Source organism: Dromiciops gliroides, chromosome 3, assembly GCF_019393635.1.
Source record: "Dromiciops gliroides isolate mDroGli1 chromosome 3, mDroGli1.pri, whole genome shotgun sequence".
NCBI classification, from domain to species: domain Eukaryota; kingdom Metazoa; phylum Chordata; class Mammalia; order Microbiotheria; family Microbiotheriidae; genus Dromiciops; species Dromiciops gliroides.
In genome coordinates, this window is record NC_057863.1 from 68,911,845 (window position 1) to 69,054,742 (window position 142,898).

At 45.6% G+C, this 142,898-nt stretch overlaps 4 protein-coding genes and 1 long non-coding RNA gene across 5 annotated transcripts in view; 2 read left to right on the top strand and 3 right to left on the bottom strand.

Moving 5' to 3' along the window:
- Window positions 1-16,755: 16,755 nt before the first annotated feature.
- On the bottom strand, window positions 16,756-37,323 carry WNT10A (Wnt family member 10A). Its single transcript, XM_043995445.1, has 4 exons — window positions 37,051-37,323; window positions 35,440-35,702; window positions 21,116-21,495; window positions 16,756-17,748 (listed from the first exon to the last, which is right to left on the bottom strand). Exons 1-4 carry the CDS (start codon window positions 37,161-37,163, stop codon window positions 17,251-17,253), a joined length of 1,254 nt encoding a protein of 417 aa, XP_043851380.1. The 5' UTR covers window positions 37,164-37,323; the 3' UTR covers window positions 16,756-17,250.
- Window positions 37,324-45,167: 7,844 nt separating this feature from the next.
- WNT6 (Wnt family member 6) lies at window positions 45,168-75,445 on the bottom strand. Its single transcript, XM_043997685.1, has 4 exons — window positions 75,191-75,445; window positions 49,703-49,923; window positions 49,059-49,402; window positions 45,168-46,196 (listed from the first exon to the last, which is right to left on the bottom strand). The coding sequence occupies exons 1-4, from the start codon at window positions 75,265-75,267 to the stop codon at window positions 45,735-45,737; spliced, it is 1,104 nt and encodes a 367-aa protein (XP_043853620.1). The 5' UTR covers window positions 75,268-75,445; the 3' UTR covers window positions 45,168-45,734.
- Window positions 75,446-98,372: 22,927 nt separating this feature from the next.
- PRKAG3 (protein kinase AMP-activated non-catalytic subunit gamma 3) lies at window positions 98,373-108,325 on the top strand (the record flags this gene model as incomplete). The annotated part of the gene is given in 18 exon segments (XM_043993353.1): window positions 98,373-98,409; window positions 98,691-98,855; window positions 99,437-99,636; window positions 99,639-99,806; window positions 99,808-99,828; window positions 101,060-101,141; window positions 101,837-101,895; window positions 102,003-102,048; window positions 102,223-102,277; window positions 103,458-103,584; window positions 103,986-104,075; window positions 104,077-104,106; window positions 104,108-104,148; window positions 105,525-105,567; window positions 105,782-105,856; window positions 105,858-105,921; window positions 106,280-106,536; window positions 108,203-108,325. Coding segments are annotated over 17 exon segments (1,428 nt in total), but the record flags the coding sequence as incomplete, so codon positions are not given.
- A 5,173-nt stretch (window positions 108,326-113,498) lies between these two features.
- LOC122746553 (sterol 26-hydroxylase, mitochondrial) lies at window positions 113,499-142,562 on the bottom strand. Its single transcript, XM_043992247.1, has 9 exons — window positions 142,153-142,562; window positions 127,371-127,561; window positions 123,574-123,773; window positions 123,246-123,443; window positions 122,856-123,028; window positions 116,227-116,393; window positions 115,867-115,948; window positions 115,015-115,227; window positions 113,499-113,897 (listed from the first exon to the last, which is right to left on the bottom strand). The coding sequence occupies exons 1-9, from the start codon at window positions 142,543-142,545 to the stop codon at window positions 113,778-113,780; spliced, it is 1,737 nt and encodes a 578-aa protein (XP_043848182.1). The 5' UTR covers window positions 142,546-142,562; the 3' UTR covers window positions 113,499-113,777.
- The window catches only part of LOC122746554, a 7,892-nt gene continuing 7,315 nt past the window's right edge, over window positions 142,322-142,898 (top strand). Inside the window, exons 1-2 of the long non-coding RNA XR_006355552.1 lie at window positions 142,322-142,462; window positions 142,561-142,691. This is a non-coding gene — a long non-coding RNA (uncharacterized LOC122746554). The remainder of the gene's footprint in view (window positions 142,463-142,560; window positions 142,692-142,898) is intronic.

Genomic DNA, 142,898 nt, shown 5'->3' on the forward strand with positions numbered 1-142,898 from the left:
CATCATCTTCCAAGATATTCTCAGGGGAAATTGCCCTGAAATTGTAGAAGAAGAAGCTAAAATAGAAATTGAAAGAAGCTACCGATCACCTCCAGAAAGAGATCCCAAAAAGAAAACTCCTAGGAATATTATAGCCAAATTCCAGAGCTCTCAGGTGCAAGGGGCTAAAATTCTAGCTAGTCTGTCTAAAATATCTAATGAGTGGCTGCCAATAAATTATAAGCATTAGCAATAGTTTAAACTTTTAAGCATTTATTAAGGAGAATAAGAATTTGGTGAAGAAAAGAGAAAGGCCTAGATTCATCTATCTATCAAAAGAAGAGCACATTTTTAGCTCCACTCTCCACCAGAATACTGACAAAAGAGAGCGAGAGAGCCAGCCTCACCCCTTCTTCCTCCCACAAGCAAATGTCACTTCCTGACACCAAAGAAAAGCCACATGTCTTGCCCTCAGGTGCCTTCTCCTCATGGTGGAGCTTTCCTACAATAAGTCTCCAGCAGGTGGCATCATTCCAATCATTACACAGGTCAAGGAGAAAATATTGCAAGGTGCCAAAAAGAAATAATTCAAGTACTGTGGAGCCCCAGTCAGGATAACACAAGATCTAGCAGTTTCTACATTAAATGACCAGAGGGCATGGAATACGATATTCCAGAGGGCAACAACCAAGAAGCACCTACCCAGCAAAACTCATCATAATCTTTCAGAGCAAAAAATGGGACTTTAATAAAAAAGAGGACTTTCAGATATTTGTGATGAAAAGACCTGAACTGAACGGCAAATTTGACTTTCAAGTACAAGACCCTAGAGAACTATAAAAAATTGGAGTTGGGAGACATACCTGGGGTCATAGATTGGGTGACTGTCTTGTGTCTGAGGCCAAGTTTTGGCTGGGATCCCCCTGGATCCAGGGGTGGTGCTTTGTCTACTGTGTCACCTAGCTGCCCCATGGTGACATCCTTAGGGTTAAATCAAGGGGTGAGAGGAATACACTGGGAGAGGGGGAAGGGCAGAGGTGAAATCCTACACGAAAGAAACAGGAAAAGGCTCATGGAGTGGGGGGAAGATATGGGAGAGGAGCAGGGCAGTAAATGAATTTTACACTCATCAGAATTGGCTCAAAGACCTCAATCTCATTAGAACTGGCTCAAGGAGGGAATAATGTACACACTCAATTGAGTGGAGTAATCTCTCTAACCCTGCAGGAAAATAGGAGGGGAAGGTGATAAAGAGAGAGGGGCAAAAGAAGGAAGGGCAGAGTAGGGGAGGGGACAGACAGAAGCAAATCCCTTTTGAAGAGTGATAGGATGAAAGAAGAGGGATAATAGAATAAATATTATGGGGAAGGGAATAGGATTGGAATGATTGTAATGACGCCACCTACTGGAGACTTACTATAGGAAAGCTCCACCATGAGGAGAATGCCTCAGAGGGCAAGGCCATGCAGCTTTTCCTTGGCATCAGGAAGTGGCATTTGCTCATGGTGCACTATCAAGGCTACCAGTCAATCAACTTGAGGAGCCTCCCATTTTCCGGGAGGGGACAGGAAGGAGGAAGGAGGGCCTGCACGGAGAGCTCTGTTGCTTTTGGGTTCCTGACTTCACCGTGATGGTGGTGGTGGCAGAGGACTTCACAGGAAAATTGAAGAAAGATAGGATTCCCAGGCTGTTGGAATTCTGTTCTCAATCTTTCTCTTTCTATCTTTCAATAAACCCTCAAAAACCTAAACTCATTTTATCAGTGATTTTAGTCACTTTCTCCCAAAACTGGGGGAACAGATTAGAACCCACATTTAGAATTTTAAATTACACAGGATGGGAGGGAAACAGTTAACAATAGTAATCATGAAAAAGAGAAAAGGGGGGAAATTGTACAAAAATATTTATAGCAACTCTTTGTGGAGGCTAAGAATTGAGAATCAAGGGAATGTCCATCAATTGAGGAATGATGGAAGAAGCTGTACTATATGATTGTGGTGGAATGGTCTTGTACTACAGGAAATGACAAACAGGATGATCCCAGAAAAACCTGGAAAGACTAATGAACATTGATGTATAATGAAGTGAGTAGATCTGGGAGAACATTGTGCATAGTGACAGCAGTATTGTTCAATGAGCAATTTTGAATGACTTAACTACTCTCAGCAATGCAATGATCCAAGAAAATCCCAAGGAATTAATGAGGAAGCTTACTATCCACCCCCATAGAAAGAACTGATAAAAAGAACACTTGTGGATTGTACATATATAACCTGGTTGCAATCTTGTGGAGGGGGGAGGAAAGGGAGGGAGAAAAATTTGGAACTCTAAATCTTAGGAAAATGAATGTTGAAAACTACTCTTACATATAACTGGAAAAAATAAAATAAATTTTGATTGCTAAAAAAAAAAAAGAAAAGAAAAGAAAGAAAGAAAAAAGAAAAACCTGAAAAGACTTACATGAACTGATACAAAGTGAAGTGAGCAGATCCAAGAGAATATTGTACATAGTAACAGCAATATAGTACAATGAAGAACTATGAATGACTTAGCTATTCTCAGTAATACAATATTCCAAGAGGACTAATGATGAAACATGTTTCCAGAGGAAGAATTGATATTGTTTGAATACAAACTTAAGCATACTATTTCTTTTTTCTTTCTTTCTTTTTCTTTTTCTTTCTTTCTTTCTTTTTTAAGTCTTCTTGTAAAAAATTACTAATGTGAAATTGCTTTGCATGTTTGCACATGCATAACTTAAATTTGATTGTCTAATGTCTCAGGGAGAGGAAGGGAGAAGGAATGAAAGGAGGAATAGAATTTGGAACTCAAAACTTTTTTAAAATGTAAAAAAAATGTTTTAACATGTAATTGGGGAAAATAATATATTATTAAAAACAACAACAACAACAACAAAAGAATGAAGGACAGAACTTCCTAAGAAAAAAATCCCCAGGACCAGATGGATTCACAAGTGGATTCTATCAAACATTTAAAGAACAATTAATCCCAAGACTATATAAATTATTTGACAAAATAAGTGAAAGAGTCCTACCACATTCTTTTTATGAGACAAATATGGTGCTGATACCAAAAACAAGGAAAATCCAGAACAGAGAAAGAAAATTATAGAACAATCCTACTAATGAATATTGATGCAAAAAATTTAAATAAAATACTAGCAAAAAGATTATAGCAACACTTCATAAGAATCATACACTATGACCAGGTAGGATTTCTACCAGAAATGCAGGGCTGGTTCAATATTAGGAAAACTATCAGCATAATTGACCATATCAATAACAAAACCAACAGAAATCATATGATTATCTCAATAGATGCAGAAAAGGCCTTTGACAAAATATTAAGTATACTAGAGAGCATAGGAATAAAAGGAGCTTACCTTAAAATGATAAGTTCTATTTCTCTAAAACCATCAGCAAGCATTATCTGTAATGGGGATAAGCTAGATGACTTCCCAATACAATTGGGGTAAAGAAAGGATACCCATTATCACCTCTATTATTTAATATTGTACTAGAAATGTTAGCTATAGCAATTAGAACAAAAAAAAGGAATTAGAATAGGTAATGAGGAAACAAAACTATCACTCTTTGCAGATGATATGTTATACTTAGAAAACTCTAGAAAATCAACTAAATAGTCACTTGAAATTACTAACAAATTTAGCAAAGTTGCAGGATACAAAATAAACCCACATAATTCATCAGCATTTCTATATATTACCAACAAAGTCCAGCAACAACAGATAGAGAAATTCCATTTAAAATAACTGAGGTCAATATAAAATACTTGGGAGTCTACCTGCCAAGACAAACATAGGAACCATATGACCAGAACTACAAAACACTATTCACACAAATAAAGTCAGATCTAAATAGTTGGAAAAATATTAATTGCTCATGGGTAGGCCGAGCCAATATAATAAAAATGGCAATCCTACCTAAGTTAATTAATTTATTTAGTGCTATACCAATCAAACTATCAAAAATATTTTATAGGTCTAGAAACAATAATAACAAAGTTTATCTGGAAAAACAAAAGTTCAAGTATATCATGGGAATCAATAAAAAAACAAAACAAAAGAAGGTGATCTAGCAGTACCAGATCTCAAAATGTATTATAAAGCTGTAATTATCAAAACAATCTGATACTGGCTAAGAAATAAAGAGGTAGATCAGTGGAATAGAATAGATAGACATTACACTATATAAATGACTATAGTAATCTAGTATATGATAAACCCAAAGGTCCAAGCATTTGGAACAAAAACTCATTATCTGACAAAACCTGCTGGGAAAACTGGAAAACAGTATGACAAAAACTAGATATAGACCAACATCTCACACTAAAATAATGTCAAAATGGGTACATGATTTATACCATACACAAATTAAGAGTATGGGATCATTTATCTGTCAGATTTATGGGCAGAGGAAGAATTTAGAACCAATGAAGATATAGGGAGTAAAACAAAATGTAAAATAGATAATTTTTCTTATATATATATATATTTTTTTTTGCAGGGCAATGGGGGTTAAGTGACTTGCCCAGGGTCACACAGCTAGTAAGTGTCAAGTGTCTGAGGCCAGATTTGAACTCAGGTACTCCTGAATCCAGGGCCGGTGCTTCATCCACTGCACCACCTAGCTGCCCCTCTTATAAAAAATTTAAAAGTTTTTGCGCAAACAAAACTAATGTAACAAAAATTACAAGGGAAGCAGAAAACTGGGAAAGAATTTTTTAAACAAATATCACTAAAAAGGCCTCATTTCTCAAATATATAGAGAACTGAGTAAAATTTATAAAAATTCAAGTCATTCCCCAATTGATAAATGGTCAAAGGATATGAACAGGCAGTTTTCAGACAGAAAAATCAAAGCTATCTATAATCATATGAAAAAATACTCTTGATCACTATTGATCAAAGAAATGCAAATTAAAACAACTCTGAAGTATCACCTCATACCTATCAGAGTGGCAAATATAACAAAAACAGAAAATCTTGGATGTTGGAGGAGATGTGGGAAAGCTGGACTCTAATCTACTGTTGGTGGAGTTGTGAAAAGATCCAATCATTCTGGAGAGCAATTTGGAGTAATGCCCAAAGAGCTATAGAAGTGTGCATACCCTTTGATCCAGCAATACCGCTACTAGGTTTATATCCTAAAGACATCCCCCAAAAGAGAAAAAGACCTATTTGTACAAAAAATATTTCTAGCAGCTCTTTTTTAGGTGGCTAAGAATTGGAAATCAAAGGACTTCCCATCAATTGGGGAATGGCTAAACAAGCTGTGGTATATGATGGTGATTGAACATTATTGTGCTATAAGAAATGACAAGCAGGATAATTTCAGAAAGGTCTGGAAAGACTTGTATGAACTGAAGTATAGTGAAGAGAGCAGAACCAAGAGAACATTGTGCACAGAGAAAGCAATATTATTTGGTGAAGAACTTTGAAAGACTTAACTATTCTCAACAATACAATGATCCAAGACAATCCCAAAAGACCATCAATGAAACATACTATCCACCTCCAAAGAAAGAACTGATATTGATGGAACACATACTGAAGCATGCTGTTTTTCATTTTCTTTCATTTTTTCCTCTTATTCAAGTTTTCATATACAAAATTACTAATATGGCAATGTTTTACATAATCGTACATATGCAACCCATATCTGATTGCTTACTGCCTCAGGGAGGAGGGAGGGAAGGGAGGGGAGGAGGGGTAAAAATTGGAATCCAACACTATAAATAAAAATGTTTATTATTTTTTTTGTGTTTGTTTTTTTTTTGTGGGGCAATGGGGGTTAAGTGACTTGCCCAGGGTCACACAGCTAGTAAGTGTCAAGTGTCTGAGGTCGGATTTGAACTCAGGTACTCCTGAATCCAGGGCCGGTGCTTTATCCACTGCGCCACCTAGCTGCCCCAAAATGTTTATTATTTTTTTTAAAAAGAATGAAGGCCAAACAACAACATCATCAACAACAGCCTCTGGTCCTTTCCCAGATAGGAAGCTTGCTCCCTCGCAACCACAAGTGCTAGTGCTCTTCTCCACCCTGAAACTGCAACTTGAAACTGGGTAATGGGCAATGGAATTGCCCACCAGCAGCCATTACTGTAGCCAGTCCCAGCACAGGCAGCCCCTATAATCTCTTTCTGACCAGTTTTCCAATCTTTTTACCATCTCTGGGTAGTGATATCTCCCAAAATAGCTGCCCCTGCTGCTGCCACCATTGCTACTGACACCACTGCAGCTGCCATAACCTTCCAGACCCACAGCTGGTGTTGTCACACTGTGCTCTCAGCTAGCCCCTACCCCAATGTCACAGAACTCTCCTTCTAACCTCCTAAGCTGACTTGTGCTGGAAAAAAATAACTTAACTCAACATTTTGTTGGCTATGCTGCTCTAGAGTTCAATTTGAAAGGTTATTTTAAATTTGTTTAAAAATGTTGGGAGAAAGGGCAGCTAGGTGGCACAGTGGATAAAGCACCAGCCCTGGATTCAGGAGGACCTGAGTTCAAATCCAGCCTCAGACACTTAACACTTACTAGCTGTGTGACCCTAGGCAAGTCACTTAACCCTCATTTCCCTGCAAAAAAAAATGTTGGGAAAGTTTGGGTGGAATGCTTCCTCTACTCTGTTATCTTGGCTCTGTTTTCATTTTTGTTTACTTCTATAAAGCAACCCTCTGGTCACTTTATTAATCTTTAAATGGATAGAATAATTTTTGTTCTATTGGAGTAACCTAACAATAAATGTCTCTCTGATTGTTTGTCTTCCTTTTGTAGCAGCTGGGCCCTCTTAATATGTGGGCTCCAAAAATCACTCCAGGTTTAAGATAGTCAAAAATCATAGCTCATAAGCTTCCACCAAGGCAATTCAAAAGAAAACATTGAAATGATGGATGAATGAATGAATGGAAGAATATTTATTGGGTGCTCATTATGTGCCAAGCATGATGTTAAATGCTAAAGATACAATTACAAAAGCAGGAGGCAGCTAGATGGTGCAGTGGTTAAAGTGCTGGCCCTGGATTCAGGAGTACCTGAGTTCAAATCTGGCCTCAGACACTTGACGCTTACTAGCTGTGTGACCCTGGGCAAGTCACTTAACCCCCATTGCCCTGCAAAAACAAAACAAAACAAAACAAAAACCTTGACTTTAGGGGCAGCTAAGTGGCACAGTGGATAAAGCACCGGCCTTGGATTCAGGAGGACCTGAGTTCAAATCCAGCCTCAGACACGTCACACTAGCTGTGTGACCCTGGACAAGTCACTTAACCCTCATTGCCCTGCAAAAACAAAACAAAACAAAACAATTACAAAAGCAAAGACAATCCTTGTCCTCAAGGGGCTTACATTCTAATAGGAGGAAACAGTACTCACAGGGAGTGGTGGGTAGAATGTGGTGATTTTCTGGGATGGTAAGTGTGTCCATAGAGGAGCAGATAGACACATCCCTTGCAAGAACAATAATAGAGTTGATTTGGTCATGGTTCCAGAACTGGAGATGTGATAGTTATTGGACAGGGTATACATGTGGCAACAATGTGGTTGTTGAGGTTGTAGAGAAGATGGAAAGGTATTAGGGAATGAAATGAAGCATGAGTGGAGCCTTCCAGAATTTTTGGGCTAGATTTGAAAGGTATCAAGGCAGAAATTCTAAATATGAAGTGGTTAAAACATCCAGGCCATAGTCTATGGTGGGGGTAGCAAGGCAGTTGGTGAGATGCAGGATTGAGGAATAGAGAAATGAAGCTTGACTGAAGGAACATTATTTCATTAAATACTGACCAATTTGTATTTCAATACTTAGATAAGCATTTGCAAAAAGACCACTGAGAAAACAATTAAGATAAGTAGGGGAGGGGGCAGCTAGAAGGCACAGTGGTAAAGCACTAGCCCTGGATTCAGGAGTACCTGAGTTCAAATCCGGCCTCAGACACTTGACACTTACTAGCTGTGTGACCCTGGGCAAGTCACTTAACCCCAATTGCCTCACCAAAAAAAAAAAAAAAAAAAGATAAGTAGGGGAAAACCGATGTGCTCCACTGGTATTTCACAATGTCAAGAGAAATTAAGAAAGCCTCTCGGTATGTTGGGTAGATGGCCTGTGATGAATTTATGGGAGGACATTGATAAGAGTCATACAGAATGTGCAGATATGGAGGTTTTGTGATCTACATTGTTGGATGGAATGCCACATGGATGAGAACACAAATCCACTTGAGCATTTGAGTGTATGCTTAATTATGCTAATATTTTTCCTAATATTGAACCACGTTTGTCTCTCTGGCATGAATGCAATTTGATCATAATAAATTTTTTGTCTCTTTTCTAAGATTTTATTTTTTTAATTTTACATATATGATCATTAATGAAATTGTTCTATAAATCTATCTCTTTATCCCTGCCTGGTTTTTGTATGAGGACAATATTGGTCTCCAAAAATAAATATGGTAGTCTTTAAAATGTTTGTAGCTGGAACAGCTAAGTGGCACGGTGGATAAAGCACCAGCCCTAGATTCAGGAGGACCTGAGCTCAAGTCTGGCCTCAGACACTTGACACTTTCTAGCTATGTGACCCTGGCCAAGTCACTTAACCCCCATTGCCCTGCAAAAATAAAATAAAATAAAATAAAATAAAATAAAATGTTTGTAGCATAGACATTAATAATAGCTCTCTAAAGAATTGATAGCAATCATTTGTAAATTCATATTGATCAAGACACGCCCCCCTTCAGTGTTTCATTTGTAGCTTATTCCACTTCTCTTTCTGAGACTGGGTTGTTTAGGAGCTTGATTTTTTGCTTTGCTAATCTGAGTATTTTCTACTTCTATAGATAATCCATCCATTTACTTTGATTTCTCAGTTATTGGTTTGGTTTGGGAGGTTTGGGGGAGCACATAGATGTACATAGGTGAGGATTATATCTGTCATTTCTTTTTATTTATTAATATAAACTCTATCAGTGCAGGTCACCTCTTTCCCCACAAGTTACATGGTCTTAGAGGGTTACATAGGGAACTGAGAGATCAAGAGACTTGCCAGGGTCACACAGCCAGTATATGTCCGAGGCAGAGATTTGAACCCAGGTCTACCCAGACAGCTTTCTTTCCATTATGCTACATAATTTCTAATAAATCACTTTGCTTCTTCTCTTTTGGCTGTGAATTTATCTTGTTTATTTTCACTTTAGGCAAATTTCATTTTCTTTTTGATCAAGTTAGCTGAATTGAAATTTATTGTTCAATATAGGCAAAGGAAAATCATTTCAAGTAGAAGGAATGGAATATACAAAAGTAATGAGGTAGAAAAAGACAAATCCCATCTAAGGAATGATGACTGCTACAATTTGTCACATGGTACAGTATGTTGAGGGGAGTAGTGGAAAACAAGGCTGGAAAGACAGGTTGGGTCTAAATCATGTTGCTCCTTGAATACTAAACTGTGGTATTGGGATTTTTGCCATGGAATCACAGAATCTCAGAGTTAGAAAGCACTTCCAGGGGGCAGCCAGGTGGTGCAGTGGCTAAAGCACTGGCCCTGGATTCAGGAGGACCTGAGTTCAAATCCAGAAGACACTTGACACTTACTAGCTGTGTGACCCTGGGCAAGTCACTTAACCCTCATTGCCCTGCAAATAATAATAATAATAATAATAATAATAATAATAATAATAATAATAAGCACTTCCGGAATCTTGCAAGTTATAAAATCATTCAGCCTTTGCTAGAAGTCTTCCAGTAAAAGGAAACGTACTGTCTCCCAAGGCAGCCTACTCTACTGTGGCATAATTTTAATAGTAAGTTTTTCTTTTCAACAAGCTTAAATTTGCCTCTTTGAAACTGTGATGGATAAAACTAAATGTGTGTGTGGACCTTACCTGTCCCCTGTTTAACAGTTTAGGTATTAAAAATTTATTAAAATATATTAGAGGTTGGGGCAGCTAGGTGGCGCAGTGGATAGAGCACTGGCCCTGGAGTCAGGAAGACCTGAGTTCAAATCCAGCCTCAGACACTTAACATTTACTATATATATATAAATTGTATATATTATATAACAAAGAGAGAACAAGTGTCTCTGAAAGAATAGGAAAACCCTAACTCTCCTCCAGGAGCGATTAGAGCTCAACCCCTCACGTGGTTCCAACCACCAACTGACAAAAACAACTGCCTTCCACACTGCTTCAAGCTGATTGGATGAGGATGGTCTCATACTCACTCAGCAGGGGGCCCCTGATAATAATATTCTCACAAAACTCATTACACTCTGGGGTTGAGCAGAACAGGCCCAATCTCTCTTCTCCAGTCAGGCCTTAATACTTGAAGACAATATGACACACGCACCCCTACCATCTCACATTCAAGTCCTCTCTTCTATAGGCTAAACACGCCAAGTTCTTCCAACCAATATTCATGTGGTACAATAGAAAGGTCCTTTATCATTCTGGTTGCTTACTTCTTATGGGTTCTTATCAATGATCAACTGACCTCTAGATGTATGCATGCTGTATCTATTCGGGAATGTACTATTTCATTTTTGTCTTTTAATAACCAGCACCTAGAACCTTGCCTTTTGCATTGTTAGCCTTTAATAACTTTAATTGAATTGATATTTTAAGGGACATTTTAAAGGAAGAATAGGTCGGGGCAGCTAGGTGGCACAGTGGATAAAGCACCAGCCCTGGATTCAGGAGAACCTGAGTTCAAATCTGACCTCAGACACTTGACACTTACTAGCTGTGTGACCCTGGACAAGTTACTTAACCCTCATTGCCCCACCCCCCAAAAAATGGAAGAATAGGAGAAAAAAAATGATGACCAATTAGCTAGAAATGATGTAGGAGATGAGTAAGTAGTCAAATAAAGGGATAGAGAGATTATAGAAATAATAGGTAGATGGACAGATGGGCTGATTGATGATTAAGTCTCAAAGGAACTCCTCATTATGCAGCTGAGAAAATTGAAGCCCAGAGAGGGAAGTGAATCACCCAGGATCACACAGATAGCAAAATGAGATAAGTGTAGGACTCAGGTCTCAAAATTTCCAGCCTCTCGGTGACAACAGAAATAGTAGAACCTTTAACTGAATTGTTTACCAGTTAAGTTCCCAGCACTATAGGTAATTCTTCCAAACTGTATGCCAAATAAAAGGTGCTGACTTGTTCTGGTAGAGTTTTTCACTCTATCCCATTTTTAAAAGGAGAGAGATGGCTCCAGCAAAGTGACTAGAGATAGGAGAGGCAGGAAAATGTTTCCCAGACTGGAATGAAAAGAACAGAATGTTTGGGGGAGTCGGGTAAGAAGCAAAAAAAAAAAAACCCAACCAAAAAAAAACCCCAAAAAAATAACCAAAAGGTATGAATGAATAAAAGAGATGGAATATAAGATCAGGGTGAGACTCAGGAGAGAGGAATGAGGAACAGAAAAGGCAGTAAGATGGACTTCGGGGAAGATACAAACAAAAAATTCTGTTAGGTGGATAGATGAAGGTAGAGATCAGAGAAAGATCTGGGATTCAGGAGAGATAACAACAATCAGTGGGAGAGTAGTGCAAAGGACATGGCGGGGGGGGGGGGGGGAGGCAGGGATTGAGGTGGGAAGAGTATAGGAGAAGCAGAATGGCTGGAGATGAGACATTAATTCTATTCCTGGTCCTGTCCCTCTTCTCTCAGGGCCTCCAGCAGGGGGCATGTTCGCCCCAAAAGTAGGAAGTGGGCGTCTCCCAGCTGCCGGCCAGATGTGGACAGCTGGACTGCGGGAGATGGGAAAGAGGACCAGAGTTCCTGGGGCACTGCATGGGGAGAGGGGGGGGGCGGGGAGAGAACGATGGAGAAGTAGAGAGTGAGGAAGATAGAGGGTGATGCCAGGGCACCCCCCCTTCCCCCACCATCCCTTTCTTACTCAAGACCTATCCTGGGAACTCCAAACCACCTCCCCAGTCTTTAATACTCCAGGCTGGGCTGAGGGAGGAGGTGGGCATGGAATGGGGTCCGTATTCTGTAAAAGAAGCGAGCAGGGACAGAAGTGACCGTTTGTGAACCGACCTAAAAGGGGACATCAGACTTTTTGTCCCTTAATTCAGTAATAATATTTCTCCTCTTTCCCCTGCCCGCCACCCCTCCCATTGTCATAAGCATATGCTAACTCCCTCCTCCCCCCCCCCACATCCGAGATTGAAGATAGGAGAGAAATTGAGGAACCACAGGACAACGGAATGTGTATCTCAGAGATGTCACCTTGAACCGTGAGATAGGTAGGAGAACCTCTGGACGGGCTGGAGTCAGCAAAGCTTTACTGGGGCTAGGGGAGAGGAAGACGTTAAGGCAGAAACTCAGGTTAAGGACACGAGGGACAATGGCAAGGGCGGGGCAGCGGCGGAAGGGAGTGGGGAGCTACCAGGAAACAGAGTGACCCTAGGAGACCCCCTCTCTATGACTTGTTCCCTGTCACCCACTTCCCCCCTCCTCCCTGGTCTCCCGGGCCCTTCCCAGCCTCTGTCCCCGCCCTTGCCCCCGGCTCCTCGGGTAATCAGCTGCTGCGTGGCTGTAATTGGCGGTGCCTACCGGCCCGGCGGAGGGCGACTGAAAGGGAGGATGGGGGGGGGGGGGGGGCGTAGAATGTAGGGAGGTTAATTGCAGGGCTGCAGGGCTGCAGTCTCGGCTGTGGCTCTACTTGGCTGGGGTGGGGATGAGGGAGGAGTTCCAAGTCGGGGGAGGCCCGAGGTGGGTGCGCTCGCCTCTTCGCAGGCCGTGGCTGGAGCGGCCTGACCCGTCGCGTGCGGTGGTCAGGAGGTCACCTCCCCAGGGAAGAGTGGGACAGAAAGAGGGACATAGAATGAAGCATATGGGGAGAACCGGAAGGAGGGGGAGGAGGTGGCGAGGGGAAGCAGAGTCTGAGAGGCTGGGGGTGGGGACCGAGGGAGGAAGCGAGTCCTTTATTCCAGAGCTAGGAGATGGTCTCGGACTCTTGGAGGATCGAGAGGACATTTCTTCAAGGCTGGATCCCCGAAACAGCTGGATAGTTGGGGGAAGGGAGGAGACTGTCCTGGGGGCACCTCTCTTCTGGATTTCTGTTCTGGACTCCGCCCTCAGTCCCTCTCCCCTGCCTCGCCCCCCTCCCCCAGTGTCCCCGGGGCCGCCCCCACCCTGGGGAAGAATGTGCCCTCCTGGCGCAGCCCTTGCCATGGCAACGGCACACCCCCACCCCCGCTCACCGCAACGGAGGCTGGGGTGGGAGGGGAAGATGGATGGGGGTGGGGGGGTGGCAGGAGCCTCCCTGCCCCGGGGAAGCTTGTGGGCTGCCCTTGTTGCCACAGCAACTGGGGTGCCGCTAATGTGCGCAACCGCCTGGGAGAAGATCCCAGGTTCCAGGAGGGCTCTTTCCCCATTTCCTGACCAAAGCACCCAAGTATCCGGAGGGAGGACTGCTCCCTTCAAGTCCAGTGCGGGGTGGTCAGAATATTTCTAGGTCACTCTGGATCAGTGATTGAAATGGCATCAAGAATTCAATTCAGGAGGCCCGTCCTGTGGTAGGACATCTTTGCTCATATTTGGACCCCCTTGTTCCCCACCTGGAGGAGAGGAAAAGTTACAGTCATAAACCAACCCCCTCCCCTTTCCCTGCCTGGAGAGAGCTAGGGGGTGCCTATGGAGGGGCCCCGGGAGGTGTGCATATGGGGGAGGGGGTGTTGCAAGCCCTGCAGCGAGGCTGTGATTACAGGGACCTGTCCCTCCCGCCCCCAGCTCCCACTCTCATTAAGTCATTTTTTCCCCTGTTGGAAAATCCCTGTGCCCAGAGCTCAGGGGCTGGGGCGACCGCAGGCAGCTGCCGGCAACCACATGAGAAAGGGGGTGGGGGGGACAGAGCTGAGGAGGCTGGGGGAGGGGAGGGGGTATACTGGACCAGCTCCAGACATGAAAGGCTCTGGCCCCCTTGGGGGCTCAGCTGTGGGGTGATTAAGTTGGCGGGGGAGAAGGGGGTGGTGACTCCTCCTTCTGCTCCAGCCCTGGCATCTTCCTGACTCTCTCTTCTCCTGACTCCTTCCCTCAGCTGCATTCAAGATATTTCTCTGACCTCTGCCCCTCTGTTCCTGGTCCTACTTCATCTTCTCCTTCTGGGGGCCTAAGAGTAGTCTGGGAAGCAGGATGCCTGGGTTCTCGTTCTCAGTTCCACTCCAGGCTCTCTGTCCCAGAGCCTTACCCCACTTTCTGCCTCTATTTTCCATTCTAATTCCATAACTCCACTTCAGTTTCAGTTTGGTGTCTATCGCCTTGGATTTAGAACTAGGAAAGACCTTAGAGATCATTTAATCCAACCTCATTTTACAGAGGAAGAAACTGAGGGCCAGAGAGGTTAAATGTTTTTCCTAAGGTCAAAGAGAATCTTCTCTCAATTCATTTGACACTTCTTGACATGCCCTCTCGTTGTCTTCTATTCCAGCTCACTCCATGGTCTGGCTGGGTTTTCCAAGGTCACCCTATTCATTCCTTGCTTCCCGGAAGGATGAGCAGGACTTTCCAATCAGATGAAGGGCATGGAGGCACAGGAAACTTTTTCCTTCACTGACAGATCCTGAGCAGCAGGGATTCTACCACTTCACCAGCTTCATTCTCTTTTATTCTCCCCATCCCAACCACTTAGTTCTTAAGTTCATGCTCTCATCTAGCCTCTACATCTTCTCTTACTCCTAGATCACTTTTCTAACAACCTTCAGAACCCATTCATTTAGTCTCTAGCCCTCCTTCTCTGCACTATATAAGTCCAACTCCTCCTATATCACTTTTCTTGCCCCTCATCATCTCCATGACTCCCTTTTAGTTCCTTCTCACCTTCTCCATATCACTTTTTCAGTTGTGGCCTAGCCTCAGGACCCTGGCCAGTACCTGAACCCTGACTTAGGATGAGTGGGACACTTTATTATTTACTTCCTTAACCCCATCACTGGGAAACCCCGCCATTTCTTCAAGTAAGGATTCCTAATTTACTTCAAGACAGGTGAACAAATATCTTTGTGGCGCACTGTGACCCATTAGCTCTTTTTGTCCCATGCTCAGCATAATAATACTGGTGATTCCCCACCTTATACTGCTAACTCTCTCTCTCTCTCTCTCTCTCTCTCTCTCTCTCTCTCTCTCTATATATATATATATATATATATATATATATATATATATATATATATATATATATATACCCATTCTCCCAGGAATCTCCACTCCTCTTTGGGTTTGGGGCACGGAGTCAGTGCTTGGCCCATCAAGGAGGTAGAGTGAAGCACAGAGGTAATGGACAGTTCTGAGGTATTATGGTATAAAATTCTGCTGAGAATAGCAATGGCCTACTTAATCCTCACTCTATCCTTCCCCTATCTCCTATTCTCCCTTCCCCTAGACCAATGATGGCAGAGGAGGGATTGGGAGTGGGGGGGGGGGGGAGCCCAGCCCCATAGCTTCCTCTTAGATGAGCAAGAGGAATGGAATGAACCAGGTGTGTCTGACTGCTCCTGCCCCCCTCCCCACCCACCTCCCCCTTTCCACCTCTCCTTCCAGGGGCCCCACAACCTTCTGTCTTCCTGGGCTTTCTCCTAGAGGATGAAATTTTGGAGATTTGTCCTCCTCAGGCCTTATCCAGCCAGGCCTGGAAAGTTAAGCATGACTGAAGCCTACACAAGCCAAGTGAATGTACGCCTTAGGAGCTGCAAAACTGCAGGACTGGGGGAGATGTGTGGATCTGAGAGCAGTCCAGTAATGGCTCCTCTCTTAGCTGGTTGGTCTTGGAAGGGTTAGCAGAGTGTGGACATAGCCAAGACATGAACCACTGTCTTCTAAACCTCTGCTTTCACCCAAAGGAGTTGGCCTAGGTTGGTAATGGGGACATGAATAAGAGATGAGTCCAGGGACCCCAACCTTTAGTCCTAGTTCTTGGGGGTGGGGAGAACACCTATTTTAGGATAAAATGAAGCTGGCAATATGGCTACAGCCATGGATAACAGGGGATTTAAAGTGGAGTTGGCCAAGACTCCTGGATTCTAGCTCTCTTCGATTGATGGTTTTTTTCCCCACCTTGTCCAGGTGGTGGGTTTTAGTCCTAGAACCATGTATTATCTTCTAGTTCCCTTTAGGACTGGGAGAAAGTAATGGGGGAGAGGGGGTTAGGGAGGGGAGGAAAACTTTCTGCTCAATTGGGCATGGCTGTGTATAAACATATATACATCCACACAAACACACATGTGAGTATAAGGGAGTGGAGAGGGAGGTATTGAGATGAGCTAGCTGACTAGGGGAGACCTAAGGGGAATAAGAGAAACATAATAGGATATAGGGGACCTTCTCTAAGCACTTCAGTCTTCTTGCTAGCTCTCCAAGCTCTAGCCCTGGGAGTGGAGAATCTAGACAGTAACATTCCAGACAGTGAGTCTCCCTAGCCCTCCCCCTGGCCCCACCTCTTGGCCCCACCTGCTCCCTGGGGCTCTGGGCTTGGCTATGCCAAGCCGTGCCCAGGGATTACCAACGACCCGCCTTCATGGGGGCCATTCCTCACTGGAGTGCCTCCTGCCTGCTCTGTTAAGCTATTGGGTATTCCTCCCCCACCCCCACCCCCACCCCCGACTAATTTCTGCCTAAGGAAATAGAGAAGGAAACTGAGGCCTGGGGTAGAGTTCTCGGGCTGAAATGAGTGTATCAACCCAAGCACCCAGCTTCCCAGGCTGGAACCCTAAAGATAACAGTGCCAAGAGAAGGGGGAGAAGTGCAATGCAAGGAAGGGAGTACCCGATCCCTTTATGGAATCGCTATTGCCCAATTGTCTCTCTGTCTTCTTTTTAATAAACCCTTCATTCCACTCAACAGAATCAGCGTTTTTCTGGGGAGGGACGATTTGAGGGAAAGAGAGTAGGGAGAGCCCAGTGATTTCTGCACCTCCCCATATCTCAGCATACCCCATCACTCCTTTTTCAGATCCCTTTATCAGCAGGGCTGTTTAGGAAGAAGGAATGGGGGTTGGCAGAGGGTGAGAGTCCAGTGCCCAGATCCCTAGGTGACAAAGTTGGGGGGTGGGAACTTCTGGGCGGCCTGCGAAGTCTTCCAAAAAGCAAAGGCTGGAGGCCACCTGAGAGCCCATGGAGCCCCCCAGAGTGAGTGACTTGGCCAAGACTGCAGAGAGGGTTGTGCCGGGGCCCCAGATCTTTGCATCCCACCTCCACGTCTGTGCGATGCCCTCGGAGACCCTGCCGGCGGAGGTCACTTGCAGACACTGACCCACTCGGTGATCCGGCACTCCTCGCAGACTACAAAGCAGCACCAGTGGAAGCGACAGTGGCAGCGCTCGCTGCGCGACTGCCGCAGGATGTTGTGGCCCCTCCCGCAGCAGAGGCTTCCGCAGCTGTCCGGCCCCACGCTGCTCTTGTTGCACAACCTCCCGGCTGTGCCCGCCGAGTCCAGCCGGGGCTCCCGCTCACAGAAATCCGGGGACTTCTCGAAGTAAACCAGGTCTGTGGGACTGGCTCGGCGGCGAGCTGGGGGAGAGCCCGGGGAGGGGAGGGGGCCCCCGGCCGCGCCCAGCTCCAGTTGGCCACCATTGCGGTTGTGGGGCCGGATCAGGGTGGCGCGCTGAAAGCGGGCTCGCAGAAGGGAGCCCACCGCCCGGAACTCGGGGGTCACCTGCCAGCAGGTCTTCAGCTGACAGCTGCCCGACGTGCCATGGCATTTACACTTCCGCCGCATATTCTCCATGACTGCCTAGGGGGAGGAGGACAAGGAGGCAGGGAGGGATAAAGTGAGTACTAGACACCCCTCGGTCTCCCAGCAGCCCCCTTAAGTAAGTCCCGCCACTCCTGTGCATCAGCCCGACCCAGCGCTCGCTACCCCAGCCCCAAACTACGGGGGGTGCTCTTCAAGCCGTCTGAAATTGGCATAAGCAGCATGGGCTCCCAGGGCTGGCCATGGCCAGGCACCCTGGGCCACATCCACACACAACAAGCTTTGATGTCTCCCAAATCATCAGAAACAGAAGAGGGAGGGACTGCCCACCATGGGACTCAGGCTCCCTAGACACACACATACTTTGCCTTTTTCAATCCCTCTAGTCCTATATTCCCCTGATCCCTAATTCTGTTCCCACAAGACCAGACCCCCGGGGATTCCCCGGCTTCCTGCCCCCTCCAGTCCCCCAGTACCTTTAACGGTATGAGGAGCCCCTGCTCTCCTCCCCTTCCCACCACTGCTCCCCCCTCCACAGCAGCTGCAAGGGACCGTTGGGGCTGGGGGGGGTCTCTCCCCCACACTGGAGCCCGCTCTCACTTCCTGAGGGGGGATCCCCAATCCCCAGGGAAATCCCCAAGCCTTCCTTCCCTAGGTGGGGGGCAGGAGCTGAAGGGGCTGGGGGTGTGGGCCCCACCATGTCCCAGCCCGTAGAGCTGGCCTGGCCTAGCTCCAGGATGGGAATAAAGGCTGTGGTGAGACAGAGAAAGTCCCATTCCCTCCTTGAGGCCTTAGAGTCCATTTGGGGGATGCCATGGCTAGGGGTGGGAGAGATTTCCTCTCCTTAGAATGCTCAGGCAACTTCAACTCTACCAAACCTCCAATAGCACCTGCCATATGCTCAGCCTCAGTTTCCCACTCTGTGAAGTGATGTTGGTGTGAAGCATCCTCAGACTCAAAAGCTAAAGACAAGGCAGGGAAATGAACCTAAGCAGCCTAGCTCCTAGTCCACTCCCCAGTTCATTCCAGAAAGGAAGGGAAGCAAGGTGGGAGGTAAGGGCACCAATCTGTCTCAATTCCAGCTGGATCTAGAAGAATGAGGCAGACAATGTGCTATAACCGAAACGACCACCAGCTGTGGAATCTGAGCACTTGGGTTTGATTCCCAGCTCTGCTCCTTCCTACCTGTGCAATTCTGAGCCATTCACTGAACATCTCAGAGTGTTCCTTCTTTTGTAAGATGAAGGGTTTCGATAAGATGGTCCCAAAATAATGGCATAGGACAATTCCTGGAGTAGATAAGATGGTCCCTAAGGTCGCTGCTGCCTCTAAATTCAAGTAGCCTCCCAGAGAGTCCTGCCATTAGCTTCAGCATCTTAGGCCACTTAATAAAATCACAACATTCCTTCCACCCCACTCCCGAATATTATCTCAGATCAGAATAGCCAGGATACATGGCACCATGGGACTCACCATGGCAAGGGTGAGAGGACAGAGTCCAACCCCAGTGTCTGGACTCCCAACCCATAGCCAATGTGAACCAGAGATCTGTGGGGATAAGAGGTCTTAACCGTAGTGGTCCTCTTGGAAGTGTTTGTAGCTCAGGTAGGCAGCATCGGGGTTCTAGGGCCAGGCTATGCCCAGGAATTCTGTTTTGAGGCCACCTTAGAACCTGCTTTGATGCCTCCCAAGTCCAGCAATTCCAAAACCGCTTCCCACCAGCAGCAGCCATTAATTAACCAGTTTAACAAGAAGTTGAAGCCATTGGTTTGGGGGATGGGAGAGCAAAGGTGTGAAAGCTCAGAGGAAGATCTGCCTGGGTGGAGTAGAGCTGGGAGGAGCTTGACATTTTGGGTGCACCCCCTCCTTCCCATTGTGCCTCAGTTAACTCTCTCAGTGTCTGGAAGGGAGAAGAGAAACTCATCAGCCTTCCAATGATGGCAAGGGAATGGAAGCAACATTAAACAGGACTAAGGGAAGAGAACTAGACGAAAGGAAATCAGGGGTATGAAGGGGTCATAGGTCACCACAATGGTAAGAAGGAGGAGAGAGAAAAAGGAGATGGGGGAGAGGAGAGACTGGATTGAAAAATGAACTTGGACTTCCCCAAAAGTCAATGACACCTGGTGGCCAGCAGTATACCTTGTCCCTTGAGGAGGAGAGGATGAAATAAGGCAATGGTACATAGTGGAAAGTAAAGTGGTTTTGAAACTAAAGACACAATTACTGAAGACAGAAAGTCTCCAAGTGGTTAGGGACCTCAGGGGCCATCTCATCCAATCCATACCTGAGCAAGAGTCACCTACATACTAACCCACAGTCACCCAATTTTTGCCAGGGAAGGAAGGGCACACCACTCCTTCCTGAGGTAGATGGCTCCATCCTTCAATTGCTCCAATGGTTAGGAAGGCTTTCCTGACATCAGGTCTGAATTTGTCTCCTTGTCACGTCTCCCTGTTGCTTGTAATTCTGTTTGCACTTTGGGGCAAAGCAGAACAAATCTAATCCAGGTGTCATGTGATAGTCCTTAGGGCACTTTACAGTCAACTATCACAACCTCCTCCCAAGCCTTCTCTTTCCAGGATAATTATCCCCAGTTCATTAAACTGAGCTTTATAGGGCATGATCGCTAGGCCCTGCATCATTCTTGTTTTCCCTCTTCCAGACATACTCCAGCTTCTCAAAGTCTCTCTTTGGCCAGAACTAAGCACAAGACCACAGGCTTTGGACCAGGGTAGGGCCCAGCAGGACAAATATCTGGGATTGGATCCCAGATCTACCCTTTAGGACACAGGTGAACTCTAAGACTCCACTAACTAGGCAATCTCAATCCCATGATCCTAAAAGGACTTTCTGACCCTGGTAGCCCTGCCTACTGAACTGGCATTGTGGGAGTTCACTAACCCTGCCCAAGGATGGTAGGGGCCTAACTTCCTTAAAGGGAAAAGTGATAAAAAAAATTTTTTTAACCATATTGTGTGTGTTGGGGGGGGGGGGGTGGAAGAGGCCTCAGAGATCATCTAATCCAATTTCTTCTTTTACAGACAAGAAAATGGAAGAGAGGTGCATTGATTTGGCCAATCTCATACACTGACAAGGAAGGGACTAGAAATCAGGAACATTTCCTGAGATCAGGAGATTTCCTGACTTCCAGGCCAGTCCTGGAAGCTTTTCCCCCATACCAGGTAGGAGATGGGGTGTGTGTGTTGGGGGAGGGGGCAGAAAGGAAGGAATAACAGGAGAAGAGGAAGGGAGGAAGAAGGGGAGAGCTAGTAGACCCAGAATGGTTCTTATCTCCTGGAGTCTATGAGTACAGTAGGTCTGGAGGAGTGAAACAGGCTTCCAAGAATCAGTAGGAACCTAGCAAGGAGAATGAGCTCCAGGACTTTGGCGATGGGCCTCTCACCTGCCTCCCAACACGGTTATTATGCAGCCGCATTCTGGCGTGAATATCCCTGTGTGGCTCCCTGGAGTCCAAGAAGTCCCTGGAGAACCTCTCTCCAAAGCCGACATCTGGGCTGCAGCCCCCCCACTCCCAGGCATCCTGGAGTCCAGGGGCAGCAGGGGGCAAGGCGGGATGCTCCGGGACCCCATGGCTCATGCCCTTGCCCCTCTGCAAAGCATCCAGCTGGAGTCGGTGCAGCTTCTGCCTGAAGGCCTCCTCATCCCCCCGTCGAGCCTCATCACAGCCGCAGGCCCTAAGCTTCCCCAGGGCACAGGCATTGGAGACGGCATGGACCACACCAGCTGCTGCAATGGCGTAGGCAAAGGCACTCTCTCGGAAGCCTGGATACAGAGATGGGAAGAAAGGCATCATGATCGCTGTCCAGTCAGAGCCTTGACAAAACGGGGAAAGAAGAGGTTTTCTCCATCACTGCAAAGAAATGCTCTCCATCACCATCAGAGTGAATGCAAAAGTTCTTTACCTTTTTTGTGGTGTGGACCATTTTGGTAGCTTAGTGAAGCCTATGGACCCCTTCTCAGCAAAATGAATAAAATCAATTACAGAAGATTACAAAGGAAACTATTATATTGAAATACAATTATTGAGGGGGCAGCTAGGTAGTGGACAAAGCACCAGCCCTGGATTCAGGAGAACCTGAGTTCAAATGTGGCCTCAGACACTTGACACTAGCTGTGTGACCCTGGGCAAGTCACTTAATCCTCATTGCCCAGGAAAACAAAACAAAACAGGAGGCAGCTAGGTGGTGCAGTGGATAGAGCACCAGCCCTGGAGTCAGGAGGACGTGAGTTCAAATCTGGCCTCAGACACTTAATACTTACTAGCTGTGTGACCCTGGGCAAGTCACTTAACCCCAACTGCCTCACCAAAAAAACAAAAACAAAAAAAGTAAATTTAAAAAAAAAAACAACAAAAAAAGAAATGCAATTATCAAAATATTTACAAAACAAACTCACAGACCCTCCCCTGAAATCTCTCCACAGACCCCATCCCAAGTTAAGAACCCCTTCTTTATTCTCTAACCAAGCCTACCTTTCAAATGGTGGGCCCTCCTGTTTTAACTACCATTCATCCCTTTCTGGTTCCTCCTAGGGCAGTAGTACTTAACCTGTGGTCCACAGACTTGGACAGGGACCATGGCTTGATTTCAGGTAATCCATGAACTTGGTCATCTTTATTAATTGCATTATTTAATTCATTAAATAACACATTTAATTAATTAATTAGATTAATTTATTGATTACAATATTATTAACCAATTAAAGATTACATCTTTATTTTCACCAACCTCTAGCTGAAATTTAGCATTTCCTTCAATCATGAATGTAGACAACAAACATTACTCTTCAAAGGGGTCCATCACACACACACACACACACACACACACACACGTGTTAAGACCCCCTGCTCTAGGGTATCCTTATTCACTTGACTTCTCCTGACCCAGAAAAAAACAACAAAAGACCTTCCACCTTTAACACAGCTGAGAAGAAGTAGGATTAAAAGGATACTAAGTCATTAAAAGGGAAAGTAATAACCAGCAAAGGAAGGTGCAAGGCCTGAATGGTCACCATTTGCAAAATGCAAGTTGTTTGATTTCATGAAAATCAGAGACCACATGGTACAAGGGAATGCTCCCTGTCTCTAGACTCAGAACCACCTTCTGATTGTGTGACCCTCAGCGAGTTACTTGGCCTTTCTAGCCATCAGTTTCCTCACCAATAAAATCAAGGATGCCTGAGAGTCCCTACCAGCTCTAAATCTGGGATGTATGCTTGGTGAGTCTAGAGTTCAGCTGTGAGTGCTGTTCTTCTTGTCCAGAGACTTTTCCCTATTGGTGAAAGTGTAGCTAAAAGGAGCCACTGGACAAAATGACCAGGGAGCTGGAAAGTAACCAAAAGAAAAGACCTGATGGATAAGGAAGTGGGAAAACCCCTTAAGAGCAGCCAGGTAGCCCACAAAGACCACAGCATGAGCAAAGCCTCGCTGGTTCAGTTGTACTAGGAAAGAGGTGTGCACATCACAGAGAGCCTGGTCCAACAGACAAGGAGGATCAGAGAGAGTTAAACACGAGAACAGCTCCCTATGGCTTTGTAAACTTGACCAGCAGAACTTTGTACCTTCTTTTTGTTTTTGATGCATTTTTTCCTAGTAAAGTTTTGTGGGTTTCCTTAAATTCTACCAAGTCTCAGTGGTATTAAAGAAAGGCAGGATTATTTTTATTTTTTGTTCATTGCCTAGAGCTGGAGAGCTGGGAGGAATTTGGGTATCCAAAGGGTCAGGTTTTAGTGGCACTGGAATTTTAAGGGGTTTATCCACATCAAATCTGGGGTAGGCTTATTAGAGAGTAAGGAAAGCATCACATAAAGAAGAATAGGGATTAATTTCTATGTTCTTGTTTTGTTTTGTTTTTTGGTGAGGCAATAAGGGTCAAGTGACTTGCCCAAGGTCACACAGCTAGTAAATGTCAAGTGTCTGAGGCCAGATTTGAACTCAGGTCCTCCTGACTCCAGGGCTGGTACTCTATCCACTACACCACCTAGCTGCCCCTAATTTCTATGTTCTACACCTTATTTAGCTTGTTAGGGTTTTTTTGTTTTGTTTTGTTTTTTGTGTGTTTTGTTTTGGTGAGGCAATTGGGGTTAAGTGACTTGCCCAGGGTCACACAGCTAGTAAGTGTCAAGGGTCTGGGGCTAGATTTGAACTTAGGTCCTCCTGAATCCAGGGCCAGTGCTCTATCCACTATGCCACGTAGCTGCCCCTAGCTTGTTTTTTATTAGCAAAAAAGGTTCTCATTTCTGCACATTTTAAATACTATGTAGGGAGTCCAGCCAGGCTGTGTCCTGAGTCCAATGAAGTCTTGTCCTAAATTTCCTATTGTACCCACTGATAAGGTTTAGTTCAAATGGTTGATGTCCTGTCCTTAACAAAGTGTGAAATTCCCATCACAAGGTGAACTTCTTTGTGAAGTAATCTACTCCTTACCTTGTCTTGAGTTGACCAAATGATATATTGGGGGGTGACTAGCTGATTCACAATTTATTCATACATCTAGGCTTGACCCATAAGAAAGAATGGCAAGTATGCTCCAAAGAGCAAAAAAAAAAAGAGGAAAAGAACTCATGAATACGAAAATATGTATAGTTGCTCTTTCTGTGGTGACAAAGAATTGGAACTTCTGGGGATGCATATCGGAATGGCTGAACAAATGATAGTATATGAATGTGATACAATACTGTTGTGCTTTATAAAATGACTAATGACACTTTTTCAGAGAAACCTGGGAAAATTTGTATGAACTAATGCACTGTGAAATGAGCAGAGCCAAGAGAGCAACTTCAATAATAATAAGTAAAGACAAACAATGAAAGACTTAAGAACTCAGATCATCACAATGACCAACCAAGATTCCAGAAGGAATGGTGAAGTATACTTACAGAGAAAAAATACAGAATGAGACATGTATTTCTGTAGACTACCAATGCAGGAATTTGTTTCACTTATTTGTTCAAAGAGTTTCCCTTTTCTTTTTCCAACCAAATGTGGAGAGGAGAAGAAGGCAGAGAGAGAAATAAATTTTTTGTTAATTAAAAAAAATAATAATTTTTAAGGGAGTGGAAGGAACAAAAAGGAAGAGATAAAATGAACAGACACAGATTGATTGCCCCAGATAAAAGCATGGGTAACCACAGGGCCACTACAGGAACCACGTGTTCTAGGGAACCACATAAGCAATGGAGTTTTTGAACCAGAGTTAATGGATGGGGCAGCTAGGTGGCACAGTAGATAAAGCACTGGCCCTGGATTCAGGAGGACCTGAGTTCAAATCTGGCCACAGACACGTGACACTTACTAGCTGTGTGACCCTGGGCAAGTCACTTAACCCTCATTGCCCTGGGGTTGGGGGGGGGGGGAAGAGAAGCAAAAGGGGGAAAATAACAGAACTTACCTCTCAGGATCATTCTGAGGATGAATATTCAATCAATCAGAGTTAGTTAGTGGACCAAGTGGGAGTTGGGGCCTAAGATCAACAAGGAAGAGCTCCATGATGTGAAGGAACAGACCCAGCCCTTGCCTTCAATGTGAGTTATGAAGACTATGCAGTTCAACTCTCAAGTGACCCCAAATTCTTTCCTTTTGTGGAGGAGCTTCAAGCAAAGGGTGGAGCAGCTATGTAGGTCCCAGGGAGAGGTAAGGCTCATCAAAGCTTGTTGGACAGTCTTGAAACTGCCTTTGGGAGGGGAGTGTTCGACCCCAGAAGAGTCCTACAAGTCGAAAAGTCTATATAGCTCTTCGGGGAATGTAGAAATTGCTTGAGAGGGCAGGAGAGTTCTCTTGACTTTTTATAGGAAGCAGTGTTGTTTTTGTGTGTGTGTGTGTGTGTGTGTGTGTGTGTGTGTGTGTGTGTGTATTTGTGTGTGTGTCAAATGAAATGAAGTGTATGTTATAGCCAATGTTTCCTTAGCCTGAGCACTGGCAGGAGCCTTAAGGGATCTTTACCTTCTTTCGTGGGTATCCCTAGGAAAAACCCTGGATGGGGCATAAGCCAAAGAGAAAAATGTGAGTGGGAGTCACCCAAGACTGATTCCAATCTGTGTAAACCCAGAGCTTCAGTTCCCCCACATTACATCAACAAACATTAAGCACCTATTGTATACAGAGCATTCCTGATAGTCACTGAGGAGGAAATACATTTTAGCTATGTCCCCTGACCCCAAGGAGCTTTGTCCAGTAGGAATATTTGACACAAGCACAGATAACTATAAAACATAATATCACAGATAGGTAGATTAGCAAGGCACCAAAGTCCTACATGTGTACCCTTTTCTCCCTTTTTCAACACTGCAAAATCTAATGCTCATACTTTGGTATTTTCTGGGATAGGCAGTGAACAACTGAAAAACTCACACTCCTTAAGGTTAAGAAAGGACTAGTACAGGACAGCTAGGTGGCGCAGTGGATTAAGTACCAGCCCTGGATTCAGGAGGACCTGAGTTCAAATTTGGCCTCAGACACTTGACACTTACTAGCTGTCTGACCTTGGGCAAGTCACTTAACCCTCATTGCCCCACAAAGGAAGGAAGGAAGGAAGGAAGGACTCGTGCTTTCTAAGATAATGCATGAGTGATCCCTGCTTTGAAGGTCTGGGCTACTACAGGTGTGGGATATTATGTACACCATCAGATTCAATAGATGTGCTTTCTGGTTTGGGGAAACTTTTTTTCTTTTTTAAATTCTTTGTTACAATAGATAACTAGGTAGCATGGTAGACAGAGCTCTTGACCTGGAGTCAGGAAGACCTGAGTTCAAATTTAGCCTCAGATACATACTGACTGTGTGACCCGGGGTGTGTCACTTATCCTCTGTTTGCCTCAGCTTCCTTATCTCTAAAATGGGGATAATAATAGCATCTATCTCCCAGAGCTGTTGTGGGGATCAAATGAGATATTTGTGAAGTTCTTCGCAAACCTTAAAGCTCTATGTATAGGGGGGTAGCTAGGTGGCACAGTGGATAGAGCACCAGCCCTGGAGTCAGGAGTACCTGAGTTCAAATCTGGCCTTAGACACTTAACACTTACTAGCTGTGTGACCCTGGGCAAGTCACTTAACCCCAATTGCCTCACTAAAAAAAAAAGAAAAAAAAAGAAAAAAAAGCTCTATGTATAAATGCTAGTTATTATAGCAATAATTTTCTTTTTAAATGAAAGAAACAAATGAGCAAAGCAAAGAGAAGTCAGTGTTTAACCTAAAGAACAAATAACTAATGGTGGAATTTTAGGCATCCCTAGAGAAGGGATTTTTAAGAAGAAAGGCCTTCTTAGGTTTCCTGCAGGACTGCTCAGGAGCCTGGCCCTCTCCTAATTCATCTTAGAGCTTTTTCTTGTCAATTTTTAACCCACAAAATAGTTCCCTGAAGGTCAGACTTAACAGGCAAAGAGAGGGACTGGGAATTCTCTTACCCCTTATTCCCCCAATGGAAGCTTCAATTTAGAGAGAAAAATATTCCTCTCGTTTCCTGTAACCACCCAAATCCCCACCCCACGTTTAGCCTGGCAACATAAAAGGGTCACATCATAAAGAAACCAGTTGTAGTCCCCAACAAGTGATCCTACTCCTAAGTGCTTATACCTTCCCTTTTCAAACAACCTTGAATTGTTACTTTGTATTTTTCTATATATACTTACATTGCCTTCCTTGATGGTCTTTGAGCTCCTTGGGAGTAGAGATTAGTGTTTTTTTTGGTTGGTTGGGTTTTTCCCTGCATTTATGTCCCCAGTGCCTAAGACATAGTCATGAATTCAGAGGCAAAGACCTCTTGAGTTCTGACGAATTATGACTTCAATTTCCCCAGCTCTAGGAAGGAGGCCGAGGGAAGTTGTTCCTTGCTCAGGAACCCAATACTCTGGGGCCAGGTGAGTGTGGAAGACTAGAAGAGAGAGAGATTCAGAGTGGAAAGGAGAGCCAAACTCCAAACCCAACATCTACTTCTTCCTTAATCTTGCAAATGATAGATTATTTTGAGCTCAGAGTAGGCTCTGAGGTTTTGCCAACTGACGAGTATTTCCAGAACTACAAGGATCGAGTTAGATTAGTGATGGAAAACCAGTATATGGAATGGGCCAGATGTTTGCAGGACTGTACTGGAGAAAGGGTCAGTTGAAATAGCCCAAAATTTGGGAAAAACTAGGATGCTAGTGAAAGGAGGGATGTGAGTGCACAAAATTTGACAGAAAAACATCATCCATTCATTCATTAATTCATCCATCCATCCATCCATTCATCCATTGAGAATTTATAAAGTGCAGGCTCTGGCTTTCTCCCTTAGGATCAAAATGAGGCACCCAGTCTTTCCCATCCTCTCACAGATCAGAGATAACATCATGGAAACAAGAAAGTGATTCCCAGAGAGGCACCAAAGTGAGCCGGAGGTCAGAAAGGTCAGAAAGGCACAGGCACCCACACCTCCACTTTGATCCTAATCTGATCTCTGTTGTTATTTCCTAGAGCAACTTTCTAGCCTTGCCCCAGGTTCAAAATCTCCCAGATCTTTACAGGAGCCTGGGAAAAACGAGCAGAGTGTAACCATTGAGCCCTAGAATTATAGACTATCTCCCTGATGATGACCCTCTCCCCATCTCCAGACAGGGCGGCCACAGTGCTGAGATATGTCCCACCTGGAGGCATCTCTGTGAAGATTCCACATTGTTCCTCTCTTATCCATTAGGCCCTGACACTTTTGTGTAGATGTTCCTGCTATCTGACCTCATTCCTCCCTGCTGCAGTTTTAACCTATTCCTTCTTTGTTCCGGCAGCAACTCTGTCCCCTCTGAAGACTAAATCCTGTATGATAATAAAGACTTGAAGCCTTTATTCAGTTATTCCTCAAATCTTTTTTTTCTCCAGCCCCCCCCTCAAAAAAACCCAACAAAACAAAACCCATCTCAGCTCCTTTTTCTTTTTCTCACAAGAGGGCAAGGGACAACCACCAGGGAGGGGAAAGGGGGAAAGGCCTGTCAGAGAGAAGCTCCATGAAGAGGCTACTCAGGAAACTGCCCCCAGGGTGCTGGGACTGGAAGAATCGAGCTCCCAGACGAGTGCACCTAGTATTTTTCCCATGCTTTCATCTGTCAGTCTCAAAGGACCTTCCCGGACGCTGGCGGGCATCGTGAGCCTGCTTAACAGGGAATCACGGGAACATAAACTTTGAGAACTGGATAGAACCTCAGAGCTAATCTGATCCAACCCCCACCCCCACCACCCCTCCTTTTACAGATGAGAGAAATGAGACCAGAGAGTTAAAGTGCTTGTCCAAAGTCATGCATCTAGTGGGTGGCAAAAGCATATAAGTAGAGAACTCAGGTGCCCCCCGGGGATGTGGGAATACTCCGAGTTTACTCCATGTTCTTTCTTACTGCGCTTCTACATTTACTGACACAGCTGAAGCTCAGCATATTTATACTGACCGAGCCCAGTCGTAGTGATATTTCACACAATGGCTACTGAGTATGGAATCTAGGTATCTGAGAATCCCAGCCTGTGCCTTTAGATGTCCAAGAGGTGGCAGAAGACAGTGAGTAGCTTTAGTTGAGGGGCGCTTGGAGTGTGATATGGGGGAGAAGATCCCTTTTAACCCTGTTTTTATATGATCCTTTGGGTGGGACCCAATGAAACTTGAAAAGTATGGGAGGGCAGTGGAAGGAAACAGAGAGGGGGAAATTTCAGCCCTCAGACCTTGAAGACTCCCGTATCCTACTCCCTGTAAGCCAACCAGACTGAGAATGAGAAAGAAATATGGGGACTGTCATAAAGAATGAGACACCATGAAGCATAAACAGAGATAAAAGAGACAAGCAGAAAAGAGAGGGAGAAGTTTGCTGAGTCCACTGAGAGGCCTCAAGCTGCAGGGTATCCTTCCTCACCAAGATCCTTCCTCCCTAACACATCCCTTCTGGCCTCAGGGATTTAACTCCATCCTGAGGACTCTGTCTCATAGCTTCTAGCATTCCTAGATGTGCATGGTCCCGCTTAGACTGTATTCAGGTGTCTGTGTGTGTGAGGAAACCATTGTCTGTGTATGCGTGTGTGAGGTCTCTACGCCTGGCCTCTCACAGGAGAGTCTGATGTTATAGCCCGGCTAGTCTGCCCTAGCTCCGGTCTCTGGGCCCCAGTCCTGGGCCCGCACTGTCTGGGGCAGATATAGGCAGAGGGCCAGCAAGCCAGCTGGTGGGGGAGAGGGGTGGGGTAGGGTGGCCAGCTGGGCTGCCGGGAGGGAGAGGGGGAGAGCTCGTTAAGACGCACAATTAGCTGTCCTGCCTTTGATCTGGGACAGGGACTGCCAGGATCTAAGTAAAGTCAGCTGCAGCTTCTAGCCCCAGCCAATAGCTGGGAGGAAGGGGGGGTGGGACAGGCTAGTAAGGAGAGATGAGGGGACAGGGAATGGACATCTGGGGAGAGGGAGTCGTGGAAAAGAGACCCTCTGACCTCACCTTACTGCTCCAGACCCAGGCCAGAAGGAGTTGGACATAGCTGCTACCCATTCCTCCATACAGACACTTGGCACGTATGGATGTCCCTGTGTGCCTGTGTGTACAACACATGGGGATACTTAGGCATGAGATGGTTCATGTAGGTGGATGTTTGCACACATGTGCATGTATGAATGTGTGTGACCACGTGGGTAGATTTTGCTTTCAGATCTGATTCTTCTCTTGCATGTCTTAAAGTGGCTACTAATAGGTAACATTTCTATAGGGCTTACTATGTATCACAGACTGAACTAAGCACTTTGTGGCCGTGAACACAGTGCTGAGCACACAGAAATATTCTATCCTTTTCTGTTGGGGGAAGGGAAAGGAATAAGCATAATAAGCATTTCTATAGCACCTACTATGTGTCAAAGTAAGTGTTATTACCCCTATTTTACAGTCGAGGAAACTGAGTCAAACAGAGCTTGAGCCACTCACCCATGGTCAAACAGCTACTTTGGGGGGGGGGGGCAGGACAATGAGGATTAAGTGACTTGCCCAGGGTCACACAGCTAGTAAGTGTCAAGTGTCTGAGGAAGGATTTGAACTCAGGTCCCCCTGAATCTAGGACCAGTCCTTTATCCACTGCACCACCTAGCTGCCCCCATATAGCTATTAAGTATCTGCGGAAGACTCAGGTCTTCTCGACCCAGCCCTCTGTGCACTATGATGTCCCCTAGGTGCCTCTGTCACCCTGAGACAGAGTGGACAATGGGATGAGAACTAAACATGGAGACGGAAAAGCTGAGTTCAAATCTCCCCTCTGACACTTAATATTAGTGTGACCTTGGGTGATTCGCTTAAACTCCCTGGGCTTCAGTTTTCTCATCTAAAAATGAGTATCAGTATTAGCTTAGATGGCCTTGGAGATCCCTTCCTGGGGTAGATCTGTGATCTGTAAAATGAAATGACTGGATTCTTTAATGGTCTTTCCCTCCTTTTCAGCTCTCCATCTTTGATCCTCTATGGCCATCCCCAAACCAGGGTGCTTGGGACTGGTCCTTACTTTTAGCCTTGGAAAACCCTCCCTGTACCTCAGTCCCCCTCACAACCTTTTTCTCCTTTGATTCTTCTATCTTATACATTTCCCTTTACTTCTCCTTCCTGTTGTTGATGTTGGCCACAGACTAACTCTGGCTGATGCCTCTCTCCTTATATCTTCCCCTCATTCCTTACTCCATCCTAACTCTGCTTCCATTTTCCAGGTTGCCTATAGGAATCTTCCAGTTGGATAGTTTCTCTCTCTCCCTCTTTCTCTCTCTCTCTCTCTCTCTCTCTCTCTCTCTCTCTCTCTCTCTCTCTCTCTCTCTCTCTCTCTCACACACACACACACACACACACACACACACACACACACACACACACACACAAACACAAACACATCCATCCTACATCATTCTGCCCAGCAGCTAGCACAGGTTAGCATGAATGCCAAAGAACTGATGCAAAGAGGAGTTTTAGTGGTAACCTTGGAAAATCATTTACTTCTTTTTTCTCACGTATAAAATTAAGAGTTTGAACATGATATCTAGGATCCCATCATGGTCAAACTCCTAAGACGTTTTCTAGGTCTCCTTTTCTTTGTTCTTCTAGTTACTGATCTCCCCCCCCCTTCAAACTTCTCTCTGACTACCCCCAAACGCTAATTTAGTACCCTACAGCATGTAGACAACTCTTCCAAGTGATCTGTGCACCGAAATGAACACTTGTCCTATTCTGCCCTATCATTAAAATTGGCTGTCCCTGTCAAGTGGATTTCAAGTGCTAAAATAATTCTTACTGGGGTGGTGGCGGCTGATAGCCCTTAAATTTTACATTAAAATGAAGAATTTGTGAATCCAAATGAGTTTTGGGGAGAAGCTATGGGCCAGAAGGGTAGGAATCAGCTACTGACCACTCCAGTTCCCCAAAGTTGCTGACCCTATAACTTTAGAGTCAAAGAGCTCACATTAGGAAAAGAAAAGATATTCAGACCAGGGCAACAGACAGTAAGAATGACCTTCTGGGGTCATTTCTCTGAGCTTCAAGTTTCATCTTCCCAGACACTTGGCCATGGGTAACTTCCCCACAGGAAATGAGTTGTTCAGAAGTAGCAAAGACGACCCCTTCTTGGACTTGATCACCAGATGGCAAGGAAGGCCTCACTCAGACTTGGCCAAGAGTGGCATTCAGGGGAGCCTGTGGCCTGACCCAGGGAAGGGAAGGCAAAAGGAGGTACAAAGAGCACTCGTCTCCCCAAAGTCTGTCAGTGTATCCTCGATCTAAGGTGGAGTCCAAAAGGGTCTCAAGTCGAAAGCAGGAGATTCAAGATGTTTCGAGGTAGAGCGGGTGCTGGGGGCTGAGGGCACACAAGGGAGCGGCTTCCTCCCGGCTCCTCAGCTGGCTGTCCAACCCCCTCCTCGATGCTGGGTGCGGCCCCCCTCTCTGGCCAGCCTCGGCACGTTTCTCACCCCCCCCCTTTAACCTTCCCCACCACCACCACCCCAGCTTGCCTCCTGCTCATTAAACTGCAGGTGAACCCGGCAGCATCTGGCACGGCGCCAACCCCCGCCCGACTCCGCAGCTCTGGACTCGCCCCCAAGCTTCAAAGCCACCGCTTTCCCCAGACCCCTGCGCTCCCGCCCCCAAGAGGCCATATGGGCTGGGTCTAAGTGAAGCAGGATGCCTGGGTTCATCTCTCTCAATCTCTTTCTCTTTCTGTCTCTCTGTCTCTCTGTCTCTGTCTGTCTCTCTCCCTCCACCAAATTAAGAGTGGACTAGAGACAGTGACCCCTTCTGGACTTCAGATACTATTCCTCTTCCTCTCAGTGTCTTCTCCCTTCCCCACCCCCCCTTCAACAGAGTGGACTAAGGGACTAAGAAGAGCAAGGGGAATTGAGAAAGTTGGAGAGCCCAAGCCAACCTGGGAGGTCACTTGGGATAAGTCGGTTTCTTGCTCTGGTTTCTCCTAGTATCTCAATATAATACGAAGAGAGCTGCAGGATCCTGGAGTTGGGGATAGCAAGGAATATGTCAAAGGAGACAGGGAAGGAGGAAGGGGAGAGAAAGACAGAGAGAGAGACAGAGGAAGACAGAAAGACAAGCAACAAGATCCAAACGGAGAAGGAGAAGAGGAGGGACGTGTGCATAGACAGAAAAACAAACTAAGGCAGAAGACTAGCGATGAGGCCCAAGGAGAAAAAGGCGGGGAGGGAATATAGACAGACGATGGAGAGAGAAGAGAACCTAGAAAATCTAGGCTGGGAAGAGAGGCCCGGCTGAGGTGAGCTGAGGGCGGGGAGCTGAGTCCGGGAAGCCGCACAGATAGGGAAGTCTGAAGAACCTGTCACTTCGTTTTGGGGAGTAGAGGCCGAAAAGGGCGGGCAAGCAGGAGAGGGTCAGGGAGGTGGGGGCGGAGGGGCAGCGAGGAGGCCGACCCGAAAATGGGCTGTGCGGGAAGGGGGAGGCCCAGACAGGGAGGAGCAGTGAGGGGGGTGAGGGGCTACGGCGAACTTCCTCCCCACTGGCCCTATGGGGTCCCTGACTTTGCTCCGCGCGCGGGCTGGGTGCGGGTGGGGGGAGGGAATGGGGGGAAGCCTTTGAAAGCAGCTCGTCTGGAGCGCGGGAGCCGTCTGGATCGGCCCCGGGGGGATTAGCTTCGCGGCTACATGCCCGCCACACGCGTGTCGGGCTGGGCTCAGCCGGGCAGAAACACAGCCCCGGGCGGGCGGGGGAGGGAGGGGGGCAGGAGGAGGGAGGCGGGCGGGGCCCGGGGCTGGGCTTGGGGGAGGCTAGGGCTGCTCCCTGTTCTGGGGGTCGAAAAATGGGTATGAGAATGGCAAGAAAGAACTGACTCTTTAAGCTGACCGTCCACGCCCAGGGTTCCTTACGAAGACCCGGAAGCCTGGGGCTTGGCCTCCCCGTCTTGCTACAGTCCAGTCTACACCACACCTCCAAGGGGTAGTCCTTCACCCCAACCTTAGGGAGCACCCCCTGTTGAACCAAGGTTGTTTGGCAAAAGCCCTAACCTGTCCTAATACACCAGCATACTGTTCCAACATACTGTCCGCCCTTTAGCTGATAAGAGGGACCAGTTTAACGAGCCAGACCAATAAAACACTAGCTTGAAAGAAATCAATCAGGTCCTTAAACCACATCAGTCTGGGAGAGGCAAATGTGAAAATTAAAACGGTGAACCCCCCCCCCCCGGAGGGCAGCGCACCTGGAAGCAGAATGCTGGGTGGGAATCCGGGCTAAATTTCCTATGTGACCTTGGGCGAATCACTTAACCTCTCATGCCCTCTGCTGTTATCTAGAAAATGGGGGAATTTGACCTGATGATCTCTCCCCCCATTGGAGTTCTAACCATTGTCCCAGGGGTCCTTCTGTCCAGTAGAGAGATGTTTTCCAATGCTGAGAAATCTGTGGGTAGGATGTGCCAAGAAGTGCAGAGTCATCTCTCCCAACCCCTCTGAATCCAGAGAATTTCTCAGAGTAGGGGACTTGGAGCAAAGTTATTTGCACACTAGGGTTGGAGAAGTATTAGATGAATGGGGCTAGTTGTGCAAATATAGGTTCAAGCCTTTATCCCTCCTCTTATCCAACTCCGAGTCAGCAATGGGAGTTTATTGCCAAATTTCAGGCTTCTGTGGTTCCATCTTGACTAGCCAAAAGCCAAGGTTCCCACCTATGCCATTTTACCTTCTATATCTCCTCCCCTTGCAAACAGACCTCCTCTTTCCCTTCTTAATACTAAATGGTAAGTGTGAGCCACATAGGCCTGAGATTTGTTGGCTGAGGCGATAGCAACCGAATTTCCAGAACCCTGCCCTCTCTACACCCATTTTAAGCAGCCCAAGTTGGCTTCATTCCCCCAGTGGGATCGATAGTTATTCAGGAGACCCTGGTTCCTAAATCCTAAGCATTCCATATATTCTATCTCTTCCATGTAATTCAGTTTGTTCCTCTGTGACATGGTTAGTGGACCACCTCCTCCCCCATCCCCACTCCCCAAGGTCAGAGCTGTCTGAGATAAGAAAAAGATTTGAGAAAAACAGGACAGAAATAGGAACCAGTGGGAGGCAGAAGCTTTGAAAGACAGAATAAGGAGAGTATGAAGGCCCAGGGGCCAGGAGACCTGAACCAGTGGGAATCCGGAGTAGGAAAAGGCTAAAGAGTAGATGGTATGTGGAGTGTGAGAGGGTGTGGAAGCTATAAAGGCTGTAGAGTGGTTCCCTGGGAGAGGAGGAAGGATGAGTTTACCTCTGCTGAAGATGGGACTCTCATAAGGGATCTTGTTTCGGGTCTCCAGGCTGGAGCAATTCCAGCGCTGGTCCCGAAACTGATGCTGGCACTCATGTATGGCAATCTGGATGCCCTGGATGGCGGAGGCTGCCACATCCGGGTGGCGCACGCAAACTTCCAGTTGGCGTCGGCTCAGCCCTGGCAGTGTCAGGCACACCGTGTTGGCATTCAGCACAGGCTCTGGTGGCAGTCGAAGGCCCAGAATGTCATTTGGTTCTGACCTGCAGGTATGGGGGACATGGGGAAAGTTGGGAAGCATTAAGCAAGGCCTTGGCCTGAGCTGGGAGAATGATGACAAGGACTGTTTCTTAGATTTATTTATCTAAGAGATACAAACATATTCGCATGCAGGCACGCAGAATCTATTCCTTCTCTCCCTTCAGTTTCTTCCATTCTTTCCCCCACTTTCTACTTTTCACCTCATACCTCACATAGAACTTTGGTTCTCACATCTCATGTAACACTGTATATTACAGTTATCTGTGTTGGTGTCATCCCTCAGAACTAAGGAAATGGGGGGAGAGCATGTCTTATTCCAAATTGGGTTTTCTCCCAGAGCTAACACCATGCTTTCTACACAGTAAGCGTTTAATAAATGATGCATTAAAGAATGAATGAAATTTCAGCAGAATCCCAAATATGCCCCCCAACTCTCCTTCAGAGCTCCCTCCTTTACTTCTTCTCCCAGACACATTCCCCAAAACAGCAGACACATACAAACCCAGGCTCACACTTTTACAGATCAACTCACACTGATTTACACCATTTACAGTGTCACATCTATGAAATACAGATAACACAATATCTCTCACAAACCTCTATATTGAGAAACAAAATTTACATGGGGGTAGGGGGATGGTATAGTGCTGACCTTAATATCAGCAGCACCCTAACGGGATTCTGAAATTCTGAATCCAACATTTGAAATCAGCATCTAACACACACACACATTTACAGACATAAACAGAGTGGAACTCTCCCAGGCATGAATAATATAGTACTCACACTTTTTCAGAAAAACTTTCAGACATCTATTTTCAGAAACACAAGCCAAGCCACACTCAAAAAGAGAGAACTCCCTTCTGTGCCCCCTTGCTGACCCCACCTGGGGCCGCCCCCTTTTCACCCACCCCTGTCTACTGATCCCACCCATGGGGGGGAGCTCCCCAATGGGGAGGGCGGGATTGTTTGGGGGTGCCTTTCCTGAGAGTCCCCCTAATGGGAAGACATTAACTTGGCATGATTAGGAGACTGAATTTGTCAGCTGCCCCCAACACTGAAGGATCTATCTCTGTTCGTGGCGTTGCCCCCTCTGGAGCATCACTGGATGGATTGGTCCCCTCTGAGTGTTACCCTCTCCCCAGGGAGGACAGCTCCTCCCCTCCGTTCCCCCACCCCAGTCAGGCTCCAAGGTTCCCTAGCCTGGGGACACCGCTCACTCCCGAGCGATGCGACTCTCCTAGCCGAGCCTTGGGGGTCTCCAAAACTCTTCGGGAATCCTTGATGTCCCAGAAGGCGGGGCATGAGGAGGGAGGCAGGAAGACAGGAGAGAGGGGGCGGGGGTCTCACCTGGGCACGGCTGCGGCCAACAGGAGCAGGAGCAGCAGGAGCGCGCAGAGAGCCGGCCGAGGCCGGGCCCGGGGTCGGGGCCGGAGCCGGGGGCGAGACCGGGCGCTGCCCATGGCTGGGCCGGGGCGAAGGGCTTAGAGCCCGGCAGGGCAGGCGCGCTGCTCCGCGGGCGGGGGGCGGCAGCGCATGGTCCGCCGGGGCAGGGGAGGCAGACCGGGTGAGCAGAGCTAGCGCCCGGGTGGCCGGCGGTGGCTCTGACCCTCTGGAGGCTCCGACTTGGGCTCCGGCTCTGGCTCTAGCTCGGGTCAGGGCTCCAGGGGCAGACGCCGCCCGCCTCCCCGCTCCATGGGGCAGCGCCCCGGGGCACCGCCCTCCGGGGGGGCGGGCGCGCGGGGCACCTCCTGGCAAGGGTGGACGAGGGGATTTCCCCCTTACCCCCTCCCCTTCCAGCGGCTCCTGGCGAAGCCTGAGGTGGGGGGGGGGCAGGGGGGAGGAGAAAGCCGCGAGGCACAGCTTAGGGTGGCGGACTCAAGGGGCAGGAGCCGGCAAAGAGCTGGAGGTTGGAAGCAGCGAGGCTGGACTTCCTAAGGTTTCTGAGCCCTCAGCTCCAAGGGCGGTCGCTGTCTGTCTCTCCGTCCCTCTGTCCCGAAGCCCAGTGTATAAGTGACTGTCCTGGCCCAGAGGAGCTCAACCGCCTTAGCCTCCTCCTCCCCCCTCCCCATTCCCCCACACAGCTCCCCCCACTCCATCCACCCCTCCTCTCCCCCTCCACCCTCAGCATTTAGTGCTCCGGTTCTACCTCCTGGTGACGTCAGAGACCGGGATTGGGGGAGGGGGGTGGAGCAGGGGGAGGGCGGGGGGGGGGGCGTGTATGTGTCCGAAGGCCACAGAGTCGGCTTCAGGCTTTAGTGGTAGGTTGGACTAGTGCACGTGTAGAGACTCGGTGGGTGTTGGCGTTACAGAGTTTGTTTGTGGGCCGAAAGGCCTATGTTTGTATTTATGGCTCTGTCAGTATGTGAGCTGAGTTATGTCGAGAGCTGTGTTTTCGTGTGGGAGTGTGATGTCAGTGTGTGTTGTGTGTGTGCTCGAAAATGCAACTGCCGAGGTCAGCCTCCCCCTGCCACCTGCAGCACGGCCAGGAAGTCCGAGGCAAGGAAGTGTGAGCAGGCAAAGCTGCTTAGAATCCAGTCCCCCCCTCAGGCCAGGATCCTATTGGAGGAAGCCGATAGTGGTGTGTGCTGGAGCCCAAGACCAAAGGTGGAAAGGCTTGGGAGGGACCTGGTTAGTTGGCCAACCTAATTTTCAGCTGGGTCCCCATTCGAATGAGGAGGCTCTCTGACAGGAAAGGGAATGGTGGGCCTTTTCTCTCTTCCCCTCCATGGAGGTCCTCCACAGAGACTATTAGGGATATGTGTGTGCTCCACCAAGATTAGGGGGCTAAGAAAGAAACCAATTCACAAGGATCTGAGGGTCAGGAGGAGAGGAGTCCTGGCTTCTATTTCTATCGTGGTCCCCTGGGATGAGTCCCATTTTTCATAGCGGTTCCGTCTCCCCCTCCTTAAATGGGGCATGGCCCACCATACACATTCCCCACCTCTTCCTTCTCCCTCCCAACTTCACCATCTCCTTCTTCTAAGAAGCCCCTCTTGGCTGAGGGAAAGGACTGCTTGAGTCTCTGGGCTCAGAGACAAAAGGGGCCCATTCCTGGAATCTCCCTTCCCTAGGGAATTGGTTGGGGGGGGGGAACAAATAGGGAGGGACCTTCCCAGTATACAGATCTTCAGGTGGTAGGGGCAACATGAACAGGGAAGTTTCCCCCATCCTCCCCTTCCCCCTCTTCATCAGGCCCTCCAGCCACAGCAGCTGTCAGGAATTAAGGGCTTGAGGCTTCTGGAAGGGGTGGGGGCAGAGGGGGATAGTGGTGGGGGGCAGCGGTTAGGGAGAAGTCTGGCTGGACAGCAGGAAAACAGCTGGAGGCTGGAAGCAGTCTGCGTCAGCAAGCCTTGTCTGACCTTGTCCCAACTTTCTGCAGACCCCCCACTCACCTCTTCTCCCAGCAAGCAACACAGTGACATCGTGGGCCTGAGAGAGACTGAGCATAGGGCCAGAATGCTCGAGAGAAAGGACAGAGTAGGACAAGGCAGAGCAGTACAGGACAGAATTCAAACAAAAGGAATACTTCCGAGCTGAGAGGGAACAACGAGAGGGAGAAACTGTCCCAATTAAGCCTTTCTTGATCTAGGCAAAGGCAATGTGGTTTGGTTCTGGAGACACAGGATCATGGTTTACTTATTAGCTGGGTGGCCTTAAAAAAGACATTTCAGGGGGCAGCTAGGTGGCACAGTGGATAGAGCACCAGCCCTGGATTCAGGAGGACCTGAGTTCAAATCTGACCTCAGACACTTGACACTCAATAGCTGTGTGACCCTGGGCAAGTCACTTAACCATCATTGCCCAGCCCTCCCCCCAAAAAAAAGTCATTTAAAAATATTTCAGTTATTTGGGTCTTAGTTTCCTCATCTGCAAAATGGGTGAAGGGATGTTATATCTACTTCATGGGGTTGAGAAAAAAGATAATTTTTAAATCTTAAAGTATAGTTGGATGAAAGTGAGTTATGATTATGGGATCATAGACTTCTAGTGCTACAAGTGATCTCCATCCAGTACACCCTACTCATTATATAGCTGAGAAAACTGAAGCCCAGGAAGAGAAGTGATTTTGCCCAATGTTGAACAGCCATTTGAAGCAAAACTAAAACTCTTTAAGACCAGATCTCTCCTTGGGTAACTCAGGGAGAGTGGTCGCCTTGCTGTTTCTGTTTCTCTCCTAGAGATAGACAAGTGTCCCTTTTGCTCCATTGCAACAATCCTTGTGGGTCTGGAGTGTATGTGGGGTTGTTAAACCTCTTCTGAGGTTCCACTTAGTGCAGAGAATGGTGTACATCCCCCAACATCCAACCTTAAACCCCTCCCCATACACTTGCTAGACTGGAGTCTCTAGGGATACTTTTTCCTCCTTTCCCTTACCCTCATCCCCAGAAAGGGAAGAGTTTAATCTAAACAGGGGCACTTGGGGTGCCCCAGAGCCATATGGACTCAGGTTCTAAGAGACAGTAAGTGGGGCTCAGAAAGGGCACCCCAAGCCCCAGGACCCCTAGTGTTATATAATCCATTCCATATCCCAATCATATCCCCACCCTCTGTCCCTACCCTGTGCTCTGGCCCCTGTCCCAACTCCAGCCCCCAGAGCAGCAGCAACAGCCACCGCCTGAGACCACAATTACAGGGGCCGCTGGGGGTGGGGGCAGGAGGGATGAAAGGCAGCAAGGAGAATGGTTCCAGCTGTGCTCCATGGGAGGGGGGGGTGCTGTATGCAGGGATACTCTGGGGCAAAGCAGGGAGGTTGAGGAAGACTAAAGGGGAAGGGGAAACAGGTGGGGAAAATCGGACCCTGCCCATGATCCCCCAGGACACAACCCATCCCAAAGCACAGATCACATCATCATGCTGGGGTTTGGGAGATAAGAGTGGGAGGCAGTTCCTTTTACCCTGTCCCTCTAGACTCTGAGTATAAATTCAATGACTTGGGGAGGGAGGCAACTTCATTTTTATCCTGGGAGATTGTTGCTTTAGCTTCTAAAGAGCCTCCTGGGGAAACTTCTTGGAAGACATAAGAAAGGAGGGAGTAGGGGTGTCCTTGAGTCTCAAACCTTCCTGCTTCCCTAAACTACCCCCTGGGCCCTCAGCCTCATTCATGTCCTTGGCCCCGCGCCGTGGCCTCCCCACCCCCGCCCGCTTGCATTCTCTGCTGTTCATGATGTGGTCAGACACATATGGGGCTGCTCTGTTCTCTTCAACCCCCTTCACCTCCCTCATTCCCCCCACTCAGGGGGGAATGGGAATAGATATCAGACTTTGGAGCAGGGGAGGGAAATGGGAAGAACTGGGAGGTGGAACGGAGGGGCAGATCTGAGATCTAATTCCTTCCTTTGCCCAGATAGCAGAGAGGAGGCTAGGTCTCTCACATCCTCATATGTAAGGGTTTAGGGGGTGGCCAGGATGAGGGCTCGAAGAGAGAGGATGATAGCAAAGCTCTTGCTCTGTGGACTCCAGCTCCTTCGGCTTCCCTAAGTAGTGGGAGTATGGTATAGGAGCCAGGACTCCTGTCTGAAACTCGTGAGCCCCCTTCTATATGAATAAAGTGGTCTTCAACTATTGCCCTGCCTCGGTTTCTTTCCTTAGAATAGGGAAAATGGGATCCTGAGGAGGTTAGGACTCTCTTGGACAGACAGTAGAGAAGTTCAAGAGGATCCCTAACTCCTAGTCCCAGCTGAGGTGATCCAGCAGTACCAGACTGAATGGAGACAGAAGAGGCTGGGAAGAACTGAATCAATTCCCCTGCCTCTCTTCAGAGTATACATCCAGAGTCCAGCCCAGTCATAGAGAAACCTGGGTCAGGGCTCCCTCTGGTGACACTTGGGGAGGTGCAGGAGCTAGATTCAGGAAATGGGCCATCAGGGTAAAATATTTTGTTCCCATCAGGTTGTTGGTGGCCTCTTCCACCCAGGGATGGTTGCCATCATGGGGTGGAGGAAGGAGGCAGCAGAACCCCTCAAGGGAGAGATGTCCAGATTCCACCCCCTCCTTGGCCCTTCTGCTGACCTTTCCCCAAGGTCAAATGTTCCCTTAGGGAATTAGGGCTAATTCAGACTTAAACATCTGGAGTGAGGGGGCAGAATCCTCCTCCCCTCAGTGGGGAACAAAAACCAGTGTCCCCACAGAACTCTGGTCCAAGGCTGAGGTAGAGGAGCCATCCCTCAAAAAAGGTTCTGAGTTACTAGGTCAGTCTATCCTAATAGCCAATCCAGGGTCCAGACTTGAAGGTTCCTGGAACCCCCTACCTAGGATTTCTTTCTCCTTTTTTCTCCTGACTTCAGCCAGATGATATATCTATCCTAAGTCCAACACACACCATCTGACTTCTCTGGTTTCTTCTCTCTCTCTCTCTCTCTCTCTCACACACACATCTCCTAGTCCTTTGAGTCTGAAGCCCACTAAGATCCTACAGAGTACAGGCTGGTGTAGGACTGATGCCCATAAAGGACTAACCCCTCAGATCTGATTCTGTTTCAGAGACCGTGAGCATTTGAGGAGAAATGATAGTGCTTTGTATATAGTAGAGAGTGTACTGAATTTAGTCAAAAGATCAAGATTCAAATCCAGGTCAGCAACTTTCCAACTGTGTAACTGAAGCAGTTGATTCCCCTTTCTGAGGCTCAGTTTCCTCATCTCTAAAAAATAAAATGAAGGGGAGGGGGGAGCGGCTGCTAGGTGGCACAGTAGATAAAGCACTGGCCCTGGACAAGTCACTTATGCCTCATTGCCCCACCAAAAAATAAAATAAAACGAAGGGATAACTTCAATCAAAATCCCCTGACTCATAGTTGAAATGCACCCCAACAGGTCATCTAGCCCCTCAATTCTTAAACTGTGGGTCAAGACTCCATATGGGGTCGAGTAACTGAAGGTGGGGAGGGCAAAAATTGGGCAACAGTAAAAGGTTATGTATACTTATTTTATATACCTATATACCCCAGCATGGTGTAAAAATTTCTAAGGCAAAAAGGGGCTAAGAGTGGGAAACGTTCAAGAAGCCCTGTTTTAACCCATCTTGAACTGAAGCTATATTAATATATTATCTCCAGCATCCCTGGCAAATGGTGTTCACTAGAAGATCTCCAATAAAGACTGAGAGACCACAACTTCTCAAGAAAACCCATTCCACTTATGAACACTTCTGACTGTTGGGAAATGTTCCTTTAATGCAGAAATTGATCTCTCTATAATTGCCTCCATTTGCTCCTAGTTCTCTTCTGTGGAGTCATGCAGGACAAATGTAACCTCCATTCAGCCTGCCAGCCTTTCACATATTTGAAGACAGCTATCATATGTCTCCCCCAACTCATTCCACCTCCCAGTTATGACTAGTTCCACCAGTTGTTTCTCAATGGTCTCCATTTTCCTCAACATCTAGGCTGCCCCATTGAGGACATCTTCTATTCTGTCAGTGTCTCTCAGATGTAGCCTCTAGAATAGAACAGAACACTCGGTCTGACCCAGGCAAAGGCACTGCAGGACCTCTCTTATTCTGGACCATGTGGCCTCTGGGGCCTGCCATTTTATGCATGGAGTTCACTAAAATCCTTAGATTGAAGGACCATAGATTCATAGAAGAAACTTTAGAAGTCCTCGAGTCCTTCATTTGACAGATGAGGAAACTGGCCCGGAGACTTGCCTGGGATCACACAGCTGATAAGCTTGTCGTGAAGAATCTGAACTCTGGTTTTCCTGATTCCAAGTCCAGTGCTTCTAACAATATCCTGCTACTTGTCTCTCCCACAAAAACTGTTTGATCCTATGATCAAAACCAGGAATGCTTACTACCATCCCCCAGTGGCCAGGCTCTTCTCCATTCTTTTTATCTCTACTGTGAAAAGAGGAAGAGACATGGGACTAGCCATCAGAGTCCAAGGGCCTGTTTTCTGGCTAACCATTCTCCCCCACTCTTCCACCAACTCCACGTGGCCTTGTAGCCGGAATATTGAGGGTCCCAGAGAGAAGAGTGTGAATACAAAGAGCTAGTCAGCCTTGTGATAAAATATTCCTTTCCTCTCCAACTTGGTTTTGAATAAAAATACTTTATTGTCAGTCTGTATTTTAAATATATTTAAGTTGTGGGGAAAAGTACTTGTAACAACTTCTGTGTCAAGAAAGATGCTGTCATAATTCATAAAAACTTGGGGGGGTTAAGAGAATACCTCAGATTCCATAAGAAGGAAGCAGGAGAAGGGCTATGAAAGTTTGGTTGAATTGAGTTAAATGCACTCTAAGAACAACCAAGAAAAAGATTGAGAATAACTCCATCCTTACTTACTAAGTTTCCTCCTTGTGGCTTAGGTTTTATGGCTGATGGGAGGGAAGAACCATAAGAACATGGGAAATACCGCAATGGGTGAGACCATGATCCACAAAGCCCAGTCTTCCATTTCTAACTAGGGTACAAAAGAGTGCTTGTGGGAAGTCTTTGCTGCCCTTCTTGACATCGATATAGATAGAAGGAGCACCATGTCTGTACCTTCCCTTTTCCCATATCAAATGCTACCTTCTAGCACATTCATGTGTATATATCACTTCTCCCTCCCACATTTAATTGTAAACTTGAGGGCAGGAATTATGGAGCTATTCAATTTTGTATCTGTAGTGCCTAGTACAAAATATAAATATTAAGTCAAATTCATTGAATTGAATGACTTAAGAGTCAGGAAGATTTGGGTCCAAGTCCTCGCAACTCTGTAATACAAATTACTGAGGTGCTAAACTTTATCTGTGGAGGAAGTTCTTCACTGGGAATCCCCTATAATGATAAAATCCTAGGTCCAAATGGCAACTTAAGACCAAGAGGCCTACTTGTAAAAGCCAGGAATTTAAGGTAACTTTGAAATTTAAGTCATTTTACCTCCCTAGGGCTCAGTTTCCTCATCTATAAAGGGATTAGACTAGCCAGTCAAATACTGGACTTTTTTTTTTGTAAGCTGTAAGACACTGTATATTCCCCTTTCCCAATAAACTCTCTAACCTTGTTATAATAAAATTAAATTGTAGATTGCTTCCCATCCCTTCAGTCACTGTGCTGGATTAAGAGTAAAATAGGGGGCAGCTAGGTGGCGCAGGGGATAAAGCACCGGCCCTGGATTCAGGAGTACCTGAGTTCAAATCTGACCGCAGACACTTGCCACTTACTAGCTGTGTGACCCTGGGGGAGGATGAGGAACAAAATGCCACTCCAACAACCCTCAGACCAGTGACTGTCAGAAAAAAAAGGGAATGAAGGCAGTGTGGCTATAAAATCAAAAGATCCTGATTCAAATACCAGCTCTGCCCCAGATTTTGGGCAAATTATTTCATCTATCTGGGTCTCAAACCCTCATCTGCAAAACAGGGCACTTAGAGTAGGTGAGCTCTGGCAGGGTCCATCCAGTTCGCTGAGAACCCCCTGGAATACAGAAGGTGGAAACCTTCAAGGGTTTCATTACAAATTACTAGCATTTTCTCTCCTTCTTCCCCCTTCCCAGTTCGACACTATGTTTCTGTGTTCCTTCCTAGAATTTGGGCCTAGAGATACCGGCCTCTCTCCCCAGATCCCCAGCTGAGTATTTGCTTTAAATAATTTTATTAGTACCAAAATCACCCCCTTGACACCTGCTGGTGCCCTCAGCAACCCTTGTCATTAGGGTACCCCATCCTCCAGTGTCGATCCCTTTAGTTTTTCTGGCTTCCTCCCATTCCCCAGGCAGTGCTTGAAGATTACCCTGATCCACTATCCAAACTCCATCTTTATCCGGAGATGTTGAAGGAAGAGTCAGTTAGAACTGAGCAGGACAGCCATCCACAGCATCACACACCATCCTTGGCACCCAGGTAGCTGTCTCTCGACAGTCCCTTTCCCCTTCTGTATCCGTTTCTGCCCCTAAACAATGGGCCACGAGGATCCGGGAACCCAGCTGTCCTTCGCCCAAGTTCTCCCTTGCTGAGGCCGGCCCGAGGCCACGGTCTCTGCCAGGATGTGGCCGTCTCTCACCTCGGCCCACCGAGGCTCAGGGGCGCGGGGCAGGGGCTTGTCCGGGTCACAGGCAGAGGCTGAGCTCCTTGCGCACGCGACAGCGGTGACACTGCACCACGCAGCACCAGTGGAAGCGGCAGAAGCAGTTCTCCTCGAGCTGCACGCTCTCCTGGCGGTGGCCCCGGCCGCAGCACAGCAGGTCGCAGCCGCTCAGGTCCAGGGCGCTGCTGTTGCAGGCGCGGCCCCGCGTGCCCGGGGAGCCTGTCCGCCGGTTGGCCGAGCAGAAGTCGGGCGAGTCGGCGGCGTAGAGCAGGTCGGCGCGGTCGGGGGGCTTGAGGGTGTGGCCAGCCGGCAGCAAGGCCTTGCCGTCGTTGGTGCCCATGACCCTGGAGGCTCCGTGGAAGCGCTCCAGCAGCCGGGCTCCCACCTCCCGGAACGGGGGCAGCTTCTGCCAGCAGGTGCGAAGGGCGCAGGAGCCCGAGAGGCCGTGGCACTTACATTCCGTGCGCGTGTGACTCCGCACCGCCTGCGGGGGGCACAGCCGGGGGGGGGGGGAGGGAACAAGGGGAATGAAGCAAGGGGAACACAGAGGTGGGGCATGAGGAAGATGAGGCCACCCCGGGAGGCATGGGGGAGCGTGAGGTGGGGGAAGAGCCAATGGGACGTGAGAGACGAGAGAAGAGGCAAGGGAGACATGGGAGATGGGGCAGGTGAGAGACAGTGAGGACGGGAAGGTGAGGGCGTCCAGGGAAACACAAGCCATGTGGCAGGGGAGAGACAGAGTCGGGACATGGGGTAGGCGAGAAAGCCAGAAGGGAGCATGGGAGGGAGGACAGCCAATAGGACATGGGAGATGAGAGAAAGAGAGAGAGAGAGAGAGAGAGAGAGAGAGAGAGAGAGAGAGAGAGAGAGAGAGAGAGAGAGAGAGAGAGAGAGAGAGGCATGAGGTCGGGTGAAGTGAGGGAAGAGGAGAGGAACAGTCAAGGGGGACATGGGGAATGAAGAAACAGTATAGACGTGGGAGTCAGCCAGAGAAAGCAATGGGAAGTGGGGCAACATGAGGAAGGGGAGCAGCCGGGGTGATGAAGGGAGATAACCGTGGGAATATGGGAGGCGAGAGAGAAGCAGGGAGAAACGGCCCGGGACACGGAGGATGGGGTAATCAGTAAGGGAAAACATTGGGGAATGGGAAAAGGGAAAGAGGAAAAAAGGAGAAGAAACACTCGGGGGCATAAACAGGAAGGGGAAGAGATATCAAAGCGGGGAGGAGAATGAAAGTTGGGGACACGATGAGGAAGATGGAATGAAAACCAGTGAAGAGAAAGACAGTGGAAGAGAACAAGAGGAAACACACAGAGCCGCATTTGGACACAAAGAAATAAGGACAGAGAAGTTGTGTGGGAAAGGAAGAAGGAAAATGGGGAAACACGAAGAGAAAGGAGACAAGAAAATAAGGTAGGAAAATGGGGAAAAGTTTAAGAAGACAGGATTAGAAAACAAAACAAGAATGTAGAAGAAAGAGTAAAGGAAAGATAGGAGATGAGGGAGAAGACATGGAAGGAAGGAAGGAAAAGAGATGAGGGGGTAGGTAGATAAAGACAAGAAAAAGGAAGAAACCAAGAAGAGACATGAGTCAATGATGAAAAGAGACAGGAATGCAGAAGTGAAGTGTTGGGGAGGTGTGGGGGCCATGGGAATTGGTGGAGTAAGGAGAAAAAAAAGAAGGGGATGAGATTGTATCTAAGAGATGCTAGAGTTGGGAGTGGAAGGGGAGGTGATGAGATGTCAGTCACCCCCATCCCCTCCTCCCTTTTTTTACTCTTTCATTCCAGTTCCTCATGTCCCCAGGCAGCACTGATCATAGACTCAGAGCTGGAGCAAGGCTGGCTGGGCGGCTTACCCTTCCAAACAAATATGTGGGCCTGTCCCAACACCACCCTCTAGTTTCTTCCCCTTCCCCTCCATCCCCTGCTTAGGACCACAAGAGGCCCAGCTGTCACAAATGGGAATATAAAATGAGTGTGTAGGGGATAGTTCCAGGGTATCCTGGAGGTATAGAGTAGGGGTGGGACCAACAGCTGAGATGGGAACCCAAGAGTTCTGACTTCTGTTCCTCCTAAGGTGGGAGTTTATATCTGAGGATTAAAGGTTGTGAGTTTGACTGGGGGTGGTGACTGATGGGAGCCTGGGTGTGTGTGGGGGGGGGAAGGGCAATGACATGGAATGAGACTGTAGATTGACTAAGGTCAGATGATCCCAGAGGAATTCTAGTAGACAAATCCTGGAATCTGGTACTGCAATTTTCCTCTCTACTTTATCTTCCCTTCCCCCACCCCCCCACCATCCTAAATTCTTCAGAAAGCAATATTTCATCCTCACCGAATCATAGTCCCTTGGTGTTGCCATTATGGGAGATGAGGAATAGGACAAATGGTGGGGAGAAGAGAAAGAAAGTAGAGGAGACAAGATGGGTTTGTCTTGGGAAGAGGTCATGTATGCATGTGTGTATACACAAATGTATATGTATATATGTGTGACATGTGTGTGTTAGAGTGGAGGGTCACACCTGGGGGATTGCAGGGGAAGCTGGTAACATGTAATTAACATTTGGTTGGATTAGACAATGCAGCTAGAAGGGACCTTCGAGGACAAATAGCCCAGCTGCTTTATTCTACGGATGACAAAGATAGGCTCACACAGAGTTTAGTTGACTTGCTAAGGTCTCAATGAGTAATAAGTAGTTGATTTAATATTCAAAGCCTCTGACTCCAGACTGGTTGCTGCTTTGATCATACCTGGCATCCTTCATGATTCAGCTCAAAGTGGACCTTTGAGGTGGGAAGTCTTTCCCAGTCCCTTCAGCTTCTATTCTATAGGTTTCTTGTACATATCTAATTATTTACGTTATCTCCGCCATTAGAATTCAAGCTCTTTGAAAACAGGCACTATCCCAAGGTTTTTTGGGGGGTTTTTTTGGGGGGGTGCCTTTCTTGGTATCTCCAATGCCTAGCACAGTGCCTAGTACATAGTAGGTGCTTAATTAAATGCTTGTTGACTGATTGACTAGTGACTGCCTCCATCAAGGTAGGGTTAGCTTGACTGGGATTAAATCCATTGCTCAACATCAGAGCCCTTTGTCACTCCCCAACTGGCTCAACCCAGCCCCGAGGTCCTACCCATTATCCCTCATCCTTCCCTTCTCCTCCCAGGTCCCACCCCTAATCCACAGCCCCCTTTTTTTAGTCCCAGTCCTTTCATCCCTTCCACACTCAGCCTGACTTCTCCAAACTCATTTCCCACACCCTGCCCCAGTCCCCACCCCTTGTTTCCCAGCATCCCACACTCCCCCCACCCCCTGCCCTTCCCCAGTCCCTCCTGGAAGCCTCACCAGCCGTCCAGCCTCGTTGTTGTGTAACTGCACCAAGGCCCGGATATCACCCCGTCCCCGCTTGTGGCGAGCATCCATGAAGAGCCGGGACTTTTCATCCCCGAAGTCCACGTCGTCCCCACAGCCCCCCCACTCCCAGGCTGCATTGCCATCCAGGGAACTCCCAGGGCCTGGAGGGCCCGGAGTCCCAGAGAGGTTGGGGAGCCCAGGGGGCCGGGATGGGGCCCGTCCACGGGGGGCTTGGCAGCCACACTGCAACAACTCTCCCATAGAGCAGGCCTGGGTCACTGCATGGCTGGCCCCAGCTGCCGTGATGGCAAAGACGAAGGCTGTCTCCCGAATATCTGAGGGAACAGCCGAGGGAGGAGGGGGGAAGGGAAGGATAGTTAGGAAGACAGCACTCTGGGGGCTGAAGTCAGGGACCAGGGTGGAACAGAAGAGGGGTTCAATAGTCTGGGCCTGCTATGTCAGGAGACTGAAGTCCACTGTAATTGGATGGGGAGATGGGGTTTGGGTCAGGCCCTTTTCTTTCTTCCCCAGGCTTTAAACCCTCCAGCTTTGTTAGTCGTAACCCCTGGGGAGAGAGAGCTCCCTCCCCTTCCCCTTTTTCCCACCCCCTACCCAGACCCACAACTCCCACTGACCCTGCTGCAGGATTCGCCCAAAGGCCTTGCTGTGGCTGGAACAGTTCCAGCGTCGGAATCGGAACTGGAATTGGCACTCCCTTACACCTAGCCGGGCACCCCGTGCCAGCTCCGCCACCAGCTCAGGCTCAGCCTGACACAGCTCTGCCTGCCGTCCTGCTAGCCGCCGAGCCTTCCGGCAGATGCTGGTGGGGTCCATGACCAGGGGGCTGCCCACAGCCCTGGAGGGGGCAGAGAAGCAGCTGGGTTGGGGAGGTGCAAGGACAATTCTTGCACCCTGCCCCTCAAGGTCTACACTCCTTTCATAGGATCATAGGCGATAGACAGAAGAGGGACCTTAGAGATCATCTAATCCAACCCTGTCACTTGACAAGAAATTGAGACTCAGAGAAATAAGATGATTTGTTCCAGGTGGATGTGGAAGTGAAAGAAGTAGGATTCCAAGTCAAGCCCTTCAATTTCAATTCTAGCGTACCATAGTGCTTGATCTCTCAGTCTGTCTCTGTCTCTGTCTCTGTCTCTCTGTGTGTGTCTCTCTCTTAATTAACTCAGAGAATTGGGACATGAGAGGTGGGATATAATGGCTGGGGTCCTTTAAGTGCCAACACTGGCCAAGGGTTCTGCCTACGTTCCCCAGGGAGCCAGTAATGTACCAAAAGCAAAGAGGTTAATTAGTAGGTAACCTAGAGGAGACTGGGGTAAGGGAGGGAATGACATATATTTTGACACTCGGATTTTATCCACATCTATAACATATTGGATTCTATCCAATTCATCTATTTAATGCCTATATTGTTATTCAATGCATGCACTGGATTGAATGACAAGAGACTTGGGTTTAAGTCCCAACTCTGCCCCTTATTATCGAGTCTCTTCATCTCTGAGACTCTTCTGGAAACTGGGTTATCTTAATTCCTAAGGTCTTTCTAGCTCTGTAGTGATACATAACTATGACTCATGACACATCACACTTTCATCAAGAGGATCAAAAGCAATAGAATAACCAACCCAGAGGGCTAAAGATGCATGATGGACAGAAGTAGAACTGGGCGCTGTCCTCTTGAAATTCTCAGTGACTTCATCAGCTCCCATGAATCCAATGCTCAACTCTCTGCATGACTCTCGACACTACATGGCCATGATCTCTCTCCTAAACCACAATTCATCATCTCCAATTGTCTGCTTGATGCCTCAAACTCAATATGTCCAAAAGAGAACTCGGTATCTTTCTTCTAAGCCTATTTCTCCACCCAACTTTCCTATTTTCTGTCAAAGGCACCACTATTCTTCCCATCACCCCCAATTTACCACCTTCGAGTCATTCTCTACTGACTTTAACTCCAAGTCCGAGCCCTCGCCACCTGTCACCCAGACTATTTGGCCTCAGCACATCCACTTTCTCCCCTCTTTAAATTGTCCTTCAGTCAGCTGCAAAATATTACTACTAAAAAGCACAGGTCTGACCATGCCACCCCTCCAATCAAGAGATGTCCATGATTCTCTATTGCCTCTAAGTTAAAAAACAAATTTCCCTATTTGGCATTTAAGACTTTTAAAAACCTTCATAACCCAGCTCCCTCATCTTTCTAGACTCATTATATGCTCTCTTTCAGCTCAACCGGCACATTTACTGTTCCCCTGACACCACATTCCACCCATCTCTGTGCCTTTCATAAATTGTCCCCTATACCTGGAATGTTCACTTCCTCCTCATTCCAACCCCTCATAACTCCTTGACTCTTTCTAGTTTCAGGTCAAGGTCACCTCTTTCAAGAAGCTTTTCCCAAGGCAACTAGAGGGTACAGTGGATAGAGCACTGGGTTTGGTGTCAGGAAAATGCAGGTTCAAAAGCCTCAGACACTTACTAGCTGTATGACCCTGGGCAAGTCATTTTAGCCTCTGTTTGCCTCAGCTTCTTAAACTATAAAATGGGGATCGTGATTTTGCCTACCTGTCAGGGATGTCATAAGCATCAAGTGATATATTTGTAAAACGATTAGCATAGCACCTGACATATAATAGACACTTAATAATTGCTTGTTTCCTTCCTGACTCCCACAATAGTTAGCACCCCTCCAGCTCACTGTGCCTTTATTTTTAATATATCCTGTATTTATTAGTAGAATGTAAGCTCCTTGTGGGCAGGCACTGTCTCATTTTTATATTGAATGCTCAGCACCCAACACAGTGCCTGGCATATACAATAGCCACTTAAGTGCATAATTATAGTAGGCAAATAAATGCTTATTGATTGACACACAGCATATAACCAGCAGGTTACCAATGATGACTTGCACACAAGAAATGGTGTGAAAGACATGGTGGGAACATCGAGACTGGAAAAGGAGGTGAGTCATTCATGTTGTGAGAATGAAGATAAACAGATGCCAATTCCCAAGTCTACATCAGTATCTTGAAGATACTAAAAGACCCAACCTAATCCATACAGCACATTGGATGGATCCTCTATATAGTGTTTATTGATGGAAAGTCATGGATGAGGAGAACACAGAATTCGAGAGCATTGAGGATCATCAATTCACATAACTATAATCACCCTAGCATTTTGAGGTTTACAAAGCACTTCTCTCACAAGAACTCTGTGGAGTAAGCAGTACAAAAAATATTATCCCCCTTTCATGGTTGAGGAAATGTTAGAAACAGGTTTCAGACCCAAGTCTGCTGATTCCAGTGTTCTTTTTTTATTTTAATTTTAATTTTTTTATTCCAGTGTTCTTGCCACTATACATGTGTTTGTATGTATATGCACATATATGTGTGAATGTATATATACATATACACACATATATAGATGAAGGACCCAACACTTTGGAGTCAAGGGACCTTGATTTGAACCCTGGCTTTGCTATGAGCTCTGTGGCCTTTGGACAATCACTTCATCTTCCCAGGCCTCAGTTTCCTCATCTGTAGAGGAATACATGTAGATGTTAGACTCATTCAGGTCATACCTGACACGTTTGAATATGAACTTGGTCAGGCTAATGTTAAATAGAAATATTCATTAAGTTTGAGTCCACTCTCCCCAGAGACTGAGGTGGTATAGGGGGGAGTGTGCCCTCCCCTTCAGTGTGCTGGAGGGAAATGTTTGTTCTTGCTATTTCTTTAAATTTCCCTTTGTAAATACTATTTTTGAAAAGACTCAGCTAAACTAGATTATCTTTAATGTCCCTTTTGGCTCTAAATTCTATGATCCCTTAATTACAAATCAATACAAATGAAGTATTTTTTTCTGATTTCTTCACATATAAGTCTAGTCCTGCCAATCAACCCATAAGGTATTTTTATTATTGTTATTATTATTATTTGGGTGAGGCAATTGGGCTTAAGTGACTTGTCCATGGTCACATAGCTAGTAAGTGTCAACTGTCTGAGGTCAGATTTGAACTCAGGTCCTTCTGAATCCAGGGCTGGTGCTCTATCCATTGCACCACCTAGCTGCTCCTATTTATATTATTTTTGCCATCTTCACTTAATACAACTCAGTGCTGGGCAGGCAATAAGTGCTCAGTAAATAAACATTGGTTGAATGGCATAAGGGAGATAAGATTTTAAATTCATCAACAACAGCATGAGGGGAAAATGTGGGAGAAACTAACAAAGGAAGTTGTCAGGGACAAATGGTAGGAAGTTATGAGAGGATAAAAAAGAGTCCCCGGGCAGCTAGGTGGCACAGTGGATAAAGCACCGGTCCTGGATTCAAGAGTACCTGAGTTCAAATCCGGCCTCAGACACTTGACACTTACTAGCTGTGTGATCTTGGGCAAGTCACTTAACCCCCATGGTCCTGCCAAAAAACAAAAACAAGGGGCAGCTAGATGGCACAGTGGATAGAGCACCGGCCCTGGAGTCAGGAGTGCCTGAGTTCGGATCCAGCCTCAGACACTTAATACTTAACTAGCTGTGTGACCCTGGGCAAGTCACTTAACCCCAATTGCCTCACTTAAAAACAAAAAAACCCAAAAAACCCCAAAAAACAAAAACAACAACAAAAAAAGACATCCCATTCAATTCAATTAAAAAATATATTTATTCCGTCCCTATTACTTTGTGTTTTTTGTTGTTGTTGTTTTTGTTTGGTTGTTTTTTGGTAAGGCAATTGGGGTTAAGTGACTTGCCCAGGGTTACACAGCTTGTAAGTGTCAAGGGTCTGAGATCAGATTTGAATTCAGGTCCTCCTGAATCCAGGGCCAGTGCTCTATCCACTGTGCCACCTAGCTGCCCCTGTCCCTATTACTTTGAAGGCATGGTACAAGGGATAGAAACACTAAAATTTTGGCAAACAATCTCTGTCCTTAAGGAGCTTCTGTTCTTTTGGATAATACCATGTCTTACAAATAAATGTAAGATGATTTGAGGAGGAAGAGAACAGTAATGAATTGGAGAATGATTGGCAGGGGAAATGGCACCAGAGTCTTGAAAGAAGCTATGGATTCTAAAAAGTAGAATGTAATCTCCTTGAGGGTAGGAACTGTCTATCTTTTTTTTTAAATTGTAGCTTCAATACCAATGCCTCATACTTTGTAGGTATTTGAATACATAGAAGGCACCTAATAAATGTTTGTCGATTGATCCAATAGAGAAGAAAGAGGGAAGGGAATAAGCATTTATTTACACAGTGCTCACTATGCGTCAGGCCTTATGCTAAGCACTTTTACAAATATCATCTCATTTGATAAGCAGAACCAGGAGAACACTGTACACAGTATCATCAACATTATGTGTTGATCAACTGTGATAGACTTGATTCTTCTCAGCAATACAACGGTACAAGATAGTTCCAAAGGACTAATGATGGAGAATGCTCTCCAAATCCAGAAAAAAAAAAAAGAACTGTGGAATACAGATGCACATTGAACCCTACTGTTTCTTTTGTTTTGGGTGCTGTTTTTCTCTTTGGAGGTTTTTCCTTTTTGCTCAGATTCTTCTTTCACAGTATGACTAATGCAGAAATATGTTTAATGTGATTGTACATATATAACCTATATCAGATTACTTGCTGTCTTGGGGAGGGGGGAGGGAGGGAGAAGAATTTGAAACTAGAAATCTTATAAAAACAAATGTTTGAAAACTATCTCTACATGTAACTGGAAAATAATAAAAATACCTTTATAATTAAAAATAACAATTATCATCTAATTTGATCTTCTTCGAGTGTCATTATCCCCATTTTACAGTTGAGGACATTGAGGGGCAGCTAGGTGTTGCAGTGGATAGAGCACCGGCCCTGAATTCAGGAGTACCTGAGTTCAAATCTGACCTCAGACACTTAACACTTACTAGCTGTGTGACCCTGGGCAAGTCACTTAACCCCAATTGCCTCACTAAAAAACAAAACAAAACAAAAAAACAACAGTTGAAGACATTGAGACAAACAGAGGTTAAGTGACTTGCCCAGGGTCACAGAGCTAGTAAGTAAGGTCAGATTTGAACTCAAATCTTCCTGACTCTGGACCCAGTCCTCAATCCACTGCATGGCCTAGCTGCCTCCAAATAGGCAAGAGTTCTCCTTTGCAAAGACAGGAGATGAAATGCTGAATTGGCAACTCTATAGCCAGTAGACTTGTTTGTTGAAGGGAAGTCATGTCAAATGTCTGGAAAAGTAGACCAGAGCCAGAACATAAAAGGTTTTAAATGCCACATTGAGGAGTTTGTATTTTATCATAAAGGGAACCAGAGGAAAGCAGGAGAGTGATGTGGTCCAACCTGTGCTTTAAAATTTGGCTGCTCTTTGGAAGATAAGAAAAGGTAGAGACAAGTCGAGGCCAGAAGCAAGGGAGACCAGTGTTAGGCATCATAATGGTTTGGGTAAGAAATGATGGAAGTCTGGACTGAGATGGTAGATAGCCATGTGGATGGAGAGAAAGGGACCCATGGAAAAGAACTGACAAGACTTGGCAACTGATTGGATGAGGGAGAAGGAAGACTCAGAGATGATCCCAAGATTTCAAACATGGGTAACAGAAAGGTCATGCCCTCAGTAGAAATAGGGAATTTCAGACATGAGCCAGGATTGAAGGGGAAGATAATGACTTCCCTTCTAAACATGTTAAAACTGAGTTCCTGATAGAATATCTCTGATAGCTAGAAATGCTCAGCAGTCAGTGGATGAGTCAGGACCAGAGTTAGGATGATGCTTAGGACGGGAAATATAGATTTATAAATCTTCTTCATAGAAATGATAACTGAAAATATGGACCTGATGAAATCAGCAGGGGAAAGGGCATAGAGAGAGAAGGGTTTAAGAAAGAACCATGATCCGGCCTCAGACACTTGACATTTACTAGCTGTGTGACCCTGGGCAAGTCACTTAACCCCACAATTGCCTCGCCAAAAAGAAAGAAAGAAAGAAAGAAAGAAAGAACCATGGGTAACATCAACAGTTTTAGTTGTTCATTCATTTCAGTCATGTCCTACTCTTCACGACCCCATCTGGAGTTTTCTTGGCAGAGACACTGGAGTGGTTTGCCATTTCCTTCTCCAGCTCATTTTACAGATGAGGAAACTGAGGCAAAGAGGGCTAAGTGACTTGCCCAGGGTCACACAGCTATTAGGTATGTGAGGCCAGATTTGAATGCAGGAAAATGAGTCTTTCTGACTTCAGTCTATTGACTGCGCCACCGAGCTGCCAACATCTACAGTTGGAGGACAAGATGTAAATAATGATCTGGCAAAGGAGAATGAGAAGGAGCAATCAGATAGGTAGGAAAATGAGTATAAAGTAGGGTCAGGGAAGTCAGGGATAGAGTATGTAGAAGAAAGGAGTGGCTGGTAGTCTCAGAAACTGCAGAGAGGTCAGAAAGAATCAGGACTGGAGAAAAGGTCATCAGGGAAATGAGTTGAGATTACTGATAACTGTGAACAGTGTAATTTCAGTTGAATGGTAGGTTCAGAAGCCAAACTACAAGAGATTGAAGAAATGAGTGGAAGGCAAATGGAAGCAATAAGCACAGAGGCCTTAGTGGAGGAATTTGGCTGGGAAAGAGCCAAAAGATGGCATGAAAGATGGACTGTAGCTTGAAAGGACAGTTGGAGTCAAGGAAAGGTTTTTCAAGAATGGTAGAAATTTGGGAACGTGTATAGGCAATAGGGAAGGAGCCGACAGATAAGAAGTGATTGAAGATTGGGTAGATTTGAGAAGAGGACGTGAATTACAGAAAGAGCAAGTGGCTGGAGGAGACACAGGAGGGAAGGGGACCAAGAGTACAAGTAGATTCATTGGCCCCAGGAGAAGAAAAAGAGAAAGTTCTTCATCAGAGACTGGAGTAAAAGAAAGAGAAAGGGAGAGAAAAGGCTGTATATGATAGGAGGATCTGAGGCATAAACGAACCAAGACAAATAGAGCTTAACGGAGCATGGATACCAAGAAGAGGAGGGGCATCCTGGGCTTACTAATAGCAATGAAGCATAATGGAGACCTGAGGTCAGTGCAGGTGCCTGGGTCTGACCTGCACATTTAATGAGGAAAACAAACATACAGGGATCAGTAGGGGAGAGGGATGAGTTGGTCAGGAGAAGAGGGACCCAATGGGAATAGTTACAGACATAGAGAAGGTACAATCCCTCAAATACTATCTAATGAAGAGGGTGATACCCAACAGTTTTCTAGCTGAAAGGGATCATGGGGGTGTGGAGGTCAAAGGATCAGAGATCGAGAGCTAGAGGGGACTTAGGCTAAACTATTTTATAGTTGAGGAAACAGCTCCAGAGAAGATAAGTGGCTTCCTTAAGGAGAAACTAGGTGGCTCAGTGAACTGGGCCTGGAGTCAGTAAGAACTGAATTCAAATCCAACCTCAGATACTTCCTAGCTGTGTGGCTTTGGGCAAGTCAAATCACCTCTGCTTGCCTCAGTTTCCTCATCTTTAAAATGGGGATAATAATAGCGTCCAACTCCCAGAGTTGCCTTGAGGATCAAATGAGATATTTGTAATGTGTCTTGCACTTAATATACACTTAATAAATGTTTGTTTCTTTCCTTCTTTCCTCCATCGCAACTTTTTAGAATCCTTCCAGGTTTGGTTCTGCCTCCTCTCCCCCCACAAATCGCTCAGTAGGTACAAAGATGGAATATTAGACAAAACATTGACTCCAGAATGAGAGAACTTGGGTTCAAATCTCTGATGCTTACTGCCAATTTTACCTTTCTGCCTTTATAACTATTCCCGGTAGGTTTCTCTTCTCCAGACCAACTCATCCCTCTCTCCTCCTGCTCCCCACCCCATCAGATGTGAAGGCCAGACCCGGGCACCTGGACCAACAGAAGAGATGGTTAAAAAAGGATGGTGACCTCAGAGCTCCATTATGCTTTATTGCTACATATATGAGAGCAGCTAGGTGACACAATGGATGGAGCAATGGCCCTGAAGTTAGGAGGACCGGAGTTAAAATCTGACCTTCTCCAGGGTGTATGACCCTGGGCAAGTCACATAACCCCAACCTCCTTAAACATCCAGGGCCATCTCCAGGTGTCCTGATAATATATGTTGCCCCTGGACCCAGATGGCTCCAGAGGAGAGAGTGAGGCTGGTGACTTTGTTCAGCTCTGCCTCACTTAAAAATCCAATTCACTGCAAGGCATAATATCTGTCATGGTCCTCTTCAAGAATGAAGGACAAACATGCAGTAGATAAAGCACTGACCCTGGATTCAGGAGGACCTGAGTTCAAATCTGACCTCAGACACTTGACACTTACTAGCTGTGTGACCCTGGGCAAGTCACTTAACCCTCATTGCCCAGCAAGGAAAAAAAAAAAGAATGAAGGACAAACAACAACAACAATGGTTGCTATATATAAATAAGTTTCCTCAATTCTATCTACTACATATTTTTTTTTGAGGCAATCAGGGTTAAGTGATTTGCCCTGGGTCACACAGCTATGAAGTGTCTGAGGCCAAATTTGAACTCAAGTCCTGTTGATTCTAGGGCTGGTAACTTTATCCACTGTGCCACCTGGCTGCCCCCTCAGTTTCCTCAATTCTAAAATGAAGATTAGATTCTATAACGCTTTGATTCCACTTATGAAAAACTCCCTAACCTTTTAGCTAGAGATCTGTTGGGCATCATTCTTGTTCCTTTCCCCAGTACCCCAATTATTAGTGCTTCTCCCCACTCCAGTGTTTCTAGAGCACCTCGTTCTCTCCACTTACTAATTTAGATCACACTTCTTTGTGTACACAGTGAGCCTACCTCTGCTTCTCAAGATCCATGAGCGTTTATTGGATTGAGGTAAATAGAAAATCTCTCATATAGATTCTAAGAATTAGACTACATGACTCACCAATTTCCTTATTTTAAAATGTAAATGGAAGGATGGGTTAATCTATCCCTCATTCACATCCTAATGGGAATTACTTTAATCAGATAATCTGATCCCACCACCCCTTCCTGACTAGTGGCTAAAAATAGCATTAACAGTAAGAATGGGAGATTCTACAGGGAAAGGGGGAAAAACTGGGAGCTAAGAAGTAATCTCTGGAAGCTTAAATGGTAATCATAATAATCACAAGGTTTCATAAATACATATAAGCACATATATGCACACATGCATGCATATGTATATAGATATCAATATTGACCTCTTTGCAATTAACAGAACACTTTTCTTCACAACAACCCTGTGAGGCAAATTTAGCATACATTATTATTCCCATTTTGGAGATGTGAAAACTGAGGCTTGACAAATTTAAGATTAGGCCTATCTGGCTGCTGTATAGTGGGAATTCCGGGGAGCATAGAGCGGGTACTGAAAGCAGGGAGGAAGGTACCAAACAAATTTTCAATACTTAACAATTGTCTGTCTACACCAATGACCACCAAACAGTCATTTGCACAAGAGCAGTGGGTTTCTCCACTGAAAACAGAAAGGAGGAATTAACGTTTGTTGTAATAAAGAACATGGGTCTTGGGATATGGGGAAAATGAGACATTAATACACTCTTGGTAAAGCTGTAAACTGACTTAAACATCCTGTAGAGTAACTTGGAACTATGGCCAAGGGGCTATAAAACCACGAATACTCTTTGACCTAGCAATATCACTACTAGGTTGGTATCCTAAAAGAGATTTTTTTAAAAGTTGAATTTGAAATTGGAGTGATGCCCATCACTTGGGGAAAAGCTGAACAAATTGTGGGATAAGATTAGGATGGAACACTATGATGCTATAAGAAATGATGAGCAGGGTGCTATCAGAAGGACTTGTGAAAAATGCAATCCATCTACAGAGAAAGAACTGATGGCATCTGAATACAGATTGAAGTATAATTTTTTTTGTTAGTTCCTCTTTCTAAAGTTTTTTTTGTCTGTTTTATTTTACAACTGGACTGATGTGGAAATGTTTTGCATGACTGCACATGTATAATTTATATATTGTATAATTTATTGTATAATATAATGTATATATTATATATTACTGCATATATATAATTTGTATATTATATATTGAATTGCTTGAGTTTTTAAGGGGGTGGGGAGGGAGGGAGGAAGAGAATTTGGAGCACAAAGTTTTAAAAATCAATGTGAGGCAAAAAAAAAAAAATTGATGTGAGGGGGCAGCTAAGTGGCACAGTGGATAAAAGCACCAGCCCTGGATTCAGGAAGACCTGAATTCAAATCCAGCCTCAGACACTGGACACTTACTAGCTGTGTGACCCTGGGCAAGTTACTTAACCCCCACTGCCCCACCCCTCCAAAAAAATTGATGTGAAAATTTCTTTATACATGTAACTTGGGGAAAATTCTAAATAAATGATTTTTTTAAAAAAAGAACATGGGTCTTTTTAACACTGTGAGATGCTGGAAGAAGTGGACACTAGGGGTGGCTTGGTGGTGCAGGGGATAAAGCACCAGCCCTGGATTCAGGACTACCTGAGTTCAAATCCAGCCTCAGACACTTGACACTTACTAGTTGTGTGACCCTGGGCAAGTCACTTAACCCCCATTGCCCCACAAAAAAAAAGAAGTGGACACTAGGAGCTCTGAAGTTTCTGTGCTCAGATGTCCTCTCCAGACTAACTCATACCTCTCACCTTGGGTCCATTTATACCCCTAACCAAACGGCTCTCAGCAGAAAAGAAACCCTGACATTGCATGGCCTGGGTGTGTGCCCCATGGTGCCTAACAGCATGGGGAGGGAGGGGATGATTGCTAGAGGGCCCCAGACAGACCTCAAATTCTCTATGGCTCCAAGAAATGGGACTAAAGAGTCCAAGGCTGGGGTCAGCTCCTTATCCCGAGAATAACCCTGAGGACTTTAGCTCTAAATTTAGGGAGCAGGGAATACAGGGATAATTCATAAATAAATTAATAATAAAAACAGACCTGGAAAGCCTACTGACCCCACCCTCGATGGTCAGGGTAGTATGACTGTGGAGATGGGAGAGCTAGGTATGGAGAAGGCCCTCCCCCAATCTGGTCCCTGCTGACATTCTCTACTCCTTGACCCCGTGGCCTCTCCCCCCAAATTTTTCCTCCTTCTCCTCTGGATATTAAAAAGCACATTAGATGCTGTCTCAGATTGTTGTCCATGCCAGAGATGGTGTGAGTCTGAATCTGGATAGCTCTGCCTCTCCTCACCTCCTCCATTCACCCCCCCCCAACACTATCCTTCCTCCAGCCCCTCAACACCCCCCTGTTCCACCCCCATCCCCCTCACCCAACTCCCTATTCTCCCAAGGTTAAATAGTCTTATCTTTCCAAGGTCACACTGCCCCGACTCTCCCCTCCTTCCTTCTCCTCCCTTCCCCATGCTCGAATCAGGAGATGGGAGGTAGGAAGGAGGAGGGAGTTCTCCGTGGCCATGTCAGCTCTCTGAGGGCTATGGGCAGAGGAGGGTGAGTAGGGAGACTTCCATGCCCGGAGAAGGAAGAGGCCACGCTCAGTCCTGGTCCTGCCCCCTAAACTGGCTGGCTGGCTGCCTGGGAACATGGATTGTTTACCAGCTGTGGGGCCCTGGGGGTGGTGTTGGGGTGGGGGGAGGAGGGGAGAGCATGCTCATAGGGACTGCTGCCCTGGGGGAGCAGGGGAGCAGTCTTCAATCCCTCCAGGACCCCAAGATAGACACAATCCCTGTATTCCTGGCCTTACTCTCCTCTCCCATCCTACAGTCAGAGAAGTGGGGGGTGAGGGGGGGAAGCTTTGTAAGAGAAGAGGCAGTGAGTGTTTTACGATGGAGAGCAAACATGCCTTAGCAGCAAGAGACCCAAGATCCGGTCCTGCCTCTACCACAAATTAGCTAAATGGCCTTGGACAGGTCACTTAACCCCTCTGAGCCTCATAGCTTTGTCTGTGACAAAAAGGGAGTTAGTTGATCTTTACAGCTTCCTGTCAGCTACAAGATTTGATTCTATTCCTTTTTTTTTTTTAAATGAGGCAATTGGGGTTAAGTGACTTGCCCAGGGTCACACAGCTAGTAGTGTTAAGTGTCTGAGGCCGGATTTGAACTCAGGTACTCCTGAATTCAGGGCCGGTGCTCTATCCACTGCGCCATCTAGCTACCCCGATTCTATTCTTAAGAAGGAATAACATCCTTTCTTTCTTCCCTAACCCTCCCTCCTCAATCTTCCACCTCCTCTGTGCCCATTTTCACCCTCCATGAGTGGTGAATGAGTTGTCACTCTCTGGTCCCACAGATCCTGGACTGACAAGGCAGAGGGTCTAAATCACAGATCTAAAGCTGGAGGGGAGAGGTAAGGAAACTGAGGTCCAGGAGGCTAAGTGACTTGTGACCGTCTCAGAGGAGTCAATGTCACTATGAGGGTGCCAGGCAAGGTCTAATGAATCTAAATAGCCAAATAACTTGGACCTGGAAGAAATGAGGTAAAGCCTAAAGGAAACAAAAGACAGTTGAGACAGGATTAAAATGAATATGGCAAGGGGGCAGCTAGGTGGCACAGTGGACAAAGCACTGGCCCTGGATTCAGGAGGACCTGAGTTCAAATCCAGCCTCAGACACTTGACACTTACTAGCTGTGTGACCCTGGGCAAGTCACTTGACCCTCATTGCCCCGGAAAAAAAAAAATGAATATGGCAGCTTAGGTCACTGCCCCCAGGCTCGGTCCTGCCCTTTTCCCCTTGATCTTAGCCAGAAGATGCTGAAAATTGATGGCCTTTCTCTTCTCCCCAGTCATACTGGCCAGTTTGGATTCCCAGGTGAAGTGAGGAAGGTATATACAGGGTTTACTGAAAAGCTCATTGTACTGGGAATGCCTCGCTCCATTCGGATCCCAACCCTGGCTCTTATCGAACCTTATTGTGACCTTGGGAAAGTGTCCTCACTTTCTGAGCCTCTTCCCTCATCTGTAAAAGCAGATTAATAATGCAATGTACACTACCTGTATCACAAGGTAGTTGGGAAGAAAGTATTCTATAGACAGAAAGAAGCTATCGCCTATCTAACTATCACCGTATCGGTCTATCTTTATAAATATAATACTTACACACACACACACAAACCCTTATGGGGCAATGAGAGGTTATGTGATTTGCCCAGGGTCACATAATCAGTATATATGAAAGGCAGCGCATGAACTCCCAAAGCTAGATCCTCTGGTCACTATATCATAATCTCTCTGTCTTTCTATCTCTCTGCCTCTGTCTCTCTGTCTCTGTCTCTGTATCTCTCGCTCTCTGTCTCTCTCTCACCCCCTCTATTCCCCCCCCCTCCTCTCTCTCATATATATGAGGTAGGTATTATATATACATATATTTATACACACATGAAACATGCACATTGATGTGTGTATATGTGTACATGTGTATATATATGTGCACAAACACACACATATATGAGAAAATATCTCAATGTCTTCCCATTCCTAATAAGAAAATATACCATATCTAAATATACCATCATGTAGTCAAGGAAATCCCAGCTGGAAGGGGGCTCCAAGGCCGTTGACACCGACCTATGCCTGAACAACAGTGCTATGGTCCAAACCCCTTATTTTACAAATGAGGAAACTGGGCACCAGAGACAGGGAGTCATTAGTGAGAGGCATAAGTTAGGGGTATTTAAAGAAAAGAAATACCAAGCCTGAGTGTCTTAAATCGTTAGTAGGAAATAGCTGTGTGAAGAAATTATAAAAGTCTAGAAGAAAAGTTTAAGAGATACTCCTTAATGAGAATTGGTGCATTGGAATAACTGCCATATTGAATTTGGAGTCAGGTGGTATTGTCGTTTCCGACTCTCTGTAACCCCATTTGGGGGTTTCTTGGCAAAGATACTGGATCAATTTGTCATTTCCTTCTCTAGCTCATTTTACAGATGAGAAAACTGAGGCAAACAGGCCTAAGTGACTTGCCCAGGGTCACACAACTAGTAAGTGTCTGAGGCCAGATTTGAACTCAGGAAGATGAGCCCAACACTGCACCATGGCGCCACCTAGCTGGAGTCAGGAGATCTGGGTCCAAATCCTGTCTCAGATACTAGCAGTGTAAGCACAACCTCAGGCTCCTTGGTTCTAAAATGAGAATCATCACCCTTGTAGGACCCACCTCCAAGGGTTGTCCTAAGGAGAATGCAGTAGGAAGGTAAGTTATTATTAACACAAACCTTCCCCTCCAGCTACACCAGTCTGTTCATTATCTCCATGATACAACTTGTGCCTTCCTGACTCTGAACCTGACCCTCTGCTCTCATCCCCACTCCCAGTTCTCTCCTTGTCCTCCTCTTCTTCATCCCTTTCCTCCTCCAAAGCTAGGTAGCACAGTGAATGGAGCACTGGCCCTCCAGTGAGAAAGACTTGAGTTCAAATCAGCACTTATCCAAAGTGTCACCCTGTCAGCTAACTTCCATCTGCCTCAGTTTCCACAATTATAAAATGAGAATAATAATAATAGCTATCTCCCAAGGTTGTTGTGAGGACCAAATGAGATAAGATTTGCAAAGCACTTAGCATAGTGCCTGGTACCTAGTAGATGCTTAATAAATTCTTTCTCCCTCCTCCTTTTCTTCCTTCCTCCTTCCCTCCTTTCCTCCCTCCCTCCCTTCCTTCCTTCCTTCCTCCATCCCTCCTTCCCTCCCTCCTTTTCTTCCTTCCTTCTTCCCTTCCTCCTTCCCTCCCTCCCTTCCTTCTTTCCTTCCTTCCATCCTTCCTTCCTTCCTCCCTTCCTTCCATTCTTCCTTCCTTCCTTCCTTCCTCCCTTCCTTCCTTCCTTCCTCCCTTCCTTCCATTCTTCCTTCCTTCCTTCCTTCCTTCCTTCCTCCCTTCCTTCCTTTCTTCCTTCCTTCCTTCCTTCCTCCATCCCTCCTTCCCTCCCTCCCTTTCTTCCTTCCTTCCTTCCTCCCTTCCTTCCTTTCTTCCTTCCTTCCTTCCATCCTTCCTTCCTTCCTCCATCCCTCCTTCCCTCTCTTCCTTCCTTCCATCCTTCCTTCCTTCCATCCATCCTTCCTTCCTCCCTTCCTTCCTTCCATCCTTCCTTCCTTCCTCCATCCCTCCTTCCCTCCCTCCCTTTCTTCCTTCCTTCCTCCATCCCTCCCTTACTTCCTTCCCCAGGGCTTTCTAGGTATGCAAATTCTACCTAGGCCTTCAAGGCCTAGATCAGTCCACACTTCCCTAAGAAGTCTTCCCTGGAGAAGAGAATGAAGTAATGGAATCAGCAGGAACAAAAGAATAAGATACACAAAACCTGGTCAATGTAAATGAAAAGATTGCTAAAAGGAAGATGAGGAAAAGCCAAGGATGGTCCTAGAATACAAATAATGAAGCATACCTCCCTCCTCAGAGCAAGAAAGTGGGAGACTACTAGGGAAGAGCACTATGTACACCCCCAAATTATTTCACCCCTTGTGTTCATTTCTTTTTGTTTACTCTTAGGGTTCAATATAGAGGGGGAGGAGGACTTCCCTCCCTCCAAATGACTATCATTTAAGGTCAAGAAATACCAATAAAATATTTTTTAAATCTGCCCTGACTATACTAGCCCTCAGTCTGGACTAGTCCAGACACCTCTCCTTCCTCTCATCTTCCTTATTTTCTGTCACCATCATTTGCCTTTAACATATGCCAACAAAAATTTTGGATTTAGGATCTTGGTTTTTCATGTATCCAAGTTTTATCTCCCCAAATAGACCATAAGATCCTTAAAGGCATCATGGTAGAATAGAAAGCTGAACTTGAAGTCATTGGGATCCTGAGTTCAAATCCAGATGCTAAGGCAGCTCATTCCACATCTGAGAAGCTCTCATTGTGAGAAGTTTTTCTTTACTCCAGCCTCAAGTTGCTTCTATACAAATTCCACTTATTGCTCCTAGTGCTACCATTTCTAGCCAAGCAGAGTAAATCTAAGGACATGACTCCATGTGACAGCTCTTCCTCATCTTCTCTTCCCAATCTGAACACTGCCCCCCATTTCCTTCAATTAGTCACCCTGAGTCCCAATCTAAGAACCCCTCCTTCACCACCCTGGCTGCCCTCCTCTGGACCCTCTGGAAGTTTTAGTGTTAACGCTGACCTGAATTGAACATAGCTCTCCAGGTATGGCTTCACCAGGGCCAGGCAGTGGGACATTTGGGACATCCTCCTTCAGACAGCCCCTTTATTTTATGGAAGAGTAAACTGAGTCCTATTGAAGTGAAGTAACTTGTTCAAGGTCACATCATCCCAACAGTTCCACAGCTTGAACTTGAACCCAGGGCTTCCGATTCCCAAGTCCTGACTTCTTTCTCCTTCCCATTTACAAGTTAGAAGCAGCTATTGGTTCAGTGGACAGAACATTGAGCCTGGAGTTAGAAAGACCTGAGTTCAAATTCAGCCTCAGGCACCTCCTACCTGTGTGACCCTGGGCAAGTCACTTTACTGCTTTCTGCCTCACTTTCCTTGGTTGTAAAATGGAAATGAGAAGAGTGCTCACCTCAGAGGGTTGTTGAGAGGATCAAACGAGATAATATTTGTCAAAGCATTTTGCGAGTTCCTGGCACATGGTAGGCTTGTTCCTTTCCCTTCCAAGGTGACAGACAACCAGCCTCTTCTTCCAAATACCAGTGACAAAGAGGACTGACTCATTGTAACCAAAACCCCTTTCCCTTTCGTAGCCTCAGTTTACTCAGCTGTAAAAATGAGAGGTTTGGACTAGACCGTCTCTAAATCTATCACCTTCCCAGGAACTCAGCTGCCCACCTCCTCCCCCTCCCCCCATCTCCTCCCAGGGCCCCCTCCCTGGCTCCCACCACCTAGGAGCCAGCAGAGGGAGCCCTGAGCCCTGGGGCTGTGGGTGGGGGAGGTGGGGGGCGGAGAAGGGGCAGAAAAATGTTGCCTGACTGCTGTGGCGGCGGCAGTGGAAGGCTGGGCCCGGGCCTGTGCCCACCCGCCCATCCTGTCCTGCTCAGTAACTCAGTAATTACTGCTCCCTCGTGCCCCCCTCCCCCACGCCCCTCAACCCTGTCCCCCCACCCCCACCTCAACCACCACATTAAAGCTAGGAATGCCCCGTGCTCTATTAACCCCTGCCTCCCCACCTGCCTGGAGACAGTTTCTACCTCCCCTCATCCTCCCCCAAACCCAATTTGTCCCAGGATACTCCTAATACAGTCTCTCTTTGCCCCTGTCCTTGTTACTATTCTTCTATCCTTCCTTTTTCTCTTCCTCCCCTTCTAGGCCACTTCATCCCATAGAAGAGAAAGCTCCCTACTGACTTAGCTGGGGTGGGGGTGGGGGGGCGGCGGAATCAGCCAACTTCCAGCTCCCAGATTTTGCATCCCCAGGGTCCTAGGAGTTCATCTGTCACAGGGTTCTTTTTTTTGTGGGGCAATGAGGGTTAAGTGACTAGTAAGTGCTAAGTGTCTGAGGCTGGATTTGAACTCGGGTCCTCCTGAATCCAGGGCCGGTATTCACTGCGCCACCTAGCTGCCCTGACTGTCAGGGGGTTCTTAACCTGAGTTCACAGACTCAAGGGACCTTTGGGTTGATTTCAGGATGTCTGTGAAATGGATAGGAAAAAAGAAATTACCTCTTCATCTTCATTAACTTCCTACTGAAATGTAATAGTTCTTTTAACTACAAATGTAAACAATACAGCTGGTGAGGAGGGGTCCCTATGCTTCACCAGACTGACAAAAAAAAGGGTTAAGACCCCCTGCTCTGGTCTGGCCCCCTCGTCTTACAGCTGAAGGTGCTGACGTGGTGTTGTCCCATCCCTGAGGCAGGGGGAGGGAAAACGAAACCTCTAGAGACATGGGAACAGGTTAGACTCGGTACACCTGGGAACTGACACAAAGTCCCTCCTAAGGCACAGCAAGCGGTGCAGTAAGAAGGTGTTCTTTCCCTGGGGTAAACCAGGAATCCCAAGTCCCTTCCAAGCCCTAACATCACTTCCTCTTTCTGTGAAGGAAAGAGTGCCCAGCCCTTAACAAGTTAAACTGAAGGGAGGGGCTCCTGTATGTCTAAGGCCCTAAAAAACCCAGGAGAAAAGGACAAGTGAGAGAGAGCAGGAACAGAAGAGCTCATCTGTGTGTGTGTGTGTGTCTGTCTGTCTGTCTGTCTATTTGTCTCTTTTGTCTGTGTGTCTCTCTTCCCACTCTCTTTCTCTGTCTCTTCTTTCTTTCTCCTCTTTCTGCCTCCATGTCTCTGTCTCTCTTTGTCTCTGTCTCTCTTTGTCTCTGTCTGTCCCTTTCTCTCTCTGTCTCTGTCTCTCTGCCTCTCTCTCTCTGTCTCTGTGTGTCTCTGTGTGTCTCTCTGTGTGTCTCTCTGTCTCTGTGTCTCCCTGTCTCTCTCTCTGTCTCTCTCTCTCTCCTTTCCCTCTTGTCCAAGTAATCTTTGGTTAGGATGAGAGGTGTACTGACAAGGGCCTCCCCCCTCCCAGCCCCAACTCCTCCTGTGTCTGGGGAAAATGGGACCCAGACTTTTGGCCATAGACATGAGCATTCTCAGAGGACGGGAGAAATGTGCATTTCCCTTCTCTGCCACGTGCGCCTGCCTACGAAGCTATGAGCCCTCCAGCCAAGCTGGCCGTGTCCCCCGAGTGCCCCCTCAGCCCCAGCTGCAGTTCTCACGGAATATCCATACTCTGGGATCCCCCTTACTGGGCCCTGGTGTTTCCTGTCACCCGGGGCCTTCTCCTGCTGTGGCCCTCCTTCCCCCCACAGCCACCTCCACAGCTTCCTCAGACAAGGGTTGGGGGAGCATGAGAGAGGGCCCAGTGCATTCCCTCTAGCAATGTCACAGTGCCAGGACTCTAGTGGGCATAGGGCAAGCTCTGGCCAGGCTCTGGCTGCCCCCTCCCGACCCTGCCCTTTCCTGCTCACAGCCCCATTGTCTCCCTCCTTGAGAAGCTGCCAAGGCAATGGGGGGGGGGGGCGGGAAGGATGGCCACCTCCCCCACCACCCACACTATCACCACCCAGGCTGGGTGGGGCTAAAACCAGTGCTACCCATGCCGTGCCAGGGGCCCCAAGCTGGGACAGGATATGAAAGGGATGGCCAGGCCTGGTCAAGCAGGGGAAAAACTAAGGGCATGACAAAAGTGGGGGGAGGAGAGAAGAAAAAGGATGCCTGGGTTCTGTCCATGCCTCCCTGGAAGGCCAGAGATGAGATCTGTCCTCATCTGTAGTTCTGGTTCAGATTTTTCTCTTCCAAGAGAATTAGGGAGGAAAAGGGTGGGGGAAGGGAACTAGGCTGCTGATGTGTTTTTTCTAGTGGCATAGGGAGAGGGCTAGTTTGTATTAGAGAAACAGGAAGGAAACAAAGAGGAAGGAAGGAAAGAAATCAGGAAGGAAGTCAGGGGAAGCAGGTTTGGTCATTCTGAGGATAAGCTATATTCTTTTTCCACTGGAAGGTCACAATGAAGTTCATCATTCTTGCTCAAGGAAACAGCATGAGCAGTCAAACTGAGACTTTAGAAAGCACTTTATTGCAAAGATGGTGGGACAAAAGACTTTGGAGGATGCAACAAGAATTCAAGGCACTGGTTCTTTAGGATAGATCTCTCATCAAGGCAGAAGAGGTGTCTGCCTGGGCTGACTGGCTTGGAGATGGGGGGCTAAACAAAATGACCCCTACATGGCCTGCCCTGCCTCCCAGAATTTGTGATTCTCAGATTCACAGAGATATAGTCACAGACAGTCCTAGAGGCTGAATCACACAACTAGGCAAGCTGGGTGGGAAAGAAGGTGGTTGGAGGTCAGGGCTGAGAATCTGCCCTGAGGCCTCCCCAATGAGGCCATCCATGGGAGATGGCCCCAGAACTGACCCTAGAGCCCAACCTGTTTCCTTCCTTAGACTACTTCTTTCCACCAAACCCCAGACAAGTGAATCTCTAGTCAACAAGTCCATCTCATTGTATATTTTTAGGAGAACTTTCACTTTCTTTCTCCTTGGCTCCTTGTTCCCACCCAAGCCAGAACTCAAAAGAAATCATAAAACAGTCGACCCACTCAAGGGGTTCTCTTGCTGAGTCAAACTGATAAATGCCTGAGTGGAAGGGAGGGAGCAGAGAACAGAGAAATGCATTCTGCTTGTAGTTTAGAGAGGTGCCTCTGTGTCATCACCCTTGGACCTCCAGGGGGTTACATCCAGGATAACTTGGACTGTCAAGTGCCACCAAGACTGCCACTCAGCCTAGGAATGATCTTGAAGGGAAAGGGTGCAGGATACTAGGGTGGGACAGTTAGCAGAAAGGAAGGGAGGCCAGACTCTCACTAGAGGAATGAAAAGACAGAGATAAACAAGGAAAGGGAGAGGGGGGAAGGGAGGAAGGGAGGAAGGGAGAGAGAGAGAGAGAGAGAGAGAGAGAGAGAGAGAGAGAGAGAGAGAGAGAGAGAGAGAGAGAGAGAGAGCAGACACAGAGAGAGCTGTGGGGGAAGTGACGAAGGAGGGGAGGCCATTTCTTTCAGATGTCTCTTTTCCTGAGGAGTGTCTGAGTTCCCTAACCCAATCCCCTTATCACCACGGCCCCTCTGTCCTCACCATTCTCTCCCTGCAGCTGCAGCTGTGAAGGTTTCTCTGTTCTCCCCACACCTGCCTCCTTGTCCTACCTCATCCCACCCTCCCCCACATCCCCTTCTCCCAGACGTCTCCCACTCCCCCACTCTTCCAGCTTTCCAGGCATTCAGGGTTAAGGCTACCTAGATTCAGCTCTGCTCCCCTAAACAGGAGATCACAAAGGTCCCTCTGACCTCAAGATGACCGTATTTCCTCCCTTCCACAGGCCTAGTTTCCACTTTGGTGTCCTTTCCACTAAATGGGAAAACATACCCTCTAAAGTAGTGGAGGAAGAGGTCCCTTTGTAAGATTTTTCTTGGCGTCCTGGACTTTAAATTTATATCACTGTACCCTACCTAGCCTCTAGGAATCCTGAGGAGAATCTGGGGAACTTGGGGGAAACTGAGGCACAGTAGGTGGCTAAGCTAGGAATAAAGAGACAAAGCACTGTCCAGGAAGCTTGGTGCAGTGAAAAGAGCTGAAAGACCAGAAAAATCTAAGTTTAGGTCCACATTCTGACACGACCAGCCATGACCCTGATCAAGTCATTTTGCTTGGTTTCATCATATGCAAAATACTGGTAATAATACTTGTACAACACACTTCACAAAGTCATAAAGAAATAGCTTTGTAGCCCTCAAAGCAAAGCTTCTTAAACTGTGGGTTAAAACCCCACATGGGGTCACGGAACTGAATGTGGTGGTTGAGAAAAATTTGGCAAGAGTAAAAGGTTATGTATACCTATTTTATATACCCATATACCCAGGGTGGCATAAAAATTTCTCAGGCAAAAGGGGGTCTCTAGTGGAAAAAGTTTAAGAAGCCCTGTCTTAAAGCACTCTACAAATATGAATTATGTTTCTTGTTCCCTACTCTGGGCCTCTGAGTCTTGCTTAATTCAGACCCAGGTGCCACTCTGTGGCATCATAGAGGTTCACAGGCCTAACAGCTCTCACTTTGGGCATTGAAGCCTCCATCCCCAAAAGAGGATCTGCCCCTTTCTCCACCCCAAACCATTGAGGTGAAGGGTGGAAGTGTCAAAGAGAATCACATTCCAACCAATGACACGATGGTCTGCAAATGAATGACAATTCCTAGTCCATGGACTGGGTGACTGAGTCCTTTTGTAGACTCTCATCCCATAATTCACTGAGCAACTGTGCATGCGTTCTTCCCTTTCCACTGAAGAAGAAAAATCCTCTTGAACATTTGAGATGGCCTTCTCATAACTCCTACCTGGTCCATGAGCCCATTCCTTCAGCCTTCTCCACAGGGTGAGACTGATTAACCCCAAGGTATAGAGATTAAAGCTTCCCTCCGATTGTCTGAGCTATCCCAAGAACCAGCCAGCAATAAGATGAGAAATACAACTTAGACCTGGAATTACTCTTAAAATGTCAGATCTGGCAAAGGCCTCAGAATATAGACCATAAAAGCAAAACACAGATTCTCAGGAACTGGAAGGAGCACTTAAACCACAAAACATAGAATGTCAGAACATAGAACATAGAATGCTGGAGTTACAAGGAATACAGAACATTGGAACATGGAATATAGGGGCAGCTAGGTGGATAGAGCACTGGCCCTGGATTCAGGAGGACCTGAGTTCAAATCCGGCCTCAAACACTTAACACTTACTAGCTGTGTGACCCTGGGCAAGTCACTTAACCCCAACTGCATCACCAAAAAAAAAGAACATGGAATATTCTTCCTGAAAGGGACCCTAAAGATTAGACATCCAAGTCACTTATTATCCAGTCTGACCTCATTAGCACTCCCAAATCCCAGCAAGTCTGGGACTGATCATTTGACATAATGCTCCCTGGTCTAGGGATGGCCCTGGCCTCCTGACCTCAAGTTGGAAATGGTAATAGGCTGTCAGCTGAGGAAGGAAACCCAGGAGAAGTCCAGGATCAAAGAAGTTAAAACGAATAAAGACCTTAGATTATCCAGTGACCAAACTCCTCCTTGTTTTAAATATAAGGAAACTTAGGGCCAGAGAGACTAAAGTTTGCTCAAGGTTACATAGGTAAGTATTAAAGCCAGGATTTTAATTTTCTGTTTGTAAATCTTATGCCCTTTGCTCTAGGACCTGGTATGGTTTCTTTTCCTGACTGGTCTGTCTTCTTTGGGTTACCAGGGAAACAAAGAACCAGTGGAAACCCTTGGTCAGAGCCAATATACTTATATGTATGTTTATATGTTCTCTTGTTGCTTAGATTTTTTTATTTAACCTTTTTTTTTGCATCAATATTTATTAACAAATATTGGTCATAAGATCATCGATCAAGAGCCAAAAGGGACATCAGAAATCAGCTATTCCAAACTTCTTGTTTTGCAGATAAGGAAACTGAGACCCAGAGAGGCTAAGTAACCTGCTCAAGGTCATACAGGGAGTAATCATGACAAGCAGTATTTGAACCCAAACCTCAAGAACCACTCCAGGGCTCTTTTTTCTTCTTCCTTTTTTTAACCAGACCTCTGATTTCATCATGTAATGAATGTGTTCCTACTGAGGAACCCTTTTATCAGTACAGATCAGCATCTGCTCTTACAGAGTTAAGAGTACTAAGGTAAAATCACTTGCCCAAGATTACACAGTCAGTAACTGTCCAAGGTAGGACTTGAATCTAAGTCTTCCTGATCCCAAGGCATATCCATTGAGCCCTGCTGTCACTCTTTTGATAAACTTTCCATTGTACCATGCTGTGTCCCCGATTCTATTTTTCTGCTTTATCCTTCCCTAGTTCAGGGATTGGAATCATTTTTGTCTCATAAATGTAATTTAATAGTTCTTTCTTAATTATTAGGAATAATTTATGTAAGTTATTAATTTCTCTTTAAACATCTGGTAGAATTTAACTGTAAATCCATCTGAATCAGGGTTTCCCCCTTCCTTTATCAATGTCTTTATAACTTGTTCAAGTTCTCATCCTGGGTCTTCTTGGGTTTTTTTTTTCTTTTTGCTGGGCAATGGGGGTTAAATGACTTGCCCAGGGTCACACATCAAGTGTCTGAGGCTGGATTTGAACTCAGGTACTCCTGAATCTAGGACCAGTGCTTTATCCACTGCACCACCTAACTGCCCCTCTTCTTGGGTTTTTTGTTTGTTTGCTTGTTTGTTTTAGTATTGGAAATTGGTAAGAACACTGAATTTTGAGTATTGGGACTTTGGGTTCAAATCCTGCCCTTGTCACATCTGTATGACCTTGAATTAATCACTAAATTTTTCTGGACATCAATTTTGCAATATTTAAAATGAGAGGTTTGGACTAGATGGCCTATGGAAATATCTTACGATCTCTAGAAGCTCCAAATTTCATAGCCTTTGTTCCCTCTGCCCTTCTCCCTCCCCACCAGTGTGCTGCAGTCTTTTGTAGTCTTAAGGGAAGCAGATGAAATAAGAAGCAGCCCATTCTTTCCCCTTCCAGAGTGGAACATCAAAGACACTACATTAGAGGGCTCTTCCATTTGAGCTCAAATGTGGTTCTTGGTTTTAAACCTCTCTACACATTTAGCAGGTATATTGTTATCTCTGTTTATGTCTCATCTCCCTCCTTCACTCCAAAAGGTCAACCTTACCTAAGCTTTGCATGTCCCTCAACACCTAGCAGAGCGTTCTGCACACTTAATAATAGTAATAAATGTTTGTTGAATGAATGGATGAATGAATCTTGCTTGCTACCTCCCAGGCTTCCTTTCATGGCCACCGCTTCACCCTCCTTTTCTGAGCTCCTCCCCTTCACCTCTTTCAAAAAAAAAAAGTGCTCCTCCTCCGGCCCGCCCCGCCCCCCCCCCCCCCCGGCCCCTTTAGTTCTATAGGTCCTGGAATCATTCCACCACCACCTTATCCTTTTTCTCTGATGACTTCCTCACGTATCCTTTATTGAGCCCCGACCGTGCTGGAGCTTTGGACTAAGTGTCAGAGGGAGGAGGATAAGAAGGTAGTAATGGGGTGGGGGGGGGGGGAGGGCAAGGGAAGAAGGGAGAAAGAAATATGAAAGGAGCGAAACTTGGTCTCTGCCCTGGAGGAACTTCCAGTGTAGTAGAGCATATAAAACCTACATGAAACAACATGACAACTACATAGCAGCTCATTCCCAATGACTATACAATGTGCCTCCAGTTGTAATCGTTCCCATCTCTATTTTCCCCTCGTTCCTCTCCCCTGCTGCTTCCTCCTCCCTCGCCAGCAGTTCATCTCTTTATGTCTCTGCTGAGACATGGAACCTGGGTGACTGAGGGTAGGCGCTGGAAAGCTAGGGAGATGAGAAAGGATTCGGCAAAGGACTGGGCAAGGGAGTAGGGGGTTCCGAACCTCCTTCTCCCCCAACCATCTATGATCCCCCACCCCCACCCCTAGTCCTCTCCTCCAGTGTTTCCCCACTCCCCGTCCCTCTCCCCCAGAGTCCCCCAGTCCCAGCCTCTCTCCCTCCAGTCCCTCTCTGCCCATCTAGCCTGGCTTCCCAATCCCCCTGCCTCCGATCCTTGCACTCCACGAGACCCACGCAGGTCTCCTAAAGACCTCCCGCTCTATCCCTCTCCGCACTCACCACCAGAGCCCGCCGACGTGGGCGGGACAGAGCAAAAGCAGGACAAGTCCTAGCCGAGTCGGAGCTGGCCGCAGCATCTCGACGGCTGAGATCTGGCTTTTGGAGAGGGGCGGGAGAGCTAGAACCCGGAGAGCGAGCTGGCGAGGCTGGGCCGAGGGGATCCCGGGCTTTCAGGGGGAGCACCGGGGCAGCCTGGCGGCAGCGGTTACAACTTCCAACCCCATCCCGGGAGTGAAGGGAGAGGCAGAGGCGGAGGGACGGGACGAGCCAGAGCTTCTGCCTTCTCCAGAACTCCGGAGACGAAATCAGAGCCGGGGGCGGGGGTGGGAGGGGAGGGGGCCGGGGCGGGGGCGGGAGAGAGGGGCAGGAGAAGAGTGGGGGGGGTGGCAGTTGCGACAGCACGGCGGCGGAGATCTCCCGAGCCTTGCGCGCCCCGGGGCTTCGGGTAGAGAGGGGCGGAGAGCCGGGGTCTCTGGGCGGAGCCGGGGTGAATTCCCGGTCCAGTGGGGCAGGTCCCTCCTCCGCCACCCCAAGGGCTAGCTATCTTCTGGGTCTGCGAGCTGCCCTGTCTGCCCCCAGCTCAGAGCTTGGGAGAAAACTGTGTGGGAAGGGGGGCGGGGAAGAGCTAAGAAGAGGAGGGAAGGGGAGAAGAGAGATGGGGGGGGGGGGAGGAGAGAAGTTTGACAGGTTTGTTGACTGTAAAGAGAGAAAACTTCCCAGGAATGAGGGGGGGGGGGGAGTTAGAGGAATATGCAGCCCCAGGGGCCAAGAGAGAGAGACGGGTTGGGGGGGCGGGGCTAGCAGGATAGGGGTACCTAACTTAGAGTCGCAGACCTCCCGAGGCTACTACTCCTTACAAAGGTCAACTTCTCCCTCCCTCTGCCTGCAGTCTTTTTGATTTCTGTGCTAGCCAAAGCCCTCAGAAGTCTCTTACAGAGCAGAAGCATCCCCCAGAGAAGAAGATTCATGGGCTTTAGAGTCGGAAGAAATAATCTAGTCCACACACCCTCTCATTTTACAGATGAAGAAACTGAGACCCAGAGAGATGAAGCGATTGCCCAAGGTCATAGAGTAGCAAGTAACAGAATCTGAACTAGAACGCAATTCCCGTAGCTCCGAATCCAGTGATGTATGCGCAGCTTCCTCTGGGCAACCAGTTCCACGGTCCTCACTGCCAAGGAAGTTCCTCTAACTTCCCTCTCTCCTGAGAATTGAGCCCATGCCCTGAAGGCCCTGCTACTCTCCCTCCCGCTTTCACTCTGGAGGGGGTAGGGCTGGGGATCGTCCGGAGACTGGTGGGCTTCAAAGATAGGAGACCAAAGCTCATTCTCCCCACGCTCCGTAGCAGGGCTAGGGTGAGCACCAGCTCAGCCCCGGCGGGTCCCTGGGTCCCTGAGCCTGCCCCTCCACCTCCTCTCCCACCCGCCATCCGCTGGGCGGTGTTGTGGGGGTGGGGGAGCCCAGCTGCAGGTGAGACGGCGTTTATCTGATTCTCTAATGCCACAAAAATGCCTTTGATGCCCCTGGCCCCCTCCCCACTGGGGGAGATCAAAGGGCCCTGTGGGGAGGGGACCAGCAACTGTCGAGGAGGGGGGGACAGCACCATTCATCACACCTAGGTTCAGGGAAGGGCACTGAAGGGCTCACCTCCTCCCCCTGCAGGCAGGGGTCCCTCAAAGTGTCCCCCGGCGGGTGCCAAGAGACGGATGGAGGTCAGGATTCCAGAAGGGAACAGCAGCCCCTTTCTGCCCTGTCTCCAACGTTAAGGTGCCTTGGGGTTTGGGAATGGGGGCGGGGTTCAGGGCAGGAAAGCGTTGTTTGAGACGAGCCCTTAGAGGCGAGACCTCAGCCAACACGGGTGGGAGGAAGATCCAGGGAATCTTCATTTCAACTTCAGGAGATGGGAGGGGGGGTAAGGGGGGAGGGGAAGAGTAAGGAACTTTCTGCAGCTTACTTAACGAAAGAGAAAGGAACAGACAGCGTGTGGGCCAGACAGAGACCCCTACACTGGCTTAGGGACAGGGAGACAAAAGAACTCTATGGGACAAAGGAAAATCGAACGAGGAAGGAAAGGCAACCCAGAAGAGGAGAGGTGGGAAGGAAAGTCTGCGGATAGCACCCAGCTAAGAATGAGGAAAGGCCAAACACAAGGAGCAATAGTAGGGAGAGAAGAGATGGAGAGACAGGGTCAGAAGCAAAGATCCAGCCTGGCTGGATTCATAACACATTGTCCCAAAGTACCATTAAAAAAAAAAATGGACTGGGAAGGGGCAGCTAGGTGGCGCAGTGGATAAAGCACCAGCTCTGGATTCAGGAGTACCTGAGTTCAAATCCGGCCTCAGACACTTGACACTTACTAGCTGTATGACCCTGGGCAAGTCATTTAAACCCCATTGCCTCACAAAAAAAAAAAAAAAGGACTGGGAAAGAGCAATAGCACAGTAGGCACAAAGAATAGGGAGAAGAAAGAACCTAAGGAGATATGGGAGGGGGAGTAAGACCTGGGGACCAAGGACATTAGGGAATAAGGAACAGGGGCTGTCAGATACTGAGGAAGGGGATCAAGATATGAGGGCTGGGAGACGATGGAGGGAAAGGGTCAAGGCTTGGTTGGCCTTGAGGGGGCAGGAGAAGAGGTGGGGAGAGATAGTGGGGGAGAAGGGCAGCCCTTTTATGAACTCAGGGAAAATCAAGACCTGGGGAGACACTGGTATCAGAGGGAGAGGTTGATTCTTGGGGGAAAAGCAGGAAAGCAATATAAAAAGAAGAGCTATGAGACAGTGGAGAAGAGGAGTGGGAGCTGAGGGGAAACTGAGTAGAAGCTGGGGGATACTGAGAAAGGGGGCTATTGGTGGAGGGGAGAATCTAGGGCAAAGGGACAGAGACTAGAATGAGGAGGCAAGAGGGGCAGAGAGAGGATGGTGAAATTGAGGGAGAGGAGCAGGGACCAGGAAGAACATTGGGAACAAGGGGCTGGGGTTACAGAGATGCTGAGGGAAAGGGGCATGACATCTGGAAGAGGTTGAAGACAGAAGAGCTGAGAGAACTCTGACACAGGAATAGGGACTGATGGGGATGGGGGAAGACTCAGCATCATAGGTCAAGAGCTGAAAGGGACTTTAGAGGTTATCTGATCCAGCTACTCCATAAGGCCCAAGAATGTGAAATGATTTGCCCAAGGTCACACAGCTAGGATCATAGATATTAAGCTGAAAGGGACCTCAGAAACCATCTAACCTAGCCCCCTCATTTTACAAATTAGGAAGCGAAGGTCTGAAGAGATTGTCGTTTGCCCAAGGTCACACACATAATAAGTGTTAAGAGTCAGAATTTGAACCCAGGTCCTCTGACTCCAAGAATAAGTTCTTTCCCTACTGTACAGGGGATCAAATGATTTACACATCATTTGGGGGGAATCAATATTTATAAATTTGGAGTAGAGATCTACAAATATTTGTAAAGCACTTAGCACAGTGGCTAGCACATAGTCATCTCCTAATAAATGCTTAACCTCTTCCCCTTCCAAATGAGGGAGCTGAGGAAGAGCTTGGGGGATACTGAGGAAGGGTCATGAAAGGAGATGGGGCACACTGAAAGGGAGGGGCAGGGGCTTATGTTACCGAGGGCAAGAGCTATGGGCACACTGAAGGGAGAAGAGCAAGGGCTAGGAGAACAAAGGGGACTGAGCGGGGCATGAGGAGAAAGGAAGTCAAAGTGGAAAGGACACTGGGGGATGGGCGAAAGCTTGGACAGATTTGGAAAGGGTTGGGGGCTAGTGGATGCTCAAAGAAAAAGAGGAGTCTGGGGGACATTGGGAGAGAGGCAGCATAGGTCAGGCATATCAGAATGTAGTTTAACGTTTAATGGATAGAATTCAAATGAAATGCAAAATAAGCAAGCCACGTGGATTATTTTTAACAAATGTTTTGCTATGATAGGGCAGTATCCTCAGAGAAAGACAGCCCAATACATGCACAAGAGTTCACAGAGAGATAAACAATCAGACATAAACAAACTAAGGGACACACAGACCCAGACAGAAGTGCAGGTGGATGGGAAGGCTTGGGGGTCAGCCCCCACTAACACGAGCACCCCTAAGGGAAGGCCCCAGGTGGCCTAAGGAGAAGCGAGAAGCTCAGCCCACTCCCTCTGTCCAGAGCCCTCCTTGCCTGCCCCCTGCCCCCACCCACCGCTGTTATTAGAGATTATGAAACATTCTCCCCATCCTGCATTCTTCTCCTCGGCAAGAATTTTAATATATTTGTCTTTGCTGTCAGGGGACCAGGGCTCAGGGACTGCCCTGCCCCAATCTGAGCAGCGGGGTACCCCAAATCTGCCTGGGGAAGAGCTAAACTCCAATTGGACATAATCCCCTGTTCTCCAACAATCCTCAGCTCCTGCACCTCTCCCCACCATGCCCCCCCACCACCACCAAGTCCCTGATCCTTCCTTCTCTGACTCTCAGACCTCTCTGTGGGGAGGACAGAAATGATGTTATTGAAACAACAAAGATGGGGGAGGGTGGCAGGGAAAGGGGATCAGCTCAGGAAACTGGGGCTCATGCCAACAAGCCTTCTCCCCTGCAGGGGGCCTTTCTGTTGCCCCTTTCTCCCCCCACCCCTTCCTTTAAAATACACATTGCTACACTCCACCAGCCCAGCAGCACATTGGCCTAGACTTTAGAGCAGAACTGAGAACCTAGACAGAGGGGGGCAGGGGTATCCAGCTGCATTCCAGAAGTCAGACCTGAGCTCCCAGGTCACTGACGTTCTTACTCTTCATTCTCCCATTCAGGGTTCCTACTGTAGTGTACTGACTCCCCTACAAATTTCCTGGATAAGGAACTGGAGGAGGGAAAGGAGCCCTTGGCTGGAGGGTGGGCAAGGATTCATGACATCCAGACCTCCAATTAATCAATGAATCAATGAATGAATGAAAAAGCATTCACTAAGCACTTACTATATACCAAGCGCTATGCTAGGTGATGGGGTTACAAATAGAGAAGCAGGGGCAGCTAGGTGGCACAGTGGGTAAAGCACTTTCCCTAGATTCAGGAAGACCTGAGTTCAAATCCCACCTCAGACACTTGACACTTACTAGCTGTGTGACCCTGGGCAAGTCACTTAACCCCCATTGCTCTGCAAAAAACAAAAACAAAAAAACAAATAGAGAAGCAAATTGGTCCCTGATCTGGAGATCACTTCCCACCCATCATCACCATCATGTGCTTCTTTCTAAGTTTATCAGGGCTATAACCCCTGTACTCCTATCCCCACCCTTTTTAGGGAGATAAATTCAAATGTTCCCCAGGGGTCAGATCGAGGACCAGTTAACCAGACTATGAAAGAGAAAGGGAGTGGGAATAGGAGGAAGGGAGACAAGTGAAGAAAGATTCTTGACCCAGGTGTCAAAAAAGGAAAGGGGGGGAAAACCCAGAATGTAAACAGAATGCCCACAGAGTCATGAAGAGAGCTTAACTGTACACTCACTCTGAGAATCACCCGCATACAACAACCCACATATAAGCCCCCATCTCTGCACTCCCTCCTGCTTTTGTAAATTTGTACACACATCCATCCTCTGTGTCTGAAAGCACAGCGGTCCCTGGGTTTGAACCCCACCCCCCCAACTCTGCAGTGTGTCCTGGAGCAATCTACTTAACCTGAGGGGTTCCTCTTCTGCAAAACTAGGGAGCTGAACAAGTCTTTTTTTTGGGGGGGGGACAGGGCTATGAGAGTTAAGTGACTTGCCCAGGGTCACACAGCTAGTAAGTATCTGGGGTCAAATTTGAACTCAGGTCCTCCTGACTCCAAGACAGGTGCTTTATCCACTTCGCCACCCAGTTCCCCTTTCAAGACTTTTCTAACTCTGTATCCATGCTCCTGTCAACATCCTTCCTTTCCTTCGAGGCCTAGCCCGGGTACCATTTTGTCCTCCTTGATCTCCCCAGATAGAGATACGCCTTCCCTTCTGGAATCTCGCCTGTCCTTCAGGCTTCCAAGATCATCATAGGGGGAAGTGCTTTGTAAGCCTTTATACACTGAGCCATAAATGTTGGGTTATCTTATGCTATATCAATAATCTATTAAATCAGGGGCAGCTAGCTAGGTGATGCAGTGGATAAAGCACCAGTCCTGGATTCAGGAAGACCTAAATTCAAATTCGGCCTCAAATACTTGACATTTACTAGCTGTGTGACCCTGGGCAAGTCACTTAACCCGCATTGCCCTGCAAAAAAGAAAAAAAAAAAAGAACGAGGTCAGCTTGGTGGCACAGTGGATAAAGCACCGTCCCTGGATTCAGGAGGACCTGAGTACAAATCTGGTCTCAGATACTTGATACTTACTAGCTGTGTGACCCTGGGCAAGTCAACCCCAATTGCCCCACAAAAAAAGGAATGATTCATTTTATTTTTTAATAAATAAAATGTTTTTTATTTTTAAAAGATTTTTAATAAATAGAATGCATGGGATTACACAGGAAATCAACTCTACTGAAATATCAGTATTAAAGTATATTTTTTAAAACGAAGTTCACAGACCTGGGTTAAAAACTCCTATTTAAGGGGCAGCTAGGTGGCGCAGTGGATAGAGCACCAGCCCTGGATTCAGGAGTACCTGAGTTCAAATCCGACCTCAGACACTTAACACTTACTAGCTGTGTGACCCTGGGCAAGTCACTTAACCCCAATTGCCTCACTAAAAAAATAAATAAATACAAACTCCTATTAAAGGATTTTTTTTAAAAAATGTCTGGGGCAGCTAGGTGGCACAATGGATAAAGCACTGGCCCTGGATTCAGGAGGACCTGAGTTCAAATCCGACCTCAGACACTTGACATTTACTAGCTGTGTGACTCTGGGCAAGTCACTTAACCCCAACTGCCTCTGCAAAAAAAAAAAAAAAAGTCCTCAGTGTGGGTACTCCCTTCACTGACTCAGATTGAAAACCCTCCAAACCTCAGTAAGATGGTTTCATGTGTTGAAGTGGTAGCCAAAAAATGTCATCATTTTTGGTGATGTACCTTTCCAAGCTTAGAGAGTCTAGTCCTTGAGTGACAGTCTATCACCAGATCCATCTGTGAAGTTTCACAGCTTGGCAGGACCCATCAGAGCCTGTACTGGACTAGCATCACCTTCAGAAAACCCCTGGGCCGCCTCCGTTCTGGGCATGGGCCATCAGAGGAAACCTCAGGGAATGCCTCTTAGAGCATACAAATCTAATCAACGTTAGTCAAATGGAGTTGAATCCGCACGGTAAGACACTCAGCTCCTCAGATGGGAGTGGGCCACACAGAGATAAACACTCACACCCTTGACCACATGGGCAGATTCTCAGCAGCTGGAATAAGGGAAGGCCCAGAGCAAGCATGGGAAAGTAACAACCTAGAAGGGACAGACCAGCCCAGGTTTCTCCCTTGCCCCGGGACCCCCTTGGAGTCTTTTCCTCAAGAGTTAGATCCCTATTCTCTGCCTCAAGCCCTGGGAACCTGTTCATTCTTCCTTGGAAGGTGGGTGGATAGGAAAGGTTAGTGGAAAGGAACTGGAGTCCAGACAGCAGGGCAGGAGAGGAGGGGCAGTTGGGGGAAAGCAGCCAACAGGCAGGAGTGAGATAACATCAGGATTGCTCCAGGCTGAAAGCAAAGCCCTCAGGCTTGCTCTCTGGAGAGCTCTCTTCTCTGTTTTTCTTCTTTCCCCCTTCTCCATTCCTTGTCTTGCTTCTCTGTCCCAGTCTTCTCATCTCCATAATTCTTGCCTCTCTGTCCGGTGTCCCAGAATGCCTGAGGCAGCCAGAGCCTGGGAATTTGGGCCTGTGACCCTTCTCCTCCCAATATTCCCCCTCTGTTCCTCCCTCCCTTTCTTCCCATCCTGTGACTGGCCCTAACTCTCCTTACTGTGGGACAGTGCTTGGGAATTCTGAAGGGATCCTGGGTCTCTAGATCCCAAGGGAATGGAGAAGAGAAGGGAGGGGCCTAACCCCCAGAGAGAGGGAGACAGGGAGAGAGGGAGAGAGAGTTCACTTCTCTGCCCTTCTCCATCACAACCAACATCACTTCTAGCTTATTATCTGTGCACAGCTTAGCTCCAGCCCACTAAAGTTCTCAGGATGTGACTCTGCCAACCAAGAATAGCAATTCAGACACCCAGGTTCCTGCACCTGGCCATGATTTTTTCCTAATTAATAATTTTGGGTCTCTCTATCAAAAGCACTGGTAAATTCAAGAAGGTCAGGATAATACATTAAAGTTTGCTCTTAAAACATTCCCGGGCAGCTAGATGGTGCAGTGGTTAAAGCACCGGCCCTGGATTCAGGAGTACCTGAGTTCAAATCCGACCTCAGACATTTGACACTTACTAGCTGTGTGACCCTGAGCAAGTCACTTAACCCCCATTGCCTGCAAAAACAAAAAAACAACAAACAAACAAAAAAACATTCCCAAGGAGGGGAGCTAGGTGGGTCAGTGTATAAATCACTGGCCCTGGATTCAGGAGGACCTGAGTTCAAATGCAGCCTCAGACATTTGACACTTACTAGCTTCGTGACCCTGGGCAAGTCACTTAATCCTCATTGCCCTGCCAAAACAACAACAACAAAAATTTCCAGGATGTGTAAGCTGGGCAAGTCACTTAACCTCTGGCTTCCTCAGTGTCCTCATCTATAAAATGGGGATAATAATATCACAAAGTCCAGGGTTGTTGTGAGGCTCAAAGGAAATAATATTTGTAAAAGACTTTTCAAACCTTAAATTGCTATCTAAGTGTTAGCTATTATCATTCTTCTCACTGGAGCCTTTGGACTACCTTAGCCTAAGGCTCAGTCTCCTCTTAGAGAACACACAGAGCACAACCTCTTCATCCCTTTCTCATCATCTTTACTTAACTAGAGTCTCTGGGAGAAGGAACTGTAAGAGGAGGGAAGGGAATGGGGTGGGGGAGGGAAAGTGGGGCAGGGGCTGAGAAAAAGGACTAGCAGGGAAGGGAGGGAGGGGCCACCCACCAGGGCTGGGTTGGGTTGAGAGCCAGGGAACATTTGTTTCCGCTTAACTCACTTTCCAGCAGGCTTGGAGTGGGAGCGGTTGAACTTAAGGAACATCTCTAGAGATTTCTCCCTTGGGACTAACTCCTGGGGTCACTGAAGGTGAGGTGGACAGGCACATGACTTGATCTCAGGTGTTCAGAGAGTAGAAAGAAGGAGGCCTGGGGAAACTGAGGCACTGGGCTTTCTGCCCTGGAAGGGTAGTTCCTTCCAAGAAGGAACTTGGCAAAATGTAAGAGGCTTGACCCTCCAAGAAGATGTAAGAGATGATATGGTGAGGTTGTGGTGGGCTCCCACCACCTAGTAAGTCCTACTTGAGTTCAGTTGGTAACTAGCCCAATTGAGGGCAGTCAAGGATCCCCCCCACCCCAACCTATCCCCTTCTTCCTTCCACCCTTCCCTAGGAAATTAAACACAGAGTCACAGCGCACCCTTGTGACAAAGCTAGAAAATTGTCCAAAGCTTAGCTAGCCTAAGGGCACCTACAGCTATGCCCACCTTTCCCACCTTCCTCACTTGTCTCTTCCCTTCTCTCTACTCCCTCCTCCTCTCCCCTTCCTCCCCTTCCTCCCCTTCCCTCCTCTTTCTTCTCTTTTAGATGATTTTTTAAATTTTTTAAATTAACACAATTCCATTTCTTCCCCCCATCCTATTGGGAGAAAAGAGAAAAACAAAATCCTTGCAATAAATATGCAGTCAAGAAAGACAAATTCCCTCATTTGGTAAGTACAAAAAATATATTTCAGTCTGAACCCTGGGTCCATCATCTCTCATCTGGGCTTCCTTCCTCTTTCCTCTCCTCTCTGCAATCTCTCCTCTTCCTTCCCTTTTACCAGGTTAAAACAAACCTTGGTTGAGGGTTAGAGGCCTAGAGGGAATGAGAAGGAAAATGAAAGAAGAGGATATAGATTTGCTGAAGGAAATTTCCCCTCATGACTTGCCCGATAATTTATATGTCCCAATGCTCACCCATTATTATTGGCAGCTGGATGAAGCAGTGGATAAGACCTGAGTTCAAATCCAGCTCTAGATACTTACTAGCTGAGTAGCCTTGGTCAAGTCACGTAACCTCTGTTTGTCTTTTGTTTCTTCAACTGTAAAATGGGGATTATGAAAGTACCTACCTCTCAGGGTTAACATTTGTAAAGTGCTTAGCACAGTGCCTGGCACATAGTAGGCGCTACATAAATGCTAGCTACTCTGCTTACTTAACATACATTAAGCACTTCTTGTATGTAGAGGCATTGTGGAAAGGAAGCTATCATCATAGTCAAGAAGACCTAGATTCAAGTTTTACTACTGTCTATTTGCTCTGTGGCTCTGAGCAAAGCAGCTGACTTCTCCACATCCCCAGCAATTCTCTAAGACTATATATTTCAGAGCAGTTACAGTTTAGCACTACTAGGGGAAGCTTCCTCACTGGGAGTTTCTACTGTGGCATCACTCGTCAGGTCAAAATAAAAGTTTATCATGTGTTAAGCATGTGTTAAATGATAAGAGATATCCAACATTTAGAGAAGATGAGACTACCTGGCTGTTGTGCAAAATGTGGTAGGGCAGTGGGGTGGTGTAGTGGATAGAGCACTGGTCCTGAAGTTGGGAGGACCTGAGTTCAAATCTCACCGTAGACACTTACTAGCTGTCTGACCCTGGGCAAGTCACTTAACTGCAATTGCCTTAAACATCTGGAGCCACCTCCAGTCATCCTAGTGTATATCTTCCCACTGGACCTAGATCTCTCTGGAGAAGAAAGTGAGGTTGGTGACCTTGCACAGCCCTCCCTCATTTAAATCCAATTCACTGCAAGTCATGACATTACCTCCCAATGTCATGGTCCTCTTTGATAATGTAGGACAAATGACAAGAAGAAGAGGATTGTAAGCCCATTCAGGACAGGGACTATCTTTCTCTTATTTGGATCCCCTTGCATAGCACAGTGTCTGATTAAGCACAGTGCTTAATCATTGTTCATTGACTGGTTGGCTAACTAACAACAGTGACCCTCAAGAAGAATAAAGAATACAGGCAGAGATGTCGTGAGGCCAGAGAGAGATGCAGACTCTTCCTGTCATTTTCAAAGATGTAGGGCAGACCCAATCTAGGAGAAACTAGCTCAAAGTAGGGCTTTCCATTGATTCCCAGAATATTGCACAATTTGTCTAAATAGATCTGTGAACAGGACCCAGAAGTCCTGATGCTAAGCAAAAAGACAATGTCTTTGCCTCTTCTAACATTTTTTTAATCTATAAAATTAAGGGGTCACACCAAATTATCTCTAAGGTCCCTTTAAGTCCTACATTCTCCAATTGGCCATTCCTAGTTGACTTGGCTAAGAGGGCAATAGATCAAGGGACCCTATAGCAATAGAATCCTAGGAGGGTAAATCCAATATCCTTTTTTTTTTTTTTTTTTTTGCTTCTTATCATTCTACTAATCCTGTTTTGCTTGCTGTTGTCTGCCTGTCCTGATGTGAGCTTCCAGTTCAGTCTCTGAGTGAGAGTGAGGACCCCTTTAAATCTTTCAGGGCATCTGAAGTCTGCCACATCCCCTACATGGTTCACCAGTAGGCAAGGAGATGTAGGATAGAACTGGGCAGTGCTAAAGGGATGCTATGAGTCCCCCAACTCCACATCAGTCCAATTCAGAGGCTGCCTCCAGGAGATACTAAGGTTTCTAAGGAATTTACATTTGGAAAGAAATTTTTGCCGTTCCTTGTACCTTCCCTTGCTTCCTCTTTGCCAGTCTATGTCTCTTACTTCCTTCAAACTCCAAATCAAGACTACTCTTTTCTAGGAAGACTCTCTTCCATAATGGACTTCCATTGAATTCTATTAATGCCTCTGGATGAGCTGTATTCATTGAGGAGAGTTTAGGCAAGTTTGAGAAGTTGGCCCCATCTCTGACCTTCAGAGAATGACTTCATCAAGGGATCATGGCTCTAAAGCTAGAATCAGCCACAGACATCATATAATCCAACCCTATATTTTTACAAAAAGGAAAACTGAGGCTCAGAAAGATAAGTAACTTGCTCAGTCACAAAGATATAAGTAGTAAAGCTACATATGCTTCTTCCCTACATACTGACTCTTAATGCCCCACTAGAGATAGAATGCTGAACTAGATGGTTTGCTTCAGTGTGGTCATTCTAATGATCTGAATTTGTACTTATAACTATTACACCCAGGGATAGGAGGGACCTTAGAGATCATCTGTTCCATAATCTTTGATTTGCAGGTGAGTAAATTAAGACCCATCGAGGGAAAGTGGACTTACCCAAAGTCACTCAGCAATTAGTAGAAGAGCAGTGTTCTAATTCACCATGCTATTTGTTGGCAAGTAGCTTTGTAAATGTCTTTAATTGTTTCTCTGTTTCCCTAAGTTCGACATTTTTTCCAAGAGGGAATTCTGGGGAAGGTAAGAAGGGAATCAGGAAAGAGTGTAGGGAGAACTGGACTGGAGAGGTATTGACTGCTAAGGCCTGAGTCTTGTCTCTTGAGTCTTTTCTCAATCAATTGATGGATCAATCAACGAGCATTTATTTGAGGTACTACCTCACACCTATCCAATTGGCTAATATGCAAAAAAAAAAGGAAAATTATAAATGTTGGAGAAGATGTGGGGAAATTGGAACACTAATGCCCTGATGGTGGGACTGTGAACTGATCCAACCATTCTGGAGAACAATTTGGAACTGTGCCCAAAAGGCTATGTTATTGTGCATACCCTTTGACCCAGCAATACCACTACTAGGTCTATATCCCAAAGAGATCATAAAAAAGGGAAAGGGACCCACATGTATAAAAATATTTATAGCTGTTCTTTTTGTGGTAGCAAAGAAATGGAAACTGAGGGGATGTCCATCAACTGGGGAATGGCTAAACAAGTTGTGGTATATAAATGTAATAGAATACTATTGTGCTGTAAGAAATGATAAGCAAATGGATTTCAGGAAACCTGAAAGACTTTTGTAAGGTTGTTATCTAGCTATACTGTCTAAATATCTGAGTGGTCGCCCAATAAATTAGAAGCTTTAGCAAGAGTATTTAAGTATTTATTTAAGGGGCAGCTAGATGGCGCAGTGGAGATAAAGCACTGGCCCTGGATTCAGGAGTACCTGAGTTCAAATCCAGCCTCAGACACTTAACACTTACTAGCTGTGTGACCCTGGGCAAGTCACCTTAACCCCAATTGCCTCAATAAATAATAAATAGATAGATAGATAGATAAATAAATATAATAGGAGTATTTATTAAACAGCATTAAGATCAGAGAGAAAGTTAAAATCTAACTATTTCCAAGAGACGCATCATCCAACCTGCCATGGCAAAAAAAAAAGTAACCAATGCTTCATTCCTTCTTCCCAGAAGCCTCCTGTGAAACTGGGAACATCCCCATCCACAAGCACACACATTTCCAAGCCTAATTGGCCTGGTAGCTTTGATAGACAGTACTCACAAGCAAAATCACTTCCTGACCACATGGCTTGCCTCAGACGCCTTCTCCTCATGGCGGAGCTTTTTTACAGTAACTCTCCTAACAGGTGGCTATCACTCCAATCATTACACTTACACGAATTAATGCTAAGTGAAATGAGAAGAACCAAAAGAACATTGTACACAATGTCAACAACATTGTGTGATGATTCACTGTGATAGACTTAACTCTTCTCAGCAATGCAATGATCCAAGACAGTGTCAAAAGACTTACAGTGGAGAATATTCTCCACATTCAGAAAAAGGACTATGGAGTCTGAATGCGGATTGAAGCATACTATTTTCACTTTTGTTGTTGCTTTGTTTGTTATTGTTCTTGTTTATTCTTTCTTGCATTTTTTCCTTTCATTCTGATTCTTCTCTCACAACATGACTAATGTGGAAATATGTTTAACATGATTGTAATGTATAACCTATATCAAATTGTTTGCTGGCCTCAGGAGGAGGGAGAGAAGGGAGGTTGGGAGAAAAATTTGGAACTCAAAAAAAATCTTTACATGTAGTTGGGAAAAAATAAACATTAAATTCAATTAATAAAATTAAATTAAAAAACAAGCATTTATTAATGATCTTCCACATGCCAGGCACTTTGACAGATGTCACCCAACTCTCACTTGTGGCTTCAAGAAGCTGCAGCACCTGCAGTGACCACACCCTAGTAAAAGTGTCTTGGCAAATGGGCTAAACCAGGTTGAGGGTAACTGACAGGCCTCAAAGCTGTCAGTCAGTTAAGAGGATGTCTGCCCCAAGCATGTAAAGATGCTGTGGAGCTCTTAGAGCTTGGTCAGGCATCTAAGACACCAAGGTCTGTACCCCCGACCATTCCCAGTCATCCTGATTTTTGTCTTGACACTGGACTTCAATGACTCTGGAAGAAAGGGTGAAGCTGATGACTTTATACAACTCTGCCTCACTCAAATCCAATTCACACACAATTTCCTCTTTGAAACAAAAGCTGACCAACAACTGTGTACCAAGGATACAAAACCAGAATTCAAACAGTCCCTGCCTTCATGGATCTCATGTTATATCAGGAGAGACAATACCTGTACATGTAAGGATAAATGAGATGCATACAAAATGGTATTTTGCAGAGGGGATTAGGGAAAGTTTCATGGAGAAAATGGCCCTTGAACTGAATATTGAAGTGTCATGGGGAAAGGGGGTAGGGGGTTTGGGAAGGGGTTAGGGATTTGGGGTCCTTAGGAATTCCTCTTTAAAGAATTACACCCTGGGTGCAGCTAGGTGGCGCAGTGGATAAAGCACTGGCCCTGGATTCAGGAGGACCTCAGTTCAAGTCCAGCCTCAGACACTTGACACTTACTAGCTGTGTGACCCTGGGTAAGTCACTTAACCTTCATTGCCCTGCCAAAGGAAAAAAAAATAATTACACCCTCTTGCACACAAAAGCAGTTAAAATAAGATGGTAGTTTATTTAGAGGAAGGGGAAGGGAAGGGAAGGGAAACCATGAAAGAAATCCTTGGACTTCTCATGGAGAGAAGGCATGGCACAGAGCATGGCTCTGAGATACCAATCTCCTCGAGCAGGAGATTGGCAGGTACTTTTATAGAGGACTGATGGTGACCATCTCACTGGAAAGTTCCTTTAGTGAGGGAGGACCATCCCCCACTGGTGGTAGCTGGAGGAATTGGGTGCAGGGTGGCTGCAGATCTCTGAAGCCATCTCCTCAGGACACAAAGGAAGCAGGTATACCCAAACTTATCTCTCTAGGGTTGAGGGAGACTAGAATGAAGGGTGGAGGTCCCGAAGCTAGCTCAGTCCAATCTGGTTCCACTTATCTCTTTAGGTGTGTCTGTCCTTTGGTTTAGTTTCTCAAGGAGAAGGTTCTTTGATGTACCCCCAGAGAACTTCTGGAGTGCTATGGGCCCATAACAGAAGGAAATGGGAATTCTAAGAAGTGGAGGTGAGGAAAGAGTCCATTCCAGGAGACTTCAAAGAATTTCCCTTTGGCTGAGATCTGGGACTCTCTCTTGGTTGAGATTCCAACGGGAGAGTGTCATCATGCTCCATTATCTGTAAATATTCTCTTGTGTATACTTTCTCTGTTTTCTATTTTGCTATCAGCTTGGATAAATGGAGATTTGCTATCTGCTTTGTATACTCATCATGGAACTGCTATTTGGTGGGAAGGGAATCAAAGGGATATAAAGCTTGGCATCCTTCCTTTCCCCAGTAAGAAACAACAATCAGGAGTTTAACTTAAACCTAAAAATTATACCTCCTAGACTAATAATATTTCAGGGAGAAGAGAGATATAATTCTAACCCAGCAGCCCCTCTCTCTGAGGAGAGTTGAGTGGCCAGGCTCAGCCCCCAATTTCCTGCCTCCTTTCCTGGCAGGAATTGAATTCTCCCTTGGAACAGCCATGGGGGGAGGAGATGTTTGAAATGTCTACTGAGCCATACAAGATGCCCTCTTGCTACACTGGGGATCAGAAAAGAAACAAAGATAAAACGCAATATAGTAAGGGAAGCTAGGTGGCACAGTGGATAGAGTACTGGCCCTGGATTCAGGAGGACCTGAGTTCAGATCTGGCCTCAGACACTTGACACTTACTAGCTGTGTGACCCTGGGCAAGTCAACCCCAATTGCCTCACCAAAAAAAAAAAAAAAATGTTAAAAAGCAATATTATAGTGCTGCCCTTAAGGTGCTTTACTTACTATCAGTAACATGTCTATAACCATGTATCCAAATCACTATGAAAAAAGGGGAAGATATGGTTAGTACAAAAAGAAATCCAGCAGAATACTTGGGGAAAATTTAAGGAGAGAGAAAGAACTCTGAACTTCAGCCACTGAAAGTTCTAAAACAGAGAAGTGGCAGATGCTCATAGATTATTTTAGCATCATATAGTACATGAGTTTTCCTTCTCGTCCTGCTAGTAACTCTCTGGGCCTCAGCTTCCTCCCATGTAAAATAGGGGTGGGGAAGGAGTCCAAAAGATGACCTCAAAGGTCTCTCTCAATTCTAGCATCCTGTGAAATTCTCTAGGAATTCTGAAACAAGCAACTCACTTTCCCTTAATTGTGTAGTTAGAGAAAAGCCAGCAGGGGACGCCAGACCCTAAGAAACACCATTTTTTTTCCCTGGCCAAAGCCAAGCTACCTAGTCTAAGAGCTAGGAGAACCAAGTCTAAAGGGTGTAAAGGGTGAGGCAAGAAAGGACAGCAAGTGGTCAGGGACTCAGATGCTGCTGTGGTAGCACATGAATGTCCTAGACAGAAAGGGGAAGGGCCAGATAGGTGAGGGACATGAGCTTGTGAGTGTTATCAATTGACAATTGAATTAATGTGTACATTAAGATAGGGAGGGGGAAGCTAGGTGGCGCAGTGGATAAAGCGCTGGCCTGGATTCAGGAGAACCTGAGTCAAATCCATCCTCTGACACTTGACACTTACTAGCTGTGTGACCCTGGGCAAGTCACTTAACCCTCATTGCCCTGCAAAAAAAAAAAGAAAAAAAAAGGTTTAGGGAGCTGCCCCTACAGTGGAAAAAACCTCAGGACTGGTAGGTAAAATAGGGCAAGATTCAAGTGTGGTGTCTCATTTATGAGCTTCATGACAATGTAAATGTGGGAAGAAAAAATAATAACGATCTTGCCTTACTTCATATCATTATTTGAACCTCACAACCCTTCTAAGAGATAAGCAGGGTTTAAACTCCCTGTTTATTTGCAGATAAAGAAACTGAGGCCTAGGTCAACAGAATGACTTGCCCTGAATCACCATGGCTAAATCACAGCAGTCAGAACTAGAACCCAGGTGTCCTTTCTCTCACTCAATCAAGGTAGGGCCTCTTTTCACTAATCAGAACAAGTTGTAGGGTTTTTATTGATGGAATTCCTATGCAAAGGCCTAGGGGATTAGGAAAGAATGTTTTCCAAGACAGGATTTGATTAGAAAAAAGGTGCCAAAAAAAAAAAAAGAAGAAGAAAGGTGCCTCATTTGGGTAGGGATATGGATGGTCTGGAGTCAGAACACCCCTCCTTGTGAGAGTTGATTGTTAAATTTTCGGTGTAAGCATTTACACCTTGTAAAGTCTACCAATCAGGTCCTCATATGGTTTGTTGATTGTCTAGAATCTAGACCTAGCCTAGCCCTGAGTCCAGTTTCTAGATTTAAGAAAGTGATGAGGGGGGGCAGCTAGGTGGCGCAGTGGTTAAAGCACCAGCCCTGGATTCAGGAGGACCTGAGTTCAAATCCAGCCTCAGACACTTGACACTTACTAGCTATGTGACCTTGGGCAAGTCACTTAACCCCCATAGCCCCACAAAAAAAAAAAAAAAAAGAAAGTGATGAGGGTCAGCTAGTGGCACAATGGATAAAGCACCAGCCCTGGATTCAGAAGGACCTGAGTTCAAATTTGACCTCAGACACTTGACACTTACTAGCTGTGTGACCTAGGCAAATCACTTAACTCTCATTGCCCCGAAGAAGAAGAAGAAGAAGAAGAAAGTGATGGAGGAAATGTTAATAGTGCAGTGTATTGGGGGCAGCTAGATGGTACAGTAGATAAAGCACTAGCCCTGGATTCAGGAGGACCTGAGTTCAAATCTGGCCTCAGACACTTGACACTTACTAGCTGTGTGTCCCTGGGCAAGTCGCTTAACCCTCATTGCCCCACAAAAACAAACAAACAAAAAAAATAGTGCAGTGTATTCATACTTAATAATAATGGTTCTAGTTTATAGGTTACTACATTTTCAGAGATTTGCTTGTTATACCTTTTTCAGAAAATTTATAGAATATAAGCTACATATCCTTATGCAGCCAAGCTGGTATTTATCCATCTGTCTTGGTATCTGGAAGTCAGTATATAATGTCCAGATGTACCTCTAAAGGTAGAGGGGGGGAGGGGAGGATTTGTCTCAGAAAAAAAGGAAAAAGAAATCGTAGCTTATATTTCCACAGGACTTAAACATTTTCAGAGAGCTTGCCTCCTTATCTCCTCTGACACTTCCACTCTTCTAGAACAGACCGTCATCATCTCACACCTAGAACCTTATAATAGCCTGCTGGTGAGACTGCCTGCCTTAAGTCTCCCTGCTCCAATACATCCTCCATTCAGTCACCAAAAGGATTTTACTAAAGCGCAGGTTTTACCATGTCCCTCTCCTACTCATTAAACTCTAGTGGCTCCCCATTGCCTCCAGGATCGAATACAAAAACCCTCTGTTTGGCATTCAAAGCCCTTCATAACCTAGCTCCCTCCTGCCTTCCAGGTCTTCTTATACCTTACTCCCAACACATACTCTTCCATCCAGTGAAACTGGTCTCTAGGCTGTTCCACAAAGATACCCAATCTCTCTGCTCTAGCCCTGCTCTCCAGCTGACCCCCATGCCTGAAATGCTCAATTCCATACCTGCTGGTTTCCCCTGGCGCCCTCAAGTCCCAAGGAAAATCCCACCTTCTAGGTAGTCTTCCCAACCCCTTTTAATTCTAGTGCCTTCCCTCTGTTATTTCCTATTTATCCTGCTTATGGTTTGTTTTCTATTTTTTTTGCATGTTGTGTCCCCATTAGATTGTAAATTCCTTAAGGGCAGGGACTATCTTTTGCCTCTTTTTGTAGTAGGTGCTTAATAAATGGTTATTGATAAATTGTTTAACTCGATTCACAACAACACTGTGAAATGGGTATTATTATCTCCATTTTACAGAAAGAGAAACTGAGACCTATAGTCATGAAAGTTAGTGGCAGAGCCAGTAATGTAACCCAGGTGTCTTGGCTCCAGGCTGGAACACTTTTGTTGTTGTTGTTGTTGTTGTTGTTGTTTTTTAAGCGCCTATCTCTGTGTGTGTGTGTGTGTGTGTGTGTGTGTGTGTGTGTGTGTGTGTGTGTGTGTGTGTGTGTGTGTGGCAATTGGGGTTAAGTGACTTGCCCAGGGTCAGACAGCTAGTAAGTGTTAAGCATCTGAATCCAGATTTGAACTCAGGTCTTCCTGAATCCAGGGCCAGTGCTCTATCCACTGCGCCATCTAGCTGCCCTGGCTCCTATCTTTTTTTAATCATAAAAGTATTTTATTATTTTCTAATTACATGTAGAAATAGTTTTCAACATTTGTTTTTATAAGATTTCTAGTTCCAAATTTTTCTCCCTCCCTCCCTTCCCTCCCTCCTTCCCTTCTATCCCTCTCACCCCAAGACAGCAAGAAATCTGATATAGGTTATATATGTACAATCACAATGAACATATTTCTGCATTAGTCATGTTGTGAAAGAAGAATCAGAACAAAAGGGAAAAACCTAAAAAAAAAAAGTAGAAACAGTATGGTTCAATCTGATTTCAGAATCCACAGTTCTTTTTTCTGGATATGGAGAGCATTTTCCATCATGAGTCCTTTGGAATGATCTTGGATCATTGTATTGCTGAGAAGAGTTAAATCTATCACCCTTGATCATTACACAATGTTGTTGATACCATGTACAATGTCCTCCTGGTTCTGCTCCTCTCACTCAGCATCAGCAGAACACTTTTTAAAAAAATCTTATTTTTTTGTTATTCTGAACTTAACAAACATGAACATGCCTATATACAAAATAGCAGAAAAAATGATTGTATATGAAATTGTGAATCTCTATGACATAGTTGCATCTTTAAGTATATAATAAATTCAACACTTTGTTTCAAAGCTGTCCTGTTTATATCTTCCTCTGAACTTCTGTTCTCTCCCCTGTGCACTTTTTTTTTGGGGGGGGGTATGTGGCAATTGGGGTTTAAGTGACTTGCCCAGGGTCACACAGCTAGTAAGTGTCAAGGGTCTGAGGTTGGATTTGAACTCAGGTTCCCCTGAATACAGGGGCAGTGCTCTATCCACTACACCACCTAGCTGACCCCACCCCCCGACTCCGTGCATTTTTTTAATGTTTCAATGGCGCTATTTTCTTTCTTTCCTTGAGACCAAATCCTCTGTTTCGCTTTTAAAGCCCTCCATAACCTGGCTTCTTCCTACCTTCCCCTTCTTACACCTGAGCCCACCCTCACGGTCCCACTGTACTTGACACTGGTCTCCTTCGAGGAGGGCCTGGAGCAGTAGAAAACACAAATTTATTAAGTACTTTCTAAGTGTTTTAAAAGCATTATCTCATTTCAACCACCTTGGGAGGTAGTTGCCATTATTATTTCCATTTTGCAAATGAGGAAACTGAGGCAGACAGGCAGATGAGAATTAAGTGATTTGTCCAGGGTCACACAGCTACTAAGCATCTGATGTCAGATTTAACTCAGGACTTCCTGACTTCAGGCCCAGCGCACGATCCAGTAGTCTGTCTAGCAGCTTCCCACTTCATAACTCTGCATTTTTACTGGCTGTCCCCCATGCCTAGAATTCTCTCCCTCTTCACCACTGACTCCAGGCTCTCTTGCTTCCTGGATGTCTCAGCTCAAATCCCTCTGCAAGAATCCCAAGATACTGACAGCACCTCCAGAGACCTGGCATTTTTCTGGTTCATATGAACACCAGGAATTGGTTCTTTCTTCAACACCACCCCCTGACTTCCCTAGCTTCCCAGCTAAAACCCTGTTTTCCACTAGAAGCCCCTTCTGATCCCCCTTATTGTTAGTACCCTCTCTCTCGATGGATTAGCTCCAATTTGTTCTGTATATATCTTGTTTTCATATCATTGTTTTCATGTCATCTCCCCCATTAGACTGTGAGCTCCTTGGGAACAGGGACCGTCATTTGCCTTTCTTTGGGTCCCCATCACTTAGTATCATTCCTGGTCCATAGTAGGGACTTACTTAATAAATACTTTTTGACTTGTTGACTCTCAGCATCACTAACATTTGTGTGTTGTATTCTTTCTATTTACATTGCTATGTACATATTACATTCTGAGTTATGCTTGCTTATGTCATTATGTACGTATCAGTTCACTGAATTCCGTCCATGTTTTGAATTCTTCTTCTTCTTCTTTTTTTTTTTTTGTGGGGCAGTGAGAGTTAAGTGACCTGCTCAGGGTCACACAGCCAATACGTGTCAAGTGTCTGAGGGCAGATTTGAACTCAGGTCCTCCTGAATCCAGGGCTGGTGCTTTATCCACTGTGCCACCTAGCTGCCCCTAGCATCACCAACATTTGCTCGTTCCTCCCCCAGATACACACACATATGCACACACATTTTTAAAAGCACTCCCTTGCAACATATAATCCTAGCCAAGCAAAATAAATCCATGCATTGAAAATATCTGGAAATGTCTTTCTCGTTTGGCACCTCTAATCTATCCCCTCTGGGCCAGGGGCCAGGAAGCATGCTTCATCACCGTCCTCTGGAACCCAGGATGGTCCCTGTGTGTTCATAGGTCTTAAGTCCCTGAGCACTTCCACCCACACCACTTTCCGCCCAGAAAAGGAAGTTAGGAAGGGTAGTTTGGAGTAATAATGGGAAAGAACTCAGAAGGAAGGGAGGTTAGGCCTCTGAGTAGGGAGGGAGTACCAAGGATAGCACAGTCAGTGTTCCTTATTCGGACTGTGACTCAACTCCAGGAATGCCAAGGGGTGGGGGCAGGGGGGTGGAAGGAAGGGACAGGGAGGTTAGATACCAGAACTGGGCTGTAAGCCTGTTGGCACGAAGAGCAGTGAAGACTTCACAGGCAAAAGGGGAGTCTAACTGGACCCTGGAATGCCCTATTTCTAATACCTCCCCCGACTCAGGGCGAGGACAGGAAAACTAATTGTCACCTTCCCCAAGACCTATTAGAGAGACCCCAAGGCTCTCAAAGCACTGAAGCCCAAATCCCTGCTAAAAGGATCCTTCTGCTCTCTTCTAGAACACTTCATTACCTTCTATTTGCCTATAGTAAGGTTCCTCAACACCTAACCAGTACTTCCTGGTCTTCCTTCCGGTTCCCTCCTCCAGTACTTTTCTCTAGGCCAAGCCTGGACCCCACCCCCAGGCAAATGCCTCCCAGTCTTCCCAATCTAAATTTTCTTCTTACTCGGTCTCCACATTCACACCCCCAAATTGACATCTCCCCTCTAGGGGTTGAGTGTGGTTGCTAACCAAAGAAAGGAAAGTTGTATGCTGGGTGGGTAGACCCCTGCATAGGCTCTCATCTGCTCCTACCTGCAATAATTACTACCTCTCATTTCCCAGAGTCTCTGATTGTGAATTGATTTGCTCTTGTATCTATCATCTTTTAATTTTCCTAGAAGAAAATGCTAGGGAAAGTCTGTGGAGGCAGGTGTCTTGGGTCCCAGAGATAATCTGGATGTTTCTTCTCCTCCCCCCCCCCCAAAAGCACCTGTATGCTCTCCCCTGTCTCCAAGACTGGCAAGGATCCACAGGGTTGCTGGCCCAGGCAGGCCTGGGGCAGCTGGGCTAGGAGGAAGCTCTCCCTCCCATTGGTCTGACTCCTGGCCAAAGAGAAACTGATCCTCTGGTGGGGGCAGGGTGCCAGAGAGCTGGGGCCCAGAATAGTCTCCACCACAGCTTTAGTCAGCACGACACTGGCCGGATGCAGTTTGAGCAGGAACACACCCTGGATTGGGTACAGGGGCCCCTGGGAGGGAATAGAGGGAGTCCGAAGGGACAAAGGGAGGGGTACAGCTGCAATCCCTCAGGCTCAGGGAAGCTGAAGCTTGGGCTACCATCCTCTCCTACCCCTTCACCTTGCCTTCTTCTCACTGACCTTCTCTTGAAACAACCATGTGGGACATGGTGGAACAATCAGGTGGGTAGGAGCTGCTTGGCCCCACAGTCACGTCCCACGTCTCACGTCTCTTCCCTACTCTTCCCTTGCGGGAAATCCCTCTATCCCATTACCTCATCCCTATATCCCAGCGCGTCTTTCCTCCTCTTTCCTCTCCATTTCACTGTCTCCTCTTCTCCTCCTTTGTTCCATTTTTTTCCCTCCTCTTCTTCCTTCTCTTTCTTCTATCTTGTCTCCACCGATCTCCTCTCCCTGCCACTGGTTCCCTTTCTCTCCTACCCAAGTTCTATTTCCCCATACAGAAGTGAACTACTCAGGGGATAGCTCTTCAAGACCACTGCCTTGCATGAATACCAGCCCAGAGAAAAGCTATGAAGACCAGGGTACCAAGGCCTCCAGGTGGACAAGGCAAGAGGCTGTGGAAGAGGAAGACCCCCCATTCCTGGAGGAAGGAGAGAGTCCACAGGGTGAGGAATGGGCCCATTGTGGAGGGGGGGTGGGGAATAACTGGAACTTAGATGCCTCAGATTTCCTATAGCTTCCAGGACTAGGACCTGGCCATGATCTCAATGTTTTAGTTTCATCTTCTAGGAGAGAAACTTGGTTCAGTGGAAACCTCATTGGACTAGAAGTCAAAAGCCCTGAGTTTTAGTCTTAGTTCTTCTGCAAGCTCACTGCATGACTTTAGGCAAACCTCTTCTATCTCCAAACCTTGATTTACTCAGCACCTTAGCGACCTTAGTTTTTCTCATCTGTAAAATGGGAGTTAATAATGCCCAATGCTTCATGGGATTGCTATGGGGGAAAAATAAGAATGCTATTGGTGAAGTAGAAAGCACTGGATGAAAGTAAGATATTATCATCATCGGGGGCGGCTCGGTGGTGCAGTGGATAAAACACCGGCCCTGGATTCAGGAGGACCTGAGTTCAAATCTGGCCTCAGACCCTTGGACACTTACTAGCTGTGTGACCCTGGGCAAGTCACTTAAACCCCCATTGCCCTGCAAAAAAAAGAAAAAGATATTATCATTCATCATCTTTCCTGCAGGTGTCCTGGCAAGGCCTGAGTCTGTGTCTACCTCCTCAGAAGATGTATCCCAGAGCCAAGCTGCCACATTTCCAGCATCCAATTCCATTAGCTGGGGGCTAGGAACGCCATCGACCTTGGACTCCGCAACCTGTGTCCAGGGCATTGCATCTATCCCCTCGGGGGCCATATCTCTGGAGCCAGAGACTTTATCAGTGAGGCAGAGAAAGGGGAAATTCCAGAGAGAGTGCCCCGAAGTCCATCACCCCAGGTGCTCCTGCCCAAACTGGGCTGGGATGGAGAACTGCTTCGCCCAGGAGCCCAGATCTACATGCACTTCATGCAGGAGCATAGCTGCTATGATGCCATGGCTACCAGCTCAAAGCTGGTTCATCTTTGATACCATGTTGGAGGTGAGGGCCTCCCTGGGCCTCCTGAAGCCCCAAATCTTACACTCAAAGGTCTTCCTAGATGTCCCTGGAACCCCTGGAACCCCAAATCCATACTCAAACAGAGGCATTTCTTTTTTTTTCTTTTTTTTTTTTAGTGAGGCAATTGGGGTTAAGTGACTTGCCCAGGGTCACACAGCTAGTAAGTGTCAAGTGTCTGAGGTCAGATTTGAACTCAGGTCCTCCTGACTCCAGGGCCAGTGTTCTATCCACTGGGCCACTAGCTGCCCCCAGAGGCATTTCTTGATATCCAGGCCCCCCAAGTGCTTCAAAAACCCTCCCACCTCCGTGCTCCCTGCATAGCCTCACCAAATTCCCTTGGTTCCTCCCTTCTGGCCCTCTCCCTTCCCCTTTTCTACTATGACCTTCTAAACTCTCCTTGACCCTTACCCCCACCTCCTCCTTCCCTCCTCCACAATACATACCTGCCTCAAGTTCCCCAGCAACTATCAGGACAGATGGATAAACTGAGGTAGAGATGAAGGTTGGCTATATGAGTAGTTGTAAAGATACAGGGAGGACCTCGCAAAAAAGTATTGCATTCCACAATTGCTATACACAAGGCACTGGGGAGACAAAAATGAGAGAAAACACAGGTCCTGCTCCCAAGCAGCTTAGGATCTAATGGGGACAAGGACAAGTGACCACCCAAATAGCTATGGTAGAGAAGAATGAGACCAACACTAAGGGAAGTTGTAAGCTGTGCTAGATGGATGTGAGTAGGGGTGACCTGGGGACTGAGGTCAGGGAAGACTTCATGGAGGAGGTCTCATAGGAACAATGAGACATCAAGAGATGGAGATGGGGGCAGCTAGGTGGTGAGTTCAAATTTGGCCTCAGACACTTGACATTTACTAGCTGTGTGACCCTGGGCAAGTTTCTTAACCCCCATTGCCCCACAAAACAAACAAACAAACAAACAAAAGAATGGGGAAAAGAGTCATCCAGTTTGCCAAGGACAGAGATTCTACAAAAGAGAATGGGGTGACCCTGGGCAAGTCACAACCCCAATTGCCTCACTAAAAAAAAAAAGAGAATGGGGTGATAAGGCAGTTAGGTTGGGGCAATGTGGTTGAAGCCTTTGAATGAATTCCAATGTTCTTGACCTGGTAGATGGAGCAATAGTCTAAATGCAGAGTTCAAGATGGCAGGATCTGACTGAGAGATGGTATCATTTTCTCCTCTTTCTTCCCAGATCAAGAAGGCCTTCTTTGCTCTTGTGGCTAATGGGGTCCGGGCAGCACCTTTGTGGGACAACCAGAAGCAAAGTTTTGTGGGTGAGCGAAAGACTGAATGGGAAGGGAAAGTTGTCTTGGAAAGATGTATAGGGGAGCAGCTACAGGTGGGGAGACATCTGGGACATTCAGGGAATTTCTTTGGTGCAGCTCTGAGGCCCAAGTCTTGACTGTGTTACTTAACTACTTGGGTAATATTGACAAGTTACTTCTCTCTGAGCCTCAGTTTCCTCATTTGCAAAATGAAGGGGTTGGAATGAGTCATCCCCAAGGTCCAAGGACCTTCCAACTCTAAATTCTAAAATACTACGATGGTATACATAGAACACAAACCACGGTTAGATAACAGCTCAGCAACTTACCTCTCCAACCCTGGGCTGCACTGAGGGTAAACCCCCGACCATTCAGTTCTCCTGCCAGGCTGCGAAGGAAAAGAAAGAGAAGAAAAAAGAAAAAGAAGAGAAGAGAAGGGGAAGATAGAAAGAGAAAAGGAAAAGAGAGGAGAACTCAGGATAGGAAGTGGTGTCAGGACAATAAGTACCGGTCTCGGATTTGCCACCTTTGGGACATCGAACATTCATTTATTCTTTCATCAAATATGCATTAAGAACTGGACTAGGCACTGGGTTAGGAGAAAAGGAAACACCAAAAATAACCAAGATAGCACCCCTGCCCACAGCTGCACCAGGACTGGGGCTGGTCCCGAGGCTGACCATATCTCTCCCCCACTTCCTCAGGCATGCTGACGATCACAGACTTTATCCTGGTACTCCACCGTTACTACAGGTCACCCTTGGTGAGTCATAAACAGATTGAAGGAAGATGGGAGGGGAAAGCTGGGGGAGGGGGAATAGAGAGCCTGACCCCAAGACTAATCAGAAGACACTATCTCTCTGTCTCTAGGTTCAAATCTATGAAATTGAGGAGCACACAATCCAAACCTGGAGGGGTAAGCTGAGAACTGGGAGACCTAAGGGGTGCATGTGACCAAGGGAGCTCTGCTTAGGAATGAAGTACAGGAAGGGGAATGGGGAAATCTGGGAAATAGGGGAGGGAAGAGGTCTGTAGGAGTCCCCAGAGAGGAGAGTCCAGCTCTCGGAACTTGATTCTCCCCCTCCTGCAGAGATCTACCTTCAAGGTTCTTTCAAGCCACTGGTTTCCATCTCACCCAATGACAGGTAGGTCCCCCTCCCCCACCTAGTCTTACAATATCCTTCTGTGTCTCAGGCCCTTCCTTAAAACCCACTTGATTCTAGGCTCATCTCCTAGATCTTAGAAGCAAAGAATTCAAATGGCTGTGACCCTCAATCTCTGTAAGGGGTGTGTATGTGTTTGGGGGGAGTGGGGGGGGGGGGGGTTCTTGCTGTCTTGGGAAGGAGGGAAAAAATTTGGAGCTCAAAATCTTTCAAAAAATGAATGTTGAAAATCTTTAATCTCAGTCACTTGCTAGCTGTGTGACCCTGGGCAAGTCACTTAACCCCAATTGCCTCACCTCCCCTCCCCCCAAAAAAACCTGATTGCTTACTGCCTCAGGGAGGGAAGAGGGGAGGAAGAGAAGGAGGGATAAAAATTGAAAGGCAAAACTATAAATAAAATGTTTATTATTTTTAAAAAAAAAAGAAAATCTTTAAACATACTATCCCCCTCCAAAGAAAGAACAATATTGGGGCAGCTAGGTGGCCAGTGGATAAAGCACCAGCCCTGGATTCAGGAGTACCTGAGTTCAAATCTGGCCTCAGACACTTGACACTTACTAGCTGTGTGACTCTGGGCAAGTCACTTAACCCCCACTGCCCCGCAAAAAAAAAAAAAAAAGAACAAATATTGATGGAACATAGACTGAAGCATGCTATTTTTCACTTTCTTTCATTTTTTTCTCTTTTAATCAAATTTTCTTGTACAAAATGACAACTATGGTAATGTTGTACATAATCGTACATGTATAACCCATATCTGACTGCTTACTGCCTCAGGGAGGGGAGGAGGAGGGAGGGAAGGAAGGATAAAAATTGAAACTCAAAACTATAAATAAAAATGTTTATTACTTTTTAAATTTAATTTTTAAAAAAGAAAAGAAAGACAATCTTCTTTACATGTACTTAGAAAAAAATTAAACACTATTAAATACTTTTAAAATTTAAATTAAAAAAAACCTTAAAAAACCTCCCCTGCTTGCTTCAGCTGGGGTAGAGGCAAGGGAAGAAATATATTCAGAAATCAAGGTACCAGTAATTTTTTAATGATTAAATTTTAATAAGCCAATATTTGTTCAAGTTTTGCCCAGAGGGCCCAGCTCTGAGATAAACCCCCCTTTCTCCCTACTTCCAATCTTCCATCTTACTGGCCACACCTCTCCAGCCTGTTCGAGGCTGTTATTCTCATGATCAAGAACCGGATTCACCGCCTGCCTGTTCTGGATCCTGCCTCTGGCAATGTGCTTCACATCCTAACACACAAGAGGCTGCTCAAGTTCCTGCATATCTTTGTAAGACCCTGCCCAGACCTGGACAAGGACAGAGAGCTTCTGGAAGGAGATGGGGGGGGGGGCGGCAGGAAGGGAAGGGGGGAAGGAGGGGACCGGGAAGGGAAGGGGGGAGGTTCTAACCCCACCAGAGCATTATGGGGCATATTTCCCAGTTTGGGATCCTAGGGCCCCCACTCCTACCCTGACCTCCAATTACACAGATTTGCATTCTGCCCAATATTTCCAAGACTTCTCTTAGTATAGCATCCCTGATTGAGACCTTGGGAGGGAAGGTCAAGGGGCAGAGAGGCTTTGGGCCTTCTGTGGCATCTGGGCTAGAGTTCTTGGGGAGAGTTCTGGCCTCCTTCCTGATCTTTGCCCTTTTCTCCCCTTCCTAACCCCTAACCCACTCCTACACCCAGGGTGCACTGCTGCCCAGGCCACAGTTTCTTTCCCGCTCTATCCAAGATTTGGGCATCGGCACATTCCGAGACTTGGCTGTGGTGCTAGACAACAGCCCCTATCCTGTCTGCGCTGGACATTTTTTGTAGACCGCCGAGTGTCTGCACTACCTGTGGTCAATGATGTCCGGTATCTTCTGCCAAGGGGAGAGGGTAGTACTCAGAAGGAGGCTCTGAAAAAAGATTTGTGGGGAGGGTGGGCAGATTTTTAGTTTTGGCCTTCGTGATGCAGTCAGAGGGTCATTGTAAAATCAGTTTAGAGGGGCAGCTAGGTGGCACAGTGGATAGAGCACTGGCCCTGGATTCAGGAGGATCTGAGTTCAAATCTGCCCTCAGACACTTGACACTTAATAGCTGTGTGACCCTGGGCAAGTCATTTAACACCAATTGCCTTACCAAAAAAAAAAAATCAATTTAGAACTGGGTTTTTCACGCATGGCGCATGCGCGTATACATATGTGTATGTGGGTGTGTCATGTTGTCTGTGTGATGGACTCCTCTGGAAATCTAGTAAGCCCATTTCTCAGAATCATGTTTTTACTATTTGGGGGAGGGGTGGGGCAATGAGGGTTAATGCGACTTGCCCAGGGTACACACAGCTAGTAAGTGACAAGTGTCTGAGGCCAGATTTGAACTCAGGTCCTCCTGACTCCAGGGCTGGTGCTTTATCCACTGCGCCACCTAGCTGCCCCCAGAATCATGTTTTTAAATTCATAAAATAAAATACATTGGATTATAATGGAAACCAATTATATAAAATATACTCATTAAAATACCTGCACACATGCATACATACATTTAAAGTTCATGGGCCCTAGGTTAAGAATTCCCCAGTCCAGGCATCATAATATAGCGAGAATCAAGAGACCGGCATTCAAGTTCATGTGACTTTCATCAGCACAAAAACTCTGTGCCTCAGGTTATCCCATTGGTAAAACAGGGGAATAATAGCTCTCTTACAGTAATAGGTGAGGTTTGGGCATCTGTTGTGATGAGCAGAAAGAGGCTCTGCTGCTAACTGCCTGTGTAACCTTAGGTTCTTCAGCCTCTAAAGACTCATCCCTAAGACTGAAGATCCAATGTAGACGATCTCTAAGTTTTCTTGCCATTTCAAAATTCTGCAAGTCTGCAAGGGGAAATGCTTTGTTAAGTTAAAAGCTCTCAACAAAAAAAATGGTTGTTGTTGTTCAGTCATGTCTAAGTCTTCATGACCCCTTGGTAGAGATTCTTGGTAGAGATCTTGGAGTGGTTTGCCATTTTCTTCTCCAGCTCACTTTACAGATGAGAAATTGAGGTAGACAGGGTTAAGTGACTTGCCTAGGGTCACAAAGCTAGGAATTGACTTGGGCCAGATTTAACTCAGGAAGATGAGTCCCTGACTCTAGGCTTAGGGCTCTATCTACCATACCACTAGGCTGCCCAAAGAAATAGTTGGTGCTAAGCTCTTATTCCAGGTACTCCTTGGAGTTCTGATCCTTCTTCTTTTTTCCTCCCTCCAATGCCAGGACAGGTTGTGGGCCTCTATTCCCGATTTGATGTCATAGTGAGTATCCTGCTAAAAGGAGCTGGGAATAGTGTGGAGAGGCTGAGGGTGGAAAATGGAGGTGTTTGTTGGTAAGGTGGAAGGGGGAGATCTGAGGATGGATATCTGCTAGGTGAAATCTCTAGAAGTTGGACCTTCCATGCAGCTGAAGAAATCCAGAGGGCTGGGAATATTGATAACCCCCCACCCCTTCTTGCTTTCTCTTCTTCTCTAGCACCTGGCTGCCCAGAAGACCTACAACCATCTGGACATGAGTGTTGGTGAAGCGCTACGGCAGCGATCCCTCTGTCCTGGAGGGCATCATTTCCTGCCAGCCTCATGAAAGCCTGGGTGATGTCATTGACCGAATCGCCCCACGAGCAGGTGACCTCCCTACAATGTCTTCTTCCCCACCCCACACCCCTATTCAAACAGAGCTTCAGCACCCTCAGGGAGACCCTGAGCTCTTAAAGCACCCCACTCTGACTTCAGGATCACTTTCAAGCATCCATCACATTGTCCCCACAACGTTCCCAATTCAATGTGCCTCACCATGGGTGTCTGTCAGATGCCCTATCCCTTCATTTTTCTCCATACCCATCTTGCTTTTGCCCATTTACAAGCTGAACTTCCTGGAGACACTGACTCTCCCTTCAGAGCTACAATCATGTGTCACGTAATTACATGGCTGTGATTGGGCCACAGCCATGTTCAGCTAATCTCAGCCCCATGTACCCACAGGTTCACCGGCTGGTGATGGTGGATGAATCGCAGCATTTGTTAGGTGTCATTTCCCTGTCTGACATCCTCCAAGCCCTGGTACTCAGCCCTGCTGGCATTGATGCACTTGGTGCCTGAGAATCCCAGTTGTCCTTGTGTCTTGTGTGTTGCTCCAAATTCCAACACACCCTGCCCCCAAACAGGATGGAAGGAGGGGGGGAGCTCCAGCCTTTCACTCTCTCACTCTCAGCCACATCCCCTCCTGCTCAGGTATGTTCTATCCTTCTCTCACCTCTCCTTTGCTCCTTGTTTATTTTATTTTTATTTTTTATTTTATTTTACTTTTTTTTTTTTTGCGGGGCAATGGGGTGTAAGTGACTTGCCCAGGGTCACACAGCTAGTAAGTGTCATGTGTCTGAGGCCGGATTTGAACTCAAGCACACCTGAATCCAGAGCCGGTGCTCTATCCACTGCGGCACCTAGCTGCCCCACTTATTTTACTTTTTTGCAATGAGGGTTAAGTGACTTGCTCAGGGTCACACCAGCTAGTAAGTGCCAAGTGTCTGAGGCTGGATTTGAACTTAAGACCTCCTGAATCCAGGGCTGGTGCTCTATCCACTGCACCACCTAGCTGCCCCACTCCTTGTTTATTTCATTTATTATTATTTTTTTTTGCAGGACAATTGGGGTTAAGTGATTTGCCCAGGGTCACACAGCTAGTAAGTGTCAAGTGTCTAAGGCCACATTTGAACTCAGGTCCTCTTGAAGCCAGGGCCGGTACTCTATCCACTGTGCTACCTAGCTGCCCCCCACTCCTTGTTTATTAATAACAATACTGGCTCACTCAGAATTCCCTGATCTCTTTCCTGGAGTTCAATGGGGAGAGGGACCAGCCCTGTTCTTGGACAAGTAGATCCATAAAAACCAGTGAATCTTACCACTCACTGCTCCGACAAGGTTGGCCTGGACTGGAAAGAGTATTTTATATAGGGATTTGAAGTTCCTCTCCCCATCCCTACCCCATATGACCACATTAAAATTGGTCTATGCTGGCTTCATGGAGATACCAGAAATAGAGGTAGCTGAAGAGTTAATATAATAGCAATTTAATTCAAGAAACATTTACTAAGTACCTACTATATGCTAAGCACTGGAGGTACAAAAAGAACCAAAAGGGGCAGCTAGGTGGCGCAGTGGATAGAGCACCAGCCCTGGAGTCAGGAGGACCTGAGTTCAAATTTGACTCAGACACTTGGCACTTACTAGCTGTGTGACCCTGGGCAAGTCACTTAAACCCCAACTGCCTCACTAAAAAAGAGAGAGAGAGAGAGAGAATAAATGGGAAACAAAAGAAGGAAGCACTGGAATTAGGAGGGGTTAGGGAAGGCTTCCTGTGAATGGTGCAGAGCCTCATGGTTTCGGGGCCCCTGGGAAGGTTCCCTTGTCCATACTTCCCATAACAAGTCTGACATCTGCTCCCTGAAATCCCTTTACCCACAAGACAAATCCTTCCTTTCAGACAATTAGAAATGAGGCTTACAATACAAATCCTCTTGGGAAAAGGAACGTGTGACTTAAATTCATTCTCAAGTGAATCTGAGTTACAATCAGACCTTTCCTGCCTGATGGCAGATTATAGGATCATAGATTTTGAGCTGGATGGGAGATTATCTCCTCCAACAGCCTCCTTTTAAGAATGAGACGAGTGAGACCTAAGAGGTATCACCCAAGGTCACAAAAGAATGGAAGAGCTGGGGTTCAAATTCAAGTCTTCTTACCCTACAGGCAATGGTCGGGTCTTGCCATGGAAGGGTTAAGCTGGGGAAAAGCCCACTGATTTGGGGTAGAGAACCCCAGGGGTGAGGGTAGCTAATGGCCAGAAGGCGGGAAAACTCTATCTACTTCACAGTTTTGCCTTTTTTTTCCTTCCTCACAGGTTCCACATCTTCATCCTCAGTTCCACTTCCCTAATACAAATGAGTTCCATTCCCATAAACCTTTGGGAAAGGCCGATGCTTCACAGAATGGTGGTCAGAATGAGAGCTCACTGACCTTCGGGCACTGGACATTGGAGGATATTCTTCATCACCTTCCTTCCATCTGCAAACAGTCCCCAGGGTGGGACTGGCTATGGGGTTTAAGAGCCTGTAGTGTTTGGGACATGAGACAGGGACCCAACTCCTTTGGTTTATGGGACTAGCTCTTAGTCCTTCACTGTCATTCCCTGGTGTCTTTTCCCACAATCTTTCCCATCCTGCCCTTAATTCTTCTCCTTCCACTTCAGCATTGCAGGAGTTGGGTATTGATTTGGAGCCACAATTGTGGAGTCTCAGACCTATATCAGTGGCTGTCCACCTAACATGGCTAGAGCACAGGGAAAGATCTAAAATGCTGATAACTGGGTCCAAGTCTCCCTTCGCCATCACTTGTGTTAGGAGTCTGGGCCAGTCTCTGCTCCATTCTGGTCCTGCTACTACTTCTCAGGAAAAAGAGAAGGGTCTGAGCTATTCCCATGCCCTCCCACTCTTAGGCTAAAGAGGACAGACTGGAAATCCTCTAGGCAAAGTCCAGGGAAGCCCCCAAGTCTTTTCTGTTGAGGCTGACTTTCCTGCAGTAGTCTGTCATGAGAACTGATTATTAGACATTGTTATTTTTGGATTGTATTTCCTTCCCTGAGCATCCTGGAAATCTAGAAATTCAGCCTCATGGACCTTTCTATGGGAGCCTTTATTTCCTCCTCTTGCGCCAAGGCCTCCTCACCCTCCTCATCCTCATTTCCTGGAACTCTGCTGGGTGCTTTCCCCTCTGCTCCAGCTCTCTTCTTCCTCTAAGTTCCACAAACAAATATAAATTGAGGGGAGAGGCTGGGTCAACCCATGTGGAGAAGTGACCTCCTCCACAAAGGTTAAAAATTTAAATTTAAAAAAAGGTATTTGATAAAAATCAAAATTTTTTTTAAAAAGTATTTGAGCTGCAAGTTTGGCACCTTTGATGTATACACACACAGAAGAAAGCAAGACCCTTTCTTGCCAGGTGCAGCCAAGTCCTCTAACCTCTGCATCCTTAGACCAGCTCTTTCTCCCTTGTATCAGTAGATTTAGAACTAGGAGTGACCTTAGACTTATAATCATTGATTTAGAGATGAGAGGTGGAGAGGATCTTTAAAGACATCTTATCCAACTCTCTCATTTTATGGTTGAGGAATCAAACATAGGCCATGGAAGTTACTGGAAATGACTTTCCCAGGCCACATGTGTATTAAGTAGAAGAGCTAAGAGTGCAAATTCCACTCATCTTACACCACCGTACTTTCTAAGCCTCCAGGGAAGGGATAAAAATGGCTATAGTAACACAAGGTTTACCAAGATCTTTCATCACAACAATCTTATAGGCCAGGTAGGCAGATGTTACCATCCTTGTTTTGGTAGAGAAGAAACTCACAGGGTTTTCTTGCTCCTCCATTCACAACCCTGACATCCAGGAATTTCTCATTCCTTTCCATTCTCAGTAGAGGGAGTAGGGACTATTCATCATCATGTTTTCTCATTGGAGATTGGGCATCTTCCTTCTCTCTCAATCTATTCTCCTCCTGCCCTACTTTGTTCCTCCTAATTCTCATAACTGGAACAAAAGCATTAAAGTCTTTTCTCTTTATGTGAAATTTACCTCTGTCTGTGTGTGTGTGTGTGTGTGTGTGTGTGTGTGTGTGTGTGTGTTTCTGGGTGTGTTTGCAGCAGGGGGAAAGGGGAGTTGTTCAGCGCAGAAAGGAAAAAAAGGAAGGCAGTACTTCTGTAAGAGGGGAAAAAAAAAACACCTAGAGTTGGAAGACAGGACACCTGAGTTCTTTTTAAAGATCTGCTACTAACTTGGTTTAAGACCTTCAATAAATTGTTTGACCACTCTGTCCCTTTGACTAATTACAATCTAAGAGATAGAAGGGGGCCTTCTAAATCATTGAATCAAGCCTTATTTTATCAACAATAAAGCCCAGAAAACTAAAAAGACTTGCCCAGGGCTCCACAGCAAGTCAATCACAGTAGCCAGGACTAAGCAAACCAAGGTCAAGGTCTTCTGATCTTATCTGCTTTTATTGCTTCTTCCCATTTAAATTAATTTGTAAATGGGGAAAACAATACCTATCTGCATTCCTTAAAGCATTATTACTATGAGGATTAATCCGTAAAAGTGTTTCCTATTTAGATTTCCCAAAGCTTAAAGTCTCAAAGGGCAAAGAAATAAGGAAACAGAAAAGTGAAGCCCTTTCAGGTGTCAATAATAATAAAAACTAACATTTATAGAACTATTCCTATATGCCAGACACTATGCTAAGCACTTTTAAGATTATCTCTCATTTGATCTTCATAACAAACCCTGGGAAATGGATGCTGTTCTCATTTTACAGATGAGGAAATTGAGACAGAGGTTAAGTGACTTGCCCAAGGTCACCCTATCTAGCAAGTGTCTGAAGTCATATTTGAACTCAGGTGTTCCTGATTCCAGGATTAATGCTCTATTCACTGCACAAGCTAGCTACAAATAAAGCATTCAGCACCTTGAAAGGACTAGGGTCAGAAAACACAATGAACTTGCCCCAGCAAAAACAACGCACTTACCTCAATACCTTTGTCTCCAGCCACCCATCTAGATAAAGGCTCCAATAATAACCTGGGAAATAGAACTGACTGGTCACCACAAGTAAGAGTAGGGTCCTTCACTGAGGGAATCCTGCTCTGAAGTAGGTAGAATTACTAAAAAAGAAAAATCCATGCTTCTTATACCTCCTGCATGGGAGGTAAAAAAAATCTCAGGGCTAAAGCCCAAAGAAAGTAAAAGAAAAAAAGGCATCTATCTTTCTTAGAATGAGGAACTCTGAAGAGCCCAACAGTATCCCATTTGAAAAGACAGCTGTAGGGGGCAGCTAGGTGGTGCAGTGGATAAAGCCTCAGCCCTGGATTCAGGAGGACCTGAGTTCAAATGCAGCCTCAGAACACTTACTAGCTATGTGACCCTGGGCAAGTCACTTAACCCCAATTGCCTCAGCAAGAGAAAGAGAGAGAGAGAAGAAAAGAAAGCTATAACACTTGAGCAGAAAGAGTACACTGCTAACCAGCCAAGACAGAAGCTAGAAGTGGCAAACTCAGGGATTCCAGCAGATAAGCCTGAAAATATATCCTGTCCTGGGAAGAGGCAGCTGAATCTGGTGAGGAGCCAGTTCAGCAGCTAAGCGATCTGCTTGACCCAGACAAGCATTGATATGCACATCCATGCCCTATGAGGAGTTAGCTGAGTCACCCATCCAAATGACATGTTGTACCCTTTGAGGAGACAGCAGAATAATCTGTCCATCACTGATCCTGTGCCTACCAGTGAACTTTGTAAGGATTCTCTATAGAAAGAAACAACATCAAGGCCCTGCAGTTCCAGTTATGAACTATCTTGGCCATATGTTCCTTTACATGACTGTCTCATTACCACTGTATTATAGGTTCATGCCCACTTTTTACCCCTCTATAGACTATGTATTTGTGAGAGAGTATCCCTAAGGTTTTGGGGGTATTACTTTGCAACTATGGTTTTGCAATGCCATGTGAAGTAAATGCCTTTTCTAAGAGATAATTAAGCCTATTGTCTGATTACTAATGAGAAGTACTCCATGGGGGGCTCACGAGCTACAATGTTAGAAGTAGTCACCCAAATTGTTGCCCCTTGAACTTGAGATAAGACACCTACCTCTCTGGGGAGTCAACCTTACAGTATTGGGGGATTGAATGCAAAGAGAATGTTACTAACCTAGGGTCCTTCCTAGCTCTAAAAGTGTATGTTTCTAAATAAAAGAAGCATTAAATGTTTTGCCAAACTGAAAACACTAAGTAACGTGTGACTGTCCCCTGAACCCAGACCTTATGACCATGCAAAGAGTGTCATTGAGGCAATTCCCTTTGCGGAAGTCTTATTATGGGTTCCTGTCTGCTAACCATATTGTGATCAGAAGTCCCTTTGATTGGCTACAGCTACATAGCCAGGTCTGGGGTGGGGGGCATTACACTGCCTCATCCTTCTTCCTTTCAGTTGACTCCCTCCAGCTAATGGTGTTTTTTTATTTGTTTGTTTGTTTTGCAAGGCAATGAGGGTTAAGTGACTTACCCAGGGTCACACAGCTAGTGTCAAGTGTCTGAGGCTGGATTTGAACTTGGGTCCTCCTAAATCCAAGGCCAGTGCTTTATCCACTGAGCCACCTAGCTGCCCCTAATGGTGTTTTGCTAAAAGAATAGACACAATGACATTAGGGGAGAGGCCTTGGGCCCTCCCTATCTAAGGTCAACATGTTGACACTAAATATAGTCCTTGTTTCTTTGCCTTGGTTCCTTCATTTCAGGCAAAGAAGATTTATTTGAAAGTTACAACTGAGTTTCTTGACAGGTCAGGAGAGTGAGCCACCTGAGGTTCATGAATCCAGGGATAAAGTCCATCCTGGGTTTGGAGATCAGAAATGCTTTGGGCCTGAGGAAAAATCTTAGGATATCCAGAGCACAGCCCACTGGTAGCTGAGATGAATATTCATCCAGAAGTGATGCTGACTTTGAATGTGAGATCAGTAGGAATGGCATTGTCTGAACCCACTCTCTTCAGAGACTGAAACTGTATAAGGAAGAGCGGGGTCCCTCTGATGTTGGGGTAGGGGTGAAATGATTGTACTTCTGATCTTGACATATCTTTGAAGTAAATATCCCATAGCAAAAGCTGATTGATCCTAATTTGTTACTCAAACTGGGCTTTGTCATTGGTTGTTATAGTGGAAAGAACTTACATGAAATGTCTTATTTAAGCTCATAGCAGTAGAGATAACCCAGCCCCTTAAGGGTACCCCTAGAACCCTGAAGAAGAGATATAACTGGTTTTACTCTGGGAAGGTGAGTTCAAAAAGTAAATGCTACATCTAAGATGTAAATACTAATGTAAGGAGGTGGCTAGGTGGCGCAGTGGATCGAGCACCAGCCCTGGAGTCAGGAGGACCTGAATTCAAATGTGGCCTCAGACACTTGACACTTACTAGCTGTGTGACCCTGGGCAAGTCACTTAATCCCAACTGCCTCACCAAAAACAAAACAAAACAAAACAAAATGCTAATGTAAGATATTGTTATTATCATCACTAGGCTTATGGAGTGTAGGAGGGAGAAAGCAGAAGGGGGAGAAGGATTGGGACATGTTATAAGCAGAGAGAGTCCAGCATCACTGAAGGTAAATTTATTAGTTGTGTTTCCATGGACCAAAGATATCAAAGAAGAGAGATATAAGCAGGCACCAGCACAGGTAGTAGAACCTGAGTTTGGTGTTCCAGATCTTCAGGAGGTACCCTGAGCTCATCCTGTGTCTTTTGAGTAAGAAAGAGCCCATTTCAATTAGGATTGGCAAAGCACACTAAATACACAGCAGAAACTAAGGTCTAGACTTGGCCTCATGGCAGAGAAAGGAATTCGGCTAGTTAAGAGCAAGCGGGTTCTCCATGACTCAGGGGTGCCTCTTCCGGAAGCGAAGGCTCACCAGCTTGTCAGGCACCAAAACAATTCTTGACAAAGGATGAACTTTCTGCATTCCAGGAGCTAGAGATATCTCATATTGCTGGATCAGCTGAGGAACAAAGGAGGGGAGGGGGGAAAGTAATTAGCGACTTCGACCTACTTTCCTTTGCCTACTCCCCCTAGTGCCTTCCTGAGATTTAAACCATTGTAATCACTCTAGGGGATTCACCTCAGAGCTACCTCCCTGTGGCCACTTTCAATGTCCCTCTCAATTAAGTCCATTTTCCAGCCACCCTACTCTAAATCCCACCTACCTCTAGCCTCTAGCTCCCACATCATGAATAACCCCCAAATTCCCTTACTGACTTTTTTCTTTTTTGGTAAGGCAATTGGGGTTAAGTGACTTGCCCAGGGTCACATAGCTAGTAAGTGTCAAGTATCTGAGGCTGAATTTGAACTCAGGTCCTCCTGACTCCTAAGCCAGTACTCTATCTACTTCGACACCTAGCTGCCCCTCCTTTACTAACTTTTATTATGAATCCTCTTTCATTAGCAGCACCACTACTACCCTCCTTCCTCCATTGTCTCTCTCTCTCTCTCTCTCTCTCTCTCTTTTTTAGTGAGGTAATTGGGGGTTAAGTGACTTGCCCAGGGTCACACAGCTAGTAAGTGTTAAGTGTCTGAGACCAGATTTGAACTCAGGTCCTCCTGAATCCAGGGCCAGTGACTGCAGCCACCTAGCTGACCCCTCCATTGTCTCTTAATCCCTTCTCTATTAATCTTTACCAGTCCCTCCCCTGTCCCTGGCTCCCCCATGAATCAATGTCCCCATTCCTATGCTGTTCCTGATTCTTCCCTATATCAAATGTCCTCATTCTGCCCTACCCACAGTTCCCCTTTTATCAATTCTCTATCCATCCTCATTTCTTGTTCCCTCTTCCATTAACTGCCCCCTTCTCCCACCTCTATCCCCAATCTCCTTCTCCATTAACCCCACCCTCCACCACTCTTGTGCCTCTGGTTTCCCTTCCATTAACCAGTCCCTATCTCTCCCCTGTCCCCAGTTCCTCCCTCCATCAACCCCTCCCATTCCTCTCTTGGATCGTGATTACACATGCCTCCATTACACATGGCCATCCCTCTTCTGTCCTTGAATCTCCCCTCCATCAGCCAGCCACAGTAAGCTTTTCCTGTCACTTCCTCCACCAATTTCTACCATCTCTTACTCTTGACAGCACCACATTCATCTCAAGCTCAGCGAGTCGACGGCCCAGGCAGGCTCGGACCCCAAAGCCAAAGGGTATGGAGCTAAAGGCGTGGCTGCCTCCCACAGGCTCATTCTGTTTTCTTCGAAGCCACCGCTTTGGCAGAAACTCCGAGGGAGATTCGAAGTTGTCTGGGTCCCGGGACATTACAAAGTGACACAATACAAACTGGGTCTGCAGGAGGAGAGGAGAGGGCGGTGAGATGCAGTGGAAAGAGCACTGTATTGGGGGGGTGGGGCAGATAATCTAGCTTAAAAACCCAGCCCTATTACTACCTGTGCAAACGTGGGCATGCCACAAGTCTCTTCATCTAAAATTTCTCATCAGTAAAATGGGGGTTTGGGGGGGGTTGAGGGGAAACGGATGAGATTATAACTACTCCACTATTAATCACAATAACAATGATAATATTTATAGAGCACTTTGGGTTTTAAAAAGCTACTGCACATATATTACCTCATTTGATCCTTACAACAACCCTGGGAGGTAGGTGCCATTAAGATGCCCATTGTATAGATGAGAAGACTGAAGCTGAGAAAAGTTACATCATTTGCCCAGGGTCCCACAGCTAAGGCAGGGTTCGAGCTTAGGTCTTCCTGACTCCAAATTCACTGTACAACCCAACTGTCTTTATGTGACCCCTGAAGTACAAAGAGCAGAAGGCATCCGTGCAGCCCAGAGCCAGGCAGAACTAATGGGCACTGTTCTTCCTAATGGGCAACCCCTTCCCTAACTTTAGCATCCCCACCCCAGGTATCCACTTCCCAATCTTCTCAATCTGTCCACCTCCCATGACTCTCCAGTCCCACTCACATTCTTGGGAAAGAGATAGTCTCCCACTACGACTTCCTTGTCTATGTTGACTCTCGAGTTTATGGGGACAACAGGATAGAGGCTGTGGGTATATGGGAGAAGGGAGTCAGGGGCATGACTTGGGAAAGAAGCAGTGAAATGCTCTTCCTTGGTCCCCACTCCCCTTGCTCCCCTGGAATCATTTTCCCATTGCTCCTTCTCTTCTCTCCCGCCTCCTTCTTTCCCATCAGGCCCTGGTTTCCCAAGTCTAGGCTTCTACTGCTATAGCCATCTTTATATCCACCCTTAGCCTTTCCCTTCCATCCTCCTCATTCTGGTCTTTCTTGGACCCTAGTTCCCTTCAAGGCCTGAGAATCCTACCGAAGAGCCTCCTTCAGCACTGCTTTGAGCAGGGGCATGTGAGCGAAGTCCTTGCTTTGGGGCTTCTCCCCATGAGGCACCACCCCCACCACCTCCTTGTAGAGGGCTTCCTGGGTCTCTGGATCCTGAGCCAGGTGGTAAAGGGCCCAAGTCAATGTGTTGGCACTCTAGGAGAAAGCAGAACCGAAGAAAATGACATGAAAGGGCTGTCTGAGATTGAGCAAGGGTGGCTATAGGAAAGTGAACAGATGAGAGGGCTAGTGGGCTGAAGTCATTTGAAGGAATCAGTAGAGTCTAACTTTCCTCCCACAGACCCGGAGAGGTAGGCGGTGTGAGTATTATTAACATTCCCCAATTTTACAAGTGAGGACACTGAGGCTCAGAGTCCAGGTGACTAGCAGTTAACATGTCACACAGCTAACAGCTGAGCTAGCCCTCAAATTCAGATCTTCTGACTCCAATTCTTTTTTAAAAGCCTTTACCACTAAAAGATGCTGGCAAACAAAGATACAAGGGGTCAGCAGACCACAGTTATTCATATTTAGAAGAGTAATAACAATTATCATTATTGCTAACATTTATATAGCACATACTGTGTACCAAGCACTGTGCTTAGCACTTTATAATTGTCATCTCATTGGGTTCTCATAACAACCCCAGGAGGAAAGTGGCATTACCATTCCCCTTTTACAGGTGAGAAAACTGAGATGAACAAAGGTTAGGTGGCTTGCCTAGGGTCACACAGGAAGTGTCTGAGGTTGGATTTGAATTTAGGCTTTCTTCATTCTTTTGTTTTTTGTTTTGTTTTTATTTTGGTGAGGCAATTGGGGTTAAGTGACTTGCCTAGGGTCACACAGCTAGTAAGTGTTAAGTATCTGAGGCTGGATTTGAACTCAGATCCTCCTGAATCCAGGGCCGGTGCTCTATCCACTGCACCACCTAGCTGCCCCAGGCTTTCTTCATTCTAACCCTGGCACTCTACCCACAGTGCCACCTCATATAATGAAAAGAGTGGTTTTTAAAAGAAGTATCTTGAGCAAGAATGAGAAAGGCATCTTCTTAATGACCTGGACACTGGTTAGATCCTTCTCAGATTATGGTATCCAATTTGATCTTTATACTTTAAAAAGTCTGGAGAAATCTTCACAGAGGTGGGGGCCTATGGGTGTAGAATTTGGGGGGGGGCAGGGCAATGAGGGTTAAATGACTTGCCCAGGGTCACACAGCTAGTAAGTGCCAAGTGTCTGAGGCCAGATTTGAACTCAGGTCCTCCTGAATCCAGGACTGGTGCTTTATTCACTGCACCACCTAGCTGCCCCCATGGCTGTAGAATATTATATAAACCATCAGGCATAATTAATGTTTTGGTTGACTTTGCTGAACTCCTATTTTTCTTCTTTGTTACAAAAGTATGGCTTGCCAGGTGAGGGTAGGATATATTCAGATTATATAAATATATACAAATATCTATTCAGATATATAAATTAAAGATCTCAATACAAATATATATATATGCATAGACACACACATATATGCATATCTGCAAAACTGCATATATGTGTATATTCAATTTAAAGCCACTAAACCTCAAAGACTTTTGGAACTATATATGTGTGCATGTATGTGTGTGTGCATACACATATATGTATATGTGTATGAACATATATGTGTATATATGTGTGCATGTTGTTGTTGTTTGTCTTTCATTCTCAAAGAGGATCATGACATTGGGGTGATGTCATAATTTGCAGTGAATTGGCTTTTAGTGAGGGAGGGTTATGCAAAGTCACCAACTTTACTCTCTCCTCCAGAGAGCATACATACATATACACATACATAAACACATACATGTATACACATACACACATACATATACACACTCTGGAATATGTGTATAATCTCTGAAGTGTATATATATGTTTATGTATATGCACATGTATGTACATGTGTGTATGCATATATACAGGTTTATGTGTGTATGATTATGTGAGCATGCATGTATACACACATATATGTGGGGGTGTGTGTATAAAAGCAAAGGGAGAAACTGAAGAGACAGTCCAGAAAATAGTTGAAAAAATGTCTTAAGGAATAGTCCTGTGTTGAAAAGTTGAAGGAATTGGGTTTCCCTTGCTTAAAGAAGAGGCTGTATACAGTTGACAATTTAATAGAACTTCATCTCATTTGATAAGCACTGAGGCAAGTACTGTGGGATTGGGTGTTTTTTAATCATCCTAGCTTTATAGATGAGTAATCTGAGATTCAGAGAGATTGTTTTTCCAACATGTAAAAGTCTGATACTTGAGCATCTCCCCACACAGATGAGCAGAACCCAACTTTAACATAAAGTTAAAAGTTAAGAATTATGCTGGGAAAATGAGCAAACAACAACAACAACAACAAAAGAACATGACCATAAAAAGTTACTATGAAGGCAGGGAAGACCAAGACACAATTTCAGAAGAAGACAACAATCTGAAAACAGCTACAAGCAAAACCTTAAAGAAAAATGCTAATTGGATCCAAGCCAAACAAGAATTCCTGAAAGAGTTAAAGAAAGAGATAAGGGTGGTAGAGGAAAAATTAGGAAAAGAAATAAGAGCAATACAAGAAAATTATGAAAATAGAATTAATAGCTTGGTAAAAGAGGCACAAAAAATACTGAAGAACACACCTTAAAAACAGACTTGGCCTAATAGTAAAAGAGGCACAAAAATTCACTGAAGAAAAGAAATCTTTAAGATGTAAAATTGGCCAAATGGAAAAAGAGGTACAAAAGCTCACTGAAGAAGATAATTCCTTAAAAAATATAATTGGGCAAGTGGAAGTTAATGAATCCATGGGACATCAAGAAACAATAAAACAAAGTTAAAAGAATAAAAAAAAGGAAGTGTGAGAAAATAATTATTAATAATGGGTTTGGGGGGGAGGGACCCAAGGACCTCTCCTGCCACTCAGGAACTCTGGTTGGTTTCTCAGAGCCAGCCCAAAGGTACATTAAGATCCAGACTAACTCAGTAGAGATTAAAACCACAACCTTTTCAAGAGTGCCTTTCCGCCTCAGAAGGTTTGTCTTTCAAGGTATAGTTCATTTTAATATGGACCCCCCCCCCAAGTCAGGTCAATCAATGGAGTTGAATGATGCTAGCCAATTAATTTAGATGAATGTGTGGTGACCCTCCTCCACCTGAGAGAAGATAAAAATCCCTGGAGACATGAGGGTCAAGCTCTTACTCTCTTACTCTCTTGCCTCTCTTGCTACTCTTGCACTCTTATGTGCTTCTCTTACCTGGGGCTGGCTCTCCCCACCCCCTCTTCCTGGGACTCCGTGCTGGGTATATTACTGGTGGGGAAGTTTTTCAGACACGTGATCAAATTAATAATAAATGCTTGCTGCCAAAATTGGTGCAATAGCCTCTAATTTATAAGTAGCAATATCTTAGAAACCCCAGCCTGACTCCTCAATAATCTGGGCAGAAAAGGTCTAGTCCCCCAATATTTCACATGACACAGAAGAAAAAGTGAAATATTTCATCATAAAAACAACTGACCTAGAAAACAAATCAAGGAGAGATCATTTAAGAATTATTGGACTATATGGAAGCCATGATAAAAAAAATAGCCTAGACAGCACATTTCAACAATTTACCAAAGAAAACTTCCCCAATATTCTAGAACCAGAGGGTAAAATAGAAACTGAAAGAATCCACCAGTCACCTTCTAAAGGAGATTTCAACGAAAACTCTGAAGACTATCATAACCCAATTCCAGAGCTCCCATGCTGAGGAGGAAATACTATAAATAGCCAGAAAGACACAATGCAAATATCATGGAGCTGCAGTCAGGACCACACAATATTTACTAGCTTCTGTGTTAAAGGAGTGAAGGTCTTGGAGTGTGATATTCCAAAAAGTAAAGGAGCTAGCATTACAACCAAAAATAACCTACTCAGCAAATTTAAGTATAATCCTTCAGGGGAAAAAGAGGGTAATAATGAAATAGAGGACTTTCAAGCATTCCCAATTAAAAGACCACAGCTGAATAGAAAATTTGACATTCAAACACAAGACTCAAGAGAAGTATAAAAAGATAAACACGAAAGAGTAATCATAAGGGACTCAATAGAATTAAACTGTTGACATTCTTATCTGGAAAGGTAACGCCTAAGAACTTTATCATTATTAGGGAAATTAGAAGGCATCTAAATAGACAGTGGGCATGAGTATGAGTCAATTATGTTGGGATGATCTCCAAAAAAAATATGAAGGAGTGAGAAAAAGGAATGAACTGGGAGAAGGATGAAGGGAAAGGTAGAATGGGGTAATTTTTTTTTTTACATAAAAGAGGCATGTAAGGAAGAGATTTATAGTGTATAGAAAAATGAGGAGGGTGTGCAATGCTTGAACCCAATCTCACTGGAATTGGTTCAAAGAGGGCAGAATATATATACACATTCAGTTGCATACAGAAATCTACTTTACCCAATAATGAAATAGATGGGGAAAGGGATGAAAGACAGGTGGTGGGGGGTGATGAAAAAAAAGAGGAAGGGTTAAGAGAGGCAGTGGTCAGAAACAAAACAGACTTTTGAGGAGGAACAGGATAAAAAGAGAGAGTAGGATAAATAAAAGAAAATGGGATGCAGGGAAATACACAGTTAGTAATCATAACTATGAATGTGAATGGGCTGTGCTTACCCATAAAATGGAAGCAAAAAATAAAATGGATTAGAAACTAGAATCCAATGATATGTTGTTTACAGGAGACACACTTGAAATAGAAAGACACACATAGAGTTTAAGCAAAGGGTGAAACTATAACACTTCAGCTGAGATAAAAAGGCAAGGGTAGCAATCATGATCTCCAACAAAGCAAAAGCAAAAAAAGACCCAATTAAAAGAGATAATCAGGGAAACTACATTTTGCTAAAAGGTACAATGAACAATAAAGTAATATAAAAAAATCTTACAGCAAGCCCCTCTGATATAGACCTCATTTCTCAAATATACGGGGACTAAATCTAATTTATAAAAATAAGCACCATTCCCCAATTGATAAATGGTCAAGGGATATGAACAGGCAGTTTTCAGAAGAAATCAAAGCTATCTATAGTCATATGGAAAAAAGCTCTAAATCACTATTGATTAGAGAAATGCAAATTAAAACAACACTGAGGTACCACCACATGTATTAAAAATGACAAAGGCTGGAGGGAATGAGGGAAAATAGGTACACTAATGCACTGTTGGAGTTGTGAGTTTGTTCAACCATTCTGGCTAACAATTTGGAATTATGTCCAAAGAGCTATAAAATTGTGCATACCCTTTAAACCAGCAAAATCACTATTAAGTCTGTACCCCAAAGAGATCAATGGAAAAAGAAAAGGACTTATATGTCTAAAAATACTTATAGCGGCTCTTTTGGTGGGGGCAAAGAATTAGAAATTGAGAGGATACTCATTAATTGGGGAATGACTGAACAAGCTGTGGCATCTGATTGTAATGGAATAGTATTGTCCTATAAGAAATGATGCAGAGGGGCAGCTAGGTGGCACAGTGGATAGAGCACTGGCCCTGGATTCAGGAGGACCTGAGTTCAAATCTGGCCTCAGACACTTAACAATTACTAGCTGTGTGACCCTAGGCAAGTCACTTAACCCCAATTGCCTCACCAAAAAAATTAAAAAGAAAAAAAAAGAAATGATGCAGAGAGTGGTTTCAGGAAAAAAATATTTAGCAAGATCTATATGAATTGATGCCAAGTAAAGAGAGCAAAACCAGGAGTCGTGCACAGTAACAGCAGTTTGTAATGATGATCGACCATAAAAGACTTGGCTACTCTGATCAATGCAATGATCCAAGACAAATCTAAAGAATTCATAGTGAAAAAATGCTATCTACCTCAAAAGAGAGAACTGATAAACTACGAATGCAAATTGAAGTATAATTTTCTATATTTTTTTGCTTTTTTGTGAAATGGCTAATATGAAAAGGTGCTTTGCATGATTTCACATATATAATTGATATCAATTTGCTTTCCTTATCAGTGGGTAGGAGAAGCGGGAGCAGGGCTGGGAGAGGATTTGGAACTCAAAATTTAGAGGAAAAAATGTTAAAAAAAAACAAATTAGAATGCAGAAATATGTTTAATGTGATTGTATATATATAATCTATATCAGATTTCTGTCTTGGGAATGGAGGAGGGAAGGGAGGGAGGGAGAAAATTTTGGAACTCAAAACGTTATAAAAAACAAATGTTGAAAACTATCTTTACATGTAACTGGAAAAAAAATGTTATTAAGATTTTAAAAAATAAATTAGAAATAAATGAAAAAATTTAAAAGACAAGAACCCTGGTCTCTTGACTTGTGATCCAATGCCTTTTTCACTACATATGAAGACTAGTTTAAAAGCCAAAGTAAACTAATTTTTGATGGTTTCAGTGTTGACCTACCTATGGTTAGGAAAAAGGTTGGACTGAAGGGCCTTTCCATGTTCTCTTCCAACGCTATGCTTCTAGGTTACGTGAGTAATCAAAGCACCTTAAGGGATTAGTAGGCAGAGCATAAAAGAGTTCATCCAACTTGTGATTTACATTTCCTAGTTTTCCATGCAGGCCCTCAGACTCACCGTGTCCACTCCAGCTAAGAGCAATTCAGCCAAGCTGCCCATGGCCTCATCAGGAGTAAGCTGTCGAGAAGATAGCAGAAAATGCAGGTAACCAGACACCCGGACCTTGTCAGAATTCCCATCCTTTAGCTGAGCCTCCAACTCCTTGATCTTCTCTTCAATCAGCTTCTTCCCTGCAAAGATCATGGGGTAGTAGGAAAGAAAAGGTCAAGGCCATGACCTCAAATCAGATCCACTGCAGATGAGTTCCCTTCAGTCCCTGGGATTAGTCTGGGGCTCTGAGGGAGTGTGTCCTGATAGAAATATATAAGAGAGGGATGGATCTCCTGACATCCTTCCCATAATGATCATTCTGGTTCCAAACCCCAGGCCCAGCCCCTGCCCTCTCACCAAAAGAGAAGATGTTGTCCCAGCCTTCCAAATAACGATCCCAAAAAGGAAGAAAGGGACGGGTCCACTTTGGCAGGAAAGTGGCATAGAGAGAGTTCTTGAACATGAGCTCCACAGACTTTACGAAGATCTCTGTCTCTGGAGGGATGGAGGGCCTCAGGCATCCGATCCGCTTCTCGAACAGGACGTATGAAATAGCTGGATGTATCAGAAGTAGGAAAGGGTAGACAAATGAGAACAAGGACCTCCCACAATGGAAGGTGGTGATTACCATCCTTCCCCTTGAATCTCAGCCTCCTTCTCACCCTGCCCCTCTACCCCCAAATACCTTCCAAGGCAAAGAGGTAGAAGAAGTGAGCAACATCAGACACCTGGTCCCCTGACGGGCTCTTTGCCTTAACGTCTTCTAGCTGAACCAGCATGTCCCCTACCACCTCATTCAGGGAATCTGTATACAGAGCAGCATCAGATGGCTTCAGCATCCGTGGGTTCAGAGTCTGACGAAGCTGGTACCATTGTTCCCCTTGCCTGTGGGTGGCACAGGTATGGGGCAAAAGGGGAGAGGTAGAGGGGGTGAGAGGATCATAGGGACCTTCATGGGAATGGAGAATAGAACAGCTATATGGAATGGGGGGAGAGGATGAACATGAATAGCATAGATTTGAGTTAAGGGACAAACAGGACTAGGGCCTGAGGTTTTAGTTCCCAGAACAATTAAAGGTGGAAAGGACTTTATAGAGGCGATTTAATCCAAAACATTCATTACACAGGTAGGGAAACTGAGAGGCCATGAGCACTAACATTGACTTAATATTCAAGGGGAGAGGAAGGGACGAGTAGGGGGGTCAACTAGCAGACATCTTCCCCACCCCCCACCATCACCCATCCATTCCGTTAGCCTCCCCCCATCGCCATCCACTCAGGGAGATCAAGCTCCAAAAGGCTGTGCCTAGTGAAGTGTTCTTCGGTCGTTTCCAGTTATACCTGATTCTTCTCGACCCCATTTGGAGTTTTCTTGGCAGATGTACTAGAGTGGTTTGCCATTTCTTTTTCCAGTTCATTTTACAGATGAGGAAACTGAGGCAAACAGGGTTAAGTGACTTGCCCAGAGTCACACAGCTAGTCAATGTCCGAGGTCACATTTGAACTCGGGTCTTCCTGACTCCAGGCTCAGAGCTCTATCCACTGCACCACCGGGCTGCCTATTGAAGTACTCATTTTCAAAAGCAAGATACCCAGCACTCAATATCCAAACTCCCACCCTATCCGGATAAGGGAAGGGAGTGAGAGAGAGAGCAGCTTTTAAATTTCTAAATCAAAATACTTTTTTTGTTAAAATGCTTGCTCTTGGGGCAGCTAGATGGCGCAGTGGATAGAGCACCAGCCCTGGATTCAGGAGTACCTGAGTTCAAATCCGACCTCAGACACTTAACACTTACTAGCTGTGTGACCCTGGGCAAGTCACTTAACCCCAATTGCCTCACAAAATAAATAAATAAATAATTGGAAAGTGAGCCATACAAAATAGCAAACATGCTAAAATGCTTGCTCTTTTTTTAAAATACCTTATCTAAACATAATTTTTGCTTAAGATCTAACAGTGGGATAGAGATTATTCTTTAGTAATTCATTTATTTGAAACATGTAAAATTAGGTAAATCATGACCACAAAGGTTCCTTCCTATTCTGAGAGACAATGTGTTCATGGAACCTTTTAAGAAAAACTTCCTAAGTAGGTCATAACAAGCCATGGACTATACCCTTAGCCCAATTTCATGACTTCCAATTCATTCATGGAATAGGCATTTACTAAGCTGTGCCTGGCTGATGACGGTGGTGGTCGTGGTGGTGATGATAGCTAGCACTTATAGGTTTATAAAGCACTTTTCAGGGCAGTTAGGTGGTGCAGTGGATAAAGTACTGGCCCTGAATTCAGGAGGACCTGAGTTCAAATCCGGCCTCAGACGCTTAACAATTACTAGCTATGTGACCTTGGACAAGTCATTTAACTCTCATTGCCCTGCCAAAAAAAAAAAAAAAAGCAGATTGCAAATTTTAGCTCATTTTATCCTCACAATAACCCTGGGAGGTAGGTGCTATCATTATTCCCATTTTACCGAGGCTAAGTGACTTACGTAGTAGGCTTCTGAGACTAGATTTGACTCCAGGCTCGGCATTCTATCCACTATGTCACCTAGCTGGCCTAATTGGATGGCTATTTCTGAGCTAAATTATGCTTCTCAACCCTAGGTTCTCCAAATTGAATGAAAGAGAACTGTATGACCCATAAGTGGCAGTCCAAAGATTATTCCCTCCAATACAAGGTAAAGAATTAATCTCACCTCTGATGCTGCCAAAACATGGAAGAATTTGAGCAATGGTTTTAACGATAGCCATGAAAAGACAGTCATTTTAACATGAAGGGAGGAGTTCTTTGTAACTCAATATTCTCACTTCTCAGTATTAGAAGAGATCCTTTATTCCTGAATGAGACTTGAAAAGAACAGGAGTGTCTAGTAACTAAAAACAAAACCTTTGTTTTTAAGGGTAACTTCTTGTTCTTGCTGATCAAATGATGCCTCAAATATCTGATTGCTTCCCTATGAAGTGGAAATTCACTGATCTCTTTTTCCATGACTTTACTGATGTCCCTTGCAGCTCCAGACCTAGAATTCCCATGTTCGATTTCTACTGATTTCTACTTCTATTTCTACTATTTCTACTGATACATAAAATAACCCAAATGGAATTCAGTTCTCTTGGCGCAGCTTTCAAACTCATCTGAAATGTACCTGTGAGTGTACCTTCTAAGTCTAAATAGTTAAATGTGAACCAATGTTAGGCAGAGGCACTGTGTTGCCAAGAGCTAACTGGACTAGAAATTGGAGGACATGGATTTGAGCTCCCCCACTCATTAGTTATGAGCCTGGCTTCTCTGTTTCAGTATCTGTAAAATGGGAATAATAGCAGGTACATGATGTACCTTATCGGGCTACTTGACACCCATGTGGACAGCCAAATGGAAAGCCATTTGACAGGTTTTGTTGTTGTTCAGCCCTGTCCAATTCTTCGTGACCTTATTTGGGGTTTTCTTGGCGAAGATAAGGGAATGGTTTGCCATGTTCTTCTCCAGCTCATTTTACAGATGAGGTAACTGAGGCAAACAGGGTTAAGGGATTTTTGCCCAGTGTCTGAAGCCAGATTTGAACTCTGAAAGATGAGTCTTTCTGACTCCAGGGCCAGCACTCTATCCACTGTACCACCTAGCTGCAAAGCACTAAATAAATTTAAGTTGTTATTAACAAGAATAGCCTTTCTGTAAAAGTTTTTCCCCCTTTTTTATTGAAATTGATGACTTTCTGACTAGTGACTTAAAGCAATATTATGATTGAAGAGCCTTAGTCAAATATGTTAAATGATTATTTCAACAACTTGAAAACATGTTTTTAATTGAACAAACACTGCCTAGAGAACTCAGCAAGGTACAGTGGGAAAATGCTCCATTCAAAGTCAGAGGTCCTGGGTTTCAATTCTGGCTCTGAATGTGACATTAGGCCAATTGTTCTACTTCTCTTTGTTTTCCTATCTGTAAAATGAGATTAGCCTAGATGACCTCTAGAGTCATTTTCAGGTCCAAGTCTACGATCTCAGGATACTTCTGCTTTGTGGTTCTCTGCCACAGGAAACCTAAAACATCCCTGTCTTGGCTCAATGTCACATGCCTGGTCCCACTACATTGGGACTACATGGAGCCATCGAATGATCTAACATCAGAATGCAATATAATTTAATCACTGGAAATGACACCAAAGAAGAGACTTTGGCAATGTGTTTTGCTGCTGCACCCTAAAGACTCCAGGACTTTTCCATCTGCCTTGCAGCTGAAACCTGCCTTAGATGTTGGCTCCTCAACTACAATGTGAGCACCTAGAGAACAGAGACTACTTTACTTTTCTCTTTGTACCCCCAGCTCTTAGCACAGCACTTTGCACACAGTAAGTGCTTAATAAAAGCTCCATTCATTCATTCATCCATTCATTCCCAATGTACCCCTGGTTGGTTATGACACTAAAACCAGCCAGTGACCAAGCCCCTCCCCCCCTATTCTTGTGTCCCCAGGCTCACATGGTGAAGGGTCCATAGGTCAGTCCTCGAATATCACGATGCTCCTTCCAGAGAGCCATGTCACTGCGCATGGGGAGCTTCCCTTCTTGCCTCATCAGCTGCTCCATTAATGATGGACTGGCCAGATTCACGTTGGTATAAGGGCCTGAAACTGTCTTCCACATTGGCCCATACTTAGCCTTTAAAATGACCTGCAGGGAACAACCAGGGCTGGGTAACTAGGGGCCTGGAAAAAGCAGAAGCTGGGTTCGGGAGGGAAGGTAGAGAAGAAGGGAAGGAAGGAAGGAGGGAGGGAGGGAAAAAGGAAGGGGAAGAGAGAAAGAGAAGGAAGGGGAAAGGAGGAAGGAAGGAAGGAGGGAAGGAAGGAGAAGAGAGCAAGAGAAGGAGGGGGCAGGAAGGAAAGAAAGAAGGAAGGAGGGAGGAAGGAAGGAAGGAAGGGGAAGAGAGAAAGAGAAGGAGGGGAAGGGAGGAAGGAAGGAAGGAAGAAAAGAAGGAAGGAGGGATGGAGGGAAGGAAAAAGGAAGGAGGAAAGGAGGAAGGAAGGAAAGAATGAAGAAAGGAAGAAAAGAAGGAAGGAAGGAAGAATTGATTAAATATCTTTTATATGCCAGGCACTATGCTAGACACTTTACAAATATTATCTCATTTTAGCCTCACAACGACCATGGGAAGTAGGTGCTATTATTCTTCCCAGTTTATAGATGAGAAAACTGAGGTAGACAGAGGTTAAGCAATTTGCCCAGGGTCACACAGCTAGTGAATATCTGAGCCTGGGTTTGAATTCAGGTCTTCCTAACTCCAGGCACAATACCCTGTGCACTGTGGCACAGATTCTAAGGAGAATCATCAGATCCACCTGTGAGAAGCTCGGGCATTTGAGGAGTTCCCAGGGTGCAGGGTATGCCTGAAGATGAGGTGGAGGAATAACTATGGGCTACGGCAGTATCAAGTTTAAACTAAGGGGCAGCTTGGGGGAGCAGTGGATAGAGCACCGGCCCTGGAGTCAGGAGTACCTGAGTTCAAATCCGACCTCAGACACTTAATACTTACTAGCTGTGTGACCCTGGGCAAGTCACTTAACCCCAATTGCCTCACTAAAAAAAAAAAAAGTTTAAACTAAGCTTGGACTCTGTAACCCATATCCCAGAACAATAGTTCTGTAGGTTTGGGGGTTTCAGGGGTCCTGCAGTGATATACTAGAAAGAGGATTGTCTTTGAGTCAGGAAACTTGGGTTTGAATATTACCTGGGATCCTGGGAGTGTGACCTCAAGTAAGTTCACTTCTCTTGTCTGTGCCTCAGTTTCCTCAGCCATAGAGTAAGGAGATAGTACCATAGGGGATTAGGTTGGAAGAGTGAAAGATATTTAGTCTGGAGTAGAGAAGACTCAGGGAGAATGGGAAGGACTGTTGTATGGAGAAAGGGTTAGATGTGGTCTTCCTGGCACCTGAGGGCAAAGTGAAGAGCACCTTCAGATAGAGGTTGCAAAAGGGCAGATCTGGGCTTGAGATTAGGGGAAATTTCCTAGCTATTGTTGCTGTTGTTGAGTCATTTTGGTCGAGTTCAATTCTTTGTGACCCCTTTTGGGGTTTTCTTGGCAAAGATACTAGAGGGGTTTGCCCTTTCCTTCTCCAGTGTTTCCCTGTTTTACAGATGAGGAACTGAGGCAAATAGGGGTTAAGTAACTTGCCCAAAGTCCCATAGCTAGTAAGTGTCTGAGGCTGGATTTGAATCCACATATTCTTGATTCCAGGCCCAGTGAGCTATGCACTGCACCACCTAGCTGCTTCTAATCTCCTGGAATAGGTGTATACAAATTCATTTTTTGCATTAGTTCAACTAAGACAGATTTGGCTTTTTCCACATGTAGCATACCTTGTGGAGGTGGGGTGGGGGAGTGGGAAGCCTCACATATGTCAGACTAAGAGAAAAGTGTTGTAGTGGAAAGAGCCCTGGCATGGGACTAAAGAGACCTGTCACCTCTGATTTGCAGATGACACAAGCCTTGGAGGGACAGCTGACATTGGACAACCAAGTCAGGATCCAAGTGCTAGAATATTTAGACACTTTAATAAGATGAAATGTAACAGGATAAATGTAACTCTTATAAAGTCATCTGTACAAGTACAAGCTGGAGGAGGCAGCACCAAGGTGTCAAGGGCACCACCATCTTTCCAGTCAAACAGATTTACAACCATAAGTCATTATCAACCCTTCAATGTTCCTATCCAATAGTCAAGCAGTTGCCAAGTTCTGTTGATTCTGCCTTCACAACATCTCTCATGTCTTTCGCCCTCTCTTCATTCATATAGGCACAATTTTAGACTATTATGGTAAGCTCCTAATTGGCCCATCTATATCCCATTTCTCCCCACTCCAGTCCTCAATGTGTGGCTTGTTTCCTCGTAGAGAGAGGGAGTTTACTATTTCTTTTAGCTTGTAGACCTCCATTGAAATGCAAGCTACTTAAGGATGAGGACTGGGTTTTTTTTGTTTGTTTTGGGGTGGTTTGTTTTTTTTGGTTTGTTTTTTTGCAGGGCAATGAGGGTTAAGTGACTTGCCCAGGGTCACACAGCTAGTAAGTGTCAAGTGTCTGAGGTCAAATTTGAACTCAGGTCCTCCTGAATCCAGGGCCAGTGCTTGATCTACTGCGCCACCTAGCTGCCCCAGGACTGTCTTAATAAATGCTCTGTCTGTCTCTTTCTCCCTACTTCTCTGTCTCTTTTTCCCTCTCTATATCTATCTACCTAGAACCCATCCCAGGCTCTTTTATGATTCAAATCAAGGCTATTAACACATTATTAAGGCATTAATTTGGTCTTTTTTGGCTCCTAAGGAGGAAGCAGGTGGGTGGTATGGAGAAAGAAGTATGGCAGATGAGGATCAACCATCATTTAAGCAAATTGTGAAGTTTTGAGAGTAGCGAAGTGTTACACATGTATGTGTCACTTAATGGTGTTGAGTTTGCAAGGCATGTCTCTTAGAAGCTAGTTAATCCTCTTAGGCACCGTGCCCCAAATTTATGTAACTGTCACCAGGTGATATCTTAGATGATTAAATATAACCTGTTTTCACTGCTATATGGCCAAGTGAGAGAAGCATAAAGGGTCAGATACTTCATTTTTCCCTTACTAGAAAAACATAATTTATTTCAAACAAAGTCAACAACCAACTGTGTATTAAATACTTACTCTGAGTCTGGCACAGTGCTAAGCACTGGGAATACACATATAAACAGAAAGATGTCCTTGCCCTCAAAGAGATTATATTCCAATGGGGAAGACAACATATAACAGGAAAAAGAAAACGGAAGAGATGAAGGTACCCAGATAGGTATTGTACAGAAAGACTGGGAAAGCCAGGAGTGCAGCCTGAAGAGGAATAGAGACGTGACTGGCCTGGGTACCCCTTAAAGTGGCAGTTCTGGGAGGAGCCAGCCAATCACTCAGAGGGAGAAGCTCAAAGGAGAGAAGGAGCTTCCAATGTATGAAGCACTCGTGTGTTCTCTCTCTCTCTCTCTCTCTCTCTCTCTCTCTCTCTCTCTCTCTCTCTCTGTCTCTGTCTCTCTCTCTCTCTCTCTCTCTCTCTCTCTCTCTCTCTGTCTCTCTCTCTCTGTCTCTCTCTCTCTCTCTGTCTCTGTCTCTCTCTCTCTCTGTCTCTCTCTCTCTCTGTCTCTGTCTCTCTCTCTCTCTCTGTCTCTCTCTCTCTGTCTCTCTCTCTCTGTCTCTGTCTCTGTCTCTGTCTCTCTCTGTCTCTCTCTCTCTGTCTCTGTCTCTCTCTCTCTGTCTCTGTCTCTCTCTCTCTCTCTGTCTCTGTCTCTCTCTCTCTGTCTCTCTCTCTCTCTGTCTCTGTCTCTCTCTCTCTCTCTCTCTCCCTCTGTCTCTCTCTGTGTCTCTCTTTCTCTGTGTCTCTGTCTCTGTCTCTCTGTCTCTGTCTCTCTCTCTCTCTGTCTCTGTCTCTCTCTGTCTCTGTCTCTCTCTCTCTCTCTCTCTCTCTCTCTCCCTCTGTCTCTCTCTGTGTCTCTCTTTCTCTGTGTCTCTGTCTGTCTCTCCCTCCCTTGCTGTGTCTCTCTTTGTCTCTATCTCTCTGTTTCTGTCTCTCTGGCTCTCTCTGTATCTCAGTCTCTGTTTGTCTGTCTGTCTCTCCCTCTCTGTCTCTATCTCTATTTCCATCTCTCTGTCTCTGTCTCTTTCTCTGTCTCTCTCTGTCTCTGTTTGTCTATCTGTCTCTCCCTCTCCCCCCCATCTCTCTGTCTCTCTCTGTGTGTTTCTCTCTATCTCTCTGTCTCTGTCTTTCTCTGTCTCTATCTCTATTTCTATCTCTCTGTCTCTGTCCATCTCTGTTTCTGTCTCTCTGTCTCTCCCTCTCTATCTCTCTGTCTCTGTCTGTGTGTGTCTCTCTCTGTCTCTCTCTGTCTCTATCTCTCAGTCTCAGTCTCCTTCTGTCTCTCTGTCTCTCTGTCTCTGTCTCTCTTTCTCCCTCCTTTTTTCTATCTGTGTGTGTGTCTCTGTCTCTGTCTCTCCATCTCTCTCTGTCTCTATCTCTCTGTCTGTCCCTCTGTCTCTCCCTCCCTCTCTCTGTCTCTATCTGTCTCTGTCTCTGCGTGTCTCTCTGTATCTCTCTGTCTCTGTCTCTCTCTTCATCTCTCTCTCTGTCTCTATTTCTCTGTCTGACTCTCCTGTCTCTGTCTCTGTCCCTCTCTCTCTCTCTCTCTCTCTCTCTTTCCTTCCTCCCTCTCTCTTTTTCTTTCTTTTCCTTTCTTTCCTGCTCATCCTTTCTCTATCCTTCTACACCTCCAAAACTTCCATTTCTCAGTACAGTTTATTGCCTCCCCGCTTTACTGAAATAATTGATACATTTATCATGAATGAGCTGTCTCGGCTGCCTAAAACCCCTCTACATCTTTATCCATCTATCTTCTCCTTCTGTTTCTGTGGAAACAGCCTAAACTCTCTCCCTGTGCCCTGGATCACATTCTCTTGCATCCTCTCCAACGGCTTGTCCTATTAATCATTCCCTACTTATCTTTCATCTTTAATATGCTGATCCTCTCCGTATTGCCTACAAAAATATTCAGACACACCTTATTCTTTTTGGGGGGGGCAATGAGGGTTAAGTGACTTGCCCAGGGTCACACAGCTAGTAAGTGTCAAGTGTCTGAGGCTGGATTTGAACTCAGGTCCTCCTGAATCCAGGGCCGGTGCTTTATACATTGCGCCACCTAGCTAAGACCCTGGCATTCTTGCCTAAGTCTATAACTAGATTAGATATTTTCCATCATGAAGATCTATGGGAAATTGCTTTCCTAATGCTCTGTCCTACACAGAGATTTTCAACAGCTGCTTGAGGAACATCTCTCAGCAGGACCAATTTGCAATCTACAATGTGCTCTCCTGTTTCCCACTATGCTTCAGGCGTTCATTGGGCCTCTCACATTTCTGGAGCTTAAATGGAGCAGATGAGGGTTTAAGGTTCTTGGGTTACTCAGCACTCAGGAAGTTATTTCTGCAGTGAAAGGAGCAAGGGAATGACTTTTCAGTCTTTCAGGTACCAAGCACCTTGTAACCACTGAAAATTGCGAACTGGATAGAAGTGAGTCTACAGAGCAGACCCATAGAGGGAGTAGCTACTCAGTGGGAAGGAACAGTATGAGAAAACACAGTCACAATCCCTGCTTCCCCATGCCTGGAAGCCCAGGATCACTTCCAGGTCCACCTTTTCATTTCTTCTTAGCTTCACAGCTGGAGCCAGGAGTTTTATGCTAACCACACCCCTATAAATAATTAAAGACAGGGCTATGCTGGACCCCAGATTGCACAGGCTCTCTGAGCTGACTGAAAGGCTACAAATCAGAGATTGGTTTATTGTTTTATTGATTGTCTAGAATTGATAAGAGTGGTAGAGAAAAAATTAATAAGGCAAATTAAACTTAAAAGTGGGTCATTTTAATGAAAAAGAAGACTTTCAGATATTTGTGATGAAAAGACCTGAACTGAATGGCAAATATGACTTTCAAATATAAGACCCTAGAGAACCATAAAAAATTGGAGCTGGGGGACATACCTGGGGCCGTACAGTGGGCTACTGTCTTGTGTCTGAGGCTGGGTTTTGGCTGGGATCCCCCTGGGTCCAGGGGTGATGCTTTGTCCACTGTGTCACCTAGCTAGGTGATGACATCTTTAGGGTAAAATTGAGGGGTGAAAGGAATGCACTGGGGGAGGGGGAAGGGCAGAGGTGAAATCCTACATGAAAGAAACAGAAAAGGCTTATGGAGTGGGGGAAGAGATGGGAGAGGAGCAGAGCAGTAAATGAATTTTCATAGATTTCTTTTTTTTTTTTTTTGCTTTTTGTTTGTTTGTTTGTTTTTTTGGTGAGGCAATTGGGGTTAAGTGACTTGCCCAGGGTCACACAGCTAGTAAAAGTGTATACAGTGTCTAAGGCTGGATTTGAACTCAAGTCCTCCTGAATCCAGGGCTGGTGCTCTATCCACTGCACCACCTAGTTGCCCCACAGTAAATGAATTTTACACTCATCAGAAAAGGCTCAAAGACCTTAAACTCATCAGAGCTGCCTCGAGGAGGGACTAACACACACACCCAACTGGGTGGAGTAATGTATTTAATCTGGGCAGTAAATGAACCTAACACTCATCAGAATTGGCTCAAAAACCTCAATCTCATTAGAATTGGCTCAAGGAGGGAATAATGTGCACGCTCAATTGGGTGGAGTAATCTCTCTAACCCTGCAGGAAAATAGGAGGGGAAGGGGATAAAGAGAGAGGGGCAAAAGAAGGAAGGGCAGAGTGGGGGAGGGGACAGACAGAAGCAAATCCCTTTTGAAGAGTGATAGGATGAAAGAAGATGGATAATAGAATAAATATCATGGGGAAGGGAATAGGATGGAAGGGAAACAGGTAACAATAGTAATCATGAAAAAGAGGAAAGAGGGAAAAATTGTACAAAAAATATTTATAGCAACTCTTGGTGGAGGCTAAGACTTGAGAATCAAGGGAATGTCCATCAATTGAGGAATGATGGAAAAAGCTGTGCTGTATGATTGTAGTGGAATGGTCTTGTGCTACAGGAAATGACAAACAGGATGATCCCCGAAAAACCTGGAAACACTAATGAACATCGATGTATAGTGAAGTGAGCAGAGCTGGGAGGACATAGTGACAGCAGTATTGTTCAATGAGCAAATATGAATGACTTAACTACTCTCAGCAATGCAATGATCCAAGACAATCCGAAGGAACTAATGAGGAAGCTTACTATGCACCCCCATAGAAAGAACTGATAAAAAGAACACTTGTGGATTGTACATATATAACCTGGTTGCAATCTTGTGGAGGGGGGAGGAAAGGGAGGGAGAAAAATTTGGAACTCTAAATCTTAGGAAAATGAATGTTGAAAAAAAATTAAATTGGGGCGGAGCCAAGATGGCAGAGAGGAATCAGCAAGCTGCCTGAGCTCTGCTTCTGTTCCCTCAAAAAGAACATTAAATCAAGCCTCTGGATGGATTCTGAAACTACAGAACCTGCAAAGAGACAAAGAGACACAGTCTTCCAACCAGAGAGGGGGGGGTCGGGGCAAGTCAGCATGAAGCTGCAGGCCACAGCTGAACAACTGAGGCCCCTGGAACCTGGCTCAAAAATCTGGTGGCCCTAGTAGGACAGTGGAAAAACCTACCTGCACCAGCCGAGAGGGCAAGTTGCCAGCGATAGGGACACGAACAGGACAGGCGCGACCAGGCCCACTGACCAAGTGTGCTCAGACAGGAAGTGCAGGGGGGCAAACTGCACATACTATAAAGGCCTCAGAGTAAAAAGCCAGTCACACAGCACCTATACCCCTGTACAAGAAGCCCAAAACAGGGACCCTGGTGCCCCCAGAGCAGACCTCAACTTAAAAAATAAATAAATAAGCTACAATAATGAGTAAGAAGAGCCCTCTCCATTGAGAGCTTCTGTATCAATAGGGAAGAAGCCAACACAAACTCAGATGAGGATAATACCCTCAAATTGCCTATATGTGAAGCCTCATGAGGAAAGGTGAATTGGTCTCAAGAACAAAAAACCTTCCTGGAAGAGCTCAAAAAGGATTTTAAAAATCAACTGAGAGAGGTAGAAGAAAAAATGGGGAGAGAAATGAAAGCAAAACAAGAAAACTATGAAAAAAGAATCAGCAGCTTGGAAAAGGAAGTACAAAGATTGACTGCAGAAAACAATTCCTTAAAAAATTCATCTGGCCAAATTGAAAAAAGAGTGCATAATCTCACTGAAGAAAACAATGCCTTAAAAAATTCATTTGGCCAAATGGAAAAAAAAGGTGCATAATCTCATTGAAGAAAACAATGCCTTAAAAATTAAAATTGGACAGTTGGAAGATAAGGAATCCATGAGACACCAGGAATCAGTCAAGCAAAATCAAAAGAATGAAAAAATAGAAGAAAATGTGAAATACCTCATTGGAAAGACAACTGATCTGGAAAACAGATCCAGGAGAGACAATCTGAGAATCATTGGACTGCCTGAAAGCCATGACCAAAAAAAGAATCTAGACACCATATTCCAGGAAATTATTAAGGAGAACTGCCCTGATATCATAGAATCAGAGGATAAAATCATCATTGAAAGAATCCACAGATCACCTCCTGAAAGAGACCCCAAAAGGAAAACTCCAAGGAATATTGTAGCCAAATTCCAGAATTATCAGGTGAAGGAGAAAATACTCCAAGCAGACAGAAAGAAGCAATTTAAATATGATGGAGCCACAGTCAGGATTGCTCAGGACCTGGCAGCTTCAACATTAAAGGACCACAAGGCTTGGAATATATTCCAGAAGGCAAAGGAGTTTGGATTGCAGCCAAGACTCTATTACCCAGCAAAAATGTGCATTCTCTTTCAGGGGAAAAGATGGACATTCAATGACATTGGGCACTTTCAATGTTTTCTGAGGAAAAGACCAGAATTGAATAGAAAATTCAATCTTAACATACAGGACTCAAGAGAAGTTTAAAAAGGTAAACAGAGGGGAAAAAAAAGTTACTCAGTTAGGTTAAACTGTTTACATCCCTACACAGGAAGATAATACTCATAACTCTTAAGAACTGTAAATGTATTTGGGCAGAGAGAAGGACTTTACACAGAAGGTATAAATATAAATTGTCTTTGATGTGATGATACAAAGAAAATTAAGGGGTTAAAAAGGGAATCTATGGGGAGGAGACGAAAGGGGAGGTGGAATGGGGTGAATTATATCATATGAAAAGGTGAAAAAAACCCTATTACAATAGAAGGAAAGAAAGGAGAGGTGAACATTGTTTCAACCCTACTCTCATTAGATTTGATTCAAAGAGGGAATAACATATACGTTCATTGGGATAAAGAAACTTAGCCCATTCTTTAGGGAAACAAAAGGGGAAGGGAAAGCGGGGGGACTGATAGAAGGGAGGGCAAAAGCAAGGGAGAAAAGGGTAAAGAAAAGAAAGGGGGGTGATAAAAAGGGAGGGCAGATTGGGGGAGGCAGGGGTAAGAAATAAAACATCGGTGAGGAGGAATAGGGTGAAAGAAGGGGGTAAAAGTACAAAGGGGGTAAATAGAATGGAGGGGAATAGACAGTAATAATAACTGTGAATGTGAATGGGATGAACTCTGCTATAAAACGGAAGCGAATTGCAGAGTGGATTAAAAACCAGAATCCTATAATATGCTGTTTACAAGAAACACATTTGGGGGCAGCTAGATGGCGCAGTGGATAGAGCACCGGCCCTGGAGTCAGGAGGACCTGAGTTCAAATCCGGCCTCAGACACTTAACACTTACTAGCTGTGTGACCCTGGGCAAGTCACAACCCCAATTGCCTCACTTAAAAAAAAAAAAAAGAAACACATTTGAAGCAGAGAGATACACACAGAGTAAAGGTAAAAGGCTGGAGCAGAATATATTATGCCTCAGCTAAAGTAAAAAAAGCAGGGGTAACAATCCTTATCTCAGACAAAGCGCAGGCAAAAATAGATCTCATTAAAAGAGATAAGGAAGGAAACTACATCTTACTAAAAGAAAAAAAATTAAATTAAATTAAATTAAATTAGGGGGAAAAAAGTGTGTCATGTGCAATTTGGAATTATGCCCAAAGGGCTATAAAGCTGTGCATACCCTTTGACTCAGCAATACCACTCTTGGGTCTTTTTCCCAAAGAGATCATAAAAAAGGGAAAAGGACCCACATGTACAAAAATATTTATAGCTGCTCTTTTTGTGGTGGCAAGGAATTGGAAATTGAGGGGATGCCCATCAACTGGGGAATGGCTGGACAAGTTGTGGTATATGAATGTAATGGAATTCTATTGTGCTGTAAAAAACAATGAGCAGGAGTTCAGAGAAACCTGGAAGGACTTGCATGAACTGATGATGAGTGAAATGAGCAGAACCAGGAGAACATTGTACACAGTATCATCAACATTGTGTGTTGATCAACTGTGATAGACTAGATTCTTCTCACCAATCCAATGGTACATGAAAGTTCCAAAGGACTCACGATGGAAAAGGCTCTCCAAATCCAGGGGAAAAAAAAAAGGAACTGTGGAATATGGATGCTGATTGGACCATACTATTTCTTTTGGTTTTGGTGCTGTTGTTTTTCTTTTTTGAGGTTTTCCTTTTTGCTCTGATTCTTCTCTTATAACATGACTAATGCAGAAATATGTTTAATGTTATATATATATATATATATATATATATATATATATATACACACATACATAACCTATATCAGATTGTCTGCTGTCTGGGGGAGGGGGAGAGGGAGGGAGAAAAATTTGAAATTGGAAATCTTATATAAACAAAAGTTGAAAACTATCTCTATATGTAACTGGAAAATAATAAAATACTTTTATTTTTAAAAAAAGAAAGAAAGAAAAAGAAAAAAAAAGACATACCAAAAAATTTTTTTTAAAAGTGTGTCATGTGTACATTTTCAGGGTGGGGCTGGTTATTTAAACATTAACTAGCATACACCACTGGTTAATAGGGTACATGAATACGTAAATAACTGAGAGTAAGCAAGGAGGAGAATCTTCCAGTTGGGGCCTGGGTATTGTCCCTAAGTAGGCCAACGCCCTCAAATTCCCCTATTCAATCTGTTACCAATTGTTGCCTATTCTTCTGGGGCCTTTCTCCAAATCCTCTTGGGCCCACTGCCATTGACCCTAATCAAGGTCTTCATGCCCCAGCAGCCTCCCTCCTCCTAGCCCTCTCTCTCCTCTCTATCAGGAGCAGCTAGGTGGTACAGTGAGTGAAGCACTGGCCCTGGAGTCAGGAGGACCTAAATTCAAAATCCAGCCTCAGCGTCAGCTAGGTGGCGCACTGGATAAAGCACCGGCCTTGAATTCAGGAGGACCTGAGTTTAAATCCGACCTCAGACACTTGACACTTACTAGCTGTGTGACCCTAGGCAAGTCACTTAACTCCAATTGCCCCACCAAAAAAAAAAAAAAATCCAGCCTCAGACACTTGACATTTACTGGCTGTGTGACCCTGAGGAAGTTACTTAACCCTGATTGCCTCAAACATCCAGAGCCATCTCCAGTCTTCCTGATATATATCTTGCCACTGAACCCAGATGGCTCTGGAGGGGAGAATGAAGTTGGTGACCTTGCACAGCCCTGCCTCATTTAAATCCAATTCATTGCAAGTCATGACATCTGTCATGATCCTCTTCGGGAACAAAGGACAAACAACAACTCTTCTACCATCCATCCTAAACACCATTGCTGCAACTAATAACAATTCCTATTCACAAGGCACTGCCCTCACAAGACACTATGAGAAAAGTACAAGTGTCTTCACCTTCCACTTTGAAGAAAAGAGCACTGAAGCATGAGGTACAGTGATTTGAGCAAGGTCAGGAGGCTAACTGGTGACAAAGGTGGTTCTTTTTATTGATCTTCTGAGTCCAAGTTCAGGGTTCTTTCAACTACACCCACACTTCCCTCCTACTTGACTAAGGATCTCCTGAAACATTACTTTGATCATTTCATGCCTAGGGAGTTGATACAGTTGATAGAGCTCAGGGGCCCAGTCAGGAAGACCTTGAGTTCAAATGTGGCTTCAGATACTTAGTGTGTGACTTTGGGCAAATCATTTAGCCTCAATTTCCTCAACTTCAAAATGAGGATAATAATTGCCCCTATCTTGCAGGGTTGTTGTGAGGATCCCATGAGATAATATTTGTAAAGAGCTTACCACACTGTCTGGCACATGGTAGATGCCATAAATGCTTATTAATTTCCCTTACCCAGCAACCAACAGTATACCCTTCATTGTCTACCTCAGCAGGTCTAACCTGAGTATCACAGACCCTTTAGAGATGCCAGGAACCTGACCTAAGCCAACTGCCTAATTTTTTGTTTGTTTGTTTTTGGACAGAGCAATGAGGGTTAAGTGATTTGCCCAGGGTCACACAGCTAGTAAGTGTCAAGTGTCTGAGGCCAGATTTGAACTCAGGTCCTCCTGAATCCAGGGCCAGTGCTCTATCCACTGTGCCACCTAGCTGCCCCCTCAACTGCCTAATTTTACAGACAAGGCAAGGGAGGCCCAAAGAAGGCATGAGACATGTTCGACGTCATGGATCATTGTTAGTAGCAGGGAAGGAACTAGAGCCCATATCTCTTGCTCCTTGGCTCACTGCTCCACCTCCTCCAGATACCTGCATTTTAGTCTGGCCTTCACAAACACCAACCTCTATCCCCAAACTCACCTAACTCCTAAGAATCTGACAAGCAATCTTCTAAGGCCTCCTGCAGCGCAAACAGTCTACAGTCGTAATGTAATTCTCACTCATTATTTTTATTCTAGCTCTTTGCATGTGTATTTTTTCTCACTGCTCTAAGCTACATGAGAGTTATCCCCAACTTATCTAAATGTGTGTGTGTGTGTGTGTGTGTGTGTGTGTGTGTGTGTGTCCCAGGGCTGAGCACTCTACTTTACACATGGTAAATGACTGTCGAAATCCTCGATAGACACCAAGCCAAAGGTCTCAATGCTTTGTAGGTTTTTGTTTGTTTGGGTTTTTTGACATGGATAATGTAGGGATTTGGTTTGATTGACTGTACATATTTGTAAAGAGTTTCATTTTTCTTGCTTTCCTTATGGATGGGCAAAGGGGAGGTGGGAAGGAGAGAATTCCAAACTGAAAAGAAAATAAAATTGAATTTTTTAAAATGACAGGTTCAGTTTTTCAGATTCTCAAATGCTTTGTCTCTCTTGAGAAATTGATATTCCATCCTAGGTCCAACTTCTTCAGTAGGATAAACTCCAAAAGTACCTGGTATTTGATTAATAATTCAAGTACCGGGGCAGCTAGGTGGTGCAGTGGATAGAGCACTGGCCCTGGATTCAGGAGAACCTGAGTTCAAATCCGGCCTCAGACACATAACCTTTACTAGCTGTGTAGCTGTGTGACCCTGGGCAAGTCACTTAACCCCAATTGCCTCACCAAAAAAAAACCCCACAAAAAAAATAATAATTCAAGCACCGATTGAAGCATAATTTTTTGTTAGTTCCTTTATCTGAAGTTTTGTTTGTTTTATTTCACAACCTGGCTAATGTGGAAATGTTTTGCATGACTGCTCATGTATAGCTTATATTGAATTGCTTGAGTTCTTGGTTCGGGAGGGAGGGAGGAAGAGAATTTGAAACACAAAGTTTACAAAACTGATGTCAAAATTTGTCTTTTACATGTAATTTGGGAAAATAAAATCCTCAACATTGGGAAAAAAATAATTCGAGCACTGTGCTGTACTCTCTTCTGCCTCATTCCCATAGAAATCTCTAGCTTCCTTCCCATACATAGTCCAGCTGTGTGACCCTGGGCAAATCACTTAACCCTCTGCCCAAAAACAAACAAACAAAAAATTAGGCAGTATGTATATATGTAAATCCTATAAAAGTTGTCTTCGTTAGTCCTTCATTAATATATATAAATATAAAAATCTGTGTGTGTATATATATCCCGTATGTAAATGCATTATACACATGTATATGCAGATGTAAATCCTCAGAACGATTTGTTTTCACTAACCCTTTTGTTAAGCTATATATGTATATATTTGTGTACAAGTGTGTATATGTATGTTTATGCATATTTATATGCATGTATTTATGCACAAGTGTATATATACACGTGTGAATATAAACCCCCAGAAAGCTTTCATTAACCCTTCATTAAGTTGTATATAGTTATGTGCGTATATGAGGTATGAAATGCATCTTCACATGTATATGCACATCCATACATGTATGCCATCACGTGTACATGTATGTACATGTGTGTATGCATAATTAAGTGTTCGTGACAACAGCTCTTTGTATGGATTTATGACAATGGATAAAGTGAATGGCCTCTAAGTGCGGTCAGAGAACTGAAGATATTTATTGCAGTCCCATTTGTTCATTTGCATGCTTACTTCTACTTCGTGCTTTTCCGAATCCTTCTGTTTTTCCAAGGCTCAACTCCTTCCTAATGCCTTTCCTAATTTTCCCCAGCTGAGTTGTGAAGTCATCTGACTGCAGTCAGAGACCCTGGGCTCAAATCCCACCTGCCCAATACCTCTACTCTATAACTTCGGGCCTCAGTTTCCCTGATGGCTCTGAGACCCCTTCCAGCTCCAGGGCCCCTCCGGGACCCACTAGCCCCGTTCGATCCGGCACCCCTCTCTCACCCAGAGCCTACGTCCTATGCAGCCGAGCCCAGCCCAAGGGCGCTCTCCCCCTCTCCCCCGGTACCTGAAGTTCGTGCAAGTGAAGGACGTAGCCTAGCCCAAAGAGTTGGAAAAAACTGCGTAGCTGGCCCGGCCCTGGAAGCTCCTGCGGACTGCGCAGGGGCCGGTCGCCAGGCCCCTCGGAGGAGGAGGACACAGTGCCGGGATCCGGAGCCAGCGGCGTGGAGAGAACAGCTGGGTCCACAGCCTTGGCCCTCGCCCCGAGGGGACAGCCCGCCGGGGCCCTTCGTAGAGGTGCCAGCAGGCGCGCCAAGCGACCCCGCATCGCCAGGGACCCGAGGTTCTGCATGTCAGACACTGATTTCCAGCGCCTGGTACCCGGAACTCCCGGAACAGACCCACTGGGGCGAGGGGCGGAGTCCCGGGAGGGGGTGCGGGGTGGGAGGAAACGACACATTGTTTTTGTTCCCAGTTCTCTGCCTTGACTACCTTTTACATCCACTGCCACGCCTCCACAATCTTACCTAACGACCCACTTCCCATCTCCCTCGTGGCTTCTGATGGGATCTGGCACTGGAAGAAATGCCCAGGGTCTCACAGCTAGTAAGTATCAAGTGTCTGAGGTCAAATTTGAACTCAGGTACTCCTGAATCCAGGGCGGGTGCTTTATCCACTGCGCCACCTAGCCGCCCCCTTAATGATCTTTTAAAAAGAAAGGAAAGGAACACACTACACAGAGGAAGAGTAGGGAAATGATTTGGGTGTGCAATTAGAAAAATTATACAAAGAGAAAGAGGAGATCAGGAACCT

Bases quoted from the DNA above. Each gene is read 5' to 3' on its own strand.
- WNT10A (XM_043995445.1), bottom strand. From the start codon at position 37,163: ATGGGCAGCGCCCGGTCTCGCCCCCGGCTCCGGCCCCGACCCCGGGCC. The intron at 35,703-37,050 runs GTGAGACCCCCG...CCATACCTGCAG, and splicing joins TTGGCCGCAGCCGTGCCCAG to GTCAGAACCAAATGACATTC. The intron at 21,496-35,439 runs GTAAACTCATCC...CTCTGTATCCAG, and splicing joins GAGTCCCATCTTCAGCAGAG to GCTTCCGAGAGAGTGCCTTT.
- WNT6 (XM_043997685.1), bottom strand. From the start codon at position 75,267: ATGCTGCGGCCAGCTCCGACTCGGCTAGGACTTGTCCTGCTTTTGCTC. The intron at 49,403-49,702 runs GTCAGTGGGAGT...CTGTTCCCTCAG, and splicing joins TGGGCGAATCCTGCAGCAGG to ATATTCGGGAGACAGCCTTC. The intron at 46,197-49,058 runs GTGAGGCTTCCA...TGCCCCCCGCAG, and splicing joins ACAACGAGGCTGGACGGCTG to GCGGTGCGGAGTCACACGCG.
- LOC122746553 (XM_043992247.1), bottom strand. From the start codon at position 142,545: ATGTGTCGTTTCCTCCCACCCCGCACCCCCTCCCGGGACTCCGCCCCT. The intron at 127,562-142,152 runs GTACCGGGGGAG...TGTTCCCTGCAG, and splicing joins TTCACTTGCACGAACTTCAG to GTCATTTTAAAGGCTAAGTA. The intron at 123,444-123,573 runs GTATTTGGGGGT...TGATACATCCAG, and splicing joins CTACCTCTTTGCCTTGGAAG to CTATTTCATACGTCCTGTTC.